General features: G+C 46.7%; 9 protein-coding genes and 1 long non-coding RNA gene across 26 annotated transcripts in view; 5 read left to right on the top strand and 5 right to left on the bottom strand.

Annotated features, from left to right (window-relative positions):
- LOC135401029 (synaptonemal complex protein 1-like) overlaps positions 1–15946 on the top strand; it is a 23305-nt gene extending 7359 nt beyond the window's left edge. For 4 of the 9 annotated variants that reach the window (XM_064633138.1, XM_064633140.1, XM_064633137.1 and 1 more), the window contains exons 5-15: positions 77–154; positions 3660–3779; positions 3906–4087; positions 4538–4583; positions 7596–7625; positions 8820–8912; positions 9129–9212; positions 11416–11508; positions 11618–11812; positions 12293–12390; positions 13481–14540. In XM_064633138.1, coding sequence (XP_064489208.1) covers positions 77–154; positions 3660–3779; positions 3906–4087; positions 4538–4583; positions 7596–7625; positions 8820–8912; positions 9129–9212; positions 11416–11508; positions 11618–11812; positions 12293–12390; positions 13481–13742 — 1281 coding nt within the window. In that variant the 3' untranslated portion in view covers positions 13743–14540. Of the gene's footprint in view, positions 1–76; positions 155–3659; positions 3780–3905; positions 4088–4537; positions 4584–7595; positions 7626–8819; positions 8913–9128; positions 9213–11415; positions 11509–11617; positions 11813–12292; positions 12400–13447; positions 14541–15760 lie in introns of those variants that run through there. The other 5 variants (XR_010424706.1, XR_010424705.1, XM_064633142.1 and 2 more) reach the window with 5 other exon arrangements.
- A 9327-nt stretch (positions 15947–25273) lies between these two features.
- LOC135401028 (uncharacterized) lies at positions 25274–34753 on the top strand. Of its 2 annotated transcripts, XM_064633135.1 has the most exons (16): positions 25274–25486; positions 25619–25714; positions 26803–26907; positions 27130–27322; positions 27676–27740; positions 27797–27901; positions 28607–28714; positions 28911–28976; positions 29293–29323; positions 29495–29653; positions 30794–30910; positions 31238–31654; positions 32466–32902; positions 33560–33711; positions 33773–33794; positions 34430–34753. In XM_064633135.1, the coding sequence occupies exons 1-16, from the start codon at positions 25397–25399 to the stop codon at positions 34628–34630; spliced, it is 2364 nt and encodes a 787-aa protein (XP_064489205.1). In that variant the 5' UTR covers positions 25274–25396; the 3' UTR covers positions 34631–34753. The 2 variants fall into 2 exon arrangements, with proteins under 2 accessions (XP_064489205.1, XP_064489206.1); XM_064633136.1 differs by lacking the exon at positions 29495–29653 and having other exon boundaries at positions 25275–25486.
- Positions 34754–42296: 7543 nt separating this feature from the next.
- On the bottom strand, positions 42297–43849 carry LOC135399850 (uncharacterized). Its single transcript, XR_010424427.1, has 2 exons — positions 42797–43849; positions 42297–42640 (listed from the first exon to the last, which is right to left on the bottom strand). It is a non-coding gene; the product is annotated as an uncharacterized LOC135399850 (long non-coding RNA).
- A 17056-nt stretch (positions 43850–60905) lies between these two features.
- LOC135401027 (TPR repeat-containing protein slr0751-like) lies at positions 60906–64525 on the top strand. Its single transcript, XM_064633134.1, has 3 exons — positions 60906–61504; positions 62787–62944; positions 63441–64525. The coding sequence occupies exons 1-3, from the start codon at positions 61377–61379 to the stop codon at positions 63542–63544; spliced, it is 390 nt and encodes a 129-aa protein (XP_064489204.1). The 5' UTR covers positions 60906–61376; the 3' UTR covers positions 63545–64525.
- An 848-nt stretch (positions 64526–65373) lies between these two features.
- Positions 65374–68512, bottom strand: LOC135401026 (eukaryotic translation initiation factor 1A, X-chromosomal-like). Its single transcript, XM_064633133.1, has 6 exons — positions 68388–68512; positions 67280–67363; positions 66483–66586; positions 66265–66397; positions 66056–66147; positions 65374–65535 (listed from the first exon to the last, which is right to left on the bottom strand). Exons 1-6 carry the CDS (start codon positions 68401–68403, stop codon positions 65530–65532), a joined length of 435 nt encoding a protein of 144 aa, XP_064489203.1. The 5' UTR covers positions 68404–68512; the 3' UTR covers positions 65374–65529.
- Positions 68513–68883: 371 nt separating this feature from the next.
- On the top strand, positions 68884–70427 carry LOC135401025 (uncharacterized). Its single transcript, XM_064633131.1, has 5 exons — positions 68884–69132; positions 69347–69443; positions 69509–69578; positions 70042–70159; positions 70227–70427. Exons 1-5 carry the CDS (start codon positions 69061–69063, stop codon positions 70332–70334), a joined length of 465 nt encoding a protein of 154 aa, XP_064489201.1. The 5' UTR covers positions 68884–69060; the 3' UTR covers positions 70335–70427.
- A 1782-nt stretch (positions 70428–72209) lies between these two features.
- On the bottom strand, positions 72210–97452 carry LOC135401022 (ribosomal protein S6 kinase alpha-2-like). 2 transcript variants are annotated; one of them, XM_064633124.1, is made up of 19 exons: positions 97262–97452; positions 95750–95797; positions 94567–94707; positions 92432–92513; positions 92071–92151; positions 91899–91978; positions 91414–91520; positions 90943–91120; positions 90799–90869; positions 89769–89857; positions 81042–81218; positions 80131–80252; positions 79739–79864; positions 79379–79468; positions 79058–79216; positions 77805–78043; positions 77624–77741; positions 76647–76784; positions 72210–75902 (listed from the first exon to the last, which is right to left on the bottom strand). In XM_064633124.1, the coding sequence occupies exons 1-19, from the start codon at positions 97316–97318 to the stop codon at positions 75774–75776; spliced, it is 2232 nt and encodes a 743-aa protein (XP_064489194.1). In that variant the 5' UTR covers positions 97319–97452; the 3' UTR covers positions 72210–75773. The 2 variants fall into 2 exon arrangements, with proteins under 2 accessions (XP_064489194.1, XP_064489195.1); XM_064633125.1 differs by having other exon boundaries at positions 81051–81218.
- LOC135401023 (gem-associated protein 2-like) lies at positions 96210–102801 on the top strand. 5 transcript variants are annotated; one of them, XM_064633126.1, is made up of 9 exons: positions 96210–96476; positions 97882–98029; positions 98111–98198; positions 99304–99393; positions 99825–99884; positions 100145–100240; positions 100346–100414; positions 101969–102079; positions 102627–102801. In XM_064633126.1, exons 1-9 carry the CDS (start codon positions 96356–96358, stop codon positions 102723–102725), a joined length of 882 nt encoding a protein of 293 aa, XP_064489196.1. In that variant the 5' UTR covers positions 96210–96355; the 3' UTR covers positions 102726–102801. The 5 variants fall into 5 exon arrangements, with proteins under 5 accessions (XP_064489196.1, XP_064489198.1, XP_064489200.1 ...); XM_064633128.1 differs by lacking the exon at positions 102627–102801 and adding an exon at positions 100880–100954 and having other exon boundaries at positions 101969–102067; XM_064633130.1 differs by lacking the exon at positions 96210–96476 and adding an exon at positions 97458–97528.
- An 809-nt stretch (positions 102802–103610) lies between these two features.
- Positions 103611–119496, bottom strand: LOC135401021 (condensin-2 complex subunit D3-like). 2 transcript variants are annotated; one of them, XM_064633121.1, is made up of 10 exons: positions 117968–119496; positions 115541–115856; positions 114391–114552; positions 113491–113669; positions 113166–113263; positions 111983–112126; positions 111559–111713; positions 108807–108993; positions 105903–107107; positions 103611–104683 (listed from the first exon to the last, which is right to left on the bottom strand). In XM_064633121.1, exons 1-10 carry the CDS (start codon positions 119272–119274, stop codon positions 103946–103948), a joined length of 4491 nt encoding a protein of 1496 aa, XP_064489191.1. In that variant the 5' UTR covers positions 119275–119496; the 3' UTR covers positions 103611–103945. The 2 variants fall into 2 exon arrangements, with proteins under 2 accessions (XP_064489191.1, XP_064489192.1); XM_064633122.1 differs by having other exon boundaries at positions 103611–104680.
- A 12639-nt stretch (positions 119497–132135) lies between these two features.
- LOC135399848 (tetraspanin-33-like) overlaps positions 132136–141010 on the bottom strand; it is a 13594-nt gene continuing 4719 nt past the window's right edge. For both annotated transcript variants that reach the window (XM_064631589.1, XM_064631590.1), the window contains exons 6-7: positions 133263–133459; positions 132136–132457 (exon numbers count right to left, since the gene is read on the bottom strand). In XM_064631589.1, the coding sequence (XP_064487659.1) occupies positions 132343–132457; positions 133263–133459 (312 nt within the window). In that variant the 3' untranslated portion in view covers positions 132136–132342. The remainder of the gene's footprint in view (positions 132458–133262; positions 133460–141010) is intronic.

The following is a 141010-nucleotide window of genomic DNA, read 5'->3' as shown; positions in this document are numbered from 1 at the left end:
ATATAACGATTTGAAGACTAACATTCTTCCAGGTGAAGCACATATATTTGTATCAGTTGGTACTTTGGGGTTCCAGGTAGGATACGTCAAAGAAACCTTCACAGCGTACCAAAAGGAGATCAATAATCGCAACGACGACATCGAGGAGCTTGAGGTAAGTGCGATATTATAGATACCTACTAGGGAGTGCTAGTAGACCGTTGACAACGTCGCCGTAATGGAAGAAATGGCAGCCTGCGGGACTCTGAATCTTATCCGTTGATTGGGTACAGTAGATGCGGTATGCTTTGGAAGCTACATTAGTGAGTTTTAGTGCATCGTACGATATCGCCTTTGCGTACGTAAGGGTATCCCGAAATGATACGTTTAGTAGTGCATTTGGGAGAGTCTATATTTTTAAAGTCCCCAAGTGCCCCCCCCCCCCCAAAAAAAAAGTAGAACAACAAAACTTATAGCTACCAAAGCTCTGACAAGCACATACTGATCCCCTGAAATATTGGAAGCTAGCAGCTAATATTGAAACACGACCAGGGGCTTAATCGCGTCATCGTCGTTACGGTCGTTACAAGCTAACAAGTGGCGGGAAATTCAAAAAGGTGGGCACGTGACACATTGCGCATGACGTGTACCACGGCCTTCACGTGTCGCGCGAAGAGCGCCGTGCACGTGTTTTATCACGTGCCCACCTTTTTAAATTTCCCGCCGCCTTTTTGAATTTAACGACCGTAACGACGATGAAGTGATTAAGCCCCCTGGGGACTTAAGATCTGTTGAAGTCGAGACACCGTCGGATGTCTCCGACGAATGATTACCACAAGCCTCGTGCGTGAACCGAAGACAGTGACATCCGAACGCTATTGGGAACTTATGGTGAACAGTTGAAAACTACTGGTTTTACTCCAACATTTCCATCTTTAAAGGGACAGTCGCATCTGTTCCAGTCAGTTTCGAAACTAGAGTGTCATCTTATTCCTCGTGGATCACTGACCGCAGTATCGAAAATACCACGCGAAATAATCGCCTAGTTGGACTGTTATTCAATAGAGCCCATGATGAGGGCAGACGCCGGATGTTGAGAGTATTCAGGAATCTTCTCTGGAAACACGAGAAAACGTCCCCCCCTAGGAACGAACGAGGGGTGGCCTTGAGAAAGGGAACGCTGCGGCCGTGCGGGACCGCCAACTAGGTCCGCCAACCTCCGAAACTGGAACGTCCGGGCTAGGGGAGCGCCATATTGAATCAGCTACTGTTGTCGCGGCGCATGCAAAAAAAGAATCCGGTAAGCATACATCAAACATAACGCCAAAAAATGTTTTTGGGAACAGTAACACACAGCCCTAATCCATGAAACCCTAAGATTTGAAAGAAACAACAACAACAAAAAAAACAAGACACCAAGAAACACAGACACGACACGACACGGACGCCACATGCGGACGCGGTCTCCGCCGCTACCCCGCTGCATCGACCAGCCTTGGCTACAAGCCTGGATAGGGGCGGACAGTGACAAAATCCGTAGCAAACGGAAGCAGCGGAGCAAGTGTTGCCAACAGTTTTCGGAATTGCGCCTGCTTTCACGGGCAAAAAATACGCGACGTTCCCTCGGCTGATTCAATATGGCTGCCTCGGACCGCGTACATTGAGAGAGGGAACAGCCCCGTTCAAGTTCTTTGCTCTCCTCAGATCCTCCTCCCTGCCTTTCCTTCTAACCTCTCTCCGTAAGATTTCTATGGTCTCATAGGGTTACGGACGTTACGGAGGTCTGGACGGCGCCTTTCCTCCTCTGAGCGCCGCCCTCTCTCACGATCTTGGGTCTGCACCAACTGTGTATCTCGCCGAGACACAGTGTGGGTGCCGACCCAAGATCGTGGCAGTTCCCTGCGCCGCGCCGATGAGTCCCAAGTAGCCCGAAATGGCCGTCCGCGGCTTGGAGTGCATGGTCAACTAATAAACATATATATATATATAAACATAAAACCTACAAAACATATAAACATACATATATAAACATATATATACGAGGAGTGTTCAAGTCAAACCGGGACTTTCTGTCTCCTGAGTGTACAAATGGCTTGTGCTACTTCTTTTTCGTCATTTTCACACGCGACAGGCCTCCGCGTTCACCACGTGATGGTCCAAAGTTTGTGCAAAACAGAAGACATGTGCTGGACAAGATGGCCGACAACGAGGTGAGCGCGCGCATCGAACAGCGAATTGTCATGAAGTTTCTCGTGAATGAAGGTGTAAAGTCATCTGAAATTCACAGAAGACTTCAGACTCAGTATGGCCACGATACACTTGGCGTTGTAGGGCTGGATTCAGCCAGGGACCAAGCAATTTTGATAGGGAGAGGGGTCGAGAGTTCAGCTGATTAAGATACACTTAGCCGTAGCAAAGCGTTTGAGTGGTGCAAACGGTTCCGAAACTGCCGTACATCAGTGCAGGACGATCCCGGCCAGGGCGGCTCAGAGCCCAGTATCAGAGTTCCTGATAACATCCAACTTGTGGAGCGCCTGATCCTCAAGGACCGACGGATAACATGTCTCGAACTGGCTCGAAAGACGGACCTTTCTGTGAGAACGTTGAACACTATTATTCATGAACACCTCCAGTTTCGGAAAGTTAGTGCCCTTTGGGTCCCGAAGCAGCTCTCCGTGTTTGACCGCCAGAGAAGACTGGAAATCTACCAAGAGCTAAGGTACCGTTTCGACACCGAAGGACAGCCGTTCCTTGATCGGATCATCACGTGCGATGAAACGTGGGTGCACCATTCTACTCCTGAGTCTAAACGCGCATCAAAACAGTGGAAGCATCAGGGCTCGCCAGCTCCCAAGAAGTTCCGAAGCACCCCGTCTGCGGGTAAGGTCATGGCCACGGTTTTCTGGGACAAGGCTGGCGTTGTTCATGTTGATTTTCTGCCCAGTCGTACCACCATCAATAGTGCATATTACTGCCAGGTTCTCAGGGATGTGCATAAGGCGCTGAAGCAAAAGCGGCCGGGCCTCATCACCAAAGGAGTCCTCCTCCTACAGGACAATGCACGCCCGCACACCGCGCATCTCACGACACGCACCTAACAGGAACTTGGCTGGGAGTTGCTGCCACATCCCCCTTACAGTCCAGACCTAGCCCCCAGCGATTTCCATCTCTTCGGGCCACTGAAGGCGTTCCATGGGGGCTGCCACTTCAGCTGCGACGACGACGTCAAGGATGCGGTCCGATCATGGCTGCTACGCGCCGTAAGGATTTCTAGGCTGCTGGCATACAAGCCCTCGTGAAACGCTTGGACAAGTACATTAGTGCAGCTGGAGATTACGTTGAAAAATAAAACGAGTTTCTCGCCTGTAAGTTCATTTTACTTTTGCGAAAAATGAAAAGTCCCGGTTTGACTTGAACACCCCTCGTATGTATATATATATACATACATGGGGTGGGTGGCCATCCGGTCGCCAGTCATAACCATGCACTGATCAGGAAGTGCAGTCCTGATTAATCGCTCTTCTTAGGCGGCGCAGCGTCGCCTTAAATCGCGACGACTCTGCTATTCAGCATGTTAAAACACGTCGAATAACTTCATCGTAGCTTTGCTTAACTTTACGCGCCACAAACACCGACATGACGAACCAATGCACTCTTTTTTCTCTTCTTCTTTTTTTAAGGATCAACTCCGCGAAGAGAGGCGTCGCGCTACGAAAGATGAACAACACGCTCAACTAATGGACGGCCTGTTGACTAGTAGTGGGGAAAAAGACGGAGAAATCTCGAACCTTCGAAAACAGGTACGTGTGCGCTATTGGCCCTAACGCTAAAACTGGCTCCCCTCAGTTACTGTTACTTACTGCCTTCCTAATTTGACGCGTTTGTATAATTCTGATTGAGAAGAGGAAGACCTGTCTTCACTGCAGGTTGCACATATGGAACGCAAGCTACAAGAAACGCGATGTTTCACCGAGGAACTGAGGGCGTACAAGGAAGACGTCGAAAGGTACCGAGACGCGTACGCCCGTGCTGTGGCCGAGAAAGATTTACTGGTAAAGAAGTACGACGACGAACAGCAGAAGTGGAGCGTCGAGGCCATTCGAATGCAGTAAGAACGCGCAATAGCAGTCGGGTTTACCCTGTTCCCGATAATAGCAGAAGCCGGAGTGCAGGGGGTATACTATTGGAAGCCTTTATAGCCATAGTGAAGTTCTTACGTTCTGTGGGATAACGAGGCAAAATAGCCCTTGCTGTTTTACCCAGCTTACTATATGAAGCCAGCCCAGGTCACGCGATCGCTCCGGGCAGAAGCCCGCAGCCAACCCGCTCGGTAGCTTTCTAGCGCCGTAAATACAGCAGCAGCTACATAAGGGAGACACTGATGTGCTCATAGCTCAACGTGTAGACAAGAAACAGCAAAACACCAGAATGCAAAATGCTGCCAGAGCGGCTCGGTGATAACGATATTGTATTTAACATTCTCCTACATTTCGTCCAAAATCATCTGGGTTTATATTATTATCTGGGTATTATATTATATTTTAATTCTTTTATACAGAGATGAAATCGAGAATGCGAAGCAGAAGAATGCTGAAACTGCCACGGTAATGTGACTCGTTTTCCTTTCGCGTGAACCGAATGTTTGTCGTATAAATGTGAGCTGCGCCTATCCTGGGGTATCGACGATTAGCCTGTTCCGAGAGATGTTAGCCATGTCAACATCGTAAACTTTTACATCGTCTCACGAGGTTACTGCACACAGTAAACGAAATACTTCGCAAAGCGTATCAAGGCGGGCTAGTTGGTTCAGGTCCATGATGGGGAGAGCATGCGAGACAAACACAACCGCACAACATAAACTCAAGCTGAGTTTATGTTGTGTGGTTCTGTCTGTCGTGCTAGCTCTCCCCATCGTGGGGAAATACTTTGGTTACAAAGCTATAAACCCGAAATCGAAGTTATGTTTTTTAAATAACCGAATGCGGATAAATGCGGATACCATATACTGGATAGGCGACGAATAAACTTGATAATACGTCAAAAACGGCACTGACGCTTTCTGTTACTTCGCGAACAAATAAATGAATAAAACAAATGACACCAAATAAAGGAGTACATCTGCTGTCAACGTCAGTGCACGTAGTACACCGCTGTATGGTGTGTTCCCTAAAATATTCCAATCCCTAAAACGTCCTGTATTGTCTGCATATGACGTCTCAAAGCAGGATTTCGTTATCCTTCACACCAAGTAGCAAGAAGCACAACAACGGCTCTCGAATATACTTAATTTGCATATTGCATGCAATGTACGTGTCTAGTGCATTAAAACTATTGAAACCTTTGAAACCCAGCCCTCCACTAGGGGGTCGCGCGCAGTCCATTCTTCTTCGTCCTCTTTTTCCTTCCTTTTCCTTCCTTTTTCGCGAGTAATTTCCAGTAAGCAATATAAGGGGAAGACTCATCAGACCCAGTTTAGATACATCAAATGCCGTTACTTGAACGCAATAGCCTATCTAGCGTAGTTCGGGATGTTCGGTTACAACAGCAGGTTCGGCAAGGGTACTGCAAACCGTAACTGTCATTGGTCAGTGGTGGCCGAAGTTGTAGCACTTACCAGAGGCACCAGAAGAAGGTAGTAAACTATGGAAAACCGAAACGGAAACAAACTTCTATGGAAAAACGAAACAGAAACTGAAACACGAATAATCTAATTCTTGCAGAAACTCTGCCCCTCCCTCACCTCCAGCTCTGCAGTCCTTCCATTGCCGTTTACCTTGCTCTAACATAGTTATAGTCGTGTTCTTAAGAAGGAAAAGAAACTGAAGTCTGTCGACTACATATGCCGTTGGACATAATAGCGCGCCAGGAGAAATACTGTAGCGCCACCACGTAGCGTATGTCATGTTGCCAGTCTTAAAGGGACTGTCGCATCCGGAAAGGTCTCTATGAGACCGGTACGATAATCTTCGGCATGGTTTCGCAGTCTACTTGGCCAAGTTTCTCTTCCGAAAACAGCTTACTTATTAAATAAACGAGTTTTAGTGATTCGCACTCCCTCTGCAGCTAAGCCAGAATGACGTAAGCCGAGCACACGAACGGGAGCGCAGCGCAGGTGATTGCCTCCGAGGTCATCGTCTGCTTCGCAAGTGAAAAGACCCTGGTAAATACGCCGGATTTCGCTTACCAGTGTGAGTGCTGACTGACGTCACCATGTTCCGTGGAACACGGTGCTACGCTCTTGACTGTCCAAACACGTACGACGCTAACCAGAAACAGCATTCCACGAGCCGATCTTAGACTTTTCCGTGACCTACAGACGCCATCACTCCCGAGCGTCGGTCGGACGTCTCTCTGCCGCTCCCTGGTTGGTTTTGTCCAAGTGACGTTTGCAGAGAGGGAATTCGGGAATGCTCTCAACATCCATCGTCTGCTCTTGCCATGCATTACATCAACTTGCGCAGAAACAACTCCACTAACTCGCGTCGGATTTTCGGCGTCATTGTCGGTGATGAACGAGGAGTAAAATGGCACTGTAGTTTCGGAATCAATCGCGACGGATGCGATTGTCCCTTTAACAGCCAATACGGACGCAGAGTGAATGTGATGAGTTACATTATCTCGCGGGGGAGCGAGCGTGACCTCTGTGTGTCCAGCTATCCTATCTGCGGCGCAGTAACATTTTGAGATCTGACGGACGAGATATCTTATCCTTCTTTAGTTGAACACGACTATGGGCAGGATATTGCTTGTCGGTTGTGTATCGTATCGAAAAGTTCTGGTGACCACTTTTTATGGAGATTTTGGTGTTGCCTATTTAGACGAATCTTGAGAGTCGGTGTGCCACGTGCCACTGTAGATGCACCTTAGAGGAAGACGTGACCAAAAGATGCTACAAATCGGCTACAAATCTAAACGCCGTCAGTGGACACTACGGCGCTTCTCTGAATTTTCCAATGAGCTCGAAGAGAACTTTATAGTTTCGGATTCTTCAAGAGTAGCAGACGTCACCTAAGCACTCTGGCGTCCGTCTCCTAGCAACAGCCGCGTGCGCACTTCGTGTCTCCGCTCCCCTCACCACATTGGAAGGGTTGGAAGACTGCCAGCAGCTGCGGCGAAAAGGCGGAAATCGACCTCGGAGAAGCAATGTTGCCAGACGAATGGCAGATTGCGCACACTGTGACGTCACACTTCCAAAAACTATAACTTAATTTTCTGACACTTCCGCCGCACACAAAGAAAAATAGGTTTTGGAAGAATGCAGTGGGATACACGCAGATAGTAATGGCATAAATTAGGTAGGATCCCGAAGACACGAGATCGTGGCACTTGAAAGATTTTGCTCATTAACTATTACGCATTAACCACATTAACCGTATTAACCATTGTGCATTATCCACATTCACCATTATCCACATTCACCATTACACATTAACCACATGCACGGTCATATCGGAACAAGCGGCGTCAAAATCCGTACAGGACCATCACGTGTTCAACACCCCGCGTGCGCTCGTTATACTGTAACGCTGACTCTATTTTTCTCGACCTGTGTCAATTGTACTGTGTATATTTATGTACACTCTGGATTAAACTTTCATTTTATTTTGATGTTGCAGTTTGGAATATACAAGAGCAAGAAACAGGCGGTAAGATAAAATACTCGCCCTTATGTCATCCCTTTTTATCTTCTGGCAACGGATTCTAGTAAATAGACCACGCGCTGTTTGTAAAAAAACTACGTCACAACGCCAGATGTCGCAACCCGTAGTTGGCAAAATAAAGCCACGTGCGTTGGCATCCGGCATGCGTTGTTTTGATGGTTGTTTCCGATGGTGGATGTCATTGTGCGAAGGAGACAGGAAGGAAAAAAACTTGATGTACGAGGCAGATACTACTCTGACCTCTCCTCACGAAACGCGAAAACAACGAAGTTACACGACCGCAACACCAACGTGCACTTGTTTTGCCAACGCTCCATTCTTTCCCAATCACATGATGTTTTGGTGCGACGTGCCGCGACGGGTGGTCTATGCCACGTTTTGAGAAAGGGCCAGTGATTTATCCAGACCCCCCCCTTACACCCCCCAAATGTTCAGTGACACCCCCCTAACTTTTTCACCTGTGTACCCCCTACAGGGCGTGCCTTTGCGATTTCAGCTTTTTCCACGCCGAGACTGGGAGGTGATACGGGTTCGAATCCTGTCACCGGCTGTGCTGTCTGATGTTTTCCCTGGGTTTTTGGAAGACATTCCAGACGAATGGCAGCACAGTTCCCCCTGAAGTCGGCCCAGGACGCATACTAACCCCCCCCTGTCCCCCACTCCTTCCTGCTGTCCTCACTCCTCTCTTGATTTGTGGAAAGCGTGGGGCGTGCGCCTTTTTGTGGCAATTAACATATCTGCATAAGTGTCACAAAAGGCCACGCCTACCGTTTTCAACAAATCAAGGGAGCGAACGATGTCACTCGGGCTGATGGTTAGCTAGGAGCGTGCTATGTGGTGAAGTTCATTTTTAAGAGTGTGGGGTATGATGCCTCCAGAACCCTGGCTGAGGGACACGAAAACGGTCCCAGCGGGATAGACGACCGGCTGACACCAAACTCAAGCAGAAAGACTATGAACCTGTTCTGAAATTGTCGATGTCATTTTGCCTATTCAGTAACAGTCAGACGTCTGCCACTTCTGAAATCGCAAGTTTGAGTAAATTAAACATATTAGTCAATGATGACCTAAGAATTTCAAAAGCAAAGAACAGGATACATGTTGTTGCTCAAACATATTCGTTGAGACTTCGCCTTTTGATGAATACTACTGACGTAACATCCTCCGAATTTCATGCAGCGAATAGAGGAGCTCGAACGTAATTTGGAGTTTAAGACTGAAGACTATAAACGGCTGAGCCTTCAGTTCGGACGTTACAGATCAGAAAAAGAGGTAGGAACACTTTATTACTGGCTTCGCTCATGTTCGGTGTGCTGTGCTGTGAAGTTCACTGTGCTGATCGTCCATTTCGCCCCAAACTTGTCGCACCATGGTCGTAACTTGTGTGTACTGGGTCTTCCCCTATCGACCGTTGAACTCCACTTAGTTACGTATAGCGTGAATTACGAAGGATAAGCTCGACTTCTTCTTCTCATATTCCCTCTGCAGAAAGAATTATTGTCAAACGAAGAAGAAATCGCCACGCTGAAGCAGACTTGTGACTCTCTGCGAATGTGCAAAAGAGAGGAAATGGTAGGAACGGCATTGTACTACTCGTTCTCTGAGTGTGATCACGTGACTTTTTATGACTACCAAGTGGATGTGTGTACACCTGATGAGTGACACTTTTTTTAATCATTAAATTAACCCGCGTCGCTAACTCATTCTCCAAAAAGCCAAGAAAAGTTTATCTGCACGAAGTGTTAACAGGACAAAACTACGGCGAGTGAAGCATCAGTGGCGAACTGTGGACGGATGTGTGGACGTGTTTCGGGTTGCGAAGCTCCCCAGCACATCCAGCATTCTGGAACCTTCCGCTACCGGCAACCAGGCAACGGCGCGCAGGAACGCTGAGGGAATTCCCCAACAGCTTTGGCATCGCTGTACGAGCGTGAAGCGTTGAGGAGTGCAGCGCGTGTCCAAAGCACTGCCGAGGTTACTGAGGAGAGGACACCACTGAGGAATCTCCTCAACGTTCGTGCAAGCGGGCCTAGTCGGGTAGAGAAAGATCATTTCCTATGACAACCTTTCGTGCAAGCACTCCACAGAAGCTGTAGTCACTCACTGAAATTTCTTGAGATCCTTCATTCTCCAGCGCGTACACGTACTGGAATAGCGTATTCTGATCTGTCGTGTTTTGAGCTCTCTTTTTCTTTTTTTCCTATGCAGTGCACCTGTTTCGTTTCTCTGTCGTTATTTGTTACTGGTAGTGCTCCCAAGAGGTGTCAGGCGTACCCGTAACAAACGTCATAATGCCGGCAGATATGCAGCGTTCTTGCCGACGACGGTATAACACCTCCTTGAACTTGAGGAGCTCGGAACATGGACAAATTGGACGAAGTCATGCACTGCGAAGAACTGGACGAGAGTGACTGTTCTTCGCTGTTCCTTCCTCCAGTTTGTTCTTGTTCTGAACTTTCCAAACTCAAGGAAATGCTACCGTCGTCGTAATTACACCAGCTATATTGCATATGCTGAAACTATGTTCTACAGGCACTGTGCTTTTGCGGCACTCTGCCTTTGCGTCTCGCAATACCCGACGAAAAAAAAAAAAGGCAATGTTGCAATGACTGCCCCTCGTAGTGATGAGCAGAAGAAATAGTAAAATATAAATATAAAACGTAAAACAGGACAGCTAACAATCGATAAGTAAGCACACTGACCGTGACGCTGGGGCGTCAGAATGTGGGGCCTCCCCCGGCGAGCTCTGCATGGGTTGCAGGGTCCTCGCCACCCCTTCCGGGCGTGGAGATCGCGCAGGTAGTCTATATCTTGTTACTGTTATAGAAAAAATTTGCAGGACTTGCACGTTCACTTGCTTACTGTACGTAAGATTTTCTAAAAGAAAAATGCTTTACTTCGCATAAGTACATTCAGCGGTATACCGCTCTGCAACAGGCATATCTCAAACATAAAGATGTGTGTTCCCGTTATTATAAAAAGGGAAAAAGACTAGTCATTACATTATGAAGCGAATATGTCGTAAACTGAAGCGTTTCAGCGTGTTTGGAGTCATTCAGTACCGCGTGCCGTATGTGTAGTTCTATCCTTCGAACATTAGCTCGCCCGCCCTGTGGTGAGGACAGACAATTCTCGCGGCTTGCTTTTGCTTAGCAATTAGTTCAGCTCATCAACGGCTACGTGGCAGGTTGTTAAGACCTGGCACGGAGAACGCCCCAGTCGTGTAAAAGATGCCTCTGCCACACATATTTGATGCAGTTGATCCATCACCGGTAAGCTGGAGCGTTCCGCGTCAAATTCACAACTGTGTACAGACGTCTGAAGCGCTGAGAGCAGACAGTGGCGCTAGGACTCGCTTTTGGTTTGGCATTCACCGGCCCTGCTGATTTCGCTGGGATCTCGCAAAGGGGTGGTCGCTCTTAGGCTTGGCGGGCCGGTGAGAAAACCAGTAAGTTCGTGGACGGTGGCCGTATCTCTTTCATACTAACACTATCAGTCTGCGGTCTATTTCGGCTAAGACATTGGCGATACGGGTGAATAACGCGCACGGCTCAAGGCTCCTGTGTGCAATGTATTCGTTCCTTTCACTCACAGCTATGTCTTTTGTACTGCACTGGTGTGAGATTTTTAGAATTTTTGTTTTTCTGCTACAATTTTGTAACACTTCGTTTCAAAGTCTTTCGTTGTTTGCAGCGGCGTAGGCATGCGTGTGTAACATGTATATTTTGGCACGCGTATGTCCATAGCGCATGAGCAACATTTTATACTTATGCAGTCTGGTGCGGATGCTGCGAAAATGAAAAACATCTACGACATCCTGACAGAGAAGGAAGCGCAGGTGATTGAACTGAAATCTCAGAAACAAAAGGTAAGCGATTAATGTTCCCTTAATATTACTGCATATGCCGCGCTGCACAATTGGCAGCTTGGCGAAAGCACTGGAGCAGCTTATTGCCTCTGGTGTTTTCTCTTATTAGCTGCAGGAACAGTACACTGATGAGTCGGCGCACTGGCAGAGGGTAGTTGATGCCGAAAGAGGCGCCCTTGCAGACTTGCAGGAAAGGCACGCAGCACTGCTAAAAGATCACGATGACCAACTCAAAGCCAAGGAAGCATATATCCTCCATTTAAGAGAAGAACTGCGGCATTACAAGCTGCTGTATGAGACCATGGTACGCCGTGCTTTTTGATACTAGCTTTACTAATTTTGATAAGATTGAAAGTTTCTTAACCTGAAAGCACTAAAGTCCGTTTTTACTCAATATTTAACATGTATAGGAGAATATATGTTGTAGTTTGCAGCAATTCGTAGAAGGGAGCATCCATAACAGACAGCGCTGCTCTGTGTAGTAAAGCTTGAGACATGGCGACCTCCGTGATGCTACGCAAACTAATCTGACCGTTCGTGCATTCGCGCTGTCAGACGCTCAGTGCTTTGGGCTGGGGATAATCTGTGAATGCAGATTTAACGCTGTGTGGGGTTGCCTCAAGCGGAGCAAAAATAAAAAAAATAAAGAAAGACAAAAAAATGGAGCTATAAATGTGTGTTATCACGAAGTTCAGTAGATCTTTTCATACCGGTTGTTCATCTGTTTATCGTTCTGTTCATCATCTGTTCAATTGTGAGACTTACTCCGCTGGCATTTCTACAGGTGGCAGGTATGACAGGCACTGGAATGCAGCATCCTGTTGAGCCAACAGAGCAGCCCACCCACCCAGTGCAGGCACGCCGGGGACGCAGTACCTTCGAGTATTAAGAGTATATGTATTTTCGATGATTTTTGGTCCTATGCTTGATCGCTTCATAAATCTGATTCATTTGTCCTAGTTATCTCCAGGCTAGTTATGCACTGTGCAATGTTAGTCATCTGCAGAAGCAGGCCCCTCTAAATACACTGAAGCCATAGCCGACATATTTTGATGTCACTGTGTTGTGAGTGCGCTTACTTCTGGAACTTGAACCCAAGAGGGGCTCCGGCAACGCCACCTATGCGCACATAAATCCTGCTAGTTGCAATGTCGCCTTCTTCAGGCAATTGTCGCAGGTGACTTCAAACGCAGACCTTCTGTGGACACCAGTGGATACCGTCTCCATAGCTATACTGTCGCCGAATGCATGGGCTTTCTTTATCTGGGTAGCGCCTGCCCAGCGAAGCCACGCCTCGTTATTCATCTGGGGCCATATCCAGTCTGCGTCTTCCGGCAAAATTGGCCGAACAGGTGCCAGCTTAACCGAGTTAGCTCACTTTAGCAGCAGCATCTTGGCTTAGGCCTATAGTTAGTGCATGTGCTTCAGCTCCTTGTGCCGTGCGCATCTCAGTCTGTTGTCTTGTTCAAAGAACTGGCGTCTATTGAATAGTGGCTGCAAAGGACACTGGGATAGCATTGAAAAATTCGGATTACCGAAGCCGTCCCGAGGCGAGTTTGCGCCCGGGGCAGGGTAAACGTGAAACCCCCTCGCTTCGTCCCTTTTTCACTGCCGTCAAAAGCTATGTAAACGAAGAAAACGCTCATCTGCACTGCCGAGATCGTTAATTCAAATTATCATCGTTCCCACCTTATACTGTGCAACCAACCTGCCAGGGCCTGTCGTTCGGAGGGCTCCCGGTACGGCTGCCCCCCGCCCGGGCCCCGCCCCGCCATCGGAACGGCTCTGCGGATGACATACCCCTTAGTGCGGACGTCATACTGGTATCCGTATTCACATTCATATTTTTGGGACATGTACGTTTTATCCTTTTCGAGCCCGCCGATGCGTATGACTCTGTAGGACAACTTGGCAGTTAAAATAATTATCTCACTCATAGGTAATCACAATCTTACTTGTCGTACCATTCCAGTCTCAGGACCACAGGAATACCACCGCATCAGGTAAGGCTTCGACAGTATACTGGTCGTCATTCAACGATAAACATATCATTGCTCCCACTAAACACACTAGAAACGTCAGTCGCGATTATTTGTTCAGGTCTAAGAACATTGTTTGGCGTACAACCCTCCACGAACAAAAGTGGAGAGTCAATAGGGGGGGGGGGGGGGGGGGGCTTGCCTTGCGCTGCCCCTAGCACTGAGTTGCCACAGTTTACCCCAAGTTGGAATTGATACGTATAAAAGACAGCCGTCTGCCATAGATGTGAATCTACAGATACAGAACCTGGCATCAAGGCTGGGCGCTGTGCCAGGGTAGTCACGGACTTCTGCGGACAGCAGCTCTGGGGAGAGCACAGAGAGGCTACGTGCTTCTGAGCACTATTAGGAATAGACGAGACTTTTGTGCACCCTGATGACATCGCTAGGAGCTGCTGCATGCCCAGGGGATTGTACCGTGTTACACCCTGTTAGTTTCAATTTACAACATCCCAGGAATAAAGCTATGAGTGAAAAACACCGTCTTCCTTCTGGTACAGCGCCGTTAAATTTAGCTTCGTCTGCAAACTCACGAAGTGCGGCTCACCCATGCCTCTCCAATAGAAAGGCTGTGGCTCCTTCACATGTAGCGCCATACGCAGCTGAACCCCTTTTGTGCCGATGGATTACGCTTTCATAGCCGACCTTGCTTTGCTTTCTTTTTTTGTCTTTTTTTTTTTTTTTTTTTGAGAGAGAGAGCTCTATTATTAGTGTTGCAAAGAGTCTTCAGGTTCGATCTGCAGAGCTCTAGCGCGGGATTAACCGCGCTATTTCGATTTTCTTTCTTATCCTTCTCGTTGTCTCCTGTGCCTATATCGCATGTTTTCACATTTGGATGGTCTTTTCTTGTTGCCATATGCAGTTTGTTCTGCTGAACGAGTCTGCGTAGTGAACTGGGTCGTCCATGTAGCGTGATCTGTGGACTGATCTGCGTGACAGCCAAAACGCTGAATGGTGAAAGGAATGCAAAATTAAAAGATAGAAAGAAAACACCTGCTAGTGATGCCTATCTTTTGCAGCGTTTTCAAGAACAAGTTGTAGACAGACACACGCGATGAGCTTCTTCCAAGATTTGACAAATTTCCTTTTATGTTTTATCGAAATGTGTGGAATGTAGAAAAAGAGAAAAGTGTGCACGTGCGCAGACTGAATGATAAACTGTCATTCAGAACAGGTGGTGGTGATGGTTGTGAAAGGGCTTGACGTTGTCGGCCTCACAGAAGTGGGCAACGTCACGACTGACGCCCCGTGGGAATGTGCGTCATGGGCCGTCTTCTAAGGGAACTGTGCCGATATATGTCTCAAAGCGTCTGGGAAAAACCCCCAGACAGCAGGCCGGCACCGGGATTCGAACCCGGGTACCTCTCAGTCTCAGAACAGAACTTCACCGCATAGTACGCTCTTAGCCAGCCACCGTCACGAATTACATCGTACTGCTCCCTGATTGGTTAAAAACGGGAGGCGTGCGCCCCGGGCTATCCACAAATAAGAAATGACAACGGTATCATTCTGTGCAAAGGTTGGCCTTCATCGTGCTATGTGGTGAAGTTAGCTGCGTGGAGGGAGACACTCAACATGGCATTGTGATTTCTGGAAGGCAACACCACCAAAGCGTGCAGTAAAACCACGGGAGATACGCTGCGATCGAGCACGTGATCCCACTTTCCGATAGAGGGCGCTGCCACAGAGGGCACTACACTGGGGCTCTGGGCACTAACTTCGAAAGGCGACACCGCCACGTTGATTCCGTTCCGGTGAAGTTTAGTTTCCATTCGCTGCCGTATATGCTACGTTGAAAACATGGGACCCACTGCGCTATGGCAGAAGTAACATTCACACAGCACGCGAACAACAGCAAATGCATGAGGAATACTGTGAGGGTGAATGTCGATCTGGACTGTCAGAACCCTTGAACCCGCTTGCACAAATGTTGAGGAAATTCCTCAGTGACTTCCTCAGTAGCAGTGATGATGACGTAGCGCTTGGTACCGAAACGCTGCCGAAGCTACTGAGGACACCACGGAGGAATCGCCTCAATGTGGAATGGCACCTCAATCAGGGCCAGGAAACGCGAGTGTTGCTCAGGGCCGACATCATTACGGCAAATATATTCACGCGACTGATGCGCTCCCATACGGGTGACGTCATGTGAATACCTAAAACCAAATAGCTACGTAGTACGGTGTAAACAGGCGCATGTCTGTTCATTCCAGGTCCAGATGTCTCCACTCTACTCACGCCGTCCCACTGACCTTTGAATCACACCCTAGTGACATCGTCACGACACCCGCAAGGGCTTCAAGGGCGTCCCAGCCCAGCTGTGATAATGCATCGTTTAGAAAACGAAAGAATGCTGTTGTGCCGCTGCGACATCAGACAATAAAGTTTCCTTGCTTTCAGATCGCAGCATAATTCAAACTGATTTTTGTGAAGCTTTAGGACAGCAGGAGCTGAGTTCGTCTGCTTACGTGTAAGCTCACTTCAAATTATTGTCATATAGGGTAGCGGTTCCGGAGCGCATGGGGCGTGCTCCTTTTTACTAAACGGGACATCTCCTTTCGCGGAGTGTGGCGCTCTCTCGCTATCCACAAGTCGGAGTGCTTCTCGCACTCTCCACCCTCCCTCTCCGGTTGGCCCCACCTGCACCTTAGTTAATCTTTTAAAAGCTGCAGACAGACGAATCGGAAGACGGTTCCACTGGAAAAGAACATTGTACCACCCCGAGGTCTAGAGGAGCTTTGCACACGCAATGTGCACACATCACGTGCCCACCCAACGCTCTCTCTAGCAGAGGCCCCGTGTCCTAAGTAAGCCCACTAGGCGGACCAGCTAGGAAACTCTGTGTACGTGCGCTAGCGCTTGTGTGTTCTTTTTGTTCTGTAGCGGCGCAATTAAAAGTTTGCCTTTTTGACTACGTCGGTCGTCCTATAGAGTTATCTCAATTGGCGACGAGCGGACCTTCTACTGAACGGCTCAGGAACGCTTTCAAGACTACATACCAGGTACCAGTTTGAAGTCGTGGATCGAACGCCTGGAGTTTTACTTCGAGGCAAACAATATCATTGATGCCAAGAAGAAGTGTGATCTATTATTCAGCCTCCGTGGTGAAGCCATCTTCGAAAAGCTTCGAGATTTGCTTCAGCCTAAGAGCCCGCCAGACGTCTCCTACGACTAGGTCATGGATCTCGCGAATCGTCACTTTGACGGGGGACCATCGGAGCTCTTAGAACGCTGGGTGATCCACAGGCGAGATCAGCATCCAAACGAGACCATTACGGAATACGTGGATGTATTGCGGGACCTAGCGAAAGACTGCCGGTTTAGCACAGTCCTCTCAAGTAACGCGTCAACGGAATCCCCCACGTCGACGGCAAGTACAGAACAGGAGCACTACCGGTACCGTACACCACGCTCCTGCCGCTAGATACCATGCTTCGAGACCGGTTCATCGGCGGAATTTGGAACGCCTGGTTGTAGCACAGACTTGTATCTGAGGGGGACATTACCTTGCTCTTGACATACCCAAAGTCGCAGAAGCTATACGATCCGACAGCAGGCCCAGATGTGTGCTAGGCATGAACGTTCTTATGTAATCTACACCAGCCAAAGACAAACTGGCAAGAAGATGACAAAAAAAAAAGAGAGACTAGTACGTCAAAAACTAAGCTGCGAAAACACTAAGCTAACATGAACTAAGCTAAGCTGCACAGGAACATGCAGGAACTAGGCTGCACATGAAGTCCTGACGTTTGGCGGTTTCACAATGCGGTTTGTAATTTTCGCAAAATGACTGGACACCTCGAGAAGGCACGCTTCAAGAAAAAGAAAGTTCTCAAAACTGGCAGGAACCACATGGTGGAGACCACAACGGTCGAGCGAGAGAAGGGTTTATCAGGCCAGTGGAACGAGTTCGCGCGTAACAGACCTGTACGATAATTTCCGTCGACCGTGGCGATACTCAGAAGTTCACAGCCAACGTGGTGACTGAATGCCGACAATTGACAATGGAGGTGGACTCAGTAGCGTCATTTTCCCTAATAAGCGAGGAAACGTTTCGCTCTATGTGACCGTCAAATCCGCCAAAGCTATCACGACGGATGATGTCACACCTCAAGCCTGGTCAGGTCATGAACTTCGATGCTCCACCTCCGGTACATGCAAGGTGAATGTCCAGGTTGGAACTAAACATTCAACAGGACAAGAGGGTTCAACATTCAGGACATCATTCAACCTTATGCACCAGTACTCGTTTGCAAGAGACTGAAGGTATGCAGATACACTGAAGAGGACGTTCAGAGAGCTTGCAAGGAATTTTAGTCGACACCCCAAGTGGATCAAAGCAAGAGTATCATTCGACAGGAAATACTTAACGACTTAAGGAAATTTCGTGCTTTGCGGCGCAACATCATCCAGGAGATAGGGGTTCTTTTTTTTTATTGGGTGTTAGCGCCGCGAAGCAACTGTGGCTATGAGCGACGTACAGATGTGGACAGACGGAGAGAGGATAGCAGGAAGGAGTGGGGGACAAGGGGGTTAGTATGCGTCCTGGGCTGACTTCAGGGGGGACTGTGCCGACATCCGTCTGGAAAGTCTTCGGAAAACCCAGGGAAAACTTCAGACAGCACAGCCGGCGGTAGGATTCGAACCCACCACCTCCCAGTCTTCAGCACGACCTTGGTTACCACCAACGAGCGGACGGCTTAACCCACTCGGCCATGTCGCTGGTGATAGGGTTTTTACATAGGGAACACGGCCGTATGGGGTGGCGGTCGTCAATTTGTCTCTTGTCGAGGAGGAAGTGCTGAGCGACAGGCGTCTGAAGGTGAAGGAAATCTCAGAAAGGCTGGGGCTTTCCAAAACAACCGTTTTTCGCATCATCGGCGAGGGCCTTCACATGAAAAAGGTCAGTGCCAGATGGGTGCCACGACTTCTCTCGTCAGTTCAAAAGTAACAGCGCGTCGTCTGTGCCAAAGAGTTTTTGGAGCTCTGTCAAGAGAACGAAGAAGAAATATTGAAGTCAATTGTCACAGGGGATGAGACTATGGTGCACTACTATGATCCCCAGTGATGGCCACTAACTACTTCTACAGTAGTTTAACTATAACTACTAACTACTTTGCCACTGAGTAGTTTAACTAGTAGTTTAACTACTTTTCAGGTGAGTAGTTAAAACTACTTCTTTAACTACTGCAATGTAGTTTAACTACATCTGTAACTACTTAACGTTGTCCATCAACACCAATCCCTTGTAGTGTGCTTGAACACCTAAATATGAATCACAAGCAGTGATAAACTTTTGCTCAAGCCATTGCTACGATCGTTATATACAAAGCTTGCGGCGGGATTCTTTCTGTGTCTATGCGATAAACTAAGGTGCAGAATTGTTTCACAGCAAGTGAGGCTTCACTAGACAAGCATTAAAAGCGAAGATTTAGTACACATGCACGACACAATTGCTCTGCACCTACGTTCTCATCAAACAAGCAGCTCAAGGTAAAAGTTGGAAGCACAATCGTGCCGTAAAGCTTGCGGCGAAATCGGAAGTAGTTGGCACCTTCAGTAACCTAACTACTGTAGTTAACTACTTAAAATAGTAGTTTAACACGTAGTTGCACACTACATTTCTGCAAGTAGTTGATAACTACTTTTTAACTACAATCAGGTAGTTTAACTAGTAGTTTAACTACATGTAGTTAACTACTGGCAATCACTGCATATTCCCCTCTCATTCTTTGGATTTGTTTTGTGTCACCATAATATCCCATTCCTGTTGAAGACAGCCCTGCTGTCGAAACGTCGAATACCCCCTCTTAGTCTTTTAATAAAGTTCCCCTTTTATACCTTGTCCTGTAGAAGTACTGTCTCCACTTCTCATCCTTACTGAATATCTTTATTTTTCGTGGTCAACCGCATTGCTTTATTTCAACTTATATATATATATATATATATATGTACATTTATGAATGTATATATGTACAGATGGACACGAAAACAAATAGAACAGAAGTAATTAAGAGACTTGGGAGGCCGTATAAGGGTTAAAAACACTTGCTACTTTTATTACATTAATAATTAAAGGGGTACTAGAAATAGATTTACAGTTAGGGGTCGGCGTTTCGGCAGTCAGCGCTGCCTTCAACAGGACTAAACTTGGAAATAGGTGACAAGGGCTTATATACAAGGTAAAGCGGGAAAATGAGAGGGGAACAGTGCACGTGGAGCGGCTTTGGTGATGTTGCAGGAGCATTGTTGCTAATGGTCCATTGAGCACTTGCAGGCGCGTTGGCTGTCTTCCAGGAGAGTTCTCCTTGCTCGTCTGATAAACCTGAAATGATAAAAAAGAGACAGCAGAAAGAACGAAAGAGGGTCGGGGAACTTGGTCTACGAGCTAAGGCTGCGAACTGTAGACAATACGCCGGGGTCTTCGTCTATCGTGGACTGGAATTTGTGGATTACGAATGATTCACGCTGTTGCCTGCTACGGTCTGAGGGGAAACCAGATTGTAAGATCGAATGAATGGCTGGTTTGATTGAAATGACGCGACACAGGGAGGTTTGGTTTCTTTGTAATATCGGATCTGTGATTATTAAAACGAAGGAAACGAACGAACGATTATTAAATGAAGACAGCCAACGCCCCTGCAAGTGCTGAATGGACCATTAGCAACAATGCTCCTGCAACATCATCAACGTCGCTCCACGTGCACTGTTCCCCTCTCATTTTCCCCCTTTCCCTTGTATATAAGCCCTTCCCACCTATTTCCAAGTTTAGTCCTGTTGAAGGCAGCGCTGACTGCCGAAACGTCGACCCCTAACTGTAAATATATTTCTAGTACCCCCTTAATTATTAATATAATAAAAGTAGCGTAAAGTCTTTTAACCCTTATACGGCCTCCCAAGTCTCTTCATTACTTCTAGACTATATATATGTATATATATATACAGGGTGTCCACGCTAAATGTGAACAGATTTTTTAAAAATATATCAGTCACTTTTTCCGAGATGAAATCAATTGCAATATAGCATATGCTGAAGGGCACTCCCTAGGGGGACATTAACCAGTGATGGCCGCTAACTACTTCTACAGTAGTTTAACTATAACTACTAACTACTTTGTGATGGAGTAGTTTAACTAGTAGTTCAACTACTTTTCAGGGGAGTAGTTAAAACTACTTCTTTAACTACTTCAATGTAGTTTAACTACACCTATAACTACTTAACGTTGTCCATCAACACCAATCCCTTGTAGTGTTCTTGGACTCCTAAATATAAATCACAATCAATGATAAACTTTGGCTCAAGCCACTGCTACGACCGTGAAATACAAAGCTTGCGGCGGGATTCTTTCTGTGCTTCCGCGATAAACTGAGTTGCATAATTATTTCACAGCAAACGAGGCTTCACTGGACAACGGTGTTGCGGATTTAAATCCGGGGATTTGATTTAAATCCATCAAAGGGCTCGTGGATTTGATTTGGGATTTGGTTTACGGGGAAAATATGAGGACGATTTGGATTTGGATTGAATCACAATTTTGGCAGATGATTTGAATTTGGATTGAATCACGTTTTTTTGTTTTCGACGGAATTGGATGTGTATTTGGTCAAGCTTCTGAAGGGAAATGGTTGGATTTTGACTGCTACGAAATTTGACGTTGACGGGCAGGCAGATTCTTTGTCAGTCGTATCTGAGGTCGTCTCTGTAATTACGTTCTTACAAGAGATTTGACTGAATTGCATTTCACATATGTTTACACATGATGCAATGCAACTCTTAATCAGGAGAAGGTCTAAAAAGTGTTTGGATTTGAGATGGCTTGCCTTGTATCCCGCCATCTCGGTTCCCAATGTCCCGCTAAAAGTTGTGTTTCATTTAAAAAGAAATGCCACGATTTTTTGATTGCATGAAGCAGTCTACGGATACTGTTTGTAGACTGCTTCAAGTTTAAGAGGTGGTTTGTCTGTCAGCCAGACCACCTCTAAGGCATATAGCCATCTTCCCTTCCGAGCACTAAAGGTTCGTCATGCAATACTCTCACATATAATCACATGGGCAGTTCGATGTCTAATTCACAACGGTATCACAGCTTTCCATAATTTCTCAGAAATGGAACGCATTGGAGAAAGCGCACCACTGGCCCACTGAGCTCAAACAATGTACGTTCGACAAAAGGACTACCATAGACGTATTTTGCCTGTTTTATTGGCTCTGAACTGCGACTGATGTCGCGTTCTGGTGTCCCAGAGATTGCTAAAATAAGTCCCGAAATGTCCACATGAGAACCAGTCGTATGAGGTCATTGTGTCCAGGAACAGGAATGTGAATGTTGGTTGCCCTTTTTCATAGAGGCTTGCTTATGGTCAACTCGGTGCCACCGCAGAACTCTTACCGCAAAAACGAACGACGAAATCCTCTATTTAAGCAAGTGTACAGTAAAGGATGATGTTGTTTCCCCTCTCTGCTATTGGATGTCCGCAGTGGCCAGCCACCCGCTGCTTTCGGAAGTAGCGAAACATCTATTTGCAGTACCTGCAAGTTCTGGAGCAGTCGTACGAGTGCTCTCTGCAGCCAGCCTGATCAAGACCGCGAAAAGAAACAGGCTGCACCAAGCTACATTGGAGCAGCTGGTCTTTCTAAACAAGAACTTGAGAGAATAAGACTGCTTACGCGTGTTGGGCGGATGCACTACTGAGTTTGTTATAACACAACTGCGGTGTGCAGCACGCAGCCGTCACATTTAACACAACATAATTCCCGGCAGTTGGCTTTATCTTATGTGCCGAGTAAGCGTATTTGACAAATATGTTACTCCGATATCCACGTGAAAATAAATAAAATGTCAGTGTCAACCTTCGCATCGCTATGTTGGCTGTTCATACTCTTCGCTGCGGTGAGATTTATATGTGTTTATACCATGTCACGGGTATTATCCAGCGAATGCATTCAGTAACTGTACCTTGTAGACATGGTCAGCTGCATGCTACAGTTATTTCGGGGACTTTAGCCCCCGGATTCGTTGACGGATTTGATGAATCCTGATTTAAAACCAGATTTGATTTAGCACACCAAAAACAAATCCGAATTTAAAATGATATTTGTCGCCTCAAGTTTAAATCCAGACTTGATTTGGATTTGATTTGCGGTGTTCCGAAAAACATGGATTTGATTTAAATCCGATTTGACTCGTTAAATCCGCAACACTGCTGGACAAGCATTAAAACTGAAGATTTAGTACACATGCACGACACCGTTCTCATCAAACAAGTAGCTCAAGGTAAAAGTCAGAAGCACAATCGTGCCGTAAAGCTTGCGGCCAAATCGGAAGTAGTTCGCGCCTTCAGTAACCTAACTACTGTAGTTAACTACTTAAAATAGTAGTTTAACTAGTAGTTGCCACTACATTTCTGCAAGTAGTTGATAACTACTTTTTAACTACAGTCTGGTAGTTTAACTAGTAGTTTAACTACATGTAGTTAACTACTGGCCATCACTGATGATCCCCTTTCGAAAAAGGAGTCGATGGCATGGCGCAAACCAGTAGAAGCACGCCCAAGAAAAGTCAAGGTCACACAATCCACAAAGAAGGCCATGGCAACAATATTTTGGGATTGTCACGGGATCCTCCTCATCGACTTCAAAAAGAGGAACACCACAGTGAATGCGACTTATTATGCTTCACTCCTGCACCAACTGCAAGACGCCATCAAGGAAAAGAGGCGCGGCAGATTGAGTCGAGGTGTCCGGTTGCTCCAGGACAATGCCCCTGTCCACACCGCTTGTGTTGCCAAGGCTGCACTGAAGGAGTGCGGCTTCGAAGAAATCCACCACCCACCCTACAGTCCAGACTTGGCACCGAGTGACTACTGCCTGTTCTCAAACTTGAAGAGGGATCTCAGAGGACGGAGATTTCAAAACGACAGTGAGGTGCAAGAGGCAGTTTTCGGAAATTCGAAATTTCGGAAATTCGGAAACAAAACTTCGGACTATTTTTTCAAGGGTACAAGAATGCTGGTTGAAAGGTGTCAAAAGCGCATCGAAGTTAAGGGTGACTATGTCGAAAAGTGATACACTTGTTTCGTCTCTATGACTATTAAAAGTTGGTCGGGACGGAAACTTATGGAACCACCCTCGTAAGTCGGGCATACGAATGGGAGCGCAGCGCAGGTGATTGTCTCCAAGGACGTCTGCTTCGTTGCGCGAAGTTGCGCTTTCGTTGTCGAATCTACATGCCTTGTCATTTCTTGTTCCTGAAACACGGGTGGCCCGTAATACTCATATTCTGTATTGTAATACAAAAATACAAAATACTTTGATTTTGAGGTATTATAATACATAAAACTAATATACTTAGGTGTATTACACGAGTAATGCTAGTGATACGTTGATGGGGGGGAGGGGGGGGCGGTTCTCAAAAAAGAAAAAGTTGAAAAAAAGTTTTGCATTGCTTAGGGATTGACAATTCTCATATCGCGTTTTATTTCAGGCGGTTACATTTTAACGTGTTCTCGAAGGGACAGTCCTCCAAAATCGTGTCCAAGCTGAACGACATTGTCGGCGCTTCTTCTTCTTTTTCCTTCCCCCCCCCCCCTATATGTAACTACCAGAAGACAACATAGCGTTTGAAGTCTTTATGTAGAATATATTCTGGTGATATTTACTTTTGACCAAAGTTGTTTTCATATTCATACGTGCTAAGGATATGAACATATAATATAAATTTCAACTTCAGCGGCGGAGATGCCGTTCTTACAGCTTGAACACGACTGTACCTATTTGGGCCTGCTGGTCACACTTAATAAAATCGCTAAAACAGTGCTAAAAACAAATAAGGACGACACCGTCCTTATTTGTTTTAGCGATGTTAGTATTTTGGTCTTCTTAGCAGGGATTTTTTGGGGGGTGCTAGGGTGTGTGTGTTGGGGGGGGGGGAGGATGCTGAGAAAATCGCTGCCCTAAACTGATCGCGTTTATTCGATGAGTACTTCATATGAAAAAAAAAAAGACAGCTTGCCAGAGCAAGCAATGCATGGGGTAGACGTAGACGATTACGCTCATATTGTAACGGAAAATCAATCTCTCTCAAAGAGTCACAACAAACTCAGGCTCAAACATATGAACGCCGTCAGTGAACATTACGCGCCTCTATGAATTTCTGAAAGAACCCACAAAACTTCATAAATTCTGAGTCCCCACGGCCCCTGGCAACTGCTATCCCGGTGCCCGGCATTGTGTGCGTTTGTCTGGGACGGTGGTGGTGGTGGGGGGGGGGGGGGGGGGGGGACAAAGTGCTTCCAGAGCGGGGCAGAGCGCGCAACCTTTCCTCTCTTCCTGCAGACGGATGCGGCGGACTCTACGGGTGTCCAGAGGTTCATTTTGTGACGTATCTGAGAATAATCTTGTCGACCAACGACAAAAAGCGCGCAATTTTCACAAGTTACCTTGAAGCTCTAGGGGGGGGGGGGGGAGCAAGACCCCCCTATCGGTACGCCCATGGAGGGGATGTGACGCTGTGGGAGGATTTCGAAACGATACCATGATACAGAGGCGAGGTCCGTTAAAGCCGCACACAACACGAAAGATATGATTGGTATCATAGAAACAAAAAAATGGTCAGCTATAATTAATTCACAAACAGGTAGTATTAAATAAGTCTTAAAATCGTTGCGGGTTCTGTCTAAAATTTTAGGCTAGGTGGCGCAAGCTACCGCCCGTTCCAAAGTAAAAGGCCGCAGTATCCATCGTATCCATGATCGTATCCATCCTTCCTCTGCTTCCTCTCGGGCGGCAAGTTTAGTTTCTTTGGCGTCTTTGGCCGTTTAGTTGGTTTAGTGTGAGATTGACTCGTTGCATGGCTGGTTGTTACCGTCTTACGAAAGATGAAGGATCAGCCCTCGTTAAAGAAGAACAGCTGAGGCGCAGAAACCTGCGACTTGAAGAGGTGAGCTGCCGCATTCCTAAGATTGTTTGCATATGCTTCAATGCTGTCAGTGCACATTGAAGCTCGTAAAATTGTACAAGGCAAAGACAAGGCTACATGAGCGGAAACCACGTATTTTTATCGTTCTTTCAGGTGAGGCTCCAGTCTCGGTGCCTCGCTGCTTGTGTTCGGCAACGTGTTGAAAAAAAGAAAGAGGATGAAATTAATCTCTTGAAGAGGAACGTCAGCGTACGTGCAGATTGCTGTACTCATACTTTGTTTAGTACTTCATGGATACTAAGACGTAATACTTTGATCCTGAGGTATTATAATACTAATACTTCTGTGTATTACAGGAGTAATACTAGTATTGCATTGATACATAACTTGGGGAGAAAGAAAGGAAAAGAAAAGCAGAAATATATATTCAATTTGCGCATTACTTATCGAGAGAGTCATCCTCCAATCGCACTTTATTTGAGCTGCTTACATTTTTAGCATGTTCTCAAAGGGGCAGTAGCCCTCTGCATGGCCTTTCCGAATATGATGAGATAGCTAAGCGATTGGATCACAGCAAACAGCTTGCTCTCAGTGTGGCACAGTCTTGATTTCGTCCAGTCTGGACGATGAAATGTGGGCCATTCAAAAGTGTGTATATCCATAGTGCAACTGCGTACAAGAGTGACTGGACCAGACGCACTCTTTCATACCACAAAGGGCTTGCAATGGGATGACTCATCCTTAGGCACGCTGAACTGGGAGGAATTCTGGGAAGCCTCCAGTAACCTCCGGCCCAGAGGTCACTCGATAACTTGGGGCAGGGGAATAATAGGGGCCTTGTTCCTGTCCAAATGTTGATGGGACACAAAAAAACGCACTGGCCCAAGCACATTACACCTTCAAAAATATAATAATACATGCAATACCTCGATTTTGTATTATAATACAGATACAAATGCATTTCAAAAGGGAGTATTATAAGACATAATACAGGTACTCAAAAGTAGTACAATAATAGTACTATAATACAAAGTATTACTATTACTGCCCACCCCTGTGTTTTGGGTATGGTTTTTGACAGGTCTCACCACTAACTTATCCAGATTCTCTTGCATCCCCCAAATGTTTGGAGACAACCTCCTGACTTTCCTGTGCGCCCTACAGCAGGGCTTTTGCTTTTGACAGATATCGGCAACGATACATAAAGGTGCAAGAACGTAACTTATGAGTGGTCCTCCTGGTGCTTGCGATACTGGGTACCCATATAGATATCCCTTCCAGATTGAGTGTAAACCGAAATTGTCAACTAAATAGGTTCTTCATGACTTTATTTCTAGCCAGGAATACATGTCTCAGTTGAGATGGAGCAGGGAGACCTAGGATGGCAGTGCAAATCCCAAACGCAGGACCTGTCCATAGCTTCGACGTGTGACACATTGAAGGTAGGCCTGCCTTTTTTTTTTTATTACGTAAATGTCACATTACTGCATGTATCACAAGTTGTAAAGTATTATCTTCTTTTTTTGTGAAATAATGAGCTTTCCATGAAATGTCCCCGACCAACATGGTCATAGTGCTTGTATTGTAATGCTTAGCTGTTGAGGTCCTTGGTTGTATCTTTATCCGAAGATTTCCAGCACTGACACAGCCCTAATCTGTTTTAGTTGAACCATACCGCAGACACCGAAAGCAGCACTGTTCCTCAGGAATGTCCTGTGGAAGCAGGACACATAAGTATGAGCGGAGAGCTCCTAAATGCCGCACCACAGGTGGCCTTGAAACAGGTCGAGAAGACACGTTCAGCAGAACAACACGACCTGCTATACACTGATACTATTGACAACCCACTTGCTTCACGTGAGTTGCATGAATTGTGTGTATATATATATATATATTGTGTGAATGTGTGTATATATAGGGAAGAAAAGTAGCAGAGGTGTCTTAGGACACCCTGACGGGAGGCATCAAGTGCCACGTGACCTTCTGACGCCATCCGCTCAAACGTTGCCTGCCTGCGTACTGCTGATGAGGCCCAAGAAGGCCGAAACAGCTGTCCAGTACTGGCATGGCGACGTTTGACTTACAAACATATGCTATATGTGCAGCCAAAGAGCTCCTGCTAATTTTTTTCCCCTTATGTATATATATATATATATATTAGTACCCACAGTTAGAAATCCCGGCTCATGGTGACATGAAAAAATTTTCAGCCGCGGCGGTTCCCAGCAGGAAGCCGGGGCCCCGTTTAATTCAAAAGGTGGATGCCAACTTTGATGTACGTATGAAAGCTGACTGCATTTACCTGCATGTTAATAGTAAACATGAATGCAGACTCCAAGATCCACCCCTATGGCAAAAGCCCTGGCAGAAATGTCACGGAAGCAGAAAGAGATCTTTGGAGATACTTTGTCTCCTGTGCGCACGCCCAAAGCACCCGTAAGCTACGATCTTTCTCACTTGCTACTGCAGAACATCTAGAAATTGTGTCGGAAAACCTTGGTGGTTAATTTTTGCCCTTAAAGTGAACTGAAGTTAACTGTAAACTGACTGTAAACAGTAAACTCAAGATAAAAAAAATTTCTCCGTGACACCAATTCAAAAGGAACGGGATTCATCGGCTACGTAGTTAATGACTTCTGAGTGAAAATAAAAACATTATTTAAGCTCTCCCTTTCCTTTTTCAGAATGGTGTGACAATGCAGCGAGGCCTCGGGTTCGATTCCTCAAACTACTGTATAAGTAGTAATTTTCGCGAGGAATTAATTTTCGTTAAATTTCGTGGTGCAGCCAGTTTACGGTTCTGCAAAAATTGCCTGATCCTGGCTCCTCACAAAACCGCGTATTATTGAGCCCGCAATGATTGGACAAATCATTTGAGGTGACCAATGAGAGCTCACTCTGCATTGTCAGCCTCCTTAAGAAGAATAGGAAAGGGGAAAGCATAAATTGTGGTTTCTTTCGCTCATAGGTTGGTAACGGCGCTACTGATGAATCATATTCCTTTTGTGCTCGTGTCGAGGTAACGGCATCTTTCATTCCACGAGGAATAGTTTTTGCATCTCAGTATCCCTTTAGGGAAAAGTTTATTCTGTTTTCTAGCAGCCATTTTCAGAGCGCACATTGCCTTGACACTTTACTTAGGTTATGTCACCACTGTCTCGTGCACCTCTGGTACCCCACCACGGGAGCCCAATCAAGAAATTGGAGGATCGGGGAGCGGATGCTGCTGTGAGAGAACAGCGCCGGAAGGTGAGGGGAAGGACCCCATGTATATCATCGTAGGTTGCGGGTGTGGCTGCATCGTTGAGCTTTGTGGTATTTGAACGTTGCCCGTGTCGACACCCCTTCACTGCAGTCGTTCTTCCTCTGTCGCTAAGCTTTATCTGTGCAAAGGAGGTGCTCACTGCTTATGTTTGTTGTTTGTTTCGCTTTGGTTTCCTTTTAGAATGCTTTGAAGTTACTTGAAGATTTGGAGCAGATTGACAGGGAGAGCTTCAGAAGATACTTAGAAGTGAGTGAAAAATCTGCAGTGTTATTGAATTATGTGGGTACACTAAAGTGCTTATCATTTGTTATCCTCTAATATATATTTTAAAACGGCTTATTTAGTGTTCGTAATTCGGTTTGACTACCAGACTTTTGGAAAAAAATATGTGTGCTCTACGCAATTTTTATGTCCACATTGAATGGTGTTGTACAAGTGTACCAGAGTGTGTAGAGGAAATATCCTCATGTTTGTTGTGCATGCACGTTTACTGCTTTGAATTCATGTGCACCCGATTTTAGAATGAACAAAGTTTGACTGAACTTGCCATGATATCTTCCAGTGCAAGGAGAACGTGAAAGTCAATATTCCAGGTTAGTAATGATGACGGTTGTTGCATTCTAGGCTCGTTTCACAGAAGTGATCAATGGTGTACATACTTTCAGTTGCATTATGGAGCCATTCCCAATTTGTCCCACAGTTACAAAAGACTCTTCTTTTTCCCTTTCTTCGGACTCCCTTTTTTTTTTTTTTTTTTCTCGTAGTTGATAAACTTGGTGACCACCTGACAGCGCTGCTGCCTTTGAAAGATTTTTCCCCAAGAGACAGGACAAAGCCGCAGCCCAGAAACGAAGTATCTGGGCACATCAGGTTTAAGAGGGCTGTTGCTCTTTCGTCTCCCCAGGGGCCGCTCTTGAGACACGGTAAATAAGTGTGTGCAGCACACGTGCCTTACTAGTGTGGAGAATGCATGCCCCATTTAATAATGTGCATGTGTAGAGATTTAGTAGGGCTTACTAAGTGATACAATGGAAGCTGTTCGTAATCTACCTCGGAGGACTCTCAAAGCGCAGACGACAGAATCCAATATGTGACCGAGTTTCATGTTAGTGATAATTATAGGGCCCTTGAGTTCATGCAAGGTGCACATTTTTACATTCTCTACACACTTCTCTACACATTGCCAATCACAACGACATAAATCTACAACATTCCGTGTGTCGTATAATTACATATTTGAGCACACCTGGTGTTTTTTTCCTGGTGGTCATATAGTTTGACGGTTGTATACTGTAGTACATCATATTTCGGGGAATCATTTTTTAAGCATTTACAGTTTCCTTTGTTTTGCCACTGCTCACGTTATTTCAAATGGGAGGTTGTCGGCCCAAAACCCGTATTCCATCTACCATGCTGCTTTTAGGCTTCAGACTATGCAATCACTGGGTTCCAGTAACACCACTACCTCCCAGAACCAACTTACTCAAAACAGACTGTGTCACAAGTAGTCAGCATGTTCAAGATGAGCTTGATGAAAATAAGGGAATAAAACAGCACGACGAAGATGAGCTAGGTAGCTAGCTAATTTGCTGGAATAATATGTCGTACATTTTTGTGGTACTACTATACGACTTTCTTAACTGGCGAAACGGGAAGTTTTTAATCGCCCCAGTAAAAATGCATGTGTATGTGTGCGTGCACTTTTGAAAACCTCAGTATGGTGGCATAGTGTGATGACCAACGAGGAATACCTGGGCATGCCCGCATGAACGTACATTCTAACTGCAAATAAGCAATGTGCATTTTCATTTGTGGAACGTTTTTAGACTATGTATTTATACATATCCAAGGTACGCGAGAGCACCTGGAGCAGCGTTCCCGGCATCATGATGTTTATGCATTGTTTTGTGCATATTTAGACCAAGTTTTGCGCCGCATATTTGCATGCACAATTTTTAAGATTTTGTGCATGAAGTACTGGGCCCCAAGTTCATAACAACATACTCTTATATCCCCATGTGTTCAAGTAGTTAATTACTGAACCCCGTGCTTTTTTGCTGAAGCCCTCTGCCATTCGTTGAAGAGGAGCCCCATGGCACGTGCTCAAAATACACCACATCGACGTGAACAGCACTCACCTGGATGCTATGGGTCACCAGGAAGACCAACATCATTTGGACGTGAGGGATATATATAGTATTTCTGATACTATGCATATTGTAAAAATCTGGTAGATAAATAGAAAAACTTCCAGTAATGCTAAATTTGGGGAGAAATCGGGCTCAGTTATTCAAACTAACCGTACTGGTTTGGTACAAACGGTGACGTAACTGCATTTGCTGCCAAACAAGTTAGTGTGCATTCCTACAGACGTCTCAATGAGGGCAATTTGCCGGGTAAAAATTGGGTTTCACCCTAAAGAGGCAACCTTGAATTCGGGGAATAATCGGGTTAAACCCTAAAACTTCATGCTCTATGTATTTAACAGGTACTGTATTTTGTTTCAGACAGCGCTGCCTTGGACACTGAGCACGATGAGCAAACTGTTACCACTGAAGAATCTGGCAGCTTTGACCTGTCTCGGTTTCAAAATATAACTTTACGACGTCCCTGCCATTCCCGAACACCTTGTGACATGCTCTCCTTGGAAGTCGACGACAGTCCTGGAGCTGCAACAGATATCCATGACAGTGATGCATCTCCGTGCTCAACGAGTTCTGGAAAGAGCTCAAGTGCAACATCAGCCACAAGTTACCTAAGTCTTCCCGAAGGGTTTGGGTTTGCCCGTGCTGAAGCGCACATTCAACGTTGCAGACAGGAATATGCGGCACAACTCAAACAGTTAACACCTGCGATGTACTACAGGATGGTAACCAAAAAGGAAGGAGATGTCCTCTCGGTAGGACGGACAGACTTGCTTGAAGGTGACTTCTTGAAACTATTACCTCCTCTTAGTTCTAGCCAGAGTTTTCCTTGTTTGCGGATTTCTAACGCTTATGCTTTGCTTATGTGCATGCTTGTGCATGAGTGAACATTGGCACGTTCAGCAAAAACCTGAGTTATGCAGCGTGGCAGTTCAGAGTATAGCTCTTTTATTGACATGAAATTTACATCTTTCCTATTGTTTATGTGGTTGACACGTGGGGTGAAGGGGGAATTACCCCCCTTTCTCCCCCCCCCCCCCCCCCAAAAAAAAGAAAGAACAACAACAACAGGTGCATTAGATGAAGCATTAGTTTTCCCCAACCCCGGTTACAGGCTTCGACAAAGAACTTCTTCTGTTCAACTATATTTGCACATTTTTGTGCCGGATGGTGCTGTAGATGTGTCAGAATGATGCTCGGAGATGCTTTGGAACTATGAAATTCAGAGAAAATGGAACGATGTGAGAGAAAATAAATATTTTGTGCTGTGTTGCCTCTAGGCAACATCCACACTGGAATGGTTAAAAAAAAATGTAACTAGTATTATGACTGAACAAGGCTTTAGGATGAAAGAAAGTTATGATCGATATTTAGTGATTTGAGTGATTTATTATTCTCTCAGTTCAATTACATACAACAGCAGACCCGCCTAAGTCCGAGGACTAGCTTTTTTTGCAGTAATGCATCTCTTCAATTAACATATAGTACAGAGTGTCTGTTGTTCCTGTAAACAACACTGTGAACAAGAAAGTTCCTACTTGCAAGCTTTTGCTACCTTCCCATATAATGCTTTCAAATGATTCTGCTACAGATACTCCAGCACATGAGAGCCCTGTGCACAGTCCTGGGAGTCTTGATACCGCATTCATCGAGACATCGTCATGTAGTGGGGTATCCCCAGTGAGTCAGCTATCATCGCCACATGGCCTGTCACCTACGTATCAGACATCACCTGCCTGGCGCTGTGAGCCAGATGGATCATCGCCGTCCCCTGTCAATACTCCGGGGGATATTTCACAAGGCAAAGAAGAAACCGATAGCTTGCAATACATCGACGCAAACTCTGAAGGTGACAGCAGCCCAGGTGCAAATTTCTGTGCTCAGTCACCAAGGCCGAGACCTCCCTTCCTGGTACGCATGCTGGCAAATCAGGAAGTGCTCATTCCACATCAGCTCAGCACAATTGCCGAGATTGACACATCTGCAAGCTCTAAAGGGTCATCAGGAAGCAGCGGCAGGCTATCAGAGGTAAGATTGCGGACCTTGGCCCTGTACGCTGTTGTCACACAATACTAGCCTATAATGCACATGAGGAACTGCTGAGAATACGTGAACAGTTGCCCAATTTAACGACAGTATGACAGTACAGGTACCTACTCAATACATGTGTTTCCTCCTAATGTGTCACGAAATTATGTGTATTAAAAAGTCTGCAGGCCTGAAAATTATGTGGACAACGGTACTTATATTCGGCAAACTTCAGAAATGATTTACGACCACTGTGATTAATTATCAGTTTCATGAAATTAAATTTTCTGAATTGAACTCTAAAATTTGCTTAGTCAAGTTCATGCCAGCCAAAGAAAACAGTGACTCACCTCATCAGTTTCTTCTTCCCTGCTTGTGCTGGTTACGGCAGCACAGTTAAAATGCTGTAGTTGTCTGAACCAACAGTAGGGAAGAAACAGGAAGAGGCATATCACCATTTTCTGTTACTACTGTGCAGAAGCAGCTATACACTGTGTGTTTGAAAGCAACCCAGCAAAAGTTGATTGAAGGAGAAGCCTTGGGCCGAGAGCCACCAATACATCGAACAGAGGCAAATGTGGTTGGCGGTTCCCGACCTGGGAATTCTGCTTTGATCTGTGGTTTCATGTTTTTCATGTGGTGTCATTATCAATGCAGGAGGGGGGATCTCATGAAAGATCAACCTTGACGAATTCAACAACCCCCAAAGGCTTCCAGACCATTTTTATGGGATTGGAGCAAAACATAGACGCTGTTGAGGCAGAGCTGCGAGCCATGCGTAATTTCTCGCTGTCTCGTAATGCACTACCGTGAGTGATCTGTTTCCTGTATTGACACAGCTGTATTGACTTTTTTACATATTTGTTTCAGGACTATGCCATCCCTCACTGAGGTAAGCTAACACCAATAAACCGATCTATGAAAGTGTAGATACTGGAATTTGTGGCCAGAATTGCAGGACTTCATGATGTAGCGGAACAAAAATCAAGATAGGGAAAATAATAAAGTATTATTACGCTGAAGACTGGGAGGTGGTGTGTTAGGGTCCTACCGCCGGCTGTGCTGTCAGAGGTTTTCCCAGGGTTTTCCCAAGACTTTCAGATGAGTGTCGGCACAGTTCTTCCTGAAGTCGGCCCAAGACGTGTGCTAACTCCCATGTCCCCCATCCTTCCTGCTGTCCTCTCTCCATCTGTCTACATCTGTACGCCACTCATAGCCATAGTTCTTTCGCGGTGCTAACACGGAATAAAAGAATAATAAAATAGTCGATATTAAGAATTACAACAATTCAGTTGTCTAGCAGATCAACTTTGGTAATTAGAGCATACAAAGTTGAATGACAATTGTGTTTAGATGTAGGCAGTCCAATTACATACTCCACTTGCACCACACTCTCTTTCCAACTATTTATGCTTGTGCTTCAAAGTATTTGAAGCATTGCACATGAGTGAGTAGCAATGGTGATGCCCTTCTACCAGAGTTAACAGTTAAAACTGTTTACATACATTTTGTTTTGCATTGTTTCAGGAGACCCTCCTCATGAATGTAGCACAGCCAACCCTTCTGGCTGCTGACGCTTCCTGTAGAATGTTGGAGCAGTCCCATGTCTTTTGTCCATCCACCACGTCTCCCATGTCAGACTCTCTCATATCTTTCATGAGACATGAAGAGAGCATCGCACAGGCTGAGGAAATTGAGCGCTTCCTCCAACCAGGCTCAGAAGGCTAATCTGCCAAAGTTTTCCCACTGCGTTCGCTTTATGTCTTTTACGTTTTAATATCTTTGACGAGTTTTTACATATATTGCTGCTTGAAATTGATAATAAATAGAATGCAGTATTTCTATACAGAATGCGAGGATCTGTCTCCTTATTGAAGGCAGTAACTATAGATGACAAGGTAAATTGTGTTCCTGAACAAGTGACAGCAAACTATCGTCCAGTATGTGCATATAGCTATCTCGATGGAAGATGACTGTTCTGAGGCTGGAGGACACACATTGACAAACACAACACAGGCCTCAAGGTATATGATAGATTCCTGCCTGTTGCGCCAGTTTTCGTGAGACCGTGTGCTGTGATTACCATGCACACCATATGCGAGCGTTTAGCGTTCTCATGCAAGTCCGCGCATCATCTGTCGGGTGCTGTCGCAAATTCACGCACAGAGAGTCAAATTATGGTAGACGGATGCGCGATGACATGGGGGTGTTCCCTTTCGCCTGGCAGAGGGCAGAGGACGCTCACATGTGACCATCCAGGCTGGACGTCAGGGAAACTGCGCGCGAGCTGATGACGAGATCTTTCTCTTCCCCGTGGGAGCGGGTCGGCTTCTGGCTTGGCTCTGCATACAGCATTCCCCGCTCTGCCCGTGCTGAAGAGAACCCGATTAGAGGAAAAAAAACAGTCTGTTTGAGACGCACCAGCATTGGCCCCTCTGCTCGTCCGAAGAAATCTCGGTCAGAAGACAAAATAGTCTTTGTTCGAGACGTCACAAGCTTCGGCCCCTCCGCTCGTCCCGAAGAAAACCTGATGAGAAGGAAAAAACAGTCTGTTTGAGACGCACCAGCATCGGCACCTCCGCTCGTCCGAAGAAAACTCGATCAGAAGACAAAATAGTCTCTGTTTGAGACGTCATAAGCGTCGGCCCCTCTGCTCGTCCAGGAGAAAACCCGATCAGAAGGAAAAAAACAGTCTTGGCTTGAGACGCACCAGCATCGGCCCCTCCGCTCGTCCGAAGAAAACTCGATCAGAAGATAAAATAGCCTCTGTTTGAGACGTCATAAGCGTCGGCCCCTCCGCTCGTCCAGGAGAAAACCCGATCAGAAGGAAAAAACAGTCTCTGTTTGAGACGCACCAGCATCGCCCCCTCCGCTCGTCCTGAGGAAAACTCGACCAGAAGAAAAAATAGTCTGTTGGAGACGTCACAAGCATTGCCAACTCTGCTCGTCCTGAAGAAAACTCGAGCAGTAGGACAAAAAAGTATCTGTTCGAAACGCACCAGCATCGGCCCCTCCGCTCATCCCGAAGAAAACTCGATCGGAAGATAAAACAGTCACTGTTTGAGACGTCACAAGCATCGGCACCTCCGCTCGTCCCGGAGAAAACCCTATCAGAAGGAAAAAAACAGTCTTGGCTTGAGACGCACCAGCATCGGCCCCTCCGCTCGTTCGAAGAAAACTCGATCAGAAGATAAAATAGTCTCTGTTTGAGACGTCATAAGCGTCGGTCCCTCCGCTCGTCCAGGAGAAGACCCGATCAGAAGGAAAAAACAGTCTCTGTTTGAGACGCACCAGCATCGCCCCCTCCGCTCGTCCTGAGGAAAACTCGACCAGAAGAAAAAATAGTCTGTTGGAGACGTCACAAGCATTGCCAACTCTGCTCGTACTGAAGAAAACTCGAGCAGTAGGACAAAAAAGTATCTGTTCGAAACGCACCAGCATCGGCCCCTCCGCTCATCCCGAAGAAAACTCGATCGGAAGATAAAACAGTCACTGTTTGAGACGTCACAAGCATCGGCACCTCCGCTCGTCCCGGAGAAAACCCTATCAGAAGGAAAAAAACAGTCTTGGCTTGAGACGCACCAGCATCGGCCCCTCCGCTCGTCCGAAGAAAACTCGATCAGAAGATAAAATAGTCTCTGTTTGAGACGTCATAAGCGTCGGCCCCTCCGCTCGTCCAGGAGAAGACCCGATCAGAAGGAAAAAACAGTCTCTGTTTGAGACGCACCAGCATCGCCCCCTCCGCTCGTCCTGAGGAAAACTCGACCAGAAGAAAAAATAGTCTGTTGGAGACGTCACAAGCATTGCCAACTCTGCTCGTACTGAAGAAAACTCGAGCAGTAGGACAAAAAAGTATCTGTTCGAAACGCACCAGCATCGGCCCCTCCGCTCATCCCGAAGAAAACTCGATCAGAAGACAAAATAGACTCTGTTTGAATCGTCACAAGCTTCGGCCCCTCCGCTCAATGAAGAAAACTCGATGAGAAGACAAAATAATCTCTGTTTCAGTAGTCACCAACATCGGCCCTCCGCTCGTCCCGCTCGTCCCTTAGACTTTTTTTCTCCGCAGAAGACTTCCCCATCGCCCAGCGAGTGCTACTAGCGAAAATCTATCGGACCACAGACTTTCATTTCCACAGCGTCGCTCCTCCTGTCAACGTATCTGGTTTCTGGAAGAGACAACTGGCCATGAGGGATCACGAGCGAGAGATACGACTGTTCCACGAGGCGCGGGGTCTTCCCCGTTACGAATAGACCTCTACTCGAGAAACGTCATTATGACGTTGGTAGACAGACTGAAACCGAAGCAGATCGGAAGGGGAGAGCTGGGTTCCACGAATGGGCACTTGTTCGCTGCCTCCTATAAACCTCTACCCGACAAACGTCATCATGACGTTGGTAGACAGACCGAAACCAAAACAGATCGGAAGGGGAGAGCTGGGTTCCACGAGTGGGCAATTGTTCGCTGCCTCCTATTGAAAGAAAAGTAGGACCGAAGGTCGCGTCCCTTTCAGAGACCATCGTAATCCCCTCAAGACCGTGGTCCGGGCGCGACCTTGTTCACCTGTAGCTTTGAGCGTAGTTCAACTCCAGATTGGTGGCGCTGTCGAACACTATGACGAATTCGTTTACAAACAGGGAGAGGTCTACTCGGTGCCTTCACAAGACCAAGATCGATTTCACCTCATCGCCAAGCGAAATGATCGCTCCGCCAATTTATTACCATATCCTTAATTTCACCAGCGGAGCGGAGCCTCCAAACATGACGGTCATCGGAACTAAAATTGTGGCAGAGCTCAATCGCCTCCTGCGGGAGAGTAAATACCGCAATAAAAGTGCGGAAGCTCTTGAAATTTGATATCGAGCTTGTAGTGAATATGACGAAGAATGCAATGTGGAACCGCCCCGTGCATACCTTGACTCTGAACCTGAACAGAGCGAAGATGTTCTGTATGAGTTACATATAACATGATTGGTGCGGCAAATGGATATTGCAGAAATATGTAGCTAGAAAAATGAACAAGGCGATGTGGTCAGTTTCAGATTTTTCGGCACGCTTTTGGGTGTCCGCCATATCACATTACTACGTACTGAACGCTGCTACAAGAAGCCGTGTAGAAATAGTATAGTGTAGAACAGTGTTCCTGACTTTATTCTTCTGGAAGCTGAATTCTGATAGCGTTTTTTGTAGCGTTTTGAACGCCATCGTATATAAAGTAATAAAACTGCAAACGTTCATTAAGTAATGCACTGGTTTACTTACTGGAAGATTGTGACCGTCGTATACAAGCATTCTAAAGTTGATGGCAAAAAAATAATGAAGGCTCCACTTCGATCCATGGAGCTTCTATGAATCCCGTAAGAACAGCTTCAACACATTGTACTGGTTCTGTCATCCAAGCAAACCTCAGACATGAAGACACGGACACGAGAACTTATTTTTTATTTATTTACTTGAGTTTACCATTTTACATGGCAGGACGGCAGGGAAAAAGTTTCCAAAATGCAACTTGACAAAGCCCTGCCGCCCAACTTCAGCAGCCCCAAGCGCGTGTCGTCTGCTGAGTGGGCCTCGGTAGCTCAGTCCGTTACGTGCTGGCTTGCTGAGCTCAAGATCGCGGGCTAATCCCGACCCTGAGGACGGTGGAAATGTGGGGAAGCGCGCGTCAAAAGAACCTCAGGTGGTGGAAATTATCCGCAGTACCCTGCGGCACGTGCAGCATGTCGTCACACTATAGGCTGACACACCTTACGTGTAAATCTACTCCAATTACCTTTTCAGAGCGCAGCTCTTTAGGCGCCCGTTCCTGCGTTGAGCGGCGTCAGCGTTGTAAAGGCTGGTTTAGAGTCCGACGTAGTCTTCGCCCATCGCCGCCCGCGTTGCGCGCCGATAGCCAGCGTTCAATACGCCACGCTTCTTCATCCTACCGGGATCATAGTCTGACGCGATTCGGCGCAGCGCAACGAAAACACTTCCGGAGATTTTCACATTTCGTAGTCGGAAAGTAGTCATATCTGGCAACTGTACCCGCATGTTGGAATCCGACTAAAGACAATCCGTGTTCCCATCGTATGTTTGTACTACTGCAATACGGTTGGTATCCCCCAAAATGGACATTGAATTGAAGAAGAAAGTCGAACGGTCTTCCCAGATGTTCTCGTTCTTTTGCTTGTCTCTATAATCCATCTGTCGTGTATTATATAGGCACGGATCGATGTTCCTTAGCAGCTGCGATCAAAAGCTCAATGGACGACGCCATGTTTGGAAATGCGAGTCCACCGCAGCCCGCACCTTACACAGCTCGCTGGCCACTGCCAGATGTAGAACATTGCCCTACTCCCCTAACGGCGGCTTACGTAAAGCGGGTTGCTGCCACGCCGCGCTTCGCCGAATGTCTTTGAACTATGAACTCACCGGCGGTGGCTCGCGATGCGCGGCCGTGCGCTGCGCGTCGTTAGGCCCCGCTCCGCCGAACTCTAAACCAGCCTCCGGCAGAGCGGACGAGGAGCGAAGCGGAGGATGAAAGTACGGGAGAGCGTACGGCGAGAGTGAAGAGGGCGCGAGGAGGAAAGCGAAGAAGGAGGGCACGCTTGGGAAGCCGGAACACATCTGATTGTAGTTCGGTGAGCTTGGCTCCAAACTTGCGACTGGAACCGTGGCGGCCGGTTACGTGCGCTCAACAGAGACATTCAGCACAACTGGATACCTATCGAAGGGCGCACAGTCACCTGCGTTATCGATTAGAAGACGAAGATATCGGTGAGGAGATGCTAGCTACTCGTTGTGCAGGCGAGTGTCATGACCATTCACAATTCGCAGGGAGGCACGCATGAAACGTATGGAAAGAAGGGGGTGTATAACTCAACTTCAGCGTTATCGTGCTGGCACTGTCGCTGGTACCCGGGATCGAATCCTGGTGCCGGCTGTGCTGTCTGGGGTTTTTCCTGGGTTTTCCTCAGACGGCTGTCCGGCATATGTCGGCACAGTTTCATTAGAAGTCGGCCCAGGACGCACATTGCCCCAGAGCGTCAGTCGTGACGAGGCCGACAACGGCGAGTTCTTTCAGCAGTACCATCACCGATGGCGATGTGTCGCGTTGCTCCGTCTCCGTCATGTGCGCCGTCTCGTCATACGTGCACGGATTTCTCTTCTTGCGCAATGGCCACTGGATAAATAATCTCTTACAGCAGACTGCAATGCGTGGGTAGAGTGGCTAACGGTTGAGGAATCGTACCTTTTGAAAAAAACATAAGGTCTTCAAAAGATTCATAATCTGGTCTGGTCAATTCTGAGTCGTTCTAAACGAGTCACGTTTACGTCATTGGAATTCTGGTATTTTTTCAGTTCCGTGTTAGCGCCGCGAAGCAACTGCGGCTATGAACGGTGTGTAGACGTGGACAGACTGCGAGAGGACGGCAGAAAGGAGTAGGGCGAGGAACGAGCCTTATACCGACTTCAAGGGGCACTGCCGACATTCGTCTCGAAAGCCTGAGGAAAACCCTCGTCAACCTGATAAAACTTTTCAGATATGTTTCTTGTTTGTGTGTGATCTTTCTACGTTCCCTGGTCTCAGGGTTTGCAACCTTGGTGACCTTGTTATCAGCCGGCATGTATTCTCACCATTCTTTCACAAACCATGTGTGTGCTATTTTGTAATTTGTTCATTTAGAGTATAAGAAAAACGTTTCTCGCAATGTCTATTTTATTGCGATATACTTCAGACCCAGACCATTAATTTTTACGCGCTGCCTTTAAACCCGATATTTTATTGCGGCTCGCATTGGTCTGTACAGTTGGAAGCCGTAAGCACCGAGTCACTATCGTGAGCGGTCCTATCCTATCGCCATGTTGTGACTGGCTATGACGTAGGTTTCAGACCCCTATGTACTTTTAACTAGTACATTCCTTACCATTGTCTTGGCGCATTATGGCCCTCGTCGCTTATGCGCCAAGAAAACCTGAATCATCATCGCACCCCTGTAATAGTTTATTACAGCGAAAGCGTAAAGCTTGTCAAGGTAATGAAAGCACTCCTTGAGAGATGAACGTAGGAAGAACACAACGTCCAACGAACAATGGAATCCGCAAACTGGTGCCGTGTTATTACCGAGGGTTCTGTCTGCGGGTGCAGCGGAAGGTATGCTGCCCTTGGAGGCCCGTGCGGCGTGGGCAAACATCATGGTGAAGATCACAGAAGTAAAATGCAAGCGGGCTGCTGTATACTTGACGTTGGCATTGTCTTGTGCTATTGGTTTTTCTGTTCTGTCTTTTGTCCCTCCTCCAAGCTCAGGGACATGTTGCCAACGTCAATCATAGTGAACCTTACCGACATCTGAGTGGCACCCAGGAAAAACGTCCAGTCAACGCAGCCGGGTCACCTCCCAGTTTCGATGTAGAAGCCGATTATCTTATCCAATAAGCCACGATAACAAGCTACAAATTCGGCAAATTGGGCATGGACATGTCAGTCACTCGGCCGGTTGGCACAGCAAGTTTGGAGGACAATAAAAGATTAAGTTTGCCTCCCGGCCTTCAATCCATTCGGCCGAGTTGGGATTCGAAATTCGGATCTTGTGCTAACCCTCTGCGCGAGCTCCTCCTCGATGCTGGCTTCGTGTTTCAAAAATCAACCCCCACTCCAAGCGCCCCGCGAGCAGAGTAAGTCTTTCGCGAGCACTATACCGTTGCGCCGGTGTTTCGTTGAAGCTCAGTGGTTCTTCAAATGGTGGGAGCTCCTTTCCTCCACTCACTGGAGTCGAGAATACGACCGTCGGAACGGCCTTCTGTGTAGTCGGGGCCGGACCGGCCATTCCGAAGAAGGCCATTCGGGTCCGCCCCTGTCAGTATAGGGCGTATATGTTTACGCCACTGAATTTAGATCTAGATATAGTAGGGCCGTGACCTGTTTCAAATGCGTTGTCGGTTACGTATGTGATATACTACGATGCCTCTTATTCTTCGACGGCACATCTCCATTGCCCGCAGGGGCGGATCCATGATTATCCGAAGGGTGTGGTCCAGCCTTGGACAGTATGCTGCATACACTCTAGGATCTATCGAAGCACGATGTGACGACAGAAATGGAGGAGGGGGCCAGGTTAGGCCATCCGGAACCCCCCCCCCCCCTTCTAGATCCGCGCCTGATTGCTCGCACTACCAACATTTCAAAAGTACACTTGCAGTGCCTGCAAATCAGCTACGCCCACGGTCTCTCTCGACGAAAGTACTTGGTCAGTGGTCGAATCCAGCTCACCAGCGCTCTGCCCTTAAAGGCACTACTATAACTTTTCTGGATGATATAGCACTTCAGTCATCACTATGCGCTGGTCACCATATTTTCACCAAATTACATATGAGAGAGAATATCGCCTGCGGTGATGAAACACGCCAATCATCATCATCACAACTTGTTGCGATAGTGTGCTTAGCCCTGAGTGCATAACCTTCACGAATCTAGTCAACGGCTTCCGTAAAGGGAATATTTTGAAGAGCTTATAGCTGCCCTTACGTAGTTACGTGATGCGATACACCAGCCGAAGACTTCGCAACATGAGTTCTTTCTGAATTGGTTTTTGCTCCTTGGCTGTCTTCGCATGAATTTTGATCGCCCGTGTTCAAAACAGAACCACCTTTCGGCGATAGACAAATAGTTCGATTTTCCGCGACCTCTTCAGCACTGTTAGCACCTTTTCCTTGGTCCACATGGTGCTCCGCAGGAAGGTCGTCGTTTAGATGTACTGTAACGAAAGACGTAATCAATCAATCAAATAGAATTTATTGTTAACCAAACAAAATACATACAATGTGCATATATATAGAGAGGTCCTATAGTTATAAACTATCACAAAACCCTATACACGTTGTAAGCAGGCAGGAGAATAATTGGTACTCACCGTTGCTCTCAAGAGACGTCTTCTTCAATTCCTTATTCAAGGTCATGTCCTTTGAGCAGCCGAGCCGTTGATCATTGCATTCACTCGACATAATACATTGCGAGTTTTCTGCTGGCAAGTCGTCCCGTATCTCTGTGCGTGAATCACAACGTTTTGTGGGTACAGCGACAGCGACGCTGGATATCATGTTTGAAGAACTTTCTTCCGCGATGCAGTCATACATTACCATCCCCCCGTGAGATTCACCGGAAAGGTATCGTATTCGAAACAGCACAATACCAAAGAGGGACACCATGGGATCTGTGTGTGACAGTGGCAAGGTGGACAACGTACCTCTTCTTGAAATATAAGTGCAGGAGGCCCTGCCGCAACTGTCGCGCTCCCTAATTTTGTATTCTGTCGATTTGGGAAGAAACGTGTAGGTCGCGATGACGAACAGGAGGAACAGTAGGGTGACACCCAGGCAGACGTAAAACATACTGTCGCTGAACCACGGGAGGACGATTGGTACCGCTGAGCACAGGGTACATAACAAAATCCACATAAGGGCTGCTGGTAGCCATGCTCGGGCTGGTATTATTTGCCTGCACGGCTCCGCTGATTCCATCGGTTCTACACAAAACGGGCGAGGTTAGGCACCGCTCATGTCCTGATTCGCTGGCTTCTCAGTCTTGTTTCCAGGATACATAACGAAGGCAGCCATGAAGTGTCCTTGTTGAGCAGATGACCAAAACTTCGTACAGGGTGCAGGGTTGATATCGCCATTTTTAAAAGGTAAGCAAGTATGCATTGGCAGGCGTGTACCAGGACATGCACCGTTCCATTACCGCAGACTTGTTAACGAATCGTCATCACTTTTACTGATACCATGATACTGATGGCCCTGTGTTGTGGATACCTGTAAGAGGCACCAGAGATTTTTCCGTCAGTAAAGAAGGGGACACGATTAAGAGGACGCCGTCATCTAAGTACACGGTAGCTGTACCCTCGTCGGATCGTCGATGACGATGACGATATCACATTTCTCCAAGGAGGTGGACGTTGAACAATATATCGTCGTTGTCGTCGTAGTCTTTTTCTTCCTACAAAGGATCCGTGATCAACAACAACTTTATTTTTAAAAGGCAACCAAGGAATGGGGGAGTTTCATCGCCAGGGGCGGTACCCTACCCCATCGCTGGTGGTGATATGGGGAATGATATAATGAGCCCCTTCACAATAAGGATCGAAGTCCTATCGTGTCCAAAACCTGCCTGATACCGGTCTCCTCAGCAGCCTGTGACATCGTGTGTGGGACGACGGAAGACCTCTGATCCCCCATCGCCTTACTTTTAACTACCGCACGACTATGCACTAAAGAATAATTTTGTAGCGAGCCGCCCAATCTGCAACGCCATCAGCGCTCGTTCGCATAGGTCGCACTAATAAATGCACGGCGCACGGCCGCCTGGCCAGTTGTTCCCGTGGATTAGTCAGAACGTTGTCTCTTTCCGCCTCGATGCCAATACACACTCTTTCCTGGAACACGCTACCTACAAACTGGTGACCCGACGTCTCAATGGACGCTCCACGGACTGCGTCATCAGCCCCGACGTCACCTCCATTCCACGATGCTGGAGTCGATGCTAGTCGTCGATCGCCGCCGTCGGCGGTGAGGTAAAGCTTCCCCCCTTCTGGACCAAGAATCCCTGGGCCTGGTTCTCCCAAGTTGATGCACGATTTGCACTTCGGCATATTTCGTCACAACTTACCAAGTACCTCAACGTTGTGTCCGCGCTGCCCATGGAAATCGCCGACCAGGTTATTTACCTCTTGGCTTCACCACCGCCTGACAACCATTACGATCGGTTGAAGGAGGCTATTCTTTCCCGCACTGATTGCACCGAGCTATCCCGGCTCCGCAAACTCCTATCCGAGGAAGAACTGGGCTATCGGCGGCCAACCCAATTACTGCACCGCATGAAGCAGCTCCTCGGAGACTCGGCTGATACTCAGCCCTCGATCCTGCGGGAGCTCTTCCTCCAGCGGCTCCCACAGCAAGTCCTCTTGGTACTAGCCGGATCTGACGAGGTCTCCCTCGATAACTTTTATATACTGGTTTATTGATCTCCGCGTCAGCCACACTGGCATCGCGGGATGTTCCATTCGCTTGTACAACACGCATGGTACGGAATAAACTCCGTTCCTACTAACAGTCTCCTTACTGCCTGGACATTGATACTGGCGACGAGAGTTAGGAACCTTCGTGCGATTCAACCCGAAGTCTTCTGGCTTCACCATGTCTGTTGGACGCGTGTCGCAGTTTGTTCCCGGTCATCATGGGTGGAACGCCTTGAATTTTACTTCGAGGCTAACGAAATCACGGATTCCGGTAAACGCCGAGCATCCCTGCTGAGCTTATGTGGCGAAGAGGTCTACGACACGTTGAGGTCGCTCCTGGTTCCACGACGTCCTTCTGAGGTGTCCTACGCTGACATATTCAAGGTTCTCACTGAGAACTACAACCCGAGACCTTCAGAGCTCCTTGCAAGATGCATTTTCTACAAGCGGGACCAGTGGCCCACGGAATCGATTGCAGATTACGTGGCAGCGTTGCGCGCGCTGGCCAAAGACTGCAATTTTGGTACTTCTCCAGCACCAACGCCCGAGTCTGCTGCTTTGGAAGCCGGAGAGCAGACACATACGACAGGTGCAACATCAACGTCCGGTACGAAGACTTCCACTATTTTACCACTGGACATTATGCTACGCGATAGATTCGTTTGCGGCTGATTCCCATCTACAACAACGACTCTTGGCAGAGAGAGGAGGCGTTACCTTTCAACAGGCACTGTAAACCGCATTAACGGCAGAAACGGCACTGCGTGAGCAGACGCAGCTTCGACGAGAATGTCTAGACACTAAGGTGCATAAGACGTCAGCGACAACGTCATCCAAGACAAAGAAAGCAAAGAATAAGAAGATCGCTTGTTACAGATGCAGAGATGAGCATCGCATGCCAGACTGCACTTTTCCGGACTCTATTGTTTGCAATTTTTGTCACAAAAAATGTCATATGTAACGAGTTGGACATGGGTGGACATGGGCGAAGAAAGTAGCGCCACAGGACACTCATGATCTATCAGAAGACAATTCCGAAACATTGTATACATTGTACAATATGCGTGGGAAATCGAGCACACCTACGTTTGCGGTTACCGTTCACCTGAATGATCAACCACTACGCATGGAAGTGCATTCGGGCGCTACGTTCTCCATCATAAGTGAGAAGACATTTAATAAGCTCTGGCCTGCAGGTCAAAGTCAGCCCATACTTGTGCAGGACGACTTGCACCTCCGAACTTGGTCAGGTCTTGGGTCAGAACTAAGCGTTCTTGGGAAGGCTACGGTGGAAGCAAGGTTGAAGGATAAACGCGCCAAGGTCCTTGTCAGAGTAATAGAGGGTTCAGGCACAAGCCTACTGGGAAGAGATTGGTTTAACCCTCTCGGCATACAACTGGCTGGAATTCATAACATGAAGTGTGAGTCATTGGCCCAGCTACTGGAAGAGTTTTCGTCAGTTTTTGATAAATGGACACATTGGACCTCCAGTGCATATTGACCTAAAGTCAAATGCCGTTCCTCGCTTCTTGAAGAGCCGTCCTGTGCCTTTTGCATTACGAGATGCGGTTATCCGTGAACTGGATCGTCTTGAAGATCAAGGCATTATTGAGCCAACACAATCTTCAGCATGGGCAACACCAATAGCCGTGGTGCGCAAGAAAGACGGTTCGTTACGCCTGTGTGGCGATTACCGTAGCACAGTAAACGTTTCAGTGGCTACGAGCGCGTATCCTTTACCAACCGCAACGAACGGAGATACTTAGCAGCCTAAAAGGTGGCTCCGTATTCTCAAAGATCGACTTAGCCCAAGCATATCAACAGCTTCTGCTGGACCAGGAATCATCGCATGTTTTGTGCATTAACACAATCAAAGGACTACAGATTACGACGCCTTCCGTTTGGAGTGTCCGTAGCACCATCCTTGTTTCAGCGATTAATGGACAATCTGCTGGCAGGACTTTCAGGAGTTAATGTTTATCTCGATGATATTATCATATGCGGAAAGGATCCAGAGGAGCACCTCCAACACTTACGACAGGTATTAACAAGACTTCAACAGGCTGGGTTGAAGGCAAAAAAAGACAAATGTCTTTTCGCGGTGAAGGAAATTGAATTCCTTGGCTACAAAGTGTCTGCATCAGGTGTGCAGCTGACCGCTGAAAAGATAACAGCTGTCAAGAAGGCCCCTGCTCCAACATGCAAAGCAGAATTGCAACCACTTTTTGGGAACGGTATCATTCTATGATATTTTCATGAAGGACCGTGCGACCATTGCAGAACCTTTGTACCGGTTCTTAGACAAAGGTGCCAATTGGACATGGGAAGAAGACCATGAGCAAGCGTTCTGTGCCTTGAAAGACCGTATAGCAAGCAGTCCAGTACTTGCACATTTCGACGAAGAACGACCACTTCATTTGTCGTGTGACGCGTCGCCCTACGGGATTGGAGCTGTGCTGGCACAACCAGACGACAAGGGACTCGAGGCTCTAATTGCTTTCGCGTCACGCACATTGGGAGCTAGTGAGCGTAACTACTCACAGCTTCACAAAGAAGGGCTGGCAATTGTATTCGGAGTAACACACTTTCATCGTTACATCACAGGCCATCATGTGGTAATTTTTCAGACCACAAGCCTCTCTTGGGTATTTTTGGTCGGTCAAAACCGATGCCACCTATTCTGTCACCCCGAATGATCCGTTGGTGCGTTACCCTTGGAGCGTATGACTATGACCTCCAGTATCGACCAGGTGTCAAACATGCCAATGCGGACGCGTTGAGCCGTCTACCTCTTCCAAGTTCATGTGATGAATTGGGAACCTCCTGGTGTCATGTTAATGATTGAGGCTCACACAGCGCTACCTCTGACCGCTGCGCTGATAAGTCAGTTTACGAAGACTGACCCGGTACTGAAACCACTGCTCACAGTTTTGCAGTCAGCAGAAGATATTGACTGGTCAAGGCCGGAATTTTCACCATATCGGAGTAGGAAACAGGAGCTTTCCATACATAAAGGCTGTGTATTATGGGGAACTAGGGTCGTTATCCCCGAGGAAGCTCGTCCTTCAGCGCTACAGTTACTGCATGCTAATCATGCCGGTATGACTGCAATGAAGAGATGTGCACGTAGTCACATGTGGTGACCCAGCATGGATCACGAAATAGAAATGACAGTCAGCTCAACTCCAGAATGCCACGGGCGGCCCCTTCACCTTTTTGGCAGCGTAGTCAAGTTCCATGGGACACTGTGCATATGGATGTTGCTGGTCCTGTGGACGGGACTACATACTTGATCGTTATAGACGTTATAGACGCTTTTTCTAAGTTGTTGAAAGTACGAACAATGACCTCTACAACGACAACAGCACTTATCGAGACCTTGTGGCCCATTTTCGCAACCTTTGGAATACCACGACTATACTGGTGACCGACAACGGTACAGCGTTTCACTTCGCGAGAAATGGCTGTCTTCTGTCAAAAGAATGGGATTCGTCACATCACCTCAGCGCCCTTCCATCCTGCCACAAATGGACAAGCTGAACGGATGGTTGCGGAGACGAAGTTGGCGCTCAGGAAGCTCACGAAGGGCAGTATCGTGTGCCGTCTTGCTCGATTCCTGTTTCGACAGCACACCACGCCGCACACCACGACGGGAAGATCGCCAGCAGAACTAATGTTCGGCCGTCAGCTAAAAACAGCGTTCCACGCTATTCACTCAACGAGCAACAACTCGGGAGACCGCGAACAGCCCCTAAAGGGCGCAAAGATGTACACAGTCAACCAGCGAGTGATAATGCGAAATTTTCAGGGCAAACCCCATTGGGTGCAAGCAGTAGTGCTGCGACGTGTACTACCTCGCTCATACCTTCTCCGTACAAAGGATGGCAAGCTACGCCGAAGACATATTGACCATTTACGAGACTTTGAGGATGTACCAACGCAATGCAGCGCTGCGGAAATGACAGCTGCACACACCATCCCTCTGCCGTCTGCATCAGTCTCTCCGACCATCAACGAACCGACAGCGGAACGCCGCAGACCGATAGCACTGCCGATAGCATGCCAGCCCACTGGTAGACTTCGCACAAACCGACAATCGAAACTTCCACCCGTTTCAGAGACTTTGTTTTGTACTGAAGGGTGAAAGCGTGTCTTGTTTACCCTAAAAGAGGGGAGTGTTGTATACTAGTTTATTGAGCTCCGCGTCAGCCACACTGGCATCGCGGGATGCGCGTGCGACAGTTCCACATTCGCTTGTACAACACGCAAGGTACGGAATAAACTCCGTTCCTACTAACAGTCTCCTTACTGCCTGGACATTGATAATAACCTTGGCCAGTTGGCGGACCGCATCATCGACTACTCCGCCCCCTCTGCACCACATTTCACACATACTGAGAACATGTTTCTCAGTCTGTTTCCCCGTCTGATCCTACGCTCCTTGTTCTACAAGCGCAAGTCAGAGCTTACGGACGCTGTTGCAGCTATGCGCGCTGACCTTTCTGGTCGCCCACGGTACCGACGCTCTCATTCTCGTCCACGCCGATCCCCTTTCCGCAGCCCGGCTTCCCAGGGGGGTATATGCTATTATCACAAGAAGTTTGGCGACCACGCTCTCAAGTGCACCCAGCCGTGCTCCTGGACGGGAAACTTGGGGGGCCAGTCGGTAGCGGAGGCCTACGACTCTGGCCCACCGGCAAGCTACCTATTCTTCGTCACCGACCGGGTCGCGGGCCATCGGTTCTTGGTGGATACGGGTGCCGAGGTCAGCCTTGTGCTTCCTACACGGGTCGACTGAGTCCACGGCAAGTCCTCCGCCACCCCCCAAGCCGTGAACACCTCATCGATCTCTACCTTTGGTCTGCGGTCCCTTGCCATTGACATCGGCCTTCGAAGACTCTTTCGGTGGGTCTTCGTAATCGCCGACGTGCCTCACCCTATTTTCGGCGCTGACTTCCTCCAGCATTTCGCACTCGACATCAGCCTCTCGCGCAGGAAACTGACAGACACCCTGACCACCCTTTCGGTGTCTGGTTCGCCCGCGCTGCAGACTTCTACGGGCATTCGTACTGTTCTGCCTGCGTCCCGCTACGCCACTATCCTCGCCGATTTTCCCGCTGTGGCCAAGCCGTGCAACCTTGAGGTTACGCCCAAGCACTCAGTCATGCACCACATCCAGACCACCGGACCTGCCGTGGTATCACGCCCCCGCCGTCTCTTTGGTGAGCGCCTCCAGATTGCTCGCCGTGAGTTTGACCACATGCTGCAGCTGGGGCTCATCCGTCCATCGTCCAGCCAATGGTCATCACCGCTACATATGGTACCGAAGAAGGACCCCGGCGATTGGCGGCCTTGCGGCGACTATAGAGCCCTGAATTCCCGCACGGTACCAGACCAGTATCCCTTGCCGCACATCCACAATTTCACCAGTGACCTTGCTGGTGCGACCACCTTCAGCAAGATCGATCTGGTCAAGGCCTGCCACCAGATCCCGGTAGCGCCCGAGGACATTCCGAAGACCGCCATTATCACGCCGTTTGGCCTCTTCGAATTCGTCCGAATGCCGTTCGGTCTTCGGAATGCCGCACAGACATTCCAAAGATTTATCAACGAGGTCATACGAAGTCTTCATTCGTCTTTGCGTATCTGGACTATCTGCTCATTGCCAGCAAGTCTCCTGAGGAACACGAAGCACACCCGCGCAAGGTGTTCCAGCGCATGGACGACAACGGCCTTGTAATCAATCCCGGCAAATGCCTTTTAGGCGTTCCGTCGTTGGAATTCCTCGGCCACAGCGTGTCGGCGGACGGCATTTCACCCCTCCCGTCCAAGGTACAAGCCGTTCAAGACTTCCCCGTGCTTTCGTCGCTGCGGAAGCTCCGCGAGTTTCTCCGACCTCGTAAACTTCCGTCGCCGTTTTATCCCACACTGTGCCGACCTCTTACGACCCTTGACAGCAGGGTGTCGAACCGAAACGTTTTTCGTTCCGGTCCTATCATAAACGGTCCGGTACCGGTTCTGCTCCGGAGCAAAAAAATAACGGTTCATAACGATGTTAACTGGTTCCGCTTCTGGTGTGCATATTCATTCCCAGAAAAAAAGAAAAAAAAATGTTGCAAAATGTAAAACCCTTTATTCCGCATACATAGTATTTAATATTAATAGGCAGCAGTGAAATTGGTAGCTCCTGGTTCCTGTAGGTGACTGTCCAAATAGGCGTTCTGCTTTCTTGAAGCGCATGATACAGACGGACTTGTTTGTCGTGACGTCATACGTAAAGTACTTTCTTGCTGGATTGGTGCGATCGCGTCCCATCCGAATGTCGGTTGCTGCTTCCTTGCCAGCAAGCACCACCGCAAGTGTACAACGCAAATCGAGGAACACCTTCACTCACAAATGCGTTCGACAGCTCAGTTTTCTTTTCTTCGTGTCCTGTCCACAAAAGAGGCGCCAGTTCGCATGCGCTTGCCCTCGTGGATACGTAAATGTATTCAACTTCGCTGCTCTCAAACAAGGGACAAGGGACGCGTTGCGCGACATTATCGATAGAGAAGCCGTTACGCAGCCCCCTTGGGTCGCTGTTTAATTGAGGAGAGTTTGGGCGGATGAAATTAAAACGAACAGTACGGCACATTGGTAGAGAGTCACAACCGGTCACATGTACCTCTAAGTCTATTTGCGCGAACGATAAAATGCTACAAAGGGAGCCTAAGGGCGTATACCGACATACATTCCACCGTAACCGTAACCATGGTCACGACATGACTTCAGAACACACGGCATCAGTTTGTTGCGAACCACGTGCAGTCACGTGGGATGACAAAGTGGGAACTAGAGCCTAGAGCTAGAGCCACTATAAATAAGCTACGTGGCTCTAGTGGGAACGAGCCGATGGAGGGAACGACGTCCACCGTAGGAAGCAAGGCAAGCCGTGTAATTGCGTTGAGCACGTACGAATCTTCGGGATACGTGCATAATTGAGTAGTGCTATTGTAGTGGAATCACCAGGTAAACGTTGTCATATCTAACATGAATCATATCTTATCTATGAGGTTACCCGCGACATCGCCAACTCTTTGCTTTCCACCGAGACAGATGATGTGTACCGCCTATGACGTGTGGAAGTGGCGTTTGTATCCTTTGCGAGCGAAATCAATAAATCATTACCCATCGTAACCAATGTAGGCATGTATTTCCGAAGACAACAGTATTCCAAAGATTCCAACGGGAACCGGAAATGGCAAAAACGAAACCACCCACCATTCAATGCTCTGGCCTGCCAAGTTTTGTGATAATAAAGTGACGAACGAACGACAGCACACAAGCAAGTCATGTACTGGGAAAATATTCACAGCTTATTTGTTTAACGAATACATATGAGATACACACATAGTACGCCGAATTTAGATAGCAAGTGATGAATTTAGGAAAACGAGCACGTCAAGTTTAGCGGAATGAAGCAGCCAACGGAAGGCAACGCCTTCCATGACCAACGGATGGCAGCTCCCGTGTGGTCACGCTTTTTTGAGCGAGTCCGACATGGAGTCCGACCCCCCCTGCAAACAGCATCCCACGACCTACTCTATACTAGAGACCTGGACAGCTGGCGCTCCCCTATAGGGACCGTGCGACACCTAAAGGGGGCGCGCTGCTCCGTCGTGACAGCGCCGCCAGTGGCGGTCTTGGAAGTATCCGACGTGATACCACGTCGCCCGTTCTATGCATTTTGAAGTGGAACCGTAGCTTGCGTGGCGACCGCCGTAATTAGAAGGGCTAATTTTCGAAGTGCAAATAATGTGGAACCTTTCTGGGGCGCGAACGAAGAGAATTGAGACAAACTGCACAGAAGCAACCACCGTATTTATAATGCATCTAACAGTGCAGAAGGAGAACAGCCACTCGCGTCTGTCTGGTCAAAACACCTGTAAGTGATACGTCGAGAGGATGGTTATTTGACGCCTCACAAAATCTTGGCTTGCTAGCGAAGGCTATATACGTGTATTTCTCTGATTCCAGCCACTTGTAACATGTTTTTGACTGAGTCTTGTATTCCTTTCGTCCTCTTTGCACACACATAGCTTCGTCACAGAAATCTACATCCTGCGTCCGTTTTATCCATACAAATAAACACGTGAGGTCACATCTTATTGTCTAAACTTGTACTGCAGTTTTTCCAGTATCTTCAGATACAATAACGCTAAAGAGATACTCAAAGAAGAAATTATATGAGTTTTTACCTCCGTTACCGCCATAGGCTTGCGGCACGACAGCTGTGAAATGGTTGGTGCGTAAATATTAAAACTAAACCTTTTGGACAACGTAGAACTTCCGTTCTCACTGTGAGACTCGTCAACCAGATTACCGGGAGCAATATCGTCTCTGGGCACTGGCGATGAAACACCTCAATCAGTAACACGATCCAGCGGCGTTTCACTGTCACGAAAGTGGCAACTGTAAATAATTGGTCATTTTGCAGGTCCTCATTCAGTTTCATTGAAACTAGAACAAAAGAAATAGAATATGTTGTGCACACCTGATGCAATGGCCGAACGCGCGTCACAAACGCTAATGGCTGCCAGTCTAGCGCCCTCGGTGGTATTGGAAGCATAGAAATCACGAGAAATGAAACATCAGGTCCCTAATGAAGAGTTCTTTTAGGTACTGTCACAGTTAGCGATCCAACAGTTCCAGTGTAGCAAAAAAAGACACCGCACTTCACATGTAAACAAAGCTAGCTACCCGGCGGCTATCACGCGAGGTACTTTCTCCGGAGGCCGCATCGCGGCGCCACCAGTTTGTCGCACACTCCCTATGGGAGAGACGGGTCATGGGTTAGTTACGTTAGTGACCGCTGCAAGCGCCACATAGCATTATTGGGGAGAGGGAATCACCCTTGCCACCGTCTTTAGTCTGCTAGGGATACACAGGCTGTTGCTAAGCCCGTTGATAAGCACGCGCTATTCTCTCTCTCATGCTGCTTCGTCGTTGTCAACACAGCCTACCATACATCGCCGCGGTTTCGACAAAGTCACGTGGTAACAAATAGTGCGAGCTAGCGCCAAATCCCATAGCCAAGCGGCGATTGCCAGAACTACTACCCCGGTGCTGGGAGCATTGCGGACGTCCAGGGGTCCAGGTCTCTAGTATAGTAGTAGGTCGTGCAGCATCCCGTAGGAGATCCAGGATCCAGGTCGATGTGTTCAGTCCGTCTAGTCCACTTATCGTCAGTGTTGCCAATTTAGCGGATTTCCCGCCAGATCTGGCGGATTCGACTTGCATCTAGCGGTGGAAAAAATTGTTTAGCGGCTAGCGGAATTTCTGACGGGGTCCTGACTGAATTTAGGGGATTCTAGCGGATTCAGACTTTCGCCGCATTTTGGCTGAAAAGTACGAAAAATCTCTAGATTCCCTAGAGTATGCTAATTACCGAACCGAAACCAGTCACCTGAAATTTTGCTATCTGACGGGAGTTTGCGTTCAAGAAGCTCACTTTCGATTCGGCGCTCTCTTTTTTTCTCTGCAAGAACCTCTTTGACCTTTTTGGAGAACACACACCACTAATGCCCCGGTCAGAGAACAATGTTTAAGGCCTGACCCTTTAGTAGTTAGGGCCGTGATCTCGCGCCATACGGAAAGAAGGGACTTTGCTCTGTCCTTAGGGCACGAAATTACACTCTTAAAAATGAACTTCACCTCATAGCACGGTCCTAGCCAACCATGATCTCAAATGATATCGTTATCTGCCCTGATTTGTTGAAAACGAGAGGCGTACGCCTTTTTTGTGACACTTATGCTGTTCATAATTGTCACAAAGATGGCGTACGCCTCCCGTTTTCAACAAATCAGGGCAGATAACGATATCATTTGAGGTCATGGTTGGCTAGGAGCGTGCTATGCAGTGAAGTTCATTTTTAAGAGTGTAGGCCTTACATGTTGCGGTCACCCAGCACAGCATTGTTTACAAGTGGATATGATGACATATAACCCGAAATTTTGCACCAGAACACGAATTAAAGAAATGCGTCAGGACATCTTGCTCCCTCTTGTAGTAGCCCACGAAGTCTACCCATTGGGAGGTGGAGTTGCGTCCTTGGCTTCCTTTCTTGCTTTCACTAGCGTCTGTTGCAGTGTGCACCCTTCTATTCTACTAAAATGCCGAAAATGAGTTACAAGCAAAAATTTCGCAAGGAATGGCTCTGGGACTCTCTGCTAAGTGCACGGCTACGGTGCAGAACGGCGGCAGATTGGACAGAAACGGTGGAGTGCCGATTCTGTGGCTGTGCGCTCAGTACTCAAACCTGAAGGTGCATGGAGAGAGCGCAAAGCACAGGAAAGCATCCGGACATTTCACGTCCGGTCAACGGACAGTTCGCATCGCCCCGAGAAGAGTCGATCCAGCACATGAGACTGAAGGTAGGACAGCGCTTTTCATTGCTGAACCCAGTTCAGTGCTGACCGCCGATCATCTCGGGGAACATTACAAAAAGTCTTTCTCGGACAGTACTGTGGCAAAGGAATTTAAGATGCATCGGTCCAACTGTTCAGCTATGGGAAAACATGCTTTTTCCGCACTTCAATGAGGATCTTCATCGCAATGGGGCAGTGTACCGCCATAACGGCGGAGAATGACCCACCACATCATCATCCCATATGTGTGTGTGTGTTTTCGTCGCACCTTCAGCCAGCTGAACTTGATAAAGAACAAGTTGCGCAATAAAATGAAGCCGGACATGGTCGAAGCCGCTGGCAATCCGCTCAGGCTTGAGACGGCACTGGAAGAGCTGTTTCGAGTACCACCTCCCGTCCTGAAGTTGTCAGGAACATCGGAAAGAAGAAATGAACGAGAATGCGAAGCAAGCTCCTGAACACCATGACTACAGGTGCAATATACATCAATCTCAACATATTCAATCACTTTTCAGCGTTTGGCGGATTTTAGCGGGCTCTTCGCGAAAGTTAGCGGATTCTGGCGGAATCGGTTGGCTATTTTGGCGGATCGCTCGTCTGGAATGTTGGCAACACTGCTTATCGTTTCAATCCACTAATGTTTACGGGCGGCGGATGGCGGCACATGTGAACGTGTGTGTGTAAGTTTTTCTTTTTCGGCCCCTGAGTGCGCGTGAACCAAGATCTTTGCTTCGTTACCCGTTCGACTGTGCCGATGTGAGTGTGCCTAGGCGCTAAAAAGTGGTTGATTGGGTAAGCTTCGCAGTGAATAAGACATCACAATCACGAAGAGTCAGAAACCGAAAGTGCTGACCCGGCGCCGGTGAAGACTGGGATAATGAATGTGGAGATGACAATGGTACAGTGCGGGAGCTGCGACGTTTGGGCGTACCTAAGTGAGACCCAGTACGGCCCCATGGGCGAGCGAGCGGGGATTGGCTACAAATGTGTTCTATGTGCGCGTATGGAGATGATGTCGGCTGAATGGTCCGAGAAACTAGAAGAGGAAAAACAGAGGAGAGAACGGATAGAAGATGACTTGAAAACACTTATTGCACAACAAGAAGTTACGACTGACCAGTTCCGGCGGGCGGAGGAGAAATGGTCCCTAGCCTTAACAGAAGCGGAGCAGAAGAGGAAAACGCTTGAGAATGAAATCCGAGCTCTACGATCCTGCCCAGGCTATTGTGACTCAAGGGCTACGGCAAGTGAGGCACTGAGATCGACCCATCCAATGAAGGAAAACAAGCACCAAGAGAAAGATCAGACATCGTTGTGCACGGACAACGTCAGGGTCACCCGGAGCTGCCCATCATCACCAGTACGAGCTGACAGGGGCCATGGGGCCAATAACAAGCACTCCCCAGGTACTGATACATATGCAGCAGCAGTAAAAGGGGTCACTGAAGACTTCCCGAGATTGCCCAACCCAGGTATAGACGACTTACACCCACACCAGGAAGACCTGGTCCCCAATCGGATGTGTGTCCAGTCAAAGAGAGCTCAGAAACAGAACAATACACCACCTCAGCAGAGACAAGAACCACAACATAGTCATAATAGAAGCACAAGGGATGAGAAGATCCCGTCGACAAGACAGAAAATCGGACACCCCCACTACGAAGAAAGACTGGTTATAGTAGCCGGAGACTCTAACATCGCAAGGGCGAAAACCCCACTACTTCAGAGAGTCGAATACGATGGAAGGGTAGAAGTTATTGCAATCCCCGGAGGAGACACATCCCAACTCCTCCAAGAAATAGGATTGAGACTGGAAAACAGCAACGACAGGGTCCTGGTCATCTTCCATGGAGGCTTGATAGACGTCCTCAGAGACCAGTCAGGCCATTCAGTTCCAGAACAGTTAAAGGCTTCCCTCGAACAGTGGACGAAACAACACCCACAAGCTATCTTTGAGATATGCATGGTCCCCATGGTGTCAGATGGGAATAACCCAGAGGAGACAGGAGCACTCATCACCCAGCTGAATGAGAACTTGAGGGACTTGTGTGAATCACTGGGGGACAGAACGAGCATCATCAATCCAGGCTGGCATATGCAGGACTGCCAGAACAGAGGATTTCGAGGCATCCATCTGACCCAAGAAGGCAGCGAGATCCTGGGCACCTGGATGGCTCGCAAAGCGGGGGTTTTTTTGGGCGTGAGGCTCAACCTACAACCACGCCGACTAACTACTCGGAACACACGTGCCCCGCCAACAAATCAAAGGGACCTGATCGAGATAATTGGCCAAGCATTGTACGAAATACAGAGGAGAGACCACAGAGGGATACACGATTCCCCTCAGAGACGCTGGAGAAAGTACTAACCAATAAACAAGAAAGACGACGCATTCAACAGAGGACTCGACGGCGTACAAAAGGAAGAAGGAAAAACAAGCAGCGTAACCACCTCAAAGCAGGCTTCCTCAACATGCAGGGTGGACGATCGGAAAAAAAGTGGATGGAGTTGAAAGATATATTGGAATCGGAAAATATGACAATGCTCATGCTCGCAGAGACTCACCTAAGGGGTGAGGAACTCCCCCCAACTCTAGAAGGATATGTATGGGAGGGCTTAAATAGAGCAGAGGGCGAACGACGAGGTGGAGGATTAGGATTCCTCGGATCAGCAGAAAGGATGTGACAACGGATTAAAAATGAATGCAAGGAGCACTTGTGGATGGAAACGACGCTGAATAATCGAAAATTAGCAGTTGGTGCGGTGTACTGGTGGACAGGCAGACATGAGGATCAAAACACAGAAATGGCAAGATGCCTGGGCGAAGACATAGAAATGCTGAAAAGTACACATGATATTCTGATCCTTGGAGACTTCAATGCCCATATTGAGGAATTGGATGGCAGACTTGACAGTAATGGACGAAGGCTGTTGGAGCTTGCAGAGCACCATACCATGACTATTGCGAACCTGTTGGACACCACGGAAGAAACGTTCACATGGTCCCAGGGTGGAAAAGTATCCAATATCGATTACTGCCTGGTATCGGCGAGTTGTCTAGAGTCCTTCCATAGTCTGCAGATTGACACCAGTGGAGACATAAGCCTTGGCAGTGACCATAGAGCACTTGTAGCCTCACTAGGAGGGACATGCAAAACAAGCCCCAAGAATACACAGAGAAGTCCAAACCTATCAGAAGAAGACATGAAGGAACTGATGCAAAGATGGGACCAAGACCAGGCACCTTTGCTTGAATACACAGATTGGATGGATGCAATGACGACGGCTATTGAAAATAAGAAAAAAACTAAGGATCCTCCAAAACCCCACCATAAGGCCTGGTGGGATGGAGAAGTGAAAGAGGCCCTGAAAGCCAGGAAGGAGGCATGCCGGGCACACCGATATTGTATTGGAAAAAAAGAAGCGGAGGAGAAAATAGTACAAGCATGGAACCATTACAGAAACCTCAAACAAGAAGCTAGTGCTATCATCCAGAGAAAATTGACAGCAGTTAATGAAAAGCTTCTTGAAGATATCCGCTCCAGCGGTCGAGATGGCTCGAGGAAATTCTGGGAGTATGTTAAGAACAGTGGAAAGCAAATTCAGTGCAAGCAGACAATCTATCACCCAGAAGACGGAAGACAGCTTACTGTGAAGGAGATACGCGGCCTAATCTCTCAGCACTTGACGTCACTGTACACAGACACTAACGCCAAGGCACCAGACACCAAGGAAACCATTAACATATTAAATGAGAGTCAATCAACAGTGAGTCAACCAATCTCAGTAGACGAAGTACGAAGAGCAATCAAGGGCACACCATCAAACACGGCAGCAGGCATGGATGGCATCCCAGCAAGCGCGGTAAAAAACCTCACAAGTAGGAGACTGGAGGAACTGACCCACCACTTCAATAGGATATGGAAAACAAAAAGTGTACCAGACAGTTGGAAGATGAGTCGAGTCTCATTCGTGTACAAAGGGAAAGGGGATAAGAATAACCTGACATTCTACAGGCCGATAACAGTGACTTCAGTCATCTATAGACTGTTCATGAGGATAATGAAAGGCAGGCTGGAAACACTGGTGGAAGAACAGTGCCTGCTAGGTGAACTCCAACTCGGTTTCAGAAGAGATAGACGCATAGAGGATAACCTATTCGTCTTGACGCAGTGCATAGAGATGGCAAGAAAGGAAAACAGGGCTCTCTATGCTGGATTCTTAGACATCGAGAAAGCCTATGACTGTGTCTCACACACGTTACTCTGGAACCAATTGGAGGATATGAAAGTTGACAAGGACATCATACAGCTTCTCAGGAACATCTACTCTAACAACAGAGTTATTGGTCAGTGGCATGGAGCTACGACAGGGGAAATACCAGTCAGCAAGGGTCTACGACAAGGGTGCCCGCTGTCCCCTCTCCTGTTCATGTGTTATATATCGCATATGGAGAAAAGACTAGAGGAATCGCAATTGGGGTTCGATGCCTCCTACATGGACATGGGCCTACAAGTCCAGCAGCGGATTCCAGGGGTGATCTATGCCGATGATGTGGTCCTACTAGCAAATGACCAGGAGGAGCTGCAGAAATTGACGAACATCTGCTCGGAGTGGGGCATAGATATGCGAATGAGGTTCAGCGCACAAAAAAGCGCCCTGATGATATGGAACAATGAAGAACCCATGGAAAACGGAGATACTGAGCTTAAGATACAAGGACAGACAGTACCACGTGTGTGCCAGACTAAATACCTGGGGGTGGCCATCTCGGCAGCACAGGACTACCTACAAGATCACGAAAAACAACTTCGTACAAAGGCGACCAAAGCGGTAGGGGTACTCCGGTCCAAAGCACTGTGGTCCTTCAACAGATTTGTAGTGTTACGGGAGCTGTGGAAAGCAGTAGCTGTCCCTGGCTTGACCTACGCAAACGCGGTATTGTGCTTTACAGCCGCTACTATGAACTTTCTAGAAAGGAAACAGAAGGAAGCAGGCAGAGCCGCACTGAGGGCACATCGAACAGTCCCGAGCGCTGCGATACAGGGTGATGTTGGATGGTCGAGCTTCGCGGCCCGTGAAATTAAAGCCAAGACCACATACGAAGACCGAATTCGAACACTCCCCGATTCGTGGATAGTTAAGAGACTGTACAGAGCAATGGTCTTCAAAGATCTCAATTCGCAGTGGAGAAAGAAATTCAAAAGGTCGTTGAGGGAAATAGGCCTAACGGAGAGGACCCTAAACGAAGCCCCGTACCCGTTGCGGGAGATCAAGGAGGCGGTAATGCGATGGGAAACCAGCAAATGGGTTGGAAGCCTTGGCGCGAAACCTGCGCTGAGGGGGTACGCGGAAGGGAAAGACTTCATCAGAATGGAACGATTCTATGATAACGCAATGGGCAGCAGCCTCCTCTTCGAAGCACGCGCGGGAGTACTTCGCACGAAGACATGGTGGGCAAGAATCAACAATCGGACGACGCACACGCACCAGCCAGGCACGACAGAGTGCGCCATCTGTGGTGATGAGACGGAGACTATGGAACATGTTGTTCTGAAGTGCCGGAAGATTGCGCCACAATCCGTCTCAGAAACCCTGACCCAAGCACTGGGATTTGGAATTGGTCTCGAAAGGAACATTGAAATAACAAAAAGACGGCTAGAAAACTGGTGGCAAGAAAGTGGCCAGGGCACCTTTTGAAAGGATTGGAACTCGGACACTTGAGGATTTTAAGGCTAGGACGTACAACTTATGCTGTGCTGTCCACCCGCTACAAAGGGGCAGCCGCCATCATCATCATCATCATCATCACCAAATCCAAAATATGTGTTTTGAACGGTTTTGAAAATCGGGCGAAAATAGTGAAATAAGCCAGTGAAAGTGTACACCTTGCTTGGAAGTGTGAAAAGCCGATGTCCTCAACGCTGCTGGGGCTGCTGCACTGCACGAAAGCTGCTGCAGTCATAGAATTGTCAGTCGTTGGACATCACAAGCACACACGCACAGAACCACAGAACGGTCACAGTGCGTAACCGATACAGGAAAAAAGGGATCACTTGTTGCATCATTGAGGATGTCTGTGTCTCAGTCGGGGAAACGTCGCGAGCTGGAAGATCTTGACATAGTTATTAGAAAAGAAACTCAGGCAATTCAAGATATGATTTCAAATGGAAACATCGAAAGCGAAAACGTTAAAGACAGGTAACGGAACAGCTTCCGTGGCACTCATTCCCGAACCTGTTCGGAAAAGTAAAGTTAGCGAGCTGCTTTCCAAAAGTAACGAGTTTCGTTCAATGGTAGTGCAATATTCTATTCAAACAGTAATATTCTAGGTCTTTTCTCTGTATCTGCTCCACAACTTTCTTTCGCAGCTTTCTTCGTTCAAGTACGAGAAACAGTATACACAGTGATCTTCAATAAATTATGTTGCACACACATTTCCTGACACTCCCTACACTCTTTCCCCCCCTACAGCTGCTTTCTACACTCCCAGTATTACGCCTGACGTTTTCTACCATCTGCTTTGTCCTATTCTGAAAAACATGTCTAATCATATTTGTTGTGAACATATACGGGAAGAAACACACTGTTGGCTGCAATTGTAACTAAATTACTGCTCATGAGTAATTGATAACCAACTTATGTACCACACAAAGTAACGGAGTAGTTGAAATACCATTTGAAGAAGAAAAACATTGTGTATACTTGTAATTTACATGGTGAATACAGTGTCATTGCTTTATACAGAAATACTTTCCGCAGCTTTACTCCTGCTTTCCACTGCTGTTCCATTCCAAAGTGCCTATACTCACCAGAAACTGATTCTAACATATGTTGGCTCGACACTCTTAAAGCAAGTGTATAACATTTTAGTTACATTTCACTTATTCTTCTTGCTGTACCTGATATTTTTTTAAGGTATTATGCAACACTGTACAAACACATATGGACTATTCTGTTGATTCCTCAAAAAGATTTAGTTAATCGATACCCGCTCTTCGTTTGCTGAAGCTCCAAAGGACTATCAATGCTGCTTGACATTAAATTTACATAACAAGAGCATGTTAAGCTCCATATGAATGGACGTGCTGTGTACGATAAGTGATTTATAGAATGAAGTGGCAGCTACAAGTGGGGCTGATAATGTGTAGGTAGATATACTGCACACACTGATAGTGATAAGTGGAAAAATTCAACAAATCATTGAGCCATGCAATATTCAACTCTTGATGGCCTTCTATAGCATTGACGGTTCATAGTGGTCAATTTAGGATCTATTGCTTCAAAATTTAGAACCACTGTGGAGACCATCAAGCTTTCTCAGTTTGGGAAAAAAAAAAAAAAAGCACTGCACACTTAAAATGTATGCATACAATCTGCACAAATAATGTTACTCGTGTGACCTAACTGATTTTGCAAACACATTGTTGAATTCTAAAAATAAATTCACTTTCCTGTATCTAAATTATCAAAACTTTTGCAGGAAGAAAATGCTAGCCTTAGCCCTCAACGACCGTGGAATGCTGTGGTACAGGCACGTTGAATTTGACAAGGCTGTTGCAGATTACGCCTCAGCAGTGACATACGACGACTCACTAGCAGCAGCCTATTTCAACCGAGGCACAATACATTATCGTCTGGGTAAGGCAGAAAGTTCTAAAATTTCTGCTGGCCATATGCTTGGCTATCAATGTAGCAGTAGCATCAGTAGCACTCTGTTGAAGCACACAAATGGGAAAAAAAATTTAACTGAAAATATTTTGGAGGCTCCTTCCACTGGAAGGGTCCGAAACATTTTGGGCATTTTAATTCAATGTAATTTAATTAATTCATCTAATTAGATAAAGCTTATTAACTTGATAATTACATCAGTTAATGAGCCAGTACATAGATTGATTCAACTTGACTGTTGACTAATTGCATTGATTGGGTTAACCCAAAGTGGTACACTGGCACTTTCGGTATCCCGCAACTCATTTCTGGGAGCACCAAACATGGAACTAGCCGAATTTTTGACCATATTTATGCAATTCCACCTTACGTCCCAATAAGTGTTCTCTTCTCTGTTTTTGTGTTTGTGTTCCAGAGTCCAAGAAGAAAACAAGTAACAAAACAAAAATTTGTGCTCTCTTTCCAGGTGACTTTGGCCTAGCCATGGCTGATATGTCAAGGGCAGTGTCTCTAGAACCAGAGAATGAAGAGTTTCAGAAAGGATACCATGAAAGCAAGATCATGCTCTAATATCTTCTAACTCGATGCTCATTGACTTGATGAATGATGCATCACGCTCCTTTGCTCCCACTGCAACTTCTGTACCATGTTGTCAAAAAATTCTTCAAATATATATTTTTAATACAAGCAAAGGTAATTAATTTAAGCACCATCATTAAAAAAAGATAAATCACTTTATTTCGAATAGCAATAATCTACAGTCATTGAGGCTGCTTATCTTTGCAATGCTGAACAAGACAGAGCATAATACCACTGACTGAGCTGCACATTTTTTTTTTCTAAGTCCTTTAGTTTTTTTAAAAGCTGTGTGTCTAAAAAGGATGTAACTACTGGACGATTACTTAACTAAAATTAATCAACTTGTTAGATGTTTTTGAAAAAAAAAAAAAAAAGTGGGACAAGGATTGGGGGCAATCATTATTTGTATGTACCCTCTTTCTAAAAAATCCTGAATTGACGAACTCTGGTATGCAAATGAGCCGAATCAGAATTACGCAGAAACGACATCGCTTTGGCTTATGGGCCAGAAAGCAGTCTGTTTAGCCAACAGATCAGCATTTATTCCAATCAGCTTGATCGCTATAAAACAAGTGGCGCTCCGACGCAAACGCCCTTTCCCTCTTTTTGCGCTCAAGAAGTGCATGGTTTCATCTTCAGTTCATTTGTAATTTATATCTCAAAGTACATGCTTATTTTAGGATATTTAAACAAGTCGTTGAATTTAAAGCCTGGCTGCATAACCCACCTGTGCAAACCACACCTATCTCTCTCAAAGAATTTCGCCATAAAATAGCACATGTGCTCGGAGATCAACTTTTTGGGGTTGAACCAGATTCCTCTCCACTGAACCAGTTGCGAACCAACTGTGGACAAACCCAAATTCTTCCAGAATTGCAGTCATGTACGCTGTTTAGTGGTAATCTGTGTGCATGTGTGATGTAAATATCATTTGACTGCAACAATAAACTATACCAACATTACAAAATGTGACGGTAGTTCACAAGGAATGCATTTTTGACCCATGCATGTACTTTTTACTGTGGGCTGCTTATGGGGGGACAGAAAGAAGAAAAGATTTCAATCCCAATTACAGACACCCTATTGCCCTTCGAATTCAGGAAAGTCTGACACTACACATATACTGTATCAATAAAATGTAATTAATCACCCACTTGCAGTGTAGGCTGCTTGGAATAGCCAATAAGAGTAGCAGAAAAGTTTATTACATACAGTACTTCATTTTAATAACCACATCACTGAATAAGGCAATGAGAAACTGAGACATGTACATACAGAGGGAGGCATAACCTAGTACTATAAAAGAACATTATGCTGCCAAAAATAGTTTCTGCGATGTCTGCTTTAAGTAGGTGCACTGACAACAGCACATTCAACACCACAAAGCTGTGGAAGTAGATTATAAAGAAGCCATTCTAGTCTATGTAAGGCTTCATATATATTTATGATCTCGTAGTCTTAATACACAATATCTCATCTTTTAACTGCCATGCAGAACACACACACACATATGTATGGGATTCTGTATCTGTGCTGGTCTCTGTATTTGAGGCTCACGGGGTCGGTTTAGCTTTGCCGAACTTGGTATAATTTTGTGGAGCAGCGTGACAACTGAACTGATGGGAACAGGCAGTTTCTGAAGGGGAACTTTTGGGAGGTCATGCTCACAGTGAAAATAACCACACAACCAGTAAAAGAGGGTCTTGTCATTTGAAATTTTAATGCAGCACTGTACTGCAAGAATTTTATTGCAGCATTGCGGGTCCACGGTATTGGCAAAAACAAAAAGAAAGGAAAAGCAAACACAATACTCCCCTATGTGTTGAGCACAAGTAGCAATTAAATACAATTTATTACTTCTGCCATGTCAGTTACATGGGGCGTGAGAGCATGTCGCAAATGGCAGGCGTGCTTTCAGCAACATATACAACATCCAGCCATTCCACTGTGTCAGCCACAGGGAGCTTCTCAGCTTCTTAGATCTGAAAAATGAAATGAGATTTCACTCCCAGATTTTTGCCGTGTTATACCACAGATTACAGACTATCAATTTACCACATTTTGCCAAAACATGTTTCCATAGAAGTTTGTTGCAACTTCGTTGTAAATGACAGGAGTTAAGATCTGGATTTGTCTTATTTCATTGAGGAGGCAGTGCAGCATGTTCCAATAGCACCAGCCAAGCAGCAGCATACAGCCAAGAAACACCCTCTACCTTTCCACTTTCCCTTCCTAGGGTAGGCCTGACTACAAGCAAGCCTTCAGGAGTCATAGGTAGGAGCAGTTTGGTTTGTTATGTTACAAATTTAATAAAATCGCAGCATTACTCAGAGCTGTATAAAAGCATATGCATAACAAAGAGCACATAATTGCTTTGCAAGTATGTCAGCAACGCCTCTAGGATGTTTGGTGTAGAATAGCCCACTTCGAACACATCATGACATCTAAATTCAGAGACCCTTTACTTCGACAAGCAATGAAAACTTGGCATGCAAAGCTTACCCCTTCGATGTCTTCATCCCCGCTGACCTCATCGAACTCAATGTTATCGTCCTCTTCTTCATCACCAAACTGGACAGTGTCGTTGATTTTGGCTGAAAAGAGAGGGAGAAGGCACCCTTTGTAGAAACAGTCTCACTCTAATTATGATTAAAATTAACGAGTTATCGAAGAAGAAGAATATAGCACAAAGTGTCTGGAATTCCACATACCATGCTCAGGAAGTTCACCGTAGGACTTGAGGTTCCTGGCCTCGTCTGGGTTGTACTTGAGGATAACATCTGCCTTGGCATCTTGGTAATCCCTCAGGCCCACCAGGATTATGTCACCCTGGTTAATCCACACCTGCAAGAAAGAACAGTGCACTCTTACAAGCTGTCATCTATGTCACCGAAAGGGCGACAACGTCGGGCCTATTTGCAAAACTAGCCTTTTTCCGAAGTTTCCCTCGAATGTGACAGAGCCGTTTGAGACCATCGAAGCACATGGCTTCTAGTCGGCCATTTCCGAGCATCTTGATCACCTGAGCGTATTCTATGAGGCAAAACACAGGTTATAAAGGTGAAAATTAAGAGAAAGGCCACACAATTTCCATTGCCTCAGCTAGACAGGGGTATACATCAGCTGATCCACCACACAATAAATGCAGTTAAAGATGAGCTAGCACAATGGTTGCATATTACTGCGTCCTATCGACGACCTACTAGATTATAACGACCATGTCATAGGCACCCATTCCCAGCGCCACATTTGGAAGCTAGCGGTGGCGCTACTCATCGGCCCGGTTATTGCTTCCTCAACTTCTACAATACTTCGTACTTCAGCTTACCTTAGTATTTCTGTACAGCTGTTGCTGTCGTCTGCTACGGTATTCGTACGTCCGCTTCTGCGCGTTCAAAATTCAAATTGCCATTGTCCGATCATGATGTAGGTCTCGCAGGCCGATGAGTAGTACCCCTAGCGGATCATGCGGACGGGCTCCTCATAGAGGTTGCCGATTATGACATGGTCGTGGTCCTATCTGACCATTAGTAATGCTGAGATTGCCATTTCGTTTGTCACATTTGTGAGTTAACATTTCTTTCACAAATTAGATTGACCTGGTCTTGTTTCCAGCATACTTCGAGCATGACATTTCATTCTGTTTCAATTCAGGTGCTGGAAACAATGTTTCTTTTCCCCGGCTTAATTATTTCAAATGCAAATGCCAAACATAAAGACAATTACCTTGACCATCCTCTTTGAAAACCAACTCTCTCTTTTCAGTCTCATTTTCGTTCTTCCCTCTCCTCCTGTTTTTTCCTCCCTTTCCTATAGAATGGAGAGAGGAAAGTAGGTTTAGGCATTGCATTCTCATATGCAATGAGCCGGGTCATGAAACATGTATGATGCAAGCACACACAAAATGCAGTGGTGTATTTTGTGTGGAAGCTAGGGTGAAAATGACCACGCAATGCAGAAATTAGGAAAGAATATGTTAGAATAGATTTCAGAGTTTTCATTTATAATTTTTTTGACAAATGGTGTATTTTCTCATTACTGCATGAGCCATAAGGCACCAAGTAATACCCCCGCAAAGATAAGGGTGGAGTGTCAAACAGAGGTTAACTAACATCACGTCCATTTACTGTAGCTTAGTGCGTTTTGGTCTAGCTGCTTTTGTGTCAATAAACACGAAATCATCATCATCATCATCAATCATGACATACCAAATAAAATCACACAGTGATACAAGGCGACGACGTTGCTTACTCAGTTCAATGCCCAACAACTTGTTTCAACGAAATAAAACAAGCTGCGCAAGGTTCAAACTAAAAAATTGCCCCTGCGCCATTTTTGTCCCAAACAGTAAGCACTCGACGACGACATGTAGAAGGAAACCCGGTGAGCACATCTCGTTCGTTTCGGCCTCAAAATTCGTTTTATGGCTACAGGTATAAAAAGGTTCAAACAATTCCTGCTGTGCCAGAGTAAAACAGAGCCCTCTACACCCATTCTCGTGATCATTTTTGTGCCTCCAGCACTAGTCCACAATGCAGCGGCGTATCTCTCCACAAGCTCTGTTTACGGGAATACTGTTGCATTATATCACCCAGTGGCCGTGACATTACAGCCACAGGGAGTTATGGTCACACGAATAATAAAGCTATGATTCACTACGTAACTGTTTCCTTGACGGTCATTTAGAAACCATATAAATACAAAGGAATGTGGAATTCCTGGACTTGTACGCAGGAATTCTCTCTACATCGCAGTTACACGGGGTATGAATTTAAAGACTATTTCGGAAACCGCAGCAAAGGTTCAAGAATCCAGTTTGATGAATGAGGCTTACCTTTATTCTTCGGCATCAAGTATAGTTGCGGTGGATCCTTAACGACAACAAATTTCAAACTTTCTTGGAGAGACTCACGGGTTTCTTTTCAATATGGACGACAAGAAGCGCCTGAAGAGGTGGCGCTAACTTCGTCTTTGTAAATGTGGCTTACCCTCAAAATAAATACTCCCAAGGCACGCTGAAATCCTTTACGTATTACCACCCGCAAAATAAAAAGAGCATCTTTGGGGATTATATAAAAACGTGCAGAGATGCGCAAAAGAAATCCACCACCGGTCAGCGCGCATGTAGCTGCTACGTAAGAAGCAGACGAAATCTGTTAACCTGTTGCATACAATTCTGTTGTGATATTTTATTGTCAACTATGAACTGTGAATAGAAACTGTAACACAAGGCGCTAAAATATATTGGCGGCTTGCTGAAAAACCGTTGAAAACTTGAATAAATGTCCCTACAATTAGTGCGCCATGCATGTTACCCGGTGAGCCCCTATGGTGAGCCAGTCAGTGTTCTTCACACGGCACGCTTCGCTTTTCCCATAATTCGTGCCCTCGCTTACTACTTAACAAGAAGCCCTCCCTTTATCGTACTTTACAAGGGGAGATTCTGATTTCCGCCTTTAACAGGCACATAATAAGTTTGCGCTTTACAACGCTTTCAACTTCTAAAAATGCCCGTGAAAGCTGTGTGTGTACTGAAGGGTTCGGAGAACGTAACAGGGACGATCCATTTCACCCAAGAGGTACGTGAGTATCTCGACCAAGCATGACTTTAATGGTGTTTCATAAACACGATAAGCGTGTTTCGGAAGTGCGTTCATGTTGTCCATATCGGTCATATATGCATAGATATATTACTGCTATGAGGTAATGCGGAAGCATGGTCGAAATGGCTGAAATACGCACTACCGCATCCTTCAGCTCATCTGTTATTTTACGTGCCGGTGACGTTTCCAGGGGCCTGGAAAGCCAGTGGCGGTTACCGGTGAAATAACTGGACTGAAAAAGGGACTTCACGGATTTCACGTTCACGAATTCGGGGACAACACTAATGGTATCACGTGTTTCCGCTCCTGCGTGAATCGTGAACTTTTTACTAATATCAGTGCATTTTAATAGGTTGCATCAGTGCAGGTGCCCATTTCAACCCACACGGAAAAGAACACGGAGCTCCGGAGGACGCGAACAGGTATCCGATCATCAGCACCACCTTCACTCTATACTTCACTCTATAATGTAACAATTCATTATAGTAGGGGTAACTGCGTGACCTTCTAGGAATCAAACGGACGATTGCACATATAAATTCAACATAACAGACATGTAGTTAATAAAGCTGGCAAGAAATTGACAAAATATATTGCACAACCCAACAGTTGAGTGACACAAGCAGTACTATTTTCTTCGTGCTTTGTTTCTGTCCTCCCTCATTACAGCAATGCTAACATATCATATCCTCCCAACATATGCTACTACCCTGTGACTTATTGTGCAAGAATCACCTCTAAGAGATGTACAATATTACAGTCACACCATTACGGATTTCATTGAAACCTGTGACTTGCATGAATCCATTCTTGTGCAGCGAGAATGGCTCCTGCACATTGACCAAAGCTTCTGTGTGTCAGTCTTCATACCAAATTTTGAAACAGGCACGTGGGCGACCTTGGGAACGTGACAGCCGGTGCAGATGGTGTAGCACACGTGAAAATAACGGATGCCCAGATCAGCCTTTCTGGAGAGCACAACATCATCGGACGTTCTGTTGTGGTACGTAACTGAACCACCCTTGAACAACCCTTTGTGCAGCTTGGCACATCGTAATGTCCCATTTCAGGTGCATGCTGACCCTGATGACCTTGGCAAAGGAGGACACGAGCTCAGCAAGACCACAGGAAACGCTGGAGGACGTCTTGCTTGTGGGGTTGTTGGAGTGACAAAATAACTAAATTTTCCTGTTGTCACTTTGGATGCATTCCACGTTGCATGGCTATGTCATTGGCCTCTTTTGTGTTGAACAATTAAATAGTCGATTCCATTCTGAACTCTGCTTTACTTTGTCGGAGGTGGACATATATATCAAACGGGGGAAAAAATCTGCAGGAATAAAAAGCTGACAATATGTGCACCAGCATCATCCTCATGCTCCAGTGTTGTCTTGGGATAAACAAGTTCTTGTGAACCTTTTGTGCTACCTTCAATGTCCCTACAGAACCCCTACACGCTACAGGGTGTCTACCAATCTGGAAAACCGGGAATTTCGATGAGACCGGAAAAGTCAGAGGTATTGTCAGGGAATTTGCCAAAAAGCAGCAAAGTCTGGGAAAATTGCAGGCAAGTACTGTGACCATGCATAGCGAATCGTGAATGCCGATCAGTGGTTGAGAGGCATTCGACCGAGTAGGGCAACCTCAGTAATACTCAATAAGTGATCTGTTTTACAAAGGATCTGTATCAAAACCTAGCAGCAGGGACCAAGTTCTCTTTTGTTTGGGTCAGGGAATTGGCTTGAAAGTCAGTGAAAACCTGGAAAAGTTGGGGAACTTGATGGCTGCGATTTGGTAGACACCGTGATGTATATTACTCATTAGATTTTATGCTTGGTAAAGCTTTCACCAATACAGGCGGAGGTGCAGCTCAGTGGTAGAGCATTCGACTGCATAGACTGCATCAACACAGGCATAGAGGGGGGAGGGGAGGGGGGGCTTAAAAGGGCTAGTGCGTGCTCTGAAGAGACATGATTAGTCTTGCGCATTACAGGTGATAGTACTAATTATAATTTCTACAGAATTGCTACTCGTCAATGATTTCTTCAAGAGATGAGCGGTATGAAAATCTAAATGAGCAATCATGGGCAAGACGACTTGCAAAACTTGTAGCACGATCTGCTGTGCACATTAGGGAGCCTGTGGGAATCATGGGAACTACATTCTTTTGCATATGGTGATCTAGGTAACGCCATTTAGTACGTGAATTACTCTTCCGTATAATTCCATTCTTACTGTACGTGAATCGATATTTACATTACGTTACAACCAATACCACTTGGCTAATTCTTATTTCTTCTGGTTCAAGATGGTTGTCGGCAATCACCACAGTCACATATCATTGTGTCCTTTCTTTGACGTGTTGGGCATGCTGATTCGGGACGTTATGTATAGTCAATGTGTTATTTGCCAATAACGATGTTGTTTCGTACAGGCAAACGTGGAACGGAATCACCACGGTGTACGTGAGCTTGACTTCTTCGGGTGTCTTTTCTTCTCGTTAACGTTTTCGAGTTGAACTTGAATGCAGTTGCGATAAACCTGAGCAGAACTGCAATTCCCTTCTGTGCAATCACTTTGAAGAGAGACCTCACACTTCTGCACATCCGCATGAGGAATAACATGCAAGGCTCGCCGGATACACGTGTATATAGCCAAGCCGCGGAGAACATAACTCCCACACAGCACTGTGCGGATTTGCGCTGCCTCCTGGAATTTATGCAAGTTTGTGTTCAAAGACTCTACTCGGACTCTGTCCTCCTTGATCTTGTGTGTGACAAAAGTGACTGGGAAAAATCAACTTCGGGATTTTCCTTGCCTGTACCAGGCACAATTCATAACCGCTGGCTTGATTGAGTTTTTAACCCCAGTAGTGTCATTATACCTCGCCAAAAAGTCGCTATTACACTGGTCATTACTGAGATGTAACGCATTACTTACTCCCAATCTCTGATTGCACAGTAGTGGATTTCCCAGGATTCAAAAACCTAGGCAGTGAAAACGGTACCGAACCAGGGAGGTAAGGAACTACCGAAAAAGGAAGCACTCTGGTATTCAACAACGTATCAAAGAGTTTATTGAAGCATTCTTTACAGTAGTAAGCTTAAAAGTGGAGAGTAACCCATGTAGAGTTCAAGGACAAAGTTCTAGCAAAGTACTAGGAAAACAGGAGAAAACGTCTCACAAGGGAAATGCAAGAGAGGAAAATGTATAAGTATCACATCCATCAAAAATGTTCTCATAAACTGATCTATGCACACAGAAATAGGACCATCTGCACCCCACGGTAGTGCAGACGGGGAAACATAGTACATATATTTACACAGGAGGAATGAACTAGACAGTCACTTGATGGGGACGCATTTCATTGTGAAACCACTCTTTCGTGTCCAACTTCATTGTCGTACAGAGTAGATTTATGAATGGGAAACTTGGCTGCCAAAGAGCACAGCAGCTGGTAAACGTGAAATCTAGATTTCATGTGCGAGCGAGCTCTCGCAAGCAGTACGAAACACACACAGAACAAGTGCTCCAAAGGCCTTTTTTTTTTTAACTGCATGTTTTTGTTACTCTGTTCAGTTGCAAACGATGAAACAGACTTTCCGCAAATTTGCAGAGAGCACTGTGGACACCCAAAGCAGATGTGAAAGACAACTTCCAGAATTTACAGAATTACACACTCGGGATTCTACAAAAATTGTTCGCTTGGCAGTAAACATCCATGGCATGAATGGCAATATGACTGCTGCACACTGTACACATTCAATTTACAGCCAAAGATGAAAGTATCGCTTTGAAGGCTGATGTTTTGTTAGCACCAAGGAAGTTTGGCATTAGTGCAATGCAAGAGAAATGACCGTGTAAAAGAAAGTGGTTCTACTATTCTTGGCTAGGCTGTTTTGGTACGGGTTTTATACCGAAATTTGCTCATGTGGAACAGACCTGTGATGCTCAGAGATCATGCCCCTAATGCGCTGGCAATTGGGCCTCCTCTATGGAAAGCCAGCCCCTCCCCCCAGAGCACTTCTCTCATGGAAGCCTTACCCTCCCCCTATCCCAATGACTGGAGACTTGCTGGGCACTACGTCATAACAGGACACGTAATATTTCACATATGTGCGCACATGTCACACACAAACAAGAAAGGTGCAACACTTCGCGGTTTAATATTTACATAGTAATTTTCGGCAAAATCAGATGGTCTTTTTGTGGTCAAGTTCACAACCAACACCCAGAAACTCCAACTTAAAAGTCAGTTGATGATGCACAGCTGTGTAAGAAAAAAAAAAGTGACCGGCAGGCTCCGTACCTTTATGAGATGTAGTCTTTCGCATGCGATGAGGATCCCCTTTTGATAGTACTACGTGCGTTGTAATTCAATGTTGTAACAAATGGAAAACATCTGTTTGTTGTCGAACTTCTATCATTCACCTGTCCGCATTTGGTACAGTCAAGCTCCAAGTGGCCGGGGGTTAAAATAAGTTTTACTGGGTCTACGTAACCCCTAAAACACAAGGCCCTATTGTATTACCATCGAACTACTGGTTCCTGCATTTATTGTGATTGTGTTAAAGTGGTTGTAAACAGATCTAATTTACAAAGAGCACTGTTAATGAGGCTGTTCACATGCAGCTATCAAATGTTTTTTTCCCCACTGGAGGACATCAAAACAAAAAGAGAACGTATACAAACATGGGGTTTATACCCCTAAATATGAAGAGCAAGTCTAAAACAATATACGTGACAAGCAGACAAAAAAAAAAGAAACTTGTAAAAATTTTGAAAAACTAAACTGGTAAATTTCAAATTTCGATGTGCATATATTCTAGTACCTCACTTGCTACAAAATACGACACTCCAGAGGCATACCCCATTCAGCAACATGAAATGGGTACCTAACGTTTTGGCTGCAGATAATTTACACTCCAAAGGCACTTCGAACGTCAGAAAGGAAGAAAAGTCACGTGATTCAGGTTGTACTAACTGTCTCATTGGCCGCAAGCACATATTACAAATACCATAACATGTGCAGAAAAAAAAAAAAAAGTGGGGGACTGAGAAAGCAATTAGTGTTTCATGAAAGATCTTGTTTGCATCAACTGTGATGAGATAGCCAAACATGTTACTGTGTACACGCAAAAATTACACAAAGCACAACAGAAAGGGTTCTACGTTGTGAAGAGATATAGATCTAGCTAATATAGATCAAAATCTGTAAATGGCACACAGGTTCAAAATATTTATATTATATAATATACATATACATCTAGTGGAACCTCAATGATTCAGGAAGCTTTTTTTAAAATTCACAATCGCATCTCAGTTATTCAACATCTCATTGTATCATCAGACAAGTCTAACGTCTCACCAAATGGCTGAATACTTCTTGAAGTGGAAGCAAGAGTCTTTCTTGACAGGTCAGCTCTATTTTACTGAGATGAAGCTATGAAATCAAGATTCACGCAGATCTTGTACACCTGATTTCATCTAAGACTCCCCTTTGTGACAAGTGGCAGAAATGGACAGGCAAAGCAAATGTCCACATTGAAAAACACTGAGTTATTGCCACTGCCACTGCTATTTTTGCTCTCCATGACAACTATCTCATGGTTTACAGCATTAGAGCAAGCATTGAGAGAAAACTCAAGAATCCCTCCCATTCCCACTTGGAAAATAGAAGACCATGCTCTTGTGACCTATGGTAATGCATACATGGTGATTCCCACAAGTATTACACATACTGATTGTTTCGAAAAATGAAAGGCAGCATACTGCTTGCAGATATGTACTGCTACTATGTACAAAGTTTCACATCACTCTGCTGCAGACTTTCGGAAGAAATCAATGCACATTAAATCAAAGCCTACGTGCCTGATGTTTCGTCATGTACAAGAAGCATGAACGTTTATTTAAACAACAGTGCCCACATTGAACATAAATGTGCATACTTTCTACTGTTGATCAGCACTCAATAACAATATCCTCATGCCCATGACATGTGTTTGGTCTTCTCTTCCTTCAGGAGAATTTTATAATGCAAAGTGTTTATTCACTCAGAGCGACCACATTTTGACATACGTATACCCTGCTTCGTGTGTTCATCCTTAATTGCATTATGGCAGAACAAGAAAACCGAGCTGTATTTCAAAGGCAGGTGTTACTGGCAGCAGTTTTCAGGCATCGATTACTGTGAAGCTATTGGCATGATGTCAGGAACAAGAGCCAGGTGTCGCCAGGAGCATGTCACATCTTATACTGCGCCACCTCACAGACCATACACCGCCTGCCACAATATTAAATGTGGTTTAACGCTGCCTCATAACACACTATGTAACCTAAAAATGTAATACTTGCGTGAACAACCTTGCACTTCCCTGCTTCTACTAATGCGGTTGGACCAAATACCACATAAACTGTCCTGCATTTGAATGTACATCAGCGATTCACAGCGTGATTTATGGCTTGACTTGGGCTCCCTTTGAAAACTGAGGGAAGGTCTCCCGTTTTGTGATTACTCAGCTTTATGCCCCTCAGATTTGACCAGCCAGGGATGCAACCAGCGGATGGGTGGATGGACAAAGTCGATGTTCGTGCAGTGTACAATTCGTAAATCCTCCTCAGACCTTCGTAGCGGATTGGTGCCTCGACATTGCTCGTCTCCGTGCCAGCTCCGAAGCGGCTACAGGCTCAAGATTCGGTGGCTTGGGGTAATTGTTGATTGCACGGAATGTGGCAGCCATTGCTCCCTGAACATTTCAAGATGCACAAGGATATGGTATAAAAACGAAGGAATGAAGCAGGGTCAATACAACTCTGCCTTAGCTAGACCATGTGACATTTATTGAACGCCTTTGTGTGGCCCTGTCACGATTTTCTTTTATCGGTGGTATTTCATGCCATCAATCTTTCCTCATTTCTCCGTCCCTACTATACCTGCAAAAATGGTGTCTGGACCCTTGATATGATATCGAGGGTCCTGAGACCTCACTTGCAGGAGAATGTTTGTGAGATTGGTTGCAATGCGTCATAACAAACGAAAATTTCACTCAATAAAACCATGCCATGTTAACTGACATATTTATGCAAGATTTACTATTCAAGCAAAATACAAGAACAAAACAAACCATGCATGCTCAAAAGATGCCTACTGCTTGACAAAACAATGCGACCAATCCTGGCAATGAAAAGATACCGCCCATCAATACAAAAATAAGGCTGTTGTTGCTCTGAGAAGAAAAATGAAATTGACCTTTTCTCTTTTTATTTTTTGTGCAAGATTTTGCACATGTTTAGTGCTCTACTCATGTTGGTACATCTTCTGAGATTATATAATTTTTTTCCTTAGGTCCTTTGGAGGATAACTACTAAGACAAAGTTCTACCATATATCCCCAACTTCAACATTAGCAACTGCATTTAAATATGCAAGGGTTCAAAAGAGGACTTGCTGTTTCCCACTAGAAATTCTGAAACTGGAAAAACTTTTATTACCTTCACTAGATGTGGCTCCTGGTGTGTTAGCCTACTGACTGGTAGGTTTACCCTGTCAATAATCCACGGGTGGCCAAGGACATCGGTTGCACGGTAGCGCTGCTTTGGATCAACGTGCAGCATTTTCTGGACAAGGTGCTACACAAAGCAGATAACACTGGGACTTAACACACTGTACATGTCCAACATCCGTGAGAAGACTTTTTGCCCAGACGTTTTAGCCAATCACGCACACACTGTACAACAAGAAATCCTGCCGTAGAATACGTTTGCCAGCTGTGCCTTTGCCAACTGCATGTCAGCTGAGGTTCAGCCCAGAGAGACAGAGAGGAGGCCTGGTTAGTTATGCTTCCACTCTGGCTAAGACAGCCTCATGGCTAAAATTTGAACAGTGTTCTTGCAAAGCCTATTCAGACCACTTAAAAATAAACACTCCAAAAATCTGTAATGCACAACCCATAAGCTGTCATCTGATGATCCCTTGGCTTATGCCAGTGGTCTTCTCATACTTGCTTCTTCACATTTGGTAAAGAACACAACTGGCCAATAAGTAGGGCCTGAAGTTTTCGGGAAATATTTTTTTTCCCCAATTCGGGGGTAAAAATCTGGGATATTAACGTGCGCTCTAAATTCATGCAAATTCGGGTGGAAAACTTCTAGTATGCTAAATTCGGGGAGAAATGGGGATCTATTACTCAAATGAACTGTACTGGTTTGGTACAAATGGTGATGCAATTGCGTTTGACACCAAACAAGCTATGTAGTGTGCATTACTACAGACGTTTCAGTGAGGGCAATTTGCTGGGCAATGATCGGGTTTCGCCCTAAAGAGGAAGTTTCAATTCGAGGTGCAAATTCAGGGAAGAATCGGGTTACACCCTAAAACTTGAAGCTCTACCAATAAGTAACCAGGAGGGAAAGGCACACACTGTTCGGTACATCTCCGAAGATGCAGAAGCGCTGTACCCTTTACGTACCTTAGCAGCGTGTGATATGTCTGCCCAGTTCCCCGAAACAAGGTCAAAACGGCCCTCTCCAATGCGGGCCAGGATCTGATTGGGCGTGTCGTTGGGGCCATTTGCGAAAGGTGCGTGCCTACACGTAAAACCAACAATGTTAACCTCTTGTAGGCGACACGTGTGGCACAACACCGCTTACCCAGCCAGCATGGTGTACAGAAGCACACCCATGCTCCATATGTCACAGGCTTCATCATAGCCCTGCTTCTTGAGCACCTCGGGGGCCACAAAATTGGCTGTGTAGCACGGGGTCATGAGGAGCCCGTTCTCTGCACGCATCTGCTTCGCAAAGCCAAAGTCACAGATGCGCAACGACTCTGGGCAGCCACTCTCATCCGCGTACATTATGTTGGACGGTTTCAGGTCACGATGGACCACCTGTGAAACATTTGAATGTGTTGAAGGGTCACTCAATGGGCATCATTTCTAGGTATGCACTTCTCATCGTACATGCCTGCTTGCAAACACTGTAAACTTGCAAAAAAGCAGATTCCTGGAAGTCTGGTCTATGTTACGATAGAGATAAGCTGGTAGTATTTGGGTATGGTACTAGCTAGGTGTTCTAGAGCAATAGTAAGGCTTTGTTAAATTACACCCCGTAAATCACTAAATTTGTAAAAATCATTGATTGAAAGGTCCAATGCCCACATATTTGCGTGGTTACAAATACTGTTATGCAGAGCTGTAACTGCCTAGAAAATTTCCCATTACAACATTTGGGAAAATTGGCACCTGTAAAAATTACTCCTCCTACAATAGCAATCCAATTTGAAAGCAGAGTTGTGCCAACAACTCACAATTATGCCCTCCTTTGCACACTAGAATGCTAGAATGGTGTTGTGTACTAGCATCACTATTGTTGTTTGTCTCGTGCATGTTGCCATAGGCAATGTGCATGTCATATTCACAACATTGTGACCTCAAATTCAAGCAGCTGGTCCCGATATATTTGCTACAAACTGGGGGCTTGTACACCTTGAGCACGCACGTAAATAACTGCATAAGGCATAAAATGATCTGCATCCTGCAACACTGACACTCAGACAGTACAATATACAAAAGTGTTATGTGAGAACAAACATAGCTCTCTGATCACCTGCCTCAATAACAAAACAAGGATATTCATTAATTTTTGACGGAGGTAGTTTGAAGCAAAACAAGCTGGCACCGCCATATACTCCTGTCGGTGGTCAAAAATGATTGTAGCTATCTGATAAAAGCACCATGTGGTCACATACACTTTTCATGGTCCAGCACATGGTGGGCGCTAGCAACCACATTTACGGTTTGCTAGAGTCTTTGGGCCCCCGATTCTTCCAGTTGACATGAGGAGCAATGCAGACCTCTACTCAATTGTAATCATAGGTAAAGAATAAACATTCTTTTGCTTACCCCATTGTCATGCAGAAACTTCATTGTCTTTGCAATCACCTCTAACACTGCACTAGCTTCTCGTTCACTAAAGTGCTTGCGATTCAGTATCCTATCAAGTAGTTCACCTCCCTTGAGTAATTCCATTATCACATACACAGAAGTAGCATCATGGTACACCTGAAATGATGTGCACGGGCCATAATTACATAAGCAAAGGAATTACGCACCTTGACAAGAGCTACGACGAGCCTTGCTATTGAACACGGGGATGACTGCACATGTCAAGCAAGTTCTCAGCAATTGTTGCAATAGAGACGTCTGCACCGATGGAGCACTTACGTCATATACAGTGAGAATATTTGGGTGCTGTCCATATCTCAGAAGGATTTCCACTTCCTCTTGGCAGTCCCTTTTGAACTTGTCAATGATCTTATCAAAACGAATAAACGGGCAACATCACAATCAGTTTTTTTATGACTATACCAAGCTTGCATTTGTAAGCACTAGAGGTGCAAAATATCGGAGTTCTGGAACTCTTGTAATGATCAGAACAACTTCAGAACAGTGAGAACAACTTCATTATATGTTGGAATTCATTGATAGCATATCGGCAAGACAAAAATTGTCACCTAGTTTGTGTAATTCAAACAATATAAATGGCAAAATAAATCCCCCTGGTGGTGATCACAGTAAGCCTACCTTGACAGCATACTCTTTGCCAGTGGCTTTGTGAACAGCCCGTTTACACGTGGAATATGAACCTAAGCCAAGATCTTCCTTTAGCTCATACTCCTTTGCAATATACTCCTTGTACGCCAGGCCATACTGCGAAGAACGGGGAACAGTACTGAACATTTCTTTCTGCCCAAGCCCATTCAACAAATGTTTACATTAAAAAGGGGCAGTGCCCATGCATCGTTCCTTTAGGCATATAAAATTCATTGCAGCCTGCTTGAACCTACCCCATCACATACCTATAATATGATGCTATACAACTTGTACATCACGGGAGTAAAAGAGCTTCAACACACTGTCATCAATTAACGTAATGTAACGTACGCCTTAACACTAACGGAGTACAGGTTACACACCCATTTAGAGGACTGGTTTTCGCTGTTCTTCATATGCTCTTCTTCATTTAGGCTAGGAGCAACAAAGCTGAACCCCCTGAATAATTCGTGTGCGTTAGCACTGGGGGGCACCCCAGGAGAATCTGCAAGAAATAAAAAGAACACTGCTCACAACTAGTGGAAAGCTGCACACTTCTGCTCACTAAAACGTGTACTTACAAGGAAACGTGCTAGGGAAAGGCACATGTTAGGTAACATTTAGTTTCTGAAACAGTTCTTATAGGCATTGTAGAGCTAGTCATATGAGCGGTCAGATTAGTTTTCGAGATGAATGACATGCACAAGCGAGTCTTAAACCTGAATTCCGGCTAACATTTTGTGAAGTACCCCAGTGCGCGGTAATACCATGTCAATGAACATGTAGACGAGTGTTCATGAGTGCCATCTCATGCAAGGGCACAAAGGTGGATCTCATGTCAATGTGCAGCCACCAAGAAGTAAAGATACATGACCAGCACGTAAGCGTTCAAGCAAATATTCTACTTTCCCTTCCCTTGAGAACGGACTACATATGCTTTGCATAAAAAAATTCATTATCACAACAACCCAATTTGAAGTAAGACGAGCCTTCACCTACCACACGGGCAAGTTATACTTTTTCGTAGGGCTCAAATTTTGTAATTTTGTGAAATTTTCAAATAATCATGTGATTACCCCCCCTGGGGCAACACCAACTTACAGGTGCACAACAAACTGGATCAACCCCACATCATATCAGCATTTTATTGCTTCCTAATATGTACCACCTAAGAATCAGTAGGTAATGCAGTCAATACGTAGTTTCACACACACACACACACACACACAAAAAAAAAAAAGACATCACTTCACGGACACAATAACAAAGTAGAGTATGGTAGCCTGAGGTGCACCTGAGATACCTTCGGGAGTCTTCGACGTGAACTCCTTGTCAAAGTACAGAGTGTTGTCTGACCTAGAGACAGCAGGGATGAACGGCGGCACTACCTCCCGCTTGTACAACTTGTTCCAGTCGATGGTGGCAAAGAAAGGGTGAGCCTTCACCTCACCGATTGCATTTGGACCTGATCCTGCACAAAATGACAGACACCTGGAGTTAATACGTGATGCCCACACCATGTAACACAACGGGCAGACTTCAATGGTCACCGAAACAAACTGCCCCTGAACATGCACGCAGCACCACCAAGTGTGCAACGTGTCAACCTGTCAGGGAGCACTAGATGCAATGCTTCCCGACAGGTTGACGCATTACACAGTTGGTTGCGCTACATGAATGTTCAATGGCCCTCTGTCTCAATGATGATTGAAGACCGCCTATCCCCTCTAAAGGAGCATATCTGTACACACCTTATTTTCTGTACTCATACAGAGCATAATAACTCTAGGATTGATGTTCCTCAATGAATCCAAAAGGTACAAGACAAAAACAATTGCATCTGCTCACATACACCTCAATATACATACTATTGTGTGAGACAGCATAAGACATACACATGATCCCGCCTCCCACAAGAATCGCTTCGTGCACGCGAATGTAATGCGGTGCAGCCAAGTGGGGACTGGGAGAGAGAGAGAGAGAGAGAGAGAGAGAAACAGAGAGCCAGGACTACATCACGAAGCGGGGGCGTCGTGCAAAGGCTGGTAGCCAATCGTAGGAGCCTTCCCCGGATGAGTGGGCAGTCCCAATTGTAGGACTTCAGTTGTGTGGGGTCCTCCCTGGCACCCTCGTAGGAGGCTAGCACTCCGGATTGGCCTTGGGCGACCGCAAGTCCCCAAGGTCAAGGGAGGACCCCAGGAGGAGAAGGGACGCGGGGGAAAACAACGGGGACAGTGGGACAATCGGGCTGTGACGGTCGGTGTAGATAGTTGTGTGCTTTGGCGGCAGAGATTAAACCATGTAAGTCACATCTCTTGTGTCCGAGTCATTCTTGTTTGACAATAGGGAACGGCTTTTGGCTATTAGAGCACCCACGGAAGGGTTGAAGTTGACCGGGAGGCTTTAACCCGTATTTCCCATATTTGGCGCCCAACGTTTCGGCCGTTCCTTTGTTTGTCATCCAGGAGTGGCTCCGATCGCACCTTTTGGGGTCCTGATAGGATTTTGGGGGTTCGCGGGTGTTAATCACTTGCGAGATGGTATTTACACGGTCCACCGGTGACCGTGACGATGCAGCGGCAGGCGATAATCGGGTTGACCCCGAGGTCGCGGGAGAACAAAGCGGGGACGGCGCCATCGCCGGAACTAGCGCGGGAGCTGTTGAAAATTCGCAGCCCCTTCCTCCCCAGACGATGGCGGCAGATACCGCTAACGTCTTGCTGCAGGTGACAAACCTTGTTGCCGCGCTGACACAACAGATGAATGTGGTGCAAACGAGCTCGCATTCCTCTTTTCCCCCGAGGCTCCATCCGAGTATGGCTGTCCCTACATACTCGGGCTATTCTGACGGGAAGTCGGTCACAGACTTCCTGTTGGAACTGGAGACCTATCAGACAGCGTCCAAAGCGCCCGATGATACAGTGTTAAGGCAGGTAGTGCCGGTAGCACTGGTGGGGGATGCCGCGCGCTGGAGAAGGCTGCAGAAGCCGTTCAGTTCGATGGCAGACTTTAGGCAGCGATTCGAGGAGGAGTTTTTGCCCCCCGATTACGCGATGCGGGTGCGCGAGGAATTAGTTCGTCGTACCCAGCATGCCGATGAAAGCCTAATAGAGTTCGTGAGGGCGATTCAGGAGCTCTATAGTAGGGCCGACCCCGGGGCTAGTGAGCAGGAAAAGGTCTCTCGTGTCATACGGCAGAGCCACCCTAGTTTTCGCCCTTATCTCCGGGGAAGGACGTTTGACTCTCTCGATGTGCTTGCACGAGAGGCTCGTGTAATTCAGGCAGATCTTTTGTCTGAGTTGCAGTACCGTCCACCGCCGCGACCCGAAGAGTCGGTTGAACCGGGATGTGCGTGGGGTGGAGTACGGGATTCTGCTCCGAGGGGAAGGGAGGTGGCATCCATGTTGGCGGATGCCGGGCGTACGGGAGGGAGAGCGAACGATTTCGTTTTGCCTCGGGCGCTGGATCCCTTTTCCTTCGAGCAGAGGCGTCGTGCGGGATTTTGTGAAAACTCTCACGACGGTCCGCGTGGGGAGAGGGATTGTCTTCCTGCCCGGAGGGTACAGAGTCGGCAGACACAGCCGGTTAGGGAAGTCCCCAGTAGCAGATTGCCACCGGCGGACCACGGGCGCGCGCAGCCCAGGTGCTATGGGTGTAATGAGTTGGGTCATTACAAGCGCAACTGTCCCCACCGCCAGCGGAGTTCTCGCTTAGCGCAGGGAAACGAGTAGAGCCGGCGGCGGGAGTTGGGGTTAGCCCTGATCCGTCGTCGGCGACAGGTGAAAGCTTGGGGTGTATGTCTCGTACCTCGCCGCAAGATTTTGCCGAGGACGGGTTAGCGTTGGCCCCATTAGCTTGCAGAGTACAGGGATCCGTCCTCGTTTCTGCGCCGTACATAGGCGTAACGATAGCTGGTAAAGAGTACATGGGCTTGGTGGATACAGGCGCCACGCTCTCGCTAATCGGAGACGCCGTATACGCAGATTGCCGCGGACGAAATGTTCGCGTCAGAAAGGTCAACATTCCCATGCGGTTAGCTTCGGGTGTGACGAATGCTGGAGGCGCTGTGAGACTTTCATTGTGCTTCAGCGGAAGGCGATGCCGACAGCGGTTTGTTTATCTGTCGGGTTTGTCCACTCCAATTATTTTGGGGCGGGATTTCATTGTTCGAGAAGGACTGATTCTCGATTTAAAAGCGAATGGGTATCGGTGCGGCGGTCCATTGAGTCCGTTGATTCCTTTCGCGGTTCCGCCGCCGGCTGGTAACTTAACCAGTCGCGTGGGCACCCAATCGTATGAGCCGAACAGCGGAGAGGCTGTGCTCACTGTGGGGAATGCGCCACAGGTAATCGAGAGGGTGGTTGCATCTTTCGGGGGCGGAGGGGCAGAGCGCGCCAAGCTTGCTGACGTTTTGCTCCCGTTTTCCGAGATGTTCACTGAGAGGCCAGGGACGACTGATGTTTTAGAGCATCGGATTGATACTGGTACGTCGAGGCCCTGGAGGTGTAATCCGAGGCCTCTTAGCGCGCGTAAGAGGGAGATTCTTGACGCGGCGCTAGAGGAGATGGTTGCGACAGGTGCGGTTAGGCGGTCGCAGAGCCCCTGGGCTTTTCCGGTGGTGTTAGCTCCGAAAAAGGATGGGACGGCAAGGCTGTGTGTGGATTATCGCCAGCTGAACGCCCTAACGGTGAGGGATGCATATCCGTTTCCGTCTATCGAGTCAATCATGTACGCGCTGGGGAATGCCAGCGTGTTCACGATCTTGGACTGTAGTCGGGGTTTCCTACAGATACCGGTAGCGGCGGAGGATGTCCAAAAGACGGCATTCACTTGTCATAGAGGCTTGTTTGAATTTACGAGGCTCCCGTTTGGATTATCCAATTCGCCCGCTAGTTTTCAGAGGCTAATGGACGTCGTGCTGGGTGACGCGAAGTTCAATTATGCCATGGCTTACATGGACGATGTGGTGGTATTTTCTAGGTCGTTCAGGGAGCACCTCATTCACTTGCGTACTGTTCTGAGTAGAATGAGAGACGCCGGGTTGACAATTAATCCGGGGAAGGTTCAGATTGCATCCCCTAAGGTGGATCTCCTAGGGTTTGTAGTGGATCGTGGCACACTGAGTCCGAACGAGGAAAAGTTGAGAGCTATAATCGATTATCCTCGTCCGCATGACATCAAGAGCTTGCAGAGGTTCTTAGGAATGGTTGGCTTTTATCGCCAGTTCATTCCGCGATGTGCGACTCTGGCTAAGCCACTTTACGAGCTGCTGCGGAAGAATATGCAGTGGTCTTGGGGTCCTAGGCAGGAGGAGGCATTTTCCTCTTTAACACAAACAATAGCGGATACAGCTAGATTGTGGTTGCCGGACTTGAACAAGCCGTTCGTGATGCAGACGGACGCGAGTGATTACGGGGTTGGAGCAGTGTTACTGCAAGAGCATGAGGGAGATTTATGCCCTGTCGCTTTTGCAAGTCGTACACTCACCCCGGCGGAAGGGAATTATTCCGTTACGGAGAAGGAGTGCTTGGCGGTGATGTTCGGATTGAAAAAGTTTGACATGTATCTGGATGGGACGACTTTCGCCATTCAGACGGACCACCAGGCACTCGCATGGCTGCAGCGGTTGAAGAAACCGGCTGGCAGGTTAGCACGCTGGGCGTTAGCGCTCCAGGGTTATTCGTATCAGGTACAGTACCTGAAGGGTAGCACGAACAAGGTGGCTGATGCATTGTCTCGTGCGCCACTGGGTTCCCGCTGTTCTGATGCACAGAAGGAATCCGAGTGGGAGGGCAGAGATGGGTGGTGGGCCCAGAGATGAGTATGATGCTGGCCTGGTCGTACAGTCCGTACATGGGGGCCGAGCAGACTCTCTTGCGGTAAGCGAGGAGGGTGAAAGAGAGACTGGTAACACAGGTAAGTGTGTAAGTCTCCGGAATGGTTGTAGAAGCCAGACCGAGAGGGGACATCTCGTGGCGGCGATTGGTTCGAATCCCGCGGGTAACTCCTCGGCTTGGGGAACGGTCGTAAGCAGGGAAGAGCTCTTAGAGGCACAGAAATCAGACGGGTTATGTCAACGGGTGTCTGGAAAGCTGGCGGACAATAGTGCAGCTGACACCGGGAACGTTGACAGGGATTTTGATGGCTGCTTGGACTCATACTTGTTGAGTGATGACGGGCTCTTGCTGCGATACGTACCCGGCTTGGACGAGGAGGACGAGAGTGTTTCCCCTTTCAGGGTGGTGGTTCCAAGGAGACTGCGAAAGGTATTTATGCGGTACTTCCATGACTCAGCTCTGGCGGGTCACGGCAGCGGCAGCAAGACTTATCATAAGTTATGTCGTGTTGTGACTTGGCCGGGTATGAGGCAGGATGTTATGCGCTTTACCCGTAGCTGCCTGGTATGCCAGAAGGCAAAGCCTCGAGGTGGTAAGCCTCCTGGCATGTTGCAACCGGTTGTTAGTAGCTACCCTTGGCATATCGTAGCGTGTGACGTGATGGGACCATTTCCGAGAAGTCCACGCGGGAACCAGTACCTGTTGGTGGTCACTGATCATTTCTCTAAGTGGGTGGAGCTATTCCCGCTTAGGAAGCTGGTGTCGGAACGGATATGGGACCGGCTGCTTGAGACATTCTCACGGTTCGGCTTTCCGTCCCAGCTGATTACTGATAATGCTTCCTACTTCACAGGTAGGGTGTTCGTCGACTCCTGTGCGGCCCTAGGGATCCGGCACAAGAGAACGACTCCATATCATCCCCAGGCGAATATCACTGAAAGGGTGAACCGCAACCTAAAGAGCATGTTGGTGGCGTTAACCGACAAGCATAAGGATTGGGATGAGCGTCTACCTGAGTTGGGCTTTGCAACCAGGACGACGGTGAATAGGTCGACAGGGTTTTCTCCTGCGTACCTGAACTTCGGGAAGGACATTAGTTTTCCGATGGAGAACGTGCTGAGACAGACCACGCCGATTGCTCGTAGCCTGTCGAAGTACGCGAGCGAGTTGCGTAGTCGGCTCTCGGACGCGGTGACTTGCGCAAGAGAGAGCCTAGACATCGCTCGCACTGATCAGGCGCTTCAGTACGATAAGGGGCATCGTGCCCTGTCGTACGAAGTCGGGGATTTGGTCCTAAGGCGAACGCATCCACTGAGCAATGCTGCGATGGGTTTTGCAGCATCGTTGGCTCAGCGTTGGGAGGGGCCATTTCGGGTAGTATCCCGGGTATCCCGCCTGACATATCGAATCCGCCGTGTGGAAACGGGGGAGGAGGCTGGTCCCGTTCATGTTGGTGATTTAAAGCACTACCATGAACGCGATCAGGGGGCTGACTCTGAGGGCGGTGATGTGTCCAGAGAGCCGAAACAAAACTCGGGGGGTTCACACCCGAGGCGGCGTGCTAGGACGGTTTGTTCCACCCGCGGCGGAGCACGAGAAGCGGGAGAGCGGTCGCATGCATACAATTTGCGCGTTCGTTAACCATGCCGTGCTTCCGCACAACTGCTTGCAGGTTTCTTGGCAGCAGAGCACGACCTAAGGATGGTGCCCCCCGCTCCCGTTCCGGGAGCAGACGGGGTAGCGCATGGGACCGACGGGTGCTGGAGCGACCAGTCCAGCCCGCTCCTCCTCAACGCCGATCGGCAGCAACATGGACGGCGCAGGTTGGGGACACGACGGCCAGCTTCGTGTCCCACACGCGGTGGCGCCACCAGCCCAGGCCACTAAGGGGTGCAGATCCGGACGGCGTGGCTGCCACCTTCCGGGGGATGACTCTTCAAGACCGCTACCCCAGCGAGCCGGCCGCGGTCTACAGCGACGAGGAGGCTGCGCGTCTGTGCACCACGTGCGGGGGCCTGGTCATCGACCGGCCTACACACGTCAGAGGTCCCCGCCACGCTAGCGCCGTCGCTGCCCTCGCTGGAGCCACGCAGGGTACCCCGGACGCCACGCCGGCAGCACCCGCACCTGAGAGGCCTGTGGCACCTGCTGCGGTCACCGCAGACCTGGCCGTCGCAGCCGCCGTCGAAATCCTCCGGGCCTTCCGCCCGGACCTCATCGCCGGGACGGACCCCAGAGGGACAGCGCCCATCCTAGTGCCACAGCCGGCTGATCCCGCAGTCGTGCCTGTGACTACGGGCCAAGACCGTATGGCGGTCGACTCGTCGCCGAGCCCTGCGTCCCTGGACGAAGATCTCCTCAAATTCCTGGACCCCAAGACCGGGCCTTAGGTGGGGGGAGGTGTGGGGTCCTCCCTGGCACCCTCGTAGGAGGCTAGCACTCCGGATTGGCCTTGGGCGACCGCAAGTCCCCAAGGTCAAGGGAGGACCCCAGGAGGAGAAGGGACGCGGGGGAAAACAACGGGGACAGTGGGACAATCGGGCTGTGACGGTCGGTGTAGATAGTTGTGTGCTTTGGCGGCAGAGATTAAACCATGTAAGTCACATCTCTTGTGTCCGAGTCATTCTTGTTTGACAATAGGGAACGGCTTTTGGCTATTAGAGCACCCACGGAAGGGTTGAAGTTGACCGGGAGGCTTTAACCCGTATTTCCCATAGTTGTCATTGACTATACTCTATGTATTTGCTACCGTACGAGGAGAATAAGAGTAACTGTTTGTGCTCATCACTGTTATTACTAATTATTGTGGATTTATAGCCCTGTCACACGGGCAGTCTTCAATGACCACTGAAACCAACGACCATTTAAAGTGCGTGTAGTGCCACCTAGCGTGTAACGCGTCAACTTCTCAACAAGCATTGGATTCAATGTTTTCTGAGAGGTTGACGCATTACACACTAGGTAGTACTACCTGCATTTTCAATGGTCATTGATCTCAATAGTCGAAGACTGCCAGTGTGACAGTGGTATAAGATTGCTTTCCATTATTTCTTCACAGTAATGTGACCTTTACCAAGTACAAGAAACATTGTACAAATCCCATAGGGATGCAAATTTAAGGCAAGTCAGATGCAACCCCATATTTTTGCAAAATACAGGAGATTTTTTTTTCTTTACAGATTACAAAAGCAAAAACAGAGCAGCTCTGATGCGTTTTGTGGCGGAGATCCAGGGGGAAAGCGCATGCAACTAGTTACCTAAAATTCATTAACTAGCTACATATATAATTTGATGTTTTTGAAAAACGAAAGGATTGTAGGCAATCGGTATTTGAATAAACCCCCTTTTTTAAATATCCTGAAACGAGCACGTACTTTGAGATAGTATAAATTGTGTTTACTCCAACCAGCTCCATCGCTACAAAGCACATGGCTCTGTCACGCAAATGCCAGTCGCTCTCTTTGCTCAAGAAGAAAGTGGTTTCAGTTTTGGCTCATTTGCATAGCAAAATTTAACGGCTTATATCTCAAAGTACATGCACATTTCAGGATATTAAAAAAAGAGGATGATTTTAATTAATGGCTGGCTTAATTTTTGTGATTTCACATTTCTACAAAACCATTATTAATAATTGATGAAAATTAGGTAGTATCTATTTAGTCGTCCGTTACATGCGCTTTCTGAAAGGATGTCTGCCTGGCCGCATAGCATAACACATCTGCGCAATCTGTGTCTATGTAGCTCTCATATTTTTATTATAAACACTCTGTAAAGGATAAAAAAAATGCCCACTATATTGAAGATCTAAAAAGAGTGCAAAATTCACCCTGCACATCCATATCAGCTGAAATTGCAAGCTGACCGTGGAAGGGGGTCTGTAGCATGCAGAGAGCATGAAAATTTTTAAGACATGCATGTACATGATAAAATCCTGTTCTTGAAGTAGTTTTATGTAAAAGTTTCAGTTAATCTAATTTTCGCAAAAGGAATGTCAGATGTTCAATTTATTTTTAGGCAACATTTCATATTTTAGATCTGCCTGTTTAATTCCCTGCTAGATTCCCTGTTTAATAGACCATCTCCCACTGTGCTTAAATTCTTACTAATCCTCATAGTGGAAATTCATTCATTATCGACATAGAGCATTAGGAGCATGCACCACAGGAAGAGTAAAAACAGCGTACCTAACCGGTTGGCAGGATTTCTTTTGAAAAGTGCTCTCAATAAACTTTGTGCTTCCGGGCTCAGGAACTGCGGCATGCCAAGCTTAGCTCTGGTTGATGAAAAAACAAAGAAATGGTTCGGGACAAGAACAGTCAGTGAGCATACCAAAAATGATTTCTTGTTCAAATCACAGTCAATATCAAGATAAACGTTCACATATTTTCTAGGTGCCTGTGTTTTGCACTGAAGTATTTCATTTTATGAATTTCATGAGCACAGTATATTTAGACCCTTGCGTTTTCAGGGTGCAAGTTTTTTCAAAAATTGGGGAACAAAAATTTGGCTTTATTGCAATAGGGTAAAGGCTGGAGATATCAGTTGGAAAATGAACAGTGCTTCTTGCACTGAAGAACGGATGAACACAGGATGTTGAACCGCTGTGCTGAATGTGCAGTGCTTAGCGTTCTCCAGTGCCTGTTCTGGTGGCCGAATTTGCACTTTGGCAAGTTCCTTTCCATTTCTTTTCTTTTTTCCATTGAACCCAAATGATGATGCAAATCAAGGGAGTACGAACAGGTTTATCCCCAAGGCACAAGGCTCTAAGTATATTTGTTCATGGTAACTGAATGCATAAGGAAAGAGTAACATCTCATTAACAACAAAACTCCACGAGCACAATTTATTTTTGATTTTTTGCTTATATACTGCTACTGCAACAAGATGACTTTACTTAAACATCTTTTTCCTTTAAGCGGTCCAGTTCACGATGTCTGCCTGAAATTGAAAGAAGGTGTTCCTACGTTGTTGGTTTCTGTAACTTATTCTAAAAACTACGAGGTTCTGGTGAATGGAACTCTGCAAACAGTACCTATACATGGCTCAAAATTGAAAGTGACTACCTTAGTAACGAGACAATGATTCTGGTGTGTCCTCTGAAGTGGTGTACAAGCATATGTCTAGTAAAGCTTACCAATGAAGAAGCCCATGAAAGCAAAGGCTTTTGATGTGCCTAATAACGCAACGCACGGGCAAAAATAAAGGGAAGCTCACTTGAGGATTTGCAGCATGGTTTCCTTCCTGTTTGTCCCTTGAAACGGCAAGCCTCCGGTCAGCATTTCAAACTGACAAACAAAAAAATAGACATATATACCACTGCACTTTGCTCCTGGTATGAACTAATCGACAAACGCTCACCATGAGTACACCAAATGACCACCAGTCTGCTGCCATTGTATGTCCTTTTCTATTAATCACCTCTGGTGCCATGTACTCTATCGTACCACAGAAAGAGTATGCCTTCTGGTCGTTTAGGGCCTCTTTGCTTAGACCAAAGTCAGTGAGGCTGATGTGTCCATCTGAATCGAGCAATATACTGCAAAAGCACAGAATCAGCGCAAAATGCAACCTGAAACACTGTTAGCAAGACCACACCAGCATATAACTCAAAGCTTGTAGGATACTATGCAGGTCTGTCCTTGCTGTTAGAAGGAATGCATAAAGAACCCGATTCGGATGCCACATCACATAACTAATTGCCACTTAATTTTTGAAAACAAATTTAGTATCATTTGGCTCCCATAAATTTGCTTGACCTCAGCAATATCTATCCTAGTAAAAGAGAAAGAGGACCAAGAAAAAGTGACAGCAAAAATCGTTTTGGCTTACTTTTCAGGCTTAAGGTCCCTGTAGATAATGCCCAGACCATGCAAATGGTCCAATGCCAAGGCCAGCTCAGCCAGATAAAACTTCACATCTTCTTCAGTAAACATCACCTGTGATAAAAAATTGTGGTTAGGCAACAGCAGCTCACAGAGCCAGTTGTCAAGCCATTTACTTGCACGGTGAGCCATAAATGCAACAGTGCAACTCGGAATTTCCCAGGCTGGCACACTGATCTTGTGCAGAACATAGTTGACCCCACTGAATACGGTTACATCTGCAGCACCCCTTTACAGAGCGCAAGTTTTCGATCAATGTTGGAAGTGGAACAATACTTCCCACAGTGAGACAAACACATACTGCAAGCCTGGTGCTAAAGCAGCATTACATGGCTTACACAAACATGAATATATTTTGCACTATGCAACACCTCACTGTTTCTAGAGCTTTTCCTTTAATGTAATGGATAAGACTCAGCATCTTGCACTAACCTCCTTACTTAACCTTGTAAAGAGGTCCCCTCCTTTAAGAAAATCCAAGATCAGGTAGAGCTTCCCCTCAGTCTGAAATGCTATAGAAAACAAAATAACATTTAAGATAAATTATAATGACACAATCTCAAGAGATGGTGAAAGGCAGATTTTCAAAATCAGTATTACTAACCATAATGCAGCTTTACAACGAAAGGATGACGGACCTCCGCCAAAATGTCACGCTCCATCTTTGTTCGTAACCTGTCTCGAACTGTAAAGTGCGAAATAGAGCTATTGAGGAACAAGTTTAATCCTAATGTTAATCAATGCTAATGTTGACCAAGATTGTGATACAACAATTCTAGCTTGGAGAGTTGTCTAACACACCTCCAGCACATATATAAACCTACAGAGCTTCACATAGGCATATATCTTGCAGAATGCATATCTATCATGTGTGCGTACAAATAAACTATCAGCTATTCTTAACCTGCCCTTTTCGTGTCACAAATTCAAACTCAGAGAGCAGAGTAGTCACAGTCCACATTCACCTTTTAGGGTGGCCTTTTTGAGAACCTTCATCGCATAGAGCGTACCAGCATCTGGGCCAACTATTTTCTTTACAAGGAAGACCTGCAAACGAGAAGGCCAATTATTTGTCATTATGACACGTTAAACTTTGTTTTGTGGTACACTTCGTCCACTGAATTTTGTTCGACATGTCAGCAGTCGCATACTAGCACACACCTCTTTTGTGTCACGTTTGAAGGGAAAGCTCGCCCCTGACATCTTACAACTAAATATCTGTAACATTTGACTGCAAATGGCTTTCTTGCAAGTCCTTTTGCTTGAAGTCAATATTTTCCCAGAGTTTTGTATTTTGTCATGACAGTCATCAGCGGAGCTATGGGAAGGAGCAACCGGAGGACCTCCCCATCGGCTCGCATCATGTCTCCGTGACGTGTCAACGTGCTCTCCCCTTCCTTCTCCTCGTGTATTATCTGCAGCGAGTCACAGGGAATTTGGCAGCAGGAGAGAAGGAAGTCACACGACAAGGCTGCACCCACATTTCCTCATCTCCACAATGTGCATGAGTATTTCTGCGAGCAAATTTTGGACCTTGTGGATTCCAACGATTTATAATGCCGACAAGAAACAGCTCGAGTTGGTGAACAGTGGAGCAGGGATTCGATAGATACGGGAGAGAGGGCTATCCCTTTAACAAATAGCTTTCCTTTCTCCGTTTGCAGGGTGCCATTGGACAATGTTGCCAGCTTCTCCAAAGCAGATGTAAAAGCAGGAGTAAAGAAAGACAAACTTACAGTACTTTGTAGAATGATATTAAAAGTCGCAACACATATTTGACCTCCAGCTCGCAAGATAATCGATAGAATCTCGTAAATAATCACTAGGAAAAAAATGTGTCCTCACAGAGAAAATTCAGACCATTGCAAGTTGCATGTGCCAGCAAATTGTGTTTAGCATAACTATCAACAACAAGATACAGACAAAACACACACAATGAGCCGCTTTGTTTCGCCCCTACCTGATCTGTTTTTTAATGCTTTTATCAAGGTGAATAGTTACTAACAGGTCAAATGAGATGCTTTATGAGAGCATGAAAGACGCATGACTGGTGCAGTATCAAACCGTACAAACATTTTAAAGAAATTTTTGCCTGTAAATGGGCTACTTTGGAACATAGGAGAAAAGAAATATGTGAAGAAAATTGCCACTGCCAACTCCCAAAAAGCTACACCCTCCAGCAACCTGGCTCTTCATTGTAGAAGAGGTGGTTGCGACCAACTTTTTCATAAGACCGAAATAAAGGGAGCGTCAAGATAAAAGAGTACCCGCGAGCTGATAGAGGCCTTTGTAATGAAAACAGCTGGGTCAGCGAAGTGTGCAAGCCAATCGTCCTTGGCCTTGTTTAATAACGAATTTGAATTTTCAGACAAGTTTCCAATGTAAGCTGTGTTTTCGGTTGTAATCAGGCTTGTAACATGCCTCCTTCATTCCTTTTTGGTGCATTAAACTCTCAGTTGATAGTGCGCGTCCGTCCTGTTTGCATCATATTTCAGCACTTTTTTCAGTATGCATGTGAAGAAACTAACTATTTCAGCATAGCAAACTGCCTTATGCTGTACTCCATGGTTAGCTGCAAGTCGTGCACCAATGGACCCTTTTCACATACGCTTCGTATCCTGGCAGCTCCCCAGCAAACCACACTCGGTGCGCGCCAAAATAAATCCACGTGGATAGCACAAAGGACCAAAATCGGTCCGGAGCAGGACCGACAAGCTTGTACCGTTCGTGCGGCCTCCCCACTGGTCCCCATGTCTGTCATCCCCACACTGCACCATCTAGTGAAGACTGAGATAACCCTCTCTGGCACCTCAAGGTCAAGCGCATAGGCCGTTGTGAAAAAGGTCCATTGCATGCACACCACACTTTTCAGCCTCTCCGAAGCACAGTTTGTTAGTGGTTTTAACAGTGAGGTATTTCAGCAAAATCTATAGTCAACCTTTCCCGATCTTTCTGTGCAAAGTTTTATAGAACTGCTACAAGTTGAGATGCAGCAGCATGTTCATCCTCGTAGAGAATAGCTACAAAGATAGCAGCAACAAATAATGTGCTCAGCATCCATTCTGTTGACACAAAAGATTAATAGAACTGTCGATGGTACCTTTCCAAAGGAGCCTTGCCCCAAAACTTTAAGTAGTTTGAACTGACTTGGGTCTCCCTTAGGATGGCCTTCCTTGGTGACATTTGTCAGCTCAAATTCGTGAGTGCCTTCGGCAGTGTCGCCCGTTTCCATGTCGGCGCCCTGAAATTGCGTTGGTGGAAACACACATGTGAAATATATTGCACGCAGGAATTCCAATATAGGTACCTACCATGGAAGCCATATTAACATTCTCAGATAAAATAGAGGAAAATATTTGAGCATGTGTCGGTGAATACCCATACTTAAAGGGGTTCTGAAACCATTTCCAAGCTTCTGAAGAAATCACCTGGTACATATTGATCTATGTGTACTGAACATGCACATCAAAACGCTATGTCTCTGCGATCTTGCGTTACGAAGCTACTGCAATCCAATGGACGCGCGCTGAGCGGACTCCTCCATTGCTCTCAGCTCTAAACCTCCTCGACCGTTTTCGGAATGAAATCTTATGTTCGGAAAAGGAAGCACATTTTTTTCCCATTTCCACGACGACGTAAGCTGTTGTAGAGGGGGAGACGGCCGCCGGACTGGTTTTGGCACGGTGACACTAGGGAACTTCGGGCAAACGCGTACACCTAAAACATCACTCCCTGTTCGTCTGCCAATATCTCTCAGCGCTGTTTGGCACTGCCGTCGACGGTGGCTTTAAAAAAAATGCAGTTTTAAAAACCCAATTGTAAGAAAATCGTTCAAGTGATGAATGTGGGACTTTCCGTGTCGGCTCCATGGACTACAATGCATGAAACGATGCCATACGTTTAGTGGGTTACATTTGGTTTCTCAACCCCTTTAAGGACACCAAGAATGAGAAGAGACTTAGCACAAGAAAAACCTCAAATTTAGAGTTTCTTTCCATGTTTCTTGATCACGGGAACAAATAGCAAATGATTGCATGCACCACACTAGCGATGGCTAAACCAAGCGAATTTGTTGGCACAGACCAGAAATTAAGAACAGTATTGGAAGTCTTTGCATTAGGGATAGGCAGCCTTTAGGAACATCCAATAGCACCCAGATGTGTTCCAGAATCAGGACATAGGACACACTGGCTTTTTTATTCCAATGATTCTTACTAAATTCCAATGTACAGAAAAACAACCTGTTGCTATACACGATGAAATAGATCCAATAGCTTACTCACCTGGGTTTCATCACTGTCATCCACAACCATCTCTTCGCCTGGTGGCCCCTAGGGGAAAAATGATTAAATATTATTTTTTAACAGAAGAAACAACACCATATTTGAAGGAGCGATAAGATGCAGGCTAGCTGGTTGTACAAATTATCGAGAATTTGTTGTCCGGTGTATGTCTATTCCTTGTCTCGAGGTTCCCTTCCAACTAATATAAAGTTGCAGGACTTTGACACCAGCCATTGTTAGAAGTTTAAAAAAGAACAAGCTTGCATGTTCATATCAGTGGGGCAATTGTTTGTCACGAATGCTGAGGGGAAAAGGCGAGATGGAGAAGTATGTGAGAAAAAAAAAGCGATAAAAGAAGGGCTTAAGAATAAAATACAAAGAAACTAAAGAAAGGAAATCAATATCCCCCCTTATGTTGGCATAGCCACAGCCACCCTATAGACAAGTGGTATGTTTACTTGATGTGCTGAGCTGAACTGTGGGTGTCATGACAGAAAAGCCTGAGCATGGGCAACACTTTCGCGGGACAGCATTTTGTTCACGTGCTGATGGCAGTGTCCATGTAAGCAACTAAATGTCCAACTTTTAATTGTGCTTTCACATGTTATGCCAAACGGTATAACTACTCAATTCAAGAGGAAAAGACCGACAACACAGAGACAGATCCGTCTTGTCTGTGCCATTTTACTGTCAAATACTGCAAATCTCTCCCAAGTAACCTTGGCAGGTACATAACCCCAATAATTTTTTTCACTGTGTTGAAAAGTGAACAATAAAATACAACATTAAAGTATGCAAAGTGATGCTCTAATGGCCAGTTTTGCATTCTTGGTCAATCTTCATTCGAATTGCTTCACTGTGATGATTCTCCTCATGTTTTCTCTACTAGTGCGACTTATTACCACTTGTTGAAAGCGACTTTTAGACATTTGTAGACATCCTCGTTCTGTCTAAATCCTTTTCCCGTGTCCTCATCCTCAAGAAAATGCTACCGGTAGTGAATGCCTTTGCTGTTACATAATTAGTATGATCACCATGAAAACGGGAACTTATATAGTCAAGAACTGTTCGACTTGTGTATGCAAATGCCCATAACAGTTATGCAATTATTGACGAAGTACTACTCTCTACGCAGTCAGCTCGAAGCAAGTACACACAATAAAACAAACACTACACATTTACCCTGTCCGTGTGCTGAGTAAAACGTGAGTATTGAATGCTAAAAAGGAAAAAAGAAAGCACAGTGCACAGACTAGCAACAACGCGGTAAGATGTTCGCTGCTGTAAGCATCATAACGACACTCGTACGTCGAGTTGTGTTTGCGTTGAGCCTCCGCAGGGTGCCCCTTGGTGCGGAGAATTTTGTACTGGCTCAATTAATATAGGACCGGCAAACATATGCGAACGTAAAACACTAGGCCTTTAAACTTGTGTTTTGGCTCCTATGCCGGGCAAGTGTTGGAGCTACGAGCATAACCTACAAACCCAATAGCGCAATATCGCAGGACTTACCCCGCATTCTGTTTTTATCTGTACCCAGGGGTCCGCCGCGAGCTGGGCCAACGGCATTATACTCGCCAGTGTCAATTGTAAATTGAAGAAGTCTTCCACTTGCTTGTACACATATATGCTTTTATAATCTGCTTCCTGGCGGCAACTTCCGCCAAGATGGCGCACACGTTCGGAAACGGAACCGACGGAACTGTTGATACCACGTGAACAATTACGGACAGACTTTTTTTCTTTTTGTTGTATTTTTTTTTTGCGTATGTATATTGCGTATGTATATATATGTATATTACGTGGTTTGCATACACTGACTTCTCGATCTTGCTTGTTTTAAGGAACGGTTGTAGAAAAATAATAGGTATTTCTCTGATGATGCGAAAGACCCTATCGACAGACAAAAACATACTTGTGCTTGCCCGGGTCCTGCGTCGTCTGTGTCTGGCAACGTGTGCGCAATATTTTGGTTTCGTTCTCATGTTGCCTTGTGAGCGATTTTGGGTACAGGAGCAGTAGTGTAGCTCCATCTCAACTATCTTGTGCAGTTAAATACTTCTTTTACCTCTTTTCTGTGTGCGTCGTGCTTCCTTTTTAGCAAAACCAATCATCCCACATCTTCATTTTAGTCCTCTGTTCCCCTATACTGTTCGAGATGTCCGACGATGATCGAGATGACATACCGATGGTCAGGGCATTTAGCGTGGAAGAGACAGGAGAAGAATTCGACCTTGACATCCCACCTACAACTGGCAATGAGTATCTCAGACGTGTCCAGTAAGTCACCTCGTGCAACTTGCGTACTGTTAATGGTTGTTGCTCTTTATTTTTGTATTCAGATTGTTCTACTCCTTTCAGAAGAGAAGCCAAAACCTGTCCAGATGTGGTGGTTGCCAATCTAGACGTCAGCAAATTTTCGAGCAAGCAAACGGTGACTGTAAATGATGTAAGCGTCGATGGTTGCTCCTATGTCCATGGTGCATTTCCACTTTTCAGGGGAGGCTGCATGTGCGGATAATTTTCGTAGTAAATTTCACTTCTGTCTGTAAACTCATGCCCCCTGTTGCATATTCAGACAAATGCACACACACGTTGACACAGGGACATTTGTCAACAAACACATACCTTTGATAATTCTCAACTCACTACGCTGTGATCATCCCCTCAAATTCAACAGTATAAGTGTGGATCATTTGCCTCCTTGACCTCATTTGTGCCTTCTACCGTTAGGGACAGGAATGTCCTCCCACCAGCCATAGTCTCAATCACTAACCCCTATAAGTTCAAAGAAGCTGTATTTGCATATGCCTCTCCCACTTGATTACTTCATTACCTCATATCAACACAATATGTTATGACATTGTTTATAGCAATTTGCATTGTTTGATGTGTTTGTATTGTGCTGTATACTTAGTGTATCAGCATTTTTGCCTACTCCGTTATGTAACGCCCCGGTAGGAGGTCCTTAATGTACGTTAAATAAATAAATAATTCAGCATCATCATGTTGAGTTATCAAATTGCCACATAGGCTCTGCATACACAACAGGCATACTTCTAAATGAATAATAATAATAATAATTAAAAAAAACACAACACTTTTGCATCTCCCATGGCACCTGTTTCTTTTTTTTTCTTGTCTGAGGTATTACCAATGTCTGCTTCTGCAACCCCTTGGTTCCTATTCATTGTCTTAGATGCATGTTTGACAGGTGGCTTGACCATCAAACAACAAATTTCTGCATGCAAGTGCACATAAATGCCTATGGCATTCCTCGAATTAGTAGAAGCTAGCAGAAGGCATATATTGACTAGGGGAACAGTGCTGTGGTTGTTCCCATGCAGAGGCATGTCAGAATCAAAAGTTGTCTTCCTGTATTTTATTACAAATGGTTTTTCACCACAAGGATGCAGATTCTGCATTGTGGGCCTTTTGAAATGGTTTTGACAGGGGGTGCCCTTAACTTAAGAAAACTTATTGAGGTGCTGCCTTGTGGTCCTAACACCAATGTTGCCAGGTGGTCACTGTTACATTGTTTCTGTTATACGCAGAACAACGAATGCACCCCTCCACCCAAAGGCTTTGCTCCCCCCTTGAAGTGGCAACAAGAGCAAGTTGCAAACTTCTCTGCAGTGAGGCAGGTAATGTATGCTACACATGAATAGAAACAGCACATGGCTTGCATCTATATCTATATCAATAATGCTTTCAATACAAGGTTGCCACACCCTAAACTTTCACCTCAGTAACAAATTTTTACCTGATCGGTACGAAGGCATTCTCAAAAAGAAAAAAAAAAAAGTTTGTATGATTCTTGCTTTTTTAAATCATGACTGAAACACTGGAATTTCTTCATCACTTGACATTAACATGTTGAGTGTTTCCTGCTGGGAAAGAACTCGCTGAAAGCAGTAACGAAGCCTCAGATATTGAAGTGGAAAAAAAGGGATGTTTGAGGAGTGACGCACATGGACTGGCTTTAAATGTGACATACTATATTGGCCTCGTGTGTCACGTAAAAATTCTCTCTTTGCGTACATTCTTAGACAGGCACATATGTTCATAATTTCAGAAACTTGCAAGATACAAGGCAGTCATGAAGAAGAACAAAGTCAAACCCCCCATAAGATTGGTAAGTCGGAATATGTTGCTGTTCGTATGTGTGACACGAAGTTTATGGAAAGGCAGCATGCCTACCAGAAAGACCAGCAAGTTGCACCACTGTCTATACGCCTGGACTTGGACTTGTAGTGGCGGGATAATGTACACAGTTGCTCACATCCACCTTGCATTACCCGTGTTTAAAAATGTCACATTGCTCCCATTTTATATATGATGGAACAAATCGTTCCGCCGTCTTTCTAACTTTGCTTTATTTTGCTATTGTTGAAGCCAAAGATAGATGACAAAACCAAATGGAGGAGCCTTTGCTGTGGACAAGAGACAAACAATGAACCGCTGTTGAGTATAATAGGAAATCTTCCACAGGTAGGCACAGAAGAAATGCAGTGACGGCAAACATAGCTTTTCAGCCAGCAGTGATAAGCTCCAGCATTCCACTAATCTTGTTTCAATGTTGTTCGACAATTGTAGCACAACATAGAGAGACTGATAAGCTATCACACGGAATGGATCCGAGATTCCGGCTTTGTGAGCCACATGGTAAGAAAATGGTCACTTCCATAAAGTGAAATATATGTTGAGGCTGTCTGCAAATTGAACTTTATATTGGTATACAGTCGCCGGCCGATTTTTCGGACTTGAAGGAGCCACAAAATCGGTCCAAATTATCGAGCAGTTCGAATTTTTAGACAAAGGCTTAAATCTGCAATGCTTCAAAAAAACTTTTATGTGAGCTCTCACACTGTCTTGAAATAACTGTCGATAGGAGCTTGCTTCGCTGCACGGACATGGGATAACACATCTCATCGAATTTCTGCTAGCGTAGCCTTGTTGCGATATGTACTTCCATGAGCATAGTAACGGTCGTAAGGATCACCGCGGTTGACAGAGCCGCGACGGTAAACTCTTCGTCACTGCCACTGTCGTCTGAACCTTCCAGCGGCAGATTGAGAAACGGAGAGGCAACGTACACGCTATAACCTCCGCCTTCGTTTCCTTTTGCAGCGTGGTCCGAAATGGCGTGGTCTTGGCTCTTGGAAGACAAAGTCCAAAGAAATAGGCATGCTCGGAGCAAAATGAGTACGAGAATCCTGGGTAGTCTGTTGAAACACGGGCAGAAATATAAGAAGCGGAAGTACATTGGCTCTGTGGGGTGTTTGACAGCTCCAAGAGTTTTGCCCGAATTTTTGGAGTACGAAATATCAGTCGGCGACTGTATTATGAATAGAGCCTGAAGTTTTCGGGAAATATTTTTTTCTAAATTCGGGGGGGTAAAAATCGGATAAATAAATATGTGCTCTAAATTGATGCGAATTCGGGTGAAAAAACTTCCAGTATGCTAAATTCGAGGAGAAATCGGGCTCAGTTACTCAAACTAAGTGTAGTGGTTTGGTACAGTGATGGAACTGCATTAGCTGCCAAATAAGTACGTTTGTGTGTTCCTACAGAGATCCCAGTGAGGGCAATTTGCCGGGTAAAAATCGGGTTTCTCCCTAAAGCGGCAACCTTCAATTCGGGGTGCAAATTCGAGGAAGAATCGGGTAAAACCCTAAAACTTCAGGCTGTAATTATGAAGAGTTGGGTACACTGCATTAAATACAGCACAATTAAATGCATACATAGCATGTACCTGGAATTATAAAACAAACTGTTTGTACAGCCATTTTTCTTTGTGGATATTATATTTACTCCGACGTTAATACTTGGAATAGCCTCCATTTGCTATTGATTAACAAAGACTATCGCTTCATTTCAAACATTCACTATTTGCAAGACATCTACAAGTGGGTAACAAGAGTGATCTTTTTCCTGCTCCATTGTAAGCTTGCTGCTCCTGAGGGCACGTTTGTGTTCATTGCATAAATGGGGAATTGCAGCAGGGCACCACTATTTGAACAGCAGGCATACAACCTGAGCAAATTTCTGAAGTCTGTTCCAACTTTCTAAGACCCTTTATGTTGTAGTCCTAATGAAACAGTTGCATAGTTAATCAACAATGCATAACTAAACCAGTAGTTATGCATTCATGATGCGTTTGTGACTAGCATCATGCTAGCATATGTTTTGTATGGCTAACACTCATGTATCCTACAGGGAAAGTGGCTATATGCACTACTGGCATGTTTGGAAAAGCCTCTGCATCCTGAGGCATGCTTCCACATTAGAGCACTGGCAAGGGCCTGTTCTTCATCCAGGAGCACTTTGGTAGGCTTGCTAGTTCCACAAAATTGATTACCCCACATAAACTCATCAAGTAAAGGTGTTGAAGGGTGTCCTTGAAGCACATAAGCAAAGCGTGTTTGCTTACACGGTGCAGCGTACACACTGCTAAGTGCGGCATGCCAGCACCGATTGAATTATCAAAGAATCTTGGGAAAATTCCATCTGGTCACCCAAAGGCCCATTGGTTCCAACTGAAGATGAGCAGTACGCAACTGAGGACAACGTGGCTTGTCCTACTGTTTGTCTCACTAAAAGCTTGAAGCCACACAGCAAACCTGTCTTGACTGTACACCTTGAACCTTTGTTAGTAAAGTTGGGGTAATTGAGCCTGTAACAGGATGCTGTCAATTTTTTCTGGCCTAAATTGCACTTCAAGTATTTTCACTGATGTAGTGACTCAAGGTGCAGTTTATATGATGGCCTTAGCTCTACCTTATGGAACCTGTGCTGCATGCCCTGCCATAATGCTTGCAGAATGTTTGTAAAATGCCTGTAATATGTTTTGTGCTCACTATTTCTTCAACTGCAGGTCTCTGCTGAAGATGAATGCCTGGTCCCTTTGAATCTGCTCATCTGCCTGATTGCCTACTACTTCAGTCAGCAAGATTTAGCAGATGAGCCTTCCTGACAAGTGCATTGCATATCACCACCTTCTCTTGGTTTTTAAATGCATAACACAATCATAAATCAATCTGAAACTCTGATGTGCTGTAGCGATTCTTTTTCCTTCCAATGGAATTTGAGCCGAGCTTATTTCCTCAATTAATTATTTATAGAATGCTCTTATATCCATTTTTTTTTTAGCCTAGTCTAAACTAGAAAGATGGAGAGCAGCTTTCAAAAGCCCCAAATTCAAAGAACTCCTTACATGGTTCTTTTTTTTTTCAGGCTCCAAAGAAAGCCCAAGAATTTAAAAAAAAAAAAAGGAAGAGAACACGTGACAATACACCTGCACACTGTGAATGAACAAACTTTGGTTCCAGCATGGCCTCCGTGGCCATATTGGTCCAGAATAAATCAGCAGGCTTTCATTCACAGAGTATTAAGAGCACATCGTGGGGTGGGGCCAGAGGTGTAGCCAGAAAGTATTTGGGGAGGGGTTCTATAGAGACTTCACATGGGAGAGGAGGATTTCCACCTCGTTTCCCTCTCCCAAATGCACTACCAAAGGTACTAGTGGAGGAGAGGGGGGTTTACACCCAGAATCAACCACATAAGAGGCATTTGATTGCAATCAACTCAATCTAAGGTTTCTGAAGGTGTTCTAGAACCTTGAATTTCCAATTGACACTGAGCTCTAAGACTGACACCTAAAAGATTCCATACTTAATGACTTGCATGACTTAATGTTAAGTGACTTGCATAAGGCGTGCAGCCAATGATATGTAGCTGGTTTCATTTACATATGGCGTACAAGTTTTATTTGGACCATGATCCAACTAACGTGGGATGCCTCGTATAATAATAAGAAATGGGAGACACTAAATGATACAAAATAAGCACACAGAAACAGTTCAGTACAAAAGGCAAAAGTTCTTTTTTCCAAGATACATAATTAAGATAATTAAAACTCATTACAAGTTGACAGAAGGCCTATCTCCCCTTCATAGGAGTACTCTACATCTAGGGAGTGTAGACATATGAGGTGAGCACATAATTTATGTGAGACACTTCCTGAATAAAAAAATAAATACCACACAAAAATGTGTTGCATACCGAGCTCCTACTCTGGTAAAAACGAACAAAAATATGGGCAACATTAAAAACCGTTAGTCTGTTAAAACGGCTGATTGTCATTGTTGAGTTCATTGCATGCTTATCACCACATCCTTATGCATGCTTCAGTGCTTACTTGATAAGGCTGACATCAGACGGGAAAGGAGCTATCCTAGTGCCTCTCCTTACAGGTGTGCTTGTCTCCACGTCTCTCTGTTTTTTCCCTTTGACAAGTTGCCTTTTCATTTGTGGAACCTTAAATGCGTCGTCCTTCTCAGGTGTGCTCTGTGTCTTCGTTTCTGCATTTTCTATTGATGTCAATGTATCGTTCCCGTCCACTAATAATTTCCCCCTGGGAGACTTCCGTAGAGTTACTGGCCTAGTGGGTGTGGTTTGTGCAGCAAGCTGTTCATTTTCTTTTTTCGAAGTTACCGGGCTCTTTCGGCATGCACGTTTTCCTTTTATGAGTGGACTTTTGAACGCATGCGATGTGTGAGCTTCTACGGCTGAGTTGCCCGCAGAGGACTGTTGTCCTGCCATACCGACTTGCTCACTTTTGCTGTATTTGTCTCCAGGTGTGGGTTGTTGCTCCGCATTCAGGTGAGGCTCTGAACCGTTCAGTCTATCATCGTGCTGAGTCAGATGCCTTTCGACGCCTGTTCCAACTTTATCGATTTTCATTGCTTCATGTAATGTAGCTTCCTCCACTGGCATGTCTGTGGGGGGCTGTACCCCCGACACTGCTTGTTTTAGCTGTTCATGAACTTCAGTTCCCACTGTGCATTCTTCGAGACAGTCGTCTGGCTGACCTTTGTCGGCGTGCGACTTTTGTCTCAACGCACTGTCTCTGAGTCTTCTGGCTGACTCCTGCTGGATATTAAAAATTAATTAAGTTTGCAAGCAATAACATTTGTTTATACTTTATGTGGATGTTAAAAGCAGGGAATAGTAACAGAAACAGAAACGGCATAGTATTTGCAAAATTGGAGCTGGCAACAGTAAAGAAAACAGATTTGTACCACATTCCTCCATTACCGGAAACAAAAATGGAAATGAAAATGACAGGGTAATGGCTGTTACTGTCATGCGAGGACATGAGTGACCTTTTTCTCTCTCTTTATTTTTCGTTGATAACTTATTCCCCTGTAATACTACACAAATGCAATGCAGCAACATGTCAGTACCACATGCAAAGAGAGCTGTACAAAACAGGCTCAACGATATGGCATGTGGATGCGTTTTTTTTTTTTTTTTCATTTCATGTTCGCATGTCAGTGCTGTGGAATTTACACGAAGAAGAAACATTCTCTTTAGCTTTTCTTTTAAATCTCGGAGAGCTTAATCGAAACAAAATTACTTCTGTGGTGTGTACGTCTAATTTTCTCTGAAGCACCACCCTTGGCAATAAAGGGTACTGACAGAGCAAAACCAACCAAACATGTCAGCAAAAAATCCAAACCAAAAACTGCTATATCAACCTTAGTTTTTGCTGAACAAGAACTGAATGAAACTAATGTTCGATGCTTCCTCCCTTTTTTTTTTTTTTGGTGGGGGGGGGGGAGAGATGAGTTTTGGAAACTGATCACATGGCTGATTTAGTTGAACTTGGTGCATTTTCTGAGAGCTTGAGACCGTCCGGTAATTGTGGACAAACCGAGGAATAAAACGGGATGTGCTGTAGTTAGAATGCCTTGCACACAGTCAGTTTTGCTACAGTAACAAAACCTAGCTTTAAAACATCATGTAAAAGTCATTTTCCTACCTGGGATAAGCTATCAAGGCTATCTTTCTTGCTGGCATGTCGTCTTAACAATCCATGCACGCTTGTCAAGCCCAGAATCAAGAGTTCACACACTTTAAGGTACAACATGAATCTACGAGCCTGGTGTGTTTTGTTTAACATTCCACTAAATTTCAGTGCAAGATGCCGTAAGTATGCCTGCTACCATGAGCATCATGATTGGAGGACTGTGGTGGCTAAGTCTGATCGGGCAAGAAAGGAGCAAAAGAAGCGGTGCCTTTCTCGCTTTATGTTGTGGACGACACAATAAATTTAAAAAATGCGTTAGTTTTTGCATTAATGGCTTACCAATGTTTGCAGCACTGCCTGCCTAGTTCTGGAGGTCGTTGGTGTTCCGGGTATCTCTGCTGGAACTTTCTTGTGCACTTTTTCTCTCTCCGCTGTCTCTTTCTCATCCAGCTTCTTCAAATCGAATGCAACCTCGCTGGCTGTATTTTTATCCAATGCTAAAATGTCCTTCACCTCATTCTTGTAGTCCCTCATCAGCTCCCTCAAAAACAGCAGAAGATTGTGCACCAGCGGTGACCTCTCGGCTTCGAGGTGACGTTTGAGCTCTATCACAACCGGTATCACATTCTCAATCAGGTTCTTCTTCACGAAAGTGCTCAGAATATTTTTCCGTGCCGCGTTGAGCACTGCACGACCTGGATCCTCTTCAGTCGCGTCATCGGCTGCTGTGATCGACCTGAGTTTGATCTCTTCGCAGCACAAAACAGCCAGTGCGTCTTTCAGCACGTCGGGGCAGCTTTTGATAAGCGAGTTGCCTTCCTGCATGCAGGGTGCTAAGACATTCTGCGTTATGCTGAGATTCAATTTGAAACGTTCTTCGTCGCTCATGTGGTCGAGAAGAAAGCGATAGATTATCATGCGGTGTTCCGCTTCATTTCTTCCTGCGAGCAAAGAGTCTGTGACAGATTTCTCGAGAGCAACATCGTGCTGTTCCAGGTTTCTGGGGACGTTGTTGAAGTGGTACATCGTCTCTGTGAACCGTTGATAAAAAACGTGCGGATGACGAGCGTACACCTGGATGCCGAGGCCATATTTCGCAAGTTCGCATATCGATCTGCGTTTGTCAACTAGCATCGTGAAGAGGCTGTAGAACAAGGAGCCTCGTAATTTGATGAAGTCCTGCTGCAGGAGCACAAACAGTCTTTCCAGAGTCAGGCGGCGAAGGTCCGGGTTGGGGTCCTTGAGGCAAGCTATGACGTAAGGCAAGTAAGGGTCGACGAGAACCGCGTATCGCTTGCACAGGTCCGCGAGGATCACAATGATATTGTTCCGTATGGTGACATCCTTGGACTTGTCCAGTTCCTTGGCAAGGGCTGCAACAGATTGCTTAGCAAATACTTCGTTTTGAAGGCACATCTTCCCAACCGTAATAAACGCATGTGCACGTATCTGAGGAGTCACAGTTAGTCCCTTCGGATCTGGTTCAGGGTGCTTGGTGGGAGTCTTTCGTCTGCAGGATTTTTTATTCATTTTGGCAGTAGCTCCTGCAAGAGGCACAGAGACGGCAACAGCGTAAGTTGCTTTGACAAATGGGAGAGAGAGAGAGAGAGAGATGGTGGCGAGCTGGTGAATATTCATGTACAAGAATAGAACCCTCGAGCTCGAGGGTGGCAGCTTGAAATCAGCAAATGCACATTTATAGTTGTGTTCAACATAAGAAGGGAAAGAAATCTAGTCCGTCAGCTCTCCAAATATTACTGTGTTGCAGATAGGACGGTTGGACACAGAGAGGTTACGGTCGTCCCTCCGCCAGATAACGGAGTCCATCACGCTCACTCTGCTTCCGCATTGGCTGCTAAGACCGGCCGCACGACACTGCACGAGCCCTCCCCCACGGTGGCACTGCAGTATTTCTCCTGGCACGCTATTGTGTCTCCTTATCTCCAACGGCGTATGTAGACGACGGACTAGATTTCTCTTCCTCCTCAAGTTGAACGCGACTATAGTTGGGTCAGGTACAGTTGCATGGATGAAGCCTTGTGGCACCCCCTGAGAGGGAGACTGGCAAGCTGCACTCTTTGTTCTCATAAACACATGGGAAGGTTGTGTGCCGCAATTTACACTTCTGCTCACTAACAGTTTATGTTCTCACAACTTAAGGAAGGTTGTAAAGAAATTCTATGTCAAAATGTTTTTCCTAGTAATTGCAAGCTGTCAAAATGGACTCAGCTTTCAAGGACGGCTGAATTGCCATATAAAAAAATATTGTTTATTCTGTTTATTGCTCTATATACGGCAAAACACCACTATACAGTGTGTTTCAACTAACGTGAAAAAAAAAAAAAAAATCGTATTAAAAAATGTACTTGTCTGAACCCTATGGGATCAATGCTATTCATCTCAGTGGAGGTTTAGCCATTTACGTCCGAGCACCTTTATCAAATTTAATTAGCGAGAAATCGAATTTTTCTAATCGACAGCCAAAATTTTCCAGTCAACCTTATGTATTTTTGACAGAAATAGAGAGCGCACGCAGGATTTACCGAATTCTTGTACAGAATACATTCCTAACACACACACACACAAAAAAAAAAAAAAAAGAAAAGAAAAAGAACGTCCTTTCGAAGAGCGCAAATTTTCGGCTAAGCTCAGTTCTGCGTCAAGCTAATGCAAAATGTGGTGAAAAGAAAATGGTCACCCTTCCCTTCCTGTTTCTTTTCCTCTCTTCTTTAAGGTAACTTTGCATTGTAACTTATTGTAACTGCATTGTTGCCATTATCAGGGGGAGGTTGGAAAATGAAAAGTGAAAGGGCAGCTACGTGGCCCCCTCACATCGCTGCTTCTTGCGAAGACCTGGGCGTGCGTTCGCTAATTTGTGCCCTTCCAAAGGACGTTTTTCGCAATTTTTCCCAGCTATTACATTGTAGCAGTGAATGTAGAGAGTGAGGTAACACATGCATACCCTTTCTGTATCTGTAAAAAAAAAAAAAAATTAGGGGGGGGGGGAACGTGAGGTTGACTTGGCACATTTCGGAGTTCAATTGGAAAAATTGAATTTCTCGCAAGTTAAATTCGATAAGAGTACTCAGAACTAACGGCAAAATCTTCGCCCGGGATAGATAGCGTTGATCACATAATGTTCAGACAAGCAGATTTTTCAACAGAATTTTATGACACGTTTGGTAAAACACAGCATACACTGTCTATACTTTGAACCAAAACTGAAACTACGCTATGCCTTACCCATCTCACTGTCGTATGGTGCAGAAACACAGCTCTCAACAAGTTCCTGCATTTGTTCTGTGACAGCTTTGGGAGCACGCTGGGCAGCTTCCCCTAGTAGCACAAGGTGGCGTACTATTTGGTCCTCGGAATCTTCTACTTTCACAGAACACTTCAGCAGCACAGGAGACAAATATGCCTGGCAACGCTGCACAGTTCAGTGTTGCTTAATCCACTGTGTCACAGCACCCTTATTTTTGTGCAAGGAAATAACCTAAAGTTCTCCAACTTGATGTAGTGCTTGTTTATCTAATTAAGATTTTTCATCCAAATTAGTTTCAGGGACTACTGAATGTAGATACTTAGATCCGAAGAGACTCTAGTGTGCCATTTATCATGTGTACTCTACGAAGCCTATAACTTGTAAATGTCCACTTAAGTACCGAACTTGTAAATATACATAAGAAGCCAAAATCAAGCAAAATATTAATTGCTAGCACATTTTAATGTAGTAAAAACAACTTACACAATTACAGTTACAATGGCGTATACTTAGGGCCTCGTAATTTAGGGTTAAACACGGTGAAACCCGTTTTCACCCTCAGATTTGCATGTGACAAGATGGCGTATATGCAGGCCAGTGGATGAACTTCATAATGTAAAAGCCTGAGTCTGGGAACACAGAGTGACAACACGAACACACGATTCAGACTTGCATCATCGTCATTTGAGGTGTAAACCCGAAAAATCCCAAAAACTTAGCACAGTGCCAATTCAACCACCAATATGGGTGGTACTGGAGGAAGCTAGGCACTGTACATTTAGCATGGCTGTTCTGCATCTTATGTGCATCTAAAACGCGAGAAGTGCTCATTTCTTTATCTTCCACTTGAGAGTGCCCGACTTTATCCCATTTTACAGCTCCTAACATAAATCCCGCTTCTTGTACACATTAAAAAAAAAAAAAAAACATCAAACCCGGAAACACAAGGGCCTATGTACACTAGATGGTATCAGTGCAACATTCGTAGCGTGAGGTGCATGCAAGAACAACGCACTACTGTCCTAGAGCTACAGTCACCAGCCAATTTATTAGACAGTAAAATTCGTACTGGCCTTTGGGCAACACAACTGTTATCAAACAGCTCCGCACAGAACAAATGTACTTTTGTGTCCAACATTTCAAACCACTTCAAGAAACAGTGTATGCATTTGGGCCCCCGGAGTTACCTAATCTTTCGGTATGTGTGTCTCCCGACAGTTGTGGAGCCACGCTAAACAGTACATTTCAAGCCCCAAACTTTCGGACCGCCCTGACAATGGTTTCAATGATGCAGCAGATGCACGTAAGCAGAGGAAGAGCCTACACGTACATGCTTGACTACACTGCTTCAAAAGTGTGATGCCACTAGGTTTTGAAACGCAGGCAATAAGTTGATGCGGTCGAGACCTTTTATTATGATATTTGATATAACGATAACTCCTGTATGTATTACAATCACAGTGCTGGTTCCTGTCTGCTCACCCACTGAAGTAGTACGTGTAAAAAAGACTTCGAGCGAACGATAGGGATGAAAGTGCTTGCTTGTATGTTGCGATCAGAATTCTCCTGGTAGCCGGTAAAATATGGGAAAACCAGAAAGCAAGACCCAATTTATTAATTTTTTTATTGGAAACAAAGGAAGGAGGCACTTCCGTGAGCCACAGCCTCGAGACGCATCGAAGTGACAGCGCGGTGCATATAACTTGGGATAACTTAGGAGGATTAGACGTGCATGTTGCAGAGCGCGTGACTCGGGAAGGCGCCCGTGATAAATAACGGCAGCTGCTCCCTCTCAACATATTTCCGAAATTAATAATTTTTTGTGCGTACTCTTCCGAGCCTGCGCGCCTCAAAATGTTTTTAACACGTTCTATGCATCCTAGACAACAACGTGTCGAGCAACCTTCAACTGGCCTTGGCACGAAAGTGTTAATGTTTGCCTTCACTCAGAAGGGATTTGGTTGGAATTTGCAAAAAAGCTATTTTGTTAGAATTTTTTTTTTCACCAGGTAGGTCACGTGTCCCATCACAATCTTCAACAGGCGGACACATGGAGCAAAAAATTTTCTTTTACGTCAAAAATAAGCCGGGAGAGCATTGGCTGCATGGAAACAATCAACCACAATTTATTGGTTGGTATTGGGAAAGAAATTGGAGATGGTCGAGCGCAATGTCTTGGACGTTTGGCATGGAATGACCCAAATGTGAGTTGGTAGACAGTTGCACATTACCACTCAAACACGTGTGGATGAATTACCCGTGGACAAGGCACGTACCAATGAACAATGCTGTTCTGATAGTGAGAACTATGATAACTACGACACTAAGAGAAATGACTATGACACTGGATGACTACGGGGTCAATGATCTCAAGAGGTGCAGACCCCCCCACGTGGTGTCAGAGGTAATGCCGTCTTTGGAAAAGCTTCCATGGAATGTGACACAAAGCTGCATCTATCTAGAGCCAGACAAGATGTTTGTGCAAGACGTGTCGATCAAAATGTGTCAGTACTCCACACTTCTGCATCAACATCATCAGCTTTTGACAGCTTTTGAGGCCCGTTTGGATAATTTGAAGAGCGGCTTAGTAAAAAAGCGTGAGCTTTAACCTTAGACTAAAAATTTTGAAGTCTCGATACCTGGGGCACATTTTATGTCTCTCAAATGTCAGAAAAATTAGTTGGTGGCTGTACTCCTAGTACAAAGACTCAAAGTAACAAGATGACTGACCTCTAATGTCCTCTTGCCCCAATTGCCAATAGCTCTGAACCATTTCTCATCATTGCCCTTACACAGGAGGTGACTAAGGGCGCACAGGCAGTCTACCACTTGTGGAAGTACTTCCACGGATAATGTCATATCCTCCAGGCTTTGCTCAAACTCTCCTGGAAAGTAAATGGCCAAAATGGTAAAATTAAGGCCAAGCTTTAGTAGAGGATTGTGAGGGCTTGCATGAGAACCTCCATGCCCATTATGCCCTAAATTTGCATTATTGTCACTTAGGGTAAAACCCTAAAATCACTGACAATGAACCTTGACCCCCTGATCAAACAAAAAAGCAAAAAAAAAGGAAAGAAAGCAAGGGCCTAGTTATTGATGTTAGCAGAAGCATTTCTAACTAACTTTTCACTTAGCATTTTGAGCACCAGCTTACCAATGACATCTTTCAGACGCGATTGCGGCAGGTGATGGGCTGTCTTATGTATGACGAGCAAGACATGGTGCAGAGTGTCCGTGGATGCCACCTTGTCACCCACGCAAGCATGGTTCCAGTACTCTATAGCAAATTCAGCTTCACCTGCAGGGAAACTTGACATAGTCATTGCCCATCACATGCTGCTGATGATAATCCAAAGTTTAATGGCACAGCAGTACCATCACATGCTGCTCTTAAAAGGAAAAGTTAGCTCCTGAGCATAATTAACTAAATATGTTCGAAGCCAACCACCCCTGCTACAGCCCCTTTTGATTAAACTTTATGCATTTCAGGAGTAATGCATATTCTGTGGTGAGAATCATCAGTGGGTCAGCACCTATGGAAAGGATCAAGCATGGGAATCTCCTCATCTGTGGCGTCTCCGTGTCATTTCATCAGGACAGCAACGCGCGAGTGTCCTGTTCTAAGCCTCCTCCGCACGTATTCTCTGCAGTGGGCCGCGAAGAATTCCGCATCAGGAGCAACCCAGGTAAATCTCTCGCACGACTGAGGTCGCCCAAAAATGGTGCTGAGGGTCGTCCTCGTGCCCCCTTTCCCATCGCAGTGCCATCACACATTCATAGGGCCTTGTGTGTTTGCGTTTTATATATTTGTTGAACATTGGGCGTTATTCCAGGAGCCAAAAACAGGGTAAGATCGGTCAATATCAGGTGGAAAAGCAGATTTTCTGGTGGAAAATAAAAGGAGAGAGCTTCTCGCATTTTAGATGAACATGAGATGAGGAATGGACGTGCCGAATGTGCCGTGCTTAGCGTTCTCCAGCGCTCGTATTGGTGGCTGAATTTGCACTTTGCCACGTTAGTTTTTGGGCACTTTCGCATCTTAACCCGCGGGGGAGGGGAAGAATGGGTTTTACTGGGTTTAAACATAAAACACAAGGCCCTATGCATTCATCTCTCTGCACAGGAATTTCAAACCGTGTGGTGGCCAATGAGGCCTGTAATAAATTATACAGCTCAAACCACTGAGTAATAAAGCAGGGACAAAACAAAATCTCCAAAAATGCAAATTAGTGCCTATCACTGTAAGATCTTAAAACTATCACTGTAAGATTAAATGCAGTACAATAAGGATATCACAAAGTTTTCTAAGCAGCATCTTATGCCTTAAAAATGCTTACCTAAATCTGTGAAAAGTGCATACTTGGAGGCCAGAAGCCATGCTGGTGCATTGTTTACCCCACCGATGTGTGGCTTCAGTCGCTTCAGCACACCAGTTCTAACAATTGAAATACAAGTAATTTCTCTGTTAGCAGTCTGAAGTACTCGTGCGATTAGAGCATGAAGGCCGTCATCGAGCTGAAGCAATGGATCGTCAATTGACAATTCAATGCAAGTTGATGTGGCAACATCACAGCACAGAAGTCAGCGTAAATAAATGTGGCACAGTTTTTCTAGTTATAGCACAGCAAAGTACTTATACAATAAAATATATCTACTACCCACCTCAGCTTGCCATTTCTTGCTAGGATGCCAACGGCCTTTTGCAAGTACTTGTGGTATTCCGAGAAATCCTGTTGCGTTAAATGGCACAAGAGACGCCACGTCAAGTCATGGCCTCCAGGACCACTGGTTTCAAATAAGGGTGCTATGAGCACAGACTCCACCATGTCCACTGCCTTCTCCTGTAGGATGAGTTTGATACACAAAAGTTGGTCTTTCCAGAGCTTGTATAAGCATTTCATAATCATTTATTGCATTTAAACAAAGAAGGACGTTTAATAAGGAGGCTATTACAGGGACAGTCACATCCGTTCCAGCCGATTTCAAAATATAGTGTCATTATATTCCTCGTGTACCACTGACCACGGCATCGAAAATCCTATGCAAAAGAGTGGCTCAGTTTGACTGTTATTCGACGGAATATGTGAAAAGAGCAGACGACGGATGTTGAGACTATGCAGGAATTCCCTATATAGAAAAACGGGAAAACGTCACTTCCTAAGGACCAATGAGGGCGCGACCTTGAAAAAAGGAATGCCGCTGCCACGCAGGTGTCTGGATGGCGCCTTTTTCCTCCGAGTGTCGCCCTCTCACTCCTCCATTTAGGGAGTGACGTCGCGCCACCGGAGAACTCTGCGGAAGCAGTGCTGATCTTTAAAATTTGTTTATTTAATATCTAAGCACTTTTGGAACAAAAGATTCAACCGGGTAGATTGCCAGCCGATGGCGAACATAGTGGTATCAGTTGCATAGAAATAGATAATTCATAAGTAACCAGTAACAGGTTACTTTGAACGATAGTAGCAGGAATGCACACCTGTTTGCTTCACTCCAGAGCAAATGTTCATGCAATTCAAACTATGCAGCACTGCAGACCTAATATTACTAATATTAAGTGCATACCTGCACTGAAGTTTCACCATCCAGCACAGCTGGTAAGGCACCTTCCAGCCAGAAGGGTAGAAAAGCATCGCAACTTGAATGAACCTGTAGGCACCGTGTAAGGCACTGCAGAGCTTGCTTCCGTACCAACACAGCGGGGTCGCGGCATCTGTCCTGCATTATCTACAACAAAAATATCCTGTGAAATGGGGGCACTAAAAAAATTTCTCTTAGCAGAACGAAAAATCCCATTATCTTGAGACCAACACAAAAGGAATGGAAGTCATCTATTGTTTCTTTTGTGAGTGAAAGGATATGCAATTTATACTTTCCTTCTCTCTCTCCTTTGTGAGGAGGCCCACAGTGCCGAGCGTCCTCTCATTGGCAGTGATGGGCAGTACTTGAAGTACTTGGTACTTAATTAGTACTTAAAGTACTTTTACTTTACTTCAAGTCATCCTGCTGAACAATACTTTCTACTTTACTCAAAGTACTTTTTGCTGTACTTTCCACTGAAGTACTTCAAGTGTCCTTCTGTGGGCCTTGCTAGCTCGCTGCATGACAGCCGGTGCCGCATGCCACCGCTGTGCTCACAGCAGTGCACCTTCACCTATTTTAGCCAGTTCGCAATGTTATCGGAGCCGATAAGTTAGCATGTCTCAAACTGCTCCTCCGCGTTGTTTGCTCATGCATATAGCGTCAGTCTGTGGTTTATCTGAGAGGTTGCATTTGAACGTATGCATGTGCATATTAGTCCCTGTAAAGAGCTAAAAGGCGTGGCATGAGAACAGCGTGTATTAATATATATTAATTAATTAAATAAATAAATAATGTATTAAATAATTAATGCATTAATTAAGCTGAGAGCTAGAATGAAGAAGAGGATATGCGTTAGATTCAAAGAGCGACCATGCATACATACATTAAATCCACGCATTATTTTAAAATGCTGCATTATTTGTACTGTTACCAGCTACCTTTTGAAGCTTACGTAGGGGGCATAGTACAACTCGTAACGCGTGGTGTTCGTTAATATGACAATTCGCTTTGTGACCAAAATCAGTGGGAATGACCGTGGTCATGTTAACAAGCTTTGACTGTAACTGCAAAATTGATTAACGTTTCAACCTGTCCGCCCCCTAAGCAAGCGTGGAAATGCGAAAACTGGCACCTTCATGTACTTTTCCTTCAGAAAGTCTGTCGAAGCGCATAGCACGTTCTCCAACACGCCGAGGGCAGTACGTCGGACGTGCACTTTATCATCTTCAACTCGCAACGCCAACATCTGCATGACTTGTGAGAGGTGGTCTGCTCGCACAGTCGGGCCTTCGTTCTCCTGTGCTGTGGCTGCCGACTGACAGATCAGAGGCACCCATCGAGAAGGCGGCTCACTGGTCACACTTGTCAACACACCAAGCGCCTTTGTTTTCACTGTTGACGCTTTGTCGTTGCAACGACCCATCGCAGTAAGCAGTAAGCTGGCCCTCCTGCGGGTGAAAGTACCTCTTGATGTGCCAGTCACATACACTACAGCCTAAGTATTCTACATAGGTTAACTGTCGTACACAACTGACTCGAACACAACACGATCAATATTCGAAGAACAAGAACAGAGACAGCGTTTTACACCCTCCCCTCCTAAATGATGCATTGCTATTAAGTACACTCCACAGGTGTAGCATGTTATGCAGCAGGACCCAGAAAATAAAGTGTGTTTCTTCCTTCGTAAGTAATATAGAGCCTGTGTCAAAGGATTCTTGCTCGTCGAGTTTCTAAAACTAGAAATGCTTCTAGTGTTCTCCTCAGGTAATGGCGTTTAAAAAATAAATAAAGGAGCTAGCCTGCACCATCCTACATAAATGTCCAAACTGTCATGCAGTACAGCAGGAAGGGAGTTGCCTCAGGACAGAAGCCGCCGATATTTCGAACAGAGACTGTTCTTCTTCTGGGCACCGTCCTCATCATTGGCATGGTATTTAAAGGGTTAGGTGTGACGTGTTTAAAGGTTCATGCGAATTGTGGGTCAACAGCCCGGAGGGAAGAAAGGTCCGTACGGGTTTTTACGGTGGGAGTGAATGGCTGCTTTGTTAGAGTGTGGAGGGGATTATGTGAACGTAGTGATCTAGGCTACAGACCGGTTGCAGAAAAATGGAGGGTTCACGAACACGTGGACGAAACGGGACAACAGGCAAGAATTCGCAAGCATAGCGAAAGATAAGGAGGTTAGTGGTTACGTGGGGAAAATTCCAGAACGAGCAAATTTTTTTTTTTTTTTTTTAATATATATTTGTAATACAAAGTTGTGGCATGCAATAAAGAGAGCAGAAAGCAGTGGCCATGCAGAACATAACAGATGATAATGGAGGTAGATGGGAAAAGCATATTTTATTTTTGAAGTGTTTCTAGGGTGCCTTGTGATTTGTTGATACCGGACGGGTGAAGAGCGTTGAACTTGTATATGAGATAAGACTCCCTATCACATCTGTCACGTGTGGATCTAAACCCGGTTTCTAGAATATATAGTTTAATGTTGTCAAAATTGTGACCAGGAACGTTAAAGTGTTCGGCGACTGCTTTGGGGAGTTTGTTGGACGTGTCGGTTCTGTGTCCGGTAAGGCGGTTGTTCATTTGTTGGCCGGTTTCACCAATGTATTGCATAGAGCAGTCGCCGCATTCAATGCAGTATATAACATTGGAGCTTGTGCATGTGAATGCGTGGTTAACGGGGTGGGTGTAATTGCTCGCAGTGCTTTTGATGGAGTTAGCGTGTTGAACGTGCTTGCATGTTTTGCAGCGCGGGAGGTTGCAGGGTCGTGTTCCCGTGCAGTACAGCAGTTATACTACTTCCGTTTCATCCGTGGAAGTTTTCCCAATACAGTAGACACCTTGTCTTCCACGAGAATTTCGAAGTGATAGCAGAGGTTTGTAGACAACATTTAACCTGGCATTAGGAACCACATATAACAGCATATGTTAGCCGACACTGACACTTGCCACGATTCAAGTTCTCTCAGTTCAAACATAATAGCACAGTCAGAGTTTAGGACGTAGAGGCACCAGTGGTTTATCCAGAATCCCAAGCACGAAGGGGTGTTAAAAAAATTGAGGGGGGGTCATTATTATAGTTACGTCATCGCAGCTTAACATATCATTACAGACATGTGTCTAAAACTGAAATCGCAAGGGCACCCCCTGTAGGGTGTACATCGGTGAAAAAGTTAGGGAGTGTCACTGAACATTTGGGGGGCTGTTAAGGGGTGTAGGGGGGGGGGGGGGTATGGATAAATTACTGAGAGGCACTCACAACTACAAACCTCAACTACAACTAGGGCTCTATTTTTCCTTCCCCTCGAGAGTGGTTTTGTGTTTCAAAAATCAACCTCGATACGAAACACCCCCTGAGCAGAGTAAAACCTTTGTGCTTTCCTCGAGTACTACACCGTAGCTTTGAAGCTAACTCGAAGACCAACGGCTCCTCGGGTGAAGGAGCGCTTCTTTCCTCCACTCAGTAGAGTCAAGGATCGTTTTAGAATACGGCCACTATTCAACTACTGCTGCTTAAACTACGCTCGTTTAATTCTACACTTTTTTCGCTCACCCGTCTCCAACTCTGTCCTCCCAGATCAGTAACGCCGTCATCTCCAGAGCAAAGATCCGCAGGTTATTATGGGAAGAGTGCAGAAGCTTTTCAAACCAGCTTACTAGTGCTGAAAATCGTTCATCACTCAAGGCCTTCATAAGTGTCATGACGGCTTGAGCAGTCTTCAACCGAAAGTCGGACTTATCCACTGCCTCAAAGGCCAAGTTGGTGATCAAAATTTTGATGACGTCTTCCATGTCACCCTCGTTGTGGTGCTCCACGATGTGCAAAAAAAATGAAATAGTGTGGTCACGAATGTTTGAAACTGTTCGCGATACAGTTGTACCAGTCCCCGACACCATGAGTATGTTGGGCATCAAGTGCTTTGCAATGGTAAGGAAATTGTCTGCAGGGCATCCATGTAGTGGAAGGCACAGTTGTTTTAAAGTTGCATACGCATAAAGCGTGTGGTACTTGTAGTGACAATGCCGTAGCTGCGACATACTGCTAAATGTCAGGTGCGAACCTGGAATGTCGATCTGTGTGAGCTCGCAAACTTGCTGAATTACAGCCTCTGCGAGTTCACCATGAGGCAGCATGCTGAATGACTGTAGCAAGAGGGCAAAATCTCTCAAGCAATCAGTCATACACGTGAGGTGATCGTAAAGGGCTTCTTTGGAAATTTCTTCGTTCTCGTGGTGCGAGCTCCCCGAGGTTGCACTTAAGGATGAGTCATCGTTCTGCGACGCCCGTTTCTTTCCAGCATTTTGGCGGCCGCTTCTTGAGGGCTGTGATCCCTTGTGTGAAGTGTCGCTTGTCAGAAGGGAAGTAACATTTCTGTCTGGCAGACGAAGGCACTGAACGGCGCGCTCAAAAAGGCTTTCCTGGAAAATGCCGTAAGCTCTGCTACCAGGAACGAGGATTAGGTTGAAGTATAGCTTCACAAAGCTCAGGGCAATGTTTTTCTGATTGAGAGAAGCCGTAGCTGTGCTCCCTAATACAATGCCGCCATACAACAGCCCCAACAGCGTTTTGTGATGCACGCCACTATCCATAAGTGTTTTCCACAGCTCGTCATCCTGACCATCGTTTTCTTGAGGTGATGGTACACGGTGCCACTGTTTACAAGCGTCACAAGCATTACAGATTTGGTTAATGAGTGAGGCCACATTCCCGTCATCCAGTTCAAAACTTAGGTTTGGAGGAGTTACGTTCGTGTACTTGCCGTCCCACGCTATCTCAATCCACTCTTCTTCTAGAAGATCCAGAGGAAGTTCTGTGAAAACAGCAACGGCGTTACCCGCCACACTTTCGAAATCCGCCATGGCATTTGAATAAATGCGGCGTCGTTATGTGTTATGTCACTGCGTTACGCTACACTGCAGCGCTGAGCAAGTGTCAAATAACACTTGAAGAGCTCTGCCACAGTAAGCAGGCATTTGCGAGAAGTACTTCCAAAGCACTACCTCATTGAAGCGATGGTTCACTGAATACGGAAAAACCTCCTTTCTCCTTTGGCGCCACTAAAAATTGTAACGGCCCACGCACCAATGTACGTAGACTGCGGATGTTGAATCGTTGAATCTCTCTGTTGGTGTACGCAAATTTCTGTCTTGCATTATTTGTACATTGTCTTCGTTTGCTTTTTACATTATCAACAATTACAAACTCTAAATTCACGAGAGTGCTTAATTCCGTCCTTCCAGGCCGAAGGAGGAAACTATAAAAGAGAACAGCGAGCAAATCGACAAGAGTGGACAGCACGGAGGCCGCCATCTTGTGAGAGGCAGTTGCAGTCTTTATGTTGTGTTTTGGCTCACTTCCCCAAAACGTCAAAGCAGCCCATAAAGCCAGCAGATCCAACGTTTGTCGGCATCCCCCCCCCCTAGAAATCGCGCACCCGGAGATGAATATCCTTGCGCACACCGCTACCCCCTGCTACAGAACTTCAGTACAAGGTACAAGGTTCTACCCATCTAAGTACAAGGTACAAGGCGTACAAGGTACGCAATCATGCCTCCTCTCACTCCTTCGGTGGTTTTGTTTTGCACAAAATATTCTCTTCTACAGCGATGCATTTCTACTGTACGGCAAACAGGGAGGATTTTCGGGAGGAAAATCCTAGGATTTTCGTCTCGGGAAAGGGGGGGAGGGGGTCCGTAGGCGGGTGTGACACCCACATTTGCTGCTTTTCTGGCTTTTTCTTTTTGTCTCTCTGGCAGGCATTTTGGGGGTGTTGCAAGGTTTTGGGGGCAGTAGGGGGTGTTGGGAAAATGCCTTACGGAGACGTCTGCACATAACCCCGTCTAATAATTAACAAATAATGTGTCAATGTATCATTCATTAGGCACATAAAAGTAAGAGCACGCTGTTGCCGTTCTAGCCCTGAACAGGCAATCCAGAGGATGTGGGTTCGAGTACTGCCGCTGGCTAACCTTTTCAGTAACTTCTTTCTTCAAGGAAAGCTTGCGGCTGCGAGTAGTGGTTTGGTAGTTATAGCGGTGCTCTTATTTTTGGCTCCACCAGATGAGCGCTGCCGTTTTTGCAGTTGTGTGAGACAGGCGCACAAGAGCGCGTTTGCTGCTTCTACTTTGCTAGAGACTTAACATGCATTTACTAGCTCTTGAATTAGAGGCTCCGTGCAAAAGTGAGATATCAGAATGGGAGACAATCCTCTTTGAATGCCACTCTGTTACTTAGAAGTCCTGAGACGCGAGCACGTGCGTTAAGATATCCATCGTCGAGTTTTCCTATGCAAACGAGCCGCAACCGAAATCGTGCGCCTCAGGAGCGCGGGGAGCACAGCCAACGCCACCTAGGTACAGAAGACCTGCTTAAGGCCCCCTCTCACTCCTTCGCACGTAGTAGCAGGCACGGTTGTAGCAGCCAGCCAAGATGTCATCCAATCCCCGCAGGCGATTTTGAAATACAGGCTTTCTGCGGCTACCAGTGACTGCATGCCCACGCGACTGATGCCGGCTCGTCTCCAGAGCTGCGGCAGCTGAAAGCAACGACGTGGTTGGCGGACTTTTAAAGGACTATCGCACCCGTCGCGGTCGATTCCGAAACTAGAGTGCCATTTTACTCCTCGTTCACCACCGACGCGAATGAGTGATGGTGTCTGCGGCTCGCGGAGATGTCTGAGATCGGCTCGTGGAATGCCGTTTTTGGTTAGCGTCGTACGTGTTTGTACAGCCAGGAGCGTAACACCGTTTTTACGGAGCATGGTCATGTCAGCCCTCACACTGGTAAGCGAAAGTCGGCGTATCTACCGAGGTCTTTTCACTGAGTATATTGCGGTGCGAACGCGAAGAAGACGCCCTCGGAGACATTCTCACCTGCGCGTCGACGGAAACACGGCTCTTCGGCAGTTCCCAGGCTCTGATCGCCCTCTCCAAGAAACCACCTACGAATGCGGTGATTTTCACGGACCCGAAAACAGTCATTTACCGATTGTCGCATGGCCACGAGCGTTGTCTCATCGCCGACAGTGCCCGCACACAAATTCAGCAGCTAGCCAGCCAAGGCAAGCACCATTGCGCACCAGTGGCTACCTCCACACAAAGGCGTGCCGGGAAACGAGCAAGCTGATCGACTTGCAAAAGAGGCTGCCCAGACACAGACGGTCTTCAGGACTCCTCTTGACCAATACGTCTGTCGACAGGCCATAAGGTGCCACGCCTGGTCATTCAATCCCGACAAACCTACAGCAGAGTGCACAGCAGCGCCTTTTACCGTCACTTCGGGCCTCAGCAGGGACGACGCCTCACTGCTACTGCGCGTAGCCGCACGTCCAGCGCAAGGACTCGAAAGTTCAAGTATAAATGGGGCCGCAGAAACGACCCCAGGTGGTTCACCTGCCTGCAACAGACCGGAGACGCTAACACATATCATATGAGCTGTGATGGTTATTCGGAAGAGCGCCGCGAATTGTTCAAGGCGCTCCGATCTGTGAGCATTGCGGAGACTTCCTTGATGGACGTCATCTACCTCATGTGCAGCTGTGACCACCGGAAGGTCGTCCGGCAAGGACTCCTCGCCTTTCTGCGGCACACAGGGTTGCAAACACGCCCCTAACCTACCTATGACTCAACACTCTTCCTCCTTGCAACGCATAACATACCTTCCCCAAGGTGCCACTAGAGACTTTGCGAAATCTTCATACATTGACAATTGTTCTCCTGTGTTCCGACTTTTCTTAACTTTACCTCCCAGGACTAGTGCCGCTCCCTCAGTGCTCGCCGTATGACATACTCGTAGTCTTTGCTGCCGACATGCGCTGTCGCGCGTGAGCACGACCAGCTAGGCCTCCAGAGACAAGACTCCCCGAGTGACCAGGTTCGCGTACCTTTCTTATTTTTATTTATTTCATTTTTTTATGAGCAACTTGCCGCCATTATGACAGGCAGACCGCTCATTATCAACGGCATTCCACTCCACTCTACTGGGTGCTGATCTGCTGTCCAGATCAACCGCTATGCGAACCAGATAAGCCAACGGCGATGAAGGTCATACGCTCCACAGGCGCGCGGTTTTGCTTTCGGCTCATTTGCATAGCAATATTCGGCAATGGATATTTCAACGCACGGGATCATTTCAGGATAAAAAAAGAAGAATGGCTTTTAACGAGGTTCCGTCTCATTCTGCTCTCTCAAGCTTGCCCGAAAGCCCCTAATTAAAGAGCATCATCATCATTATCAGTATCTTATAGTAGTTACATATCGAGGGCATGTCCACCTCGCCGCATTGCTCAACTGCAAAGAAAGGTTATCTACGCTGCTCTCATAGCTTTTTTTTTTCTAAGTCGTGTGCGGATAAAAATTTATTCCGAGCAGCTGTACCACATTTGGTACTCGCAACTTTTTGCTACGCACGAGTTCGTATTCCAAGTACACAATAACCTTAACTAAGAACCTTCCTCGGTGGAGCCATCCTGGCGTCTGGCGCTTTCCACTCCCGCCACCTGCATCACCACACCTCACGTGATACCCAACGTCTGCTCTTGTACTCTCAGAACGCCGAAGGACGCGCTCGAGCACTGTGCTTGTCTCACGTCACCTTTCGTGACGGTGTCGTGGGTGTCGTTTACCGCTATCAACCTTACTTATTTGTCGTTTACTATACTATATCCATGGCAGAAAACATAAATAACAAAATAACAAAAAAAGACAGCATCGTTGCGCAGATGTATACCAGAATGTCATTTGAATAATCCGCATTATTTAATGCTTACGGTTGTATCTGACTGTCCTAATACACCGGTACGCTCAGTCAAATACAAGGGGATGAAGCATGCAGATACCCCACACGACAGTTACGAAATATGCATGGCAGTTCAGTTCGGGCACCGGTGAACATCAAGTGGCTTCGCGCCACACCACGCATTTGTTCGCAGGATTCATACCAGTTCCCACAGGACAGCGAAATGTCTCTTGAAATATTTTGCTGTTCCAAAGCGGGACGTTTGCATTTCTTGAAGCGTCAGATATCAAGGTGCCGTTATCAATTGCATGTTCCTTGCAAAACCTAAGAGCATAGTAGACAAAGAAAAGCTGAGTGGTTCCATAGCCCTGGAAATTTTCAAGCCGTACGTCAGTTTTCCGTGCCTTTTTGTAGACGTTGAGCACAGGCGTCATGACTGCGGTGGTCTCTAACATCTCTGCTGCTCCAACAGGATTGATGTCGTACTCCTGTAAGCACACTTGATAGCTCTTCATGAACGAACTGGTGAGATTGGGCCACCACCCGACTCGCGCAGTCGCGTTATCGGCAAAGACTTCGTGCAAGAGCATGTGCAGCACACAGCGCAGAATCCGCACGCCAGCATGAGGGAGCTGAAAGACTTCGCCACCACCAGCATTGGCCAGCGACAAGTTGAACAGTAAAGGCGGAAGGTACACAGTGCGACCATTGTACCTGCAATCAGTATCGAACACGGACCCTACCCACTGTTCTTCCGTACCCTGTTGGAGAGCCTCATAGGCACTATGGCCACGCAGTGTGTAGAAGGAGAGTAGACCCTGTCCAGGAGAAATCTTTGGCATTCTCCGAAGGAAATCCTGTAGCTTTTCTTTCTCAGCCAGCCACAGAGGGTAGAAAATTATAAAATCAGTATCGTTGATTATCTTTCTGGCTTGATTCCTTGAAGACTTGTCGAAGGTTGGCACGTTATCTAACGAACGACTCAATTCTTCGGTCAGTGCCTTCAAATGCCGTTGAATGGCGTCAATCTTAAAATCTTCCTGCAAGGCCAGACGACTGGCGTGCGCAAACAACTTCGGAATGGCACGCTCTGCTGTTCTAAGACAAAGCTTCCATCGTGGCAAGGAAGGTCGTTGTGTTTTGTAGATGCTATGGACGAGACGATCAGTGAGTTGGTGGCCGACGGAAGGCGCGAAAGCAGACGCTTCCAACATTAGACGCACCCCTATGTAATTTAAGACGATGTATTGTTCCGTTTGGCGAACGAGATTAAGTAGTCGGTCGAGAAAATATGTCGAATCAATCATCACTTCAGTGTCGTCACCAATGCCATCGTACGCATATTTCATAAAACTGTAGAGTTCTGCATATTCCTTGAGCGCCACTACTTTGTACACGTGCTGCTTCGGTATGACATCCCGGTAGTAAGACAGCGCTTCTAGCTCTGCTGCAAAATTAGCAATTTCCTGCGAGTACTTTGATGGTCTTCGTTGTTTCTTTAGCGCTGTCAAAGAAATGTAGGCAGTGGAATTGTAAAACTGTGTCGTTTCCGCGTGGTTTCCAGCATCAGGGGACAGTACAGTTGGATGTCCGACGGCCAGGACAGCCACGTTTTTAAACGGGTTAATTGTCTTTCGAACACTGAGGAGTGTTTCGGTGCCCGATATCCTCAATACTTTTCCTGATATCTGCCATACGGATATGTTCTTCGGGGTAGAAGTGAAAGGGAAGTCATCTAGCATCGCCAACCAAAGAAGGTCCAGCATCGGGTTCCAATCTTCGGTGTCGGTTTGCTTCATATCCATGCATTCGTTGAAGATATTCAGTAGCGGTTCGAATTCATAGTGGCTGCTAGACTGAACTAATAGTGTCTTTACTCTGTCTTCAAGAATGTGGACTAGATCTTCTTGCGCAGTGACCGGGGAACCGGTATAGTTCACATTCCGCTGGATGGTAGACTTCCAGCGACCACACACGAATTGGTAGAAATTGTCGCACGGGTTCAAATCCCAGGAGAGCAGCCCTTTGATGTAGGACCCGTCACGGAGGCAGAAATCTGATGAACAAGTGTCGTAGTGGTTTTCTTGGAGTTTCGCCGTAGTCTCTGTAGCGTTGGAAGGAATGTGAGAAAATGAAATCTTGTGGTAGCCCCCAACAGGTGCCTCGACGTCCTTGCTGGGAAGTACCTTCATGACAATCAGACCAAAGATCACAGCAGTAACTAGTGCAATAGCAGCAGGCCATATAATCGCCTTACGAGTGATAATGAGGCGTTTCTCCGGATGGTGCTGACCGACAACTGGTTCATCAGAAAGTACAGGATTAACTGGATTGGAAGCCTCTCTGTCGGTATTTCGGGATAACACCGACATAGAATTCTGAGGAGATTCCTCTGGAACGACATCGAACATTTGCGAAGACAAATAACGATTGACCACACCGGGTAATGGGACAACGGCCTCCGAAAACGTTCTTGTGGGTTCCACAGCGTGTTCATCCCCCTCAGACGTGCGACGACTTCCACTTGTGACAGTAGGTCTGAATCTCCTTTTAGATATAGCGCTCGGGACGTTTCTCACCCCTGAAACTGGCGAGGTGTCGAGGAAAGGGTTATTCGTGTCTGTCTGTGCGCCATAATCGAAGTGTTCGTCATTCGCGAGCGATGTTCCGCTGACATCCCGCCGCCGTGTAGACACGTTCCCCAAACCTCCTTTTACCATTTCCAGCTTGTGGTAGATGAACGCCTCTGTTGCACGTTCGTAGCAACATTCCCCACTTTCGAGAACTGGCGTCGCTCTTCTGAGAAGGTTAGGCAACTTAGCTTCAAGCGTACATTTCTTCACTCTGCTCTCAGCACACTGGGGAACGTCGCCGAAATCTTGTCTGTTTGTGAACGACTCAACGCAATGAGAATCTTCACTTGTAACTGTTGATGGTTCGACATGAGGTTGCCCCAAGGGAACGTCTGTACGTCCTAATGTGCCGCTGCAGTCTATTTCTACGGCGTCTGTCTCCACAGATGGTTCCAGTAAGGCGTTCCCGAATTCACAGAGGGATGGTTCTGGAGAAGTCCCGATACGTTTGGACAATTCTGCCGATAGGATGAAGTTTGTGGTTTGGGAGACCACATGCCTACTCGTTTTGGCTGACATTACTATTTTTGCAAGTGGCGCAGTATCATCTTCGCATTCAGATTCCTCTTCTTCGTCTGGTACGCTGTATGGACTCTCGAGGTCTCCTGACGATATGCTGTGGCCGGAGCTTTGCGGGCTCTCCTTTGTGTCAGTGGAGCTGACTTCTGGATATACTAGGTTACCCTCACGTTCCGGACGGTCCAATGTCTTAAAAATAGCGAACGTCTTTTTGAGGACATTCTTGGAAGTTTTTGTAGACGAACTCGGACGGCCATTTTCAGGATATTTTCTCTCACCGGTAGTGCTTATGCTTCCGCGGCGCACGTCAAACAAACCCGCAAGTCTAGAACGTTTCATCAGCGCCGTAGTTGAAGTCTGCGAGCGGTCATGCCTTGAGGTAACGTGGTTGCACCTTGGCTCCGAGGACTGCGACGGTGCATGAATTGTACTTTGTATCTCAACCAAGTTTGCATTACTAGCGTAGCTGCGATTTAAACAGTGTCCGGTCCTGGAAGGATTCTGGTGTTCGATGCTAATCTGAGAAAGTGCGTCTTGTGAGGTGGCTCCAAGAAGAGTGGCTTCCTGGTGCGGACTATGGACTGTTCGTAGAATGGGCGTCGATGTGGTCTCCGTCTGGTTATCGAACTTTTTCCTTGTGGAAGCAAGAAAAGAAATGGCTTCCTCCCTGGCTAGCGTCATGGGAGCACGGGTTCGTCGTCGCTCACGGTAGGGCAGTCGACCCGCGAAGGACGCCAAGGAGGTTAGCTTGGAACACGTTCTAGCTTCCGTCCAGTTATCGGGAGAAGACAAAGAACCGCTGTTCGTGTTCGCTCTACTCATATCAGCAACCTGGAACCTCGAGATCAACGAAAAAACAGGAAGGTCAGGAACTAAAACGCTCGTGGCAGAGCATAGAAAAGAATAACGACTTAGTGCGTGATCCGGGCGCGCGCGTCACTGCTTTTAACGCTGATGTTAAAAAAATGAAAAATAAAATTTGTACATGTAATCATATATAATACCTGATATCTAAAATAAAATCTCGACTGCTGCGCTACTGTTGCATTTCATTTATTCTCTCGCACACTGCCATGCATTTTCATTTCATGTCCTGTACCATTGTCCGTCTCATTAAAGGGGCACTAAAGTGCAAAAATTTATCTTCGCTATATGGAAGATTCCATCACCATGACAATAATGCAAAAGGAACGAAATTCACCCGTTTCCAGTAAACCATCTATGTCCCAGTGACATCCATGTAAGATCCTGAACTGGACATTTGGATATATTCCAGGGAGTTTCGCACAGAGCCAGTAGACGTCTTTCGTACGTCCAATAGATGACCATTTGTCCCACTTTTTCCACAACCACGGAACGTCCCACTAACTCAACTAATGGACATTCGGACATTCAGTGACATACATTGTGACATTGTGACATACATAGCACACAATGCACCAAAGAAGAAGAACCGCTATTTCTTACTCTGTGGGCAAAAAAAAAAAAAAAAAAAGTAATTATATAGGTTTGTTCCTCCAAATAGACGAATATGTAGGTTAAAGCTCCATGTTATGGGGGTGCTAGCGCAAACTGAAAGGATCAAAGCCATGTTTGGGATTCGCTAACAAAGCAGGGCGTATAAGCTTTTCACTTTCAATTAAAATATATGCAACGTGTCAAATAATGGTACGGCCCCTGTTCTCAGCTTCTCTGGTGAAATTCCTGGTAGTAGGAGAACATCCGATTTAATAGTGCACGTTCCTCGTCCTCCGTGTTAAACCAATCCCGAAAATCCGCCATGAGTAGCAATGTCCTGTCCAAGTCCGCCATAAAAAATTAAATACAAGAACCAAAATGTTGCAGCGCAATACACGTGCCGCAGCTAATTTCGCCTACAGCGATATTCCGATGGGAGCAAGTTCATACAGGCAGTTACCGGAACCAATGGCAGCTTGCGCGACTCAGAATCATATTCGTTGATTGGATGCGGTAGATGCGTACCGTATCTATGTTGAAGGCCAGTTATCAGCGATCCACTAACTATTGTTGAACCGATTAGTATTAACAGATTTGAGCCTCTATAGTTGCCTTCCGGAGCTGAACCGAACCCGAACCGTAAACATTTCCGGTTGCACTCTCTTCTTGAAAATCTACAGTTTGTCACCTGTCATGCATTCCCGAAGGACGCGCCTATTTTGCGTGCCCCGCATCCTCCCGGATATATTTTCGCGGAGGATAGCCACATCATCGGCGACATGAAGTGATAAGAAAAAAGAAGAAGAAAAGAACAACAACAACTTTATTTTAGATGATGAATGGGGAGTTTCATCGCCAGGGGCGATACTCTACCCCATTGCTGGTGGGGATGTGAGGAATGAAATAAGGATCCCCTTCGCAATCAGGATCGAAGTCCTATGGTGTCCAAGAAGGTCAAAAGAGTTTTGAGGGCAGAGCGTTGGTGGGCTGGATTTGGCCAGGGACCAAGCAATTTTGAGAGAGAGAGAGAGAGAGAGGGAGGGGGGGACGAGAGTCCAGCTGATTAAGAGACCCGGAGAGTGCGATTCGGGACGGTCGGCACTGTTGGGCAATGAAGAAGAATGTCCTCTAGAGAACCGCTGTGATAGCATGTGGGAGAACCAACTTGTTCAAAGGGAGGAAGAGGGGGAGTTGGTGATAGTTCATGTCGCTTCAATGCAGCACTGAGACGGGACGAAGGGCGGTTAAGACAAGGAGACAAACGTATCTGCAAACTCACAACTGACAGGAATTTATTTGCGCAGACAAATTTAAACAATCACGAAGGAAAATAGGTGGCGCAAATTGTGGTGCGTGTTATATTGGTCAGTCGGGGCGGTGCTTGAACGTCCGACTTATGGAACATGCATCGACTATACGCCGCACCCCATCAGGCCACCTTGGCCTGCACTGTAGGGACTGCGAGTGCATACCATGCTTCGATAAAACATCTGTTTTGTGCAAGAACTCTGATAAGACTGTACGCGAGATAATTGAAGCCTTCTGTATTCACAAAAAAAGGGACACATTGTATCAGTGCCCCGTCCCTTGCGTTGACTGACCTAGAAAAAGAGTTTCTAAACGTGGAGTGTGGGGTTGACCTTGCGGGCCCACGTGGACCACACTAGGGGCATAGAAGTTTGTGTAGCTAGTGCGCCACCTATTTTCCTTCGTGATTGTTTAAATTTGTCTGCGCAAATAAATTCCTGTCAGTTGTGAGTTTGCAGATACGTTTGTCTCCTTGTCTTAACCGCCCTTCGTCCCGTCTCAGTGCTGCATTGAAGCGACATGAACCAACTTGTCTCAAGCGGTAACGCCACTGAGCTGTAAACGCCAGATCGAGTCGCATTCGACGAATTAATGCAGCATCTTGACGAGGTGTGTTTCGTGGCAGGTGGAAAGCGAGCGTTGGATCAACTCTTGTCAGCATAGATGGGGGAAAATGTCGGTTGTCCTTTGGTGGGAAGCCAGGCAGGGGCGGATCCAGGGGGGGGGGGGGGCCCTGGGGGCCCGGGCCCCCCCTGAGACATACCTCTACCCCCCATTCCGGCAGATTTTCCTGCCGCACGCTCCGTTTGACGCACACGCCGCACGGTGGCGTTCCTCTACAGCTTGCTAAGCTTCGCAACATGTAGATAATAAATAAAGTTCTGGTGTGAAATGAAAGTGCAGCAGCTCGCCGTCTTACATGGCGACCACCCCCCCCCCCGTCTTCTCTCTTTTTTAGTGCCCCCCCCCCTCCCGAGGATCTTCCCTGGATCCGTCCCTGAAGCCAGGGGTGTCACGAGGCGTGGAAGAATGGAACGACGGTCTCCTCTCAGCAGCGCAATACTCGTCCGTCTCCGAGACGAGAGGGCTGCTTCTGCATCGCTGTCGGCCTGTTAATTCCCGACGGCACCACAATGGGCTCGAACCCACTGGAGAACCAGCGTGTCCCCTGCTTCGTACACAAGGTGGTAAGCCATTAACGCATCCGTCACTAGGGGTGTGGATGAGCCACGTATGCCAGCTTGCAGTGCAGATGTGGAGCCAGTGAAAGCTGCCCATTCCCGCAGGGTAAAATCAACAATGTGATGCAGAATTAAAAAGAAAAAAAAGAAGGATGGCATAGAGTTCCGCAGCTGTTGATGAGGTTGGATACGAAAGGCGTCGTACTTGTACTACACTTTCGGATGGTATGACGAATGCCGAGGCGGACTTGCCGTTTCTAGATGCGCCATCGGTATATGCTGCTGCAGACGTAGAAAACTTCTCGTCTACCAGAGCATAAAAATAGGCTCGAAGAACTTGAGGGGGAACCTGATCTGTTCGTTCCAGAAGGTTCGGAAGACGTATACGTAGGTGGGTGACACCGGTAGAGACCAGGAGGCTTCCGGTGGTGTTACGTCCTTAGCTACGAAGCCAGTAAGACTCCTGCGTGTCCTCTGCGCTACTCGATAGAAGTCGCTTTCAGGGCAGTATCGAATTTTTCTGAGGAATGGGTACCAGCACAGCGCAGCTGTTTCTGGCTTGCATCCTCTGCACTAAGGCTCTTTCGCAAGCCTCTTACCCCGACGGGAGGACGTCCCTCTGTTGGGGGACGTTGTGATACCCATTCATCTAAGCTCCCTACCGAGGACCGAATAAGGGGCGAGACAGCTGTGCAGTGTTGGCATGGCGATATGAATGAAATCAGAACAGAAGCGGGAACGGGCCGCCTATAACGAGACTAACTAAGAGGACGTTGACAACAAGTCCAGGAAGTGCGGCGGAGGATTCATTATGATTCCTGATAGTCGTACACACTCGATACCCTTCTCATTGCATGTACGAAGGTCCCGAAGCTGTTAAACCCGTGAGCCAGGCTTGAACCAGGGCCACCCGGCAGCATTACGGTAATCATCCTTTCACTTCTCACGCAGTCTCGCAGTCTCCTCTCATGCATTGGGACAGCATGGGCTTTGGTGTCGTGGTGGCACCACTCACCGAACATCGGTAACATCCGATGTGGCGCGGGAAACTTCCGTTCCAGTATCATTTATTCATTGCTTCGCATTATTTCGTGGCAAACACTGGGACGGAAGTTGTGACATGGGATTTTGCAGATGTTTGGTAAGCGGCGCAACCACAGCCCCCAGTCCCGCGTTCCTATGAATCCCCTGCCAACGGGATGACATACGTGAAGGGATAGAAAACCCGTATTTTGTATGCTTGCCCGCTTGGTTTTGGGACTAGTCACACGCTATCAACCGGCGTCGCAACAGTCCTTAGGCGAACACAGAATACTCAGCATGGCTCCACTTTGGAATGGGTATCAACCAACTGCTAGATATTTTAATAAAGCTGGATGCGTGCTTGACGAAATGTTGTCACACTTATTGCTGCGGTCTTATTGGTGAATTATTAAAGGTCGCAATGGAAGTTTCACTTCATTCGCTTTAGCCTAGAAATGTGTAGCGCCTGCAACATCTCCAGTTATGATCGACCGGCTTCTGGATGCTCTCCATAATTATAACCCTACCTATCCTACATATCAACGAGCTGAACACGTTGAGACATGCGCATGTGTATGTGTGCTTGCCCAATGCTGTCCTCCGTAGTACCCAAGGTCAGTTACGGACATCTGTTATCTTGTCTATTTTACTCCCGAAGTTTTTCTACTTTCATCACATTCCCAATTAAATCATGGGTTTCTGGTTGTATTTAGCCGATTTTAGCAAAACTTGAATCATTAAACCCAGCTAGGCATGACAAACGCATATAACCACCAGGTCTGGTTACGGCAGACAAGTGAAAGCTTTTGTAAGAAACCAGCTACAGTAGAAACATAATATATATACATCATGCTCTGAAAGGGAAGCTGTGGGTAACGTTTACTGATAGAAGCTGAATATGAAATCATAGAAAAGTATGAAGACATCCTGCTTGCAGGGCAAGTTCTCCTCAGAGACACGTCTAGTGGTACGCAGTTCATGTTCATGTGACATTGATGGCTGTGGGTAAGTATATGAAAGATATAAAATGGTGTCAGGGTCACGCGTGCCTGAGTGTGCACCACGTGGATTAAAGCTGCGACTTGTTTACTGATGTCATGCCTTCCGTTATGAAGCTTCCGAGATCTTGGTCGCCCACATCATCGTCTTCCGAGGCCATGGATAGATCCACGGACCTACGACGCCTGCGAGCAAGCATATCACAGAGCGTTTCACCTAACGTGTCACAAAAACATCTTAAAAAAGTAGTCTGAAAATTATGTGGTCAGAGGTGTCTATCTTCGGCGAACTTTTTCCATGACTTATCAGCACCTTGATCAGTTTCAATCACGAGAAAGTGACTTTTCTGGATTGACCCTCGAAATTTGCCAAGCCAATGGTTCCAGACAAACTGTGGAGTTTCAACCACGACCTACTTTATACAGAGACCTGGACAAATGATAACCGCCTCTGGGAGAGCCGGGTCATGGGTTAGTTACGCTGGTGGCCGCTGCAAGCGCCACGTAGCATTATTGGGGAGAGGAAATAGCATGTGCACTATCATCATCATTGCCACTGTCGTTCGTCTGCTACTCAGGACTACACAGGCTGTTGCTAAGCACGCGCTACCCTCTTCCGTAACTCTTCGTCGTTGTCAACACAGCCCACCGTACGTTGCCGCGGTTTCGACAAGTCACGTGGTAACAAATAGTGCTACCTAGCGCCAAATGCCATAGCGCAGCGGCGATTGCCAGAACTACCACCCCGGTGCTGGGAGCTTTGCGGATGTCCAGCTCTCTAGTATAGTAGTTTGTCGTGGTTTCAACATACTGCCGTTATCAGCACAAGCATTGAAAAGGAAATCGAGGGGCAGGACACCGTTCTCTACCACCACTTTTTTTTTTGAAATTTTTCCAGAACAGCTTTTCCCAGGACAACGCCTGTTAATCCCGTGGGCAACCATAAAAAGGTTACAACCAAGATTCCGGAGAGCCGCATTAAAAATGTTACCTAGCGGCTTTATCGAGTGATTTCCTCCTGGCCATTTTCCTGCGCAGGCTCTGTCGGATGTCCTTGTAGTAGTTCTCATACAATCTGCTCAGCTCTTCTATCTGTACACGCACCGTGTCAGCCAGGTTCGCCATGAGAATCAATGCGACAATAATGATGGCACATGCTAGGATGATGTACATGCTGTCGGCCCTGGCCTAAAAGAAAGAAAGGATATACAAGGGCTTTGTGTTTTCCTCTGCGCTGCGGGCGCCTCTCTGGCGAGGGCGCCCCCCCCCCCCCCCCATCACTAAGGCTCTGCTACTGTGCCTCTACTACTCTCAGAGCCACGTGCATGATACGCGCTCAGTGAGCGCTTCGGAAGGCGGCTCATTGGTTATCAGGCCCCTCCTTCTTCGACGCGTCACGGAGCAAGAGCACTTACTCGCTCCGACCAACGAGATAGAGAGGAAATAGAGAGATAAACCGGCAGCCATATTTGAAGCCACCCTGGACGACGCCACGTTGGCCTCACCATGCCTTGTTTGCAAATGGCGGACATAAGGGACACATGCGTCTGAGCGTCTTTGTGCCGCACGTACGCTTCGAAATCTCTATCGGCCGCTTCAGTCCAACGTCCGTCGCGCACTCGCGTTTCATTGGTCCTTCGGTTCACTCTGCGTTGTTTTTTGCCTTAAACGAAGGAGGGCGAGAGGTCTCCTTGAGGCTTCAAAGTTCAAGGGCAGGTTGCGCACTCTATGCATCTCTATCTCGTTAGCTCCGACCTGCAAGCTGGAGCGGGAAAATTCATCAAGAGCGACACGCTCCGGAAAAAGTTGTGAACCCGTTAATTAGTAAAAAGGAGCGCGCTCCCTGCGCTCTGGAGGAGCACTGACTTTTCTCTCATTTCCTTCTCAAGATAATAATAATAATCGGGGGTTTACGTCGCGAGACAACTGGGATCATCTTTCCTTCTCAAGAGGCGCGACAGTCGAGGCGGCCTCCCATTGGTCTCCGCAAACGATTTCCCTTTGCGATGAGTGGACGCTCTATCTGCACCGCCGTGTGGCGCCTCTTGAGGAGGAGGGAAGACGAGGGATAGTGTAAATTGCGGTTTTGTTGGCGCAGAAATAACAAACGAGGAAACGCGTGAATCCCATTCCTTTTGTATTGCTGTTAAGGTAACGGCCTGTACTTCATTTCTGCTACTGCAGCAGCAGAATGAGTATCCCGCGAGCTGTACACGGTCTCTGCTCAGTTATCTACTCACAACAATTTTTCCTTTATATAACGATCCTCAAATCTAGACTAACAAATTGCCGCGCATTGAAGTGGAATCTCGACAACTAGTCAACTGGGAAGTATGGTTACTTTCCTGTCGCGTTTCTGTTAGACTTTTCAAGTCACGCAAAGCAGCAGATTTTTCTAGCATCCGCAGAATGTACCCATGCTACAATACTTATTATTATTTTGTTTTTGCACATCAGAAAGTAAGTTTGTAGGGAAAAAATAACATCAAGAGTCCTTCACGACAAATTTTTCGTTGTGGAAATTTCTCTACGAAAAGGCGGGGTCCCATAGCCTCGATCTGAGCAGCAGCAGCAGAGCAACAGCAGCAGAGCTGCAGCGACACGAGCGGTCCCATAGCTCTGGGCGAGAGCAGCAGCGCTGCCGAGCTGCAGAAATTCCGGAGAGTGACGGCCGAAGGTTTGTGTCTGGTTGTTCTGTGATTTGTTTCTGAAGCCCTGGACACGCTTGTGATTGCCAGTAGTTTGGACTGCCAGTGTTCAATTATCGGGACTGCGTGAAGTGCGCTTTCAGGACATAATTCAGTTCATAAAGTTCAATAAAGTGTTCGACCGAACCTACGTGATACATATGTTGTGCACCAGAGTTGCAGCTAGCATGTTCGCTTGTTTTCTGGAAAGTACTTCAAAGCCCGTGACTTGGTAACGTATACAAGCAAATTACGTTCACGTCCATGTTGTGTGAAAACCATACCGACCACATTTCTTGTGAGGGTCGACGACTTGCGAGCTAGGTTGTTGTAAATGAAACTGACTCTTGAAAAGGGTTCGACAGAGATAGACAATGTTCAGGCTACAAAAAGGTTCGGTAGAGATAGACAATAATGAACTCGTTACCTTATGAAAAGAGGCAGAAACCAGTGATGACTAGCAGAAGAGGCCTTCGTTTTCGTTAGACAACTTTATTTCACTATCAGCAACGTACGCATTTGACAGTCACAATAAATCAAAATATCGAATCCTAGTAACGAGGCGATATTAATATGGCAAAATCCTGTAGAGTCTCCAACCCCAGCAGATGCTGCACAGCAGTGCGAAAGGACGAACCTACGTTGAATGTCACGAGACTTCTACACATCAACGAAGAGTCAATTAGGTAATATGAGGCTCAGACCACCACCACAATCATTTCACAGTCCACTTGTGAGCTACAGATACATAATATGTCCCACTCATATCAGCCTTTCACCTAGAATTGCATTCCTACGTGTGTGCACTAAAAGGCTTAGCTACTGCGTACGCCTTCGGAATGTTCGAAACGTAAACAATGCCGTATAGTTGCCAACACGTTTTGGACTTCCTACGTTCCTACGCCGCTGCTGCCGCTAATTCAAACCGAAGCTATGGGACGAATCTAGGGGCCAGTTCTCACTTGGCGACGCCCGACGCGGCGTCGTGAGCGGACGGCGGAAATAGACAAGCACTTCCGGAGTCGGGAGACGAGAGACGTCGAGCCAAAAAAATTGCCATGGCTGCGTTCCAATACCTCCCGCCCGCGAAGCCACCTGACTAGGCAACTGAGTATGTGGAAGACGACTGATCAGACCAGGGCGATAGGCAGAACTGACTGTTTATTCCAGAGCGCGAGGGGAGACCGCGCGAGGGGAGACCGCGCTTGGTGTCGCGCGGATATGGCCGCTACAGGGCTCCCCCCCAGAACGACAAGGTCGCTCCAGGATACCCGTTTGCGGGGTTTGGGAGGTAGGTCTAGTTGACAGGTGGGGGTGGAGCCTGAAGCGGTAAGGAAGGGAGGCTGAGTGTCGGATTCGGTGAAGGCGGGTTTGAGCCGATCGATGGACACCGTTTCCCGACGACCACCGTGGTCGATGATAAAGTATTTGGGATGGCGTTCGATCACGTGGTGTGGACCAGAGTAGGGGGGCTGTAGAGACCGTCGGAGGGCGTCAGTCCGGAGGAAAACTTGAGATGCTGATCGGAGGTGGGCGAAACGAAGGTCCGATGGGTACTAGGAACTCGAGGGGCAGTTGGTCGAACTCGGGAGAAGTGGTCGCGAAGGCGTCCGACATAGTCCGTTGCTGTCAACTGTAGGTTGTCAAGCGGCTGGGGGTCGAAGAACTGGCCTGGAAGGCGAAGGGAGGCCCCATAGACGAGGTCCGCTGGTGTACATTTCAGATCTTCTTTCCAAGCACTGCGAATGCCCAGCAGTATCAGGGGAAGATATTCGCTCCATTTTGGGCTGTCGTCGTAGGACATTATGGCGGCTTTGAGGTGACGATGAAAACGTTCAACAATGCCGTTAGCGCACGGGTGATAGGCTGTGGTGCGACATCGGGTGGTACCAAGAAGCCGAGTGAGGGCGGAAAAGAGTCGTGATTCAAACTGACTTCCCCTGTCAGTGATTAACTGAGATGGGACTCCGAAACGGGAGATCCAAGTTGAGATGAATGCTTGTGCGACGGTCTCGGCTGTAGAATCGTGCATCGGGGCCGCCTCCGGCCATCGGGTGAAACGGTCGATGCACGTCAGGAGGTATCTGTAGTTATGAGACGGAGGCAGGGGACCGACGATGTCTATGTGGACGTGGGCGAACCTTGCGTCAGGCAAGGAGAAGGTCGAGAGGGGAGACGCGGTGTGCCTGTGAACCTTTGCCCGTTGACATGCAAGGCAGGACCGCGTCCAGGTGCGAATGTCGGTGTTCATCGATGGCCAAACGTAATGGGTGGCTACCAAACGTTGCGTGGCTTTGACTCCAGGATGAGAAAGGCCATGAAGCGATGAGAAGATGGGCCGCCTGAACGGTTTTGGTACAAATGGTCGGGGCGAACCGGTTGCCGTGTCACAAAAGATAGGCTGCTGGATACCCGTAAAGGGGATAGGCTGTAGGCGGAGGGACGAATTGCCGGATCGGATATGCCTAAGTTCTGGGTCCAGCTCTTGCTGCCTGGCAAGATCGGCGAGATTGATGGGGGTGTCATGGAGGGAAGAGATCCTACTGAGAGCATCGGCGGGGACGTTGTCGGTTCCTTTAACGTGCTGGAATTCAGCGTTGAACTCAGCTAGGAAGGCGAGGTGTCTGATTTCGCGTGGGGAATAGCGAGAGCTTCCAGATTGATACGCGTAGACCAGCGGCTTATGGTCTGTGAAGATGACGAATGACTTGTCTTCGAGGTAGTAGCGGAAATGTTTAACCGCTGTGAAAGCGGCGAGAAGTTCGCGACCAAAGGTGCTATATTTCTCTTCCGCAGCAGATAGTTTCTTCGAGAAAAAGGCCAGCGGCTTCCAGTGGCCGCCAATACGCTGCTGTAGCACCGCCCCCGTGGCTTGGTTGGATGCGTCCACCATGAGGGATGTAGGGGCGCCACTTACTGGGTGACTTAAGGAGGCTGCTGAAGCGAGGGCTTCCTTTGCTTGGCGGAAGGACTGCAGGGCTTGTGGAGGCCACGCGAGTCCAGCGGAGTTGGGCGTATGTGCCTTTAGGAGTTCTTCTAGCGGTCGCAGAATAGCGGCACAGTGGGGGACGAAACGACGATAGAAGTTAACCATGCCAAGGAAGCGGCGGAGCTGGCGGATGGTTGTGGGCAAGGGAAAATCCTGGACTTGCTTGACCTTGCTTTCCGGGGGGAAATTCCGTGCGCGTTGACCTTATGGCCAAGAAACTCCAGCTCAGGCACGCCGAACTCGCATTTATCGACGTTGATGAGCAATCCATGGTCAGATAGACGTCGGAATAAGATGCGGAGGTGCTCCGTATGTTGGTCGGGAGAAGCACTAGCAACCAGCAAATCGTCGAGGTAGGCAAATACAAAAGGAAGGCCACGCGTGATGTTGTCGATGAACCGTTGAAAGGACTGTGCCGCATTTCGTAGGCCGAAGGGCATACGGAGGAATTCAAAAAGCCCGAAGGGTGTTACAATCGCAGTTTTCGCGATGTCTTCCTCGGCCATGGGTATTTGATGGTATGCCTTGGTTAAATCGATTTTTGAAAACGTTGTTGCTCCTGTAAGGCCGGCGGTGAAGTCGGAGATGTTGGGAAGAGGGTAACGGTCGGGAAGTGTTGCCAAGTTTAAGGCGCGATAGTCTCCGCATGGCCTCCAGTCGCCAGTTTTTTTGGGGACCATGTGAAGAGGTGACGACCAAGTGCTGGAAGACGGTCTGACGATACCAAGCGCGAGCATATGGTCGAATTCCTGTCGTGCAATGGCCAGCTTCTCGGGGCTCAGACGACGTGCTTTGGCGAAGACCGGCTGACCTCGCGTGACGATGCGGTGCACGACAGGGTGCTTGACGGGTTTCGTCCAGTCGCAGGGGGCAGTCAAGGATGGAAACTCGCGCAGGAGCTCCGCAGAGGCGGTGTCCTGGGGGCGGGGTTTAGTAAGACCTGCCGGTGGTGTGCACGTTGAAACGCCGTTCACAGAGAGGCCTGTAAGGTTGTCAAGCAACACACGCCTAGCGACATCGACCATAAGGTTATTGTGCGCTAGGAAATCGCTTCCTAAGATGCAGTGCGTAGTGTCTGCCACCAAAAAGACCCAATGGAAGACACGACGTAGCCCAAAATCGAGAGGCAAGGATCGGCGGTAGTACACTGCAATGCGGGAACCATTTACTGCGGTCAAATACATGATAGGGGTACGTCGTCGATCTTGGCTAGATGCGGGGAGAACACTAACTTCAGCGCCAGTATCGACAAGGAAATTCTGGCTTCCGGACCGATTTTTGAGGTAGAAGAGGCGACCGTGCCGCGTAGTCTGGGGTTTCCTGGTCGCCGTTAGGAGTCCCCGGTGAAGTTTCCCTGCCAGCGGCATGGTGATTCGCAACGTCGTGCCCTGCGGCCGAAACGACGATGGTACCAGCAGACTGGACGACGGTTGGATGACGATGGCGGTGTTGGAGAGCGGACTATTCTGCGGGACTGTCCAGCACGACCAGGAGAGTGGCTGTCGCGGCGCGTGGGCCTGTTGAAGGCGTCGGCGAGCCGCTTTATTTCATCACGTAAAGCGATGAGTTCCGAGTTTTCCGAGGACGCCGATGAAGAGGTGCAGGTACCGCAGGCTTCGGGTGAGGATTGCGGATGGGTGCTGTTCACCGCAGAGAGAGTGTGCGCAGAAGCTTGGCCGGATGCAATTTCCGTTACCTTGTCGGCGCGTGCTGCGAGGGACGGAAGGTCGCTGTCGTCCGAAGCGGATAAGACCAGCTGTACGGACGGAGGCAGTCGAGAAAGAAAAAGCTCGCGAAGGAGCTTGGGGTCGAAGGTGGAGCTTCCGATCAAATGCTGCATTTGCCGCAAAACTTGGGAGGGCTTGCGGTCGCCAAGAGGCTCGTTCAGCACTAATTCTTGTAAGCGCTGGCGGTCAGAGGGAGAGGTTCGCTCGACGACGGCAATCTTCAAGGCGTCGTACGAAGCGTCAGCGGGAGGACAGTTGACGATGTCTGCCACCTCGATGAGAATGTCTTCGGGGAGGGCGGACAAGGCATGGTGAAATTTCGTTACTTGGGATGTGATGTGCGCCAAGGTGAACTGTGACTCTGCTTGCCGAAACCATATGTCCGGGCGTGAACGGGTAAAAGGCGGCAGTCGTACGGCGAAGGAGGATACCAGGGGCTGCGTACCGTTGCCATCCATGATCACGTCCGGGTCACCAGTGTGGAAGACGACTGATCAGACCAGGGCGATAGGCAGAACTGACTGTTTATTCCAGAGCGCGAGGGGAGACCGCGCTTGGTGTCGCGCGGATATGGCCGCTACAAGTAGACCCCTTTGCTTGCCACTATTGGAACAGGCTTGCCTAGCCGAGGCGCCTGTGGCGCCATCTCGTTGCTCACGCAAGAAATGCGTACGGCGCAAGCGCAGCAGGACTCTAATGCGCTAAGTTTGTAGGACATCGTGCATAAACTGTCACCTTCACAACTAAACATGTGTTGCAACTCTCTACGCAGTTTTAAAAAAACATACCACTACGTGCAACTTTACATTTAAAGCCAGCAGAAACAGCGGGCACGCTGGTACCGTCAACGCGCGTCTCCATCCCGGCTGTAAGACTGCATCGATGCGCACTAGGCGGTAGCCGACTCAATAGCGGACTTGGCGAGATTTGGAACGAGACTTAACATGGCGGCACTTCCGGTTAGACCGCTAGGCAGTCGACTGAGGGCCAGTTCTCACTTGGCGACGCCCGACGCGGCGTCGTGAGCGGGCGGCGGAAGTAGAGGCGCATTTCCGCCGCCCCGTCAGCGCGCACGAATTTCATGTTCCCACTATAGTGGCCTTCCGTCGTCCAAAGCAGACGAAAAATCAAGGGGCGTGGACTTTCTGTGTCACCTAATTGGTCGCCAGCTGTCGTTCTCGACAGCTGTCGCCGACGTCGTGAAAGAAGTTCGGCATGGCAGTTATTTTTGGTTCGACGTCTCTCCTCTCCTGACTCCGGAAATGCGCGTCTATTTCCGCCGCCCGCTTACGACGACGCGTCGGGCGTCGCCAAGTGAGAACTGGCCCTAACGGGG

The sequence above is a fragment of the Ornithodoros turicata genome, chromosome 7, assembly GCF_037126465.1.
Source record: "Ornithodoros turicata isolate Travis chromosome 7, ASM3712646v1, whole genome shotgun sequence".
Lineage (NCBI taxonomy): Eukaryota > Metazoa > Arthropoda > Arachnida > Ixodida > Argasidae > Ornithodoros > Ornithodoros turicata.
Note: the sequence above shows the minus strand (reverse complement) of the source record. Positions and strands in the feature narration are given on the sequence as shown.

What these genes read in the sequence shown, in the direction of transcription:
- LOC135401025 (XM_064633131.1), top strand. Translation starts at nt 69,061, where the DNA reads ATGCCCGTGAAAGCTGTGTGTGTACTGAAGGGTTCGGAGAACGTAACA. An exon ending in CGATCCATTTCACCCAAGAG is followed by an intron (nt 69,133 to 69,346) that starts GTACGTGAGTAT and finishes TGACGTTTCCAG; the next exon opens with GGGCCTGGAAAGCCAGTGGC. An exon ending in TCATCGGACGTTCTGTTGTG is followed by an intron (nt 70,160 to 70,226) that starts GTACGTAACTGA and finishes GTCCCATTTCAG; the next exon opens with GTGCATGCTGACCCTGATGA.
- LOC135401026 (XM_064633133.1), bottom strand. An exon ending in GAGGGAAACTTCGGAAAAAG is followed by an intron (nt 66,398 to 66,482) that starts GCTAGTTTTGCA and finishes TCTTTCTTGCAG; the next exon opens with GTGTGGATTAACCAGGGTGA. An exon ending in CGGTGAACTTCCTGAGCATG is followed by an intron (nt 66,148 to 66,264) that starts GTATGTGGAATT and finishes CTCTCTTTTCAG; the next exon opens with CCAAAATCAACGACACTGTC.
- LOC135401028 (XM_064633135.1), top strand. Translation starts at nt 25,397, where the DNA reads ATGGCTGGTTGTTACCGTCTTACGAAAGATGAAGGATCAGCCCTCGTT. An exon ending in TCTTGAAGAGGAACGTCAGC is followed by an intron (nt 25,715 to 26,802) that starts GTACGTGCAGAT and finishes CTTTATTTCTAG; the next exon opens with CCAGGAATACATGTCTCAGT. An exon ending in CGTGAAAGTCAATATTCCAG is followed by an intron (nt 29,324 to 29,494) that starts GTTAGTAATGAT and finishes TTTTTCTCGTAG; the next exon opens with TTGATAAACTTGGTGACCAC.
- LOC135401022 (XM_064633124.1), bottom strand. Translation starts at nt 97,318, where the DNA reads ATGCCGTTGGCCCAGCTCGCGGCGGACCCCTGGGTACAGATAAAAACA. An exon ending in AGATAAAAACAGAATGCGGG is followed by an intron (nt 95,798 to 97,261) that starts GTAAGTCCTGCG and finishes TTTTTCCCCTAG; the next exon opens with GGGCCACCAGGCGAAGAGAT. An exon ending in AGGGACCTTAAGCCTGAAAA is followed by an intron (nt 91,121 to 91,413) that starts GTAAGCCAAAAC and finishes GTGCTTTTGCAG; the next exon opens with TATATTGCTCGATTCAGATG.
- LOC135401023 (XM_064633126.1), top strand. Translation starts at nt 96,356, where the DNA reads ATGCCAAACGGTATAACTACTCAATTCAAGAGGAAAAGACCGACAACA. An exon ending in AAACGGTGACTGTAAATGAT is followed by an intron (nt 98,199 to 99,303) that starts GTAAGCGTCGAT and finishes TGTTATACGCAG; the next exon opens with AACAACGAATGCACCCCTCC. An exon ending in CTTCATCCAGGAGCACTTTG is followed by an intron (nt 102,080 to 102,626) that starts GTAGGCTTGCTA and finishes CTTCAACTGCAG; the next exon opens with GTCTCTGCTGAAGATGAATG.
- LOC135401021 (XM_064633121.1), bottom strand. Translation starts at nt 119,274, where the DNA reads ATGGCGGATTTCGAAAGTGTGGCGGGTAACGCCGTTGCTGTTTTCACA. An exon ending in GCGTCTGAAAGATGTCATTG is followed by an intron (nt 111,714 to 111,982) that starts GTAAGCTGGTGC and finishes TTTACTTTCCAG; the next exon opens with GAGAGTTTGAGCAAAGCCTG. An exon ending in GGGGCAAGAGGACATTAGAG is followed by an intron (nt 108,994 to 111,558) that starts GTCAGTCATCTT and finishes TGAACTGTGCAG; the next exon opens with CGTTGCCAGGCATATTTGTC.
- LOC135401027 (XM_064633134.1), top strand. Translation starts at nt 61,377, where the DNA reads ATGTCTGTGTCTCAGTCGGGGAAACGTCGCGAGCTGGAAGATCTTGAC. An exon ending in AGCGAAAACGTTAAAGACAG is followed by an intron (nt 61,505 to 62,786) that starts GTAACGGAACAG and finishes AAACTTTTGCAG; the next exon opens with GAAGAAAATGCTAGCCTTAG. An exon ending in CACAATACATTATCGTCTGG is followed by an intron (nt 62,945 to 63,440) that starts GTAAGGCAGAAA and finishes CTCTCTTTCCAG; the next exon opens with GTGACTTTGGCCTAGCCATG.